This window comes from Prunus dulcis, chromosome 1 (assembly GCF_902201215.1).
Source record: "Prunus dulcis chromosome 1, ALMONDv2, whole genome shotgun sequence".
Classification (NCBI taxonomy): Eukaryota; Viridiplantae; Streptophyta; class Magnoliopsida; order Rosales; family Rosaceae; genus Prunus; species Prunus dulcis.
Window position 1 is genome coordinate 39231994 of NC_047650.1, and position 122932 is coordinate 39354925.

The 122932-nt window shown below is 36.3% G+C and overlaps 15 protein-coding genes across 22 annotated transcripts in view; 8 read left to right on the forward strand and 7 right to left on the reverse strand.

Moving 5' to 3' along the window:
* The window catches only part of LOC117630196 (queuine tRNA-ribosyltransferase catalytic subunit 1-like), a 12387-nt gene extending 12130 nt beyond the window's left edge, over positions 1 to 257 (reverse strand). For both annotated transcript variants that reach the window (XM_034362949.1, XM_034362944.1), the window contains exon 1: positions 61 to 257. The gene's annotated coding sequence lies outside the window, so the exon portion shown is untranslated. The remainder of the gene's footprint in view (positions 1 to 60) is intronic.
* A 7593-nt stretch (positions 258 to 7850) lies between these two features.
* On the forward strand, positions 7851 to 16804 carry LOC117614491. 3 transcript variants are annotated; one of them, XM_034343318.1, is made up of 12 exons: positions 7851 to 7962; positions 8309 to 8450; positions 8724 to 8841; positions 9275 to 9371; positions 10335 to 10441; positions 10831 to 10953; positions 11082 to 11235; positions 11643 to 11703; positions 11814 to 12193; positions 12919 to 14530; positions 14942 to 15360; positions 16187 to 16804. In XM_034343318.1, the coding sequence occupies exons 2-11, from the start codon at positions 8323 to 8325 to the stop codon at positions 15195 to 15197; spliced, it is 3036 nt and encodes a 1011-aa protein (XP_034199209.1). In that variant the 5' UTR covers positions 7851 to 7962; positions 8309 to 8322; the 3' UTR covers positions 15198 to 15360; positions 16187 to 16804. The 3 variants fall into 3 exon arrangements, with proteins under 3 accessions (XP_034199209.1, XP_034199207.1, XP_034199208.1); XM_034343316.1 differs by having other exon boundaries at positions 16183 to 16778; XM_034343317.1 differs by having other exon boundaries at positions 7857 to 7962; positions 8287 to 8450; positions 16183 to 16362.
* Positions 16805 to 17816: 1012 nt separating this feature from the next.
* On the forward strand, positions 17817 to 30047 carry LOC117638573 (isoamylase 3, chloroplastic). The gene is made up of 24 exons (XM_034373682.1): positions 17817 to 18170; positions 18602 to 18653; positions 18748 to 18816; positions 19071 to 19228; positions 20646 to 20733; positions 20963 to 21199; positions 21487 to 21591; positions 22270 to 22374; positions 22500 to 22634; positions 22706 to 22792; positions 22958 to 23015; positions 23467 to 23530; positions 23632 to 23731; positions 24043 to 24143; positions 24655 to 24706; positions 25316 to 25378; positions 26012 to 26101; positions 26186 to 26258; positions 27204 to 27283; positions 27607 to 27711; positions 27789 to 27887; positions 27987 to 28048; positions 29152 to 29260; positions 29481 to 30047. The coding sequence occupies exons 1-24, from the start codon at positions 18052 to 18054 to the stop codon at positions 29589 to 29591; spliced, it is 2322 nt and encodes a 773-aa protein (XP_034229573.1). The 5' UTR covers positions 17817 to 18051; the 3' UTR covers positions 29592 to 30047.
* Positions 30048 to 32474: 2427 nt separating this feature from the next.
* LOC117619829 (putative protein TPRXL) lies at positions 32475 to 33155 on the forward strand. Its single transcript, XM_034349875.1, has one exon. The coding sequence runs from the start codon at positions 32475 to 32477 to the stop codon at positions 33153 to 33155; it is 681 nt and encodes a 226-aa protein (XP_034205766.1).
* A 2054-nt stretch (positions 33156 to 35209) lies between these two features.
* LOC117614452 (blue copper protein-like) lies at positions 35210 to 36476 on the reverse strand. The gene is made up of 2 exons (XM_034343268.1): positions 36242 to 36476; positions 35210 to 35816 (listed from the first exon to the last, which is right to left on the reverse strand). Exons 1-2 carry the CDS (start codon positions 36411 to 36413, stop codon positions 35419 to 35421), a joined length of 570 nt encoding a protein of 189 aa, XP_034199159.1. The 5' UTR covers positions 36414 to 36476; the 3' UTR covers positions 35210 to 35418.
* Positions 36477 to 39020: 2544 nt separating this feature from the next.
* On the reverse strand, positions 39021 to 43255 carry LOC117616783 (28 kDa ribonucleoprotein, chloroplastic). 4 transcript variants are annotated; one of them, XM_034346197.1, is made up of 5 exons: positions 42744 to 43255; positions 42525 to 42623; positions 40477 to 40764; positions 40193 to 40390; positions 39021 to 39286 (listed from the first exon to the last, which is right to left on the reverse strand). In XM_034346197.1, the coding sequence occupies exons 1-4, from the start codon at positions 43137 to 43139 to the stop codon at positions 40244 to 40246; spliced, it is 930 nt and encodes a 309-aa protein (XP_034202088.1). In that variant the 5' UTR covers positions 43140 to 43255; the 3' UTR covers positions 39021 to 39286; positions 40193 to 40243. The 4 variants fall into 4 exon arrangements, with proteins under 4 accessions (XP_034202088.1, XP_034202089.1, XP_034202091.1 ...); XM_034346198.1 differs by having other exon boundaries at positions 39021 to 39244; positions 42744 to 43205; XM_034346200.1 differs by lacking the exon at positions 39021 to 39286 and adding an exon at positions 39339 to 39680 and having other exon boundaries at positions 42744 to 43205.
* A 22780-nt stretch (positions 43256 to 66035) lies between these two features.
* Positions 66036 to 71630, forward strand: LOC117615107 (TMV resistance protein N-like). 2 transcript variants are annotated; one of them, XM_034344110.1, is made up of 5 exons: positions 66036 to 66395; positions 66878 to 67529; positions 67924 to 69016; positions 69142 to 69417; positions 69499 to 71630. In XM_034344110.1, exons 2-5 carry the CDS (start codon positions 67036 to 67038, stop codon positions 71080 to 71082), a joined length of 3447 nt encoding a protein of 1148 aa, XP_034200001.1. In that variant the 5' UTR covers positions 66036 to 66395; positions 66878 to 67035; the 3' UTR covers positions 71083 to 71630. The 2 variants fall into 2 exon arrangements, with proteins under 2 accessions (XP_034200001.1, XP_034200002.1); XM_034344111.1 differs by having other exon boundaries at positions 66881 to 67529.
* Positions 71631 to 73206: 1576 nt separating this feature from the next.
* LOC117621304 (disease resistance protein RUN1-like) lies at positions 73207 to 77820 on the forward strand. The gene is made up of 4 exons (XM_034351708.1): positions 73207 to 73921; positions 74398 to 75487; positions 75620 to 75883; positions 75971 to 77820. The coding sequence occupies exons 1-4, from the start codon at positions 73428 to 73430 to the stop codon at positions 77417 to 77419; spliced, it is 3297 nt and encodes a 1098-aa protein (XP_034207599.1). The 5' UTR covers positions 73207 to 73427; the 3' UTR covers positions 77420 to 77820.
* A 1997-nt stretch (positions 77821 to 79817) lies between these two features.
* On the reverse strand, positions 79818 to 82181 carry LOC117614054. Its single transcript, XM_034342730.1, has 6 exons — positions 81682 to 82181; positions 81327 to 81599; positions 80676 to 80833; positions 80418 to 80523; positions 80184 to 80309; positions 79818 to 80057 (listed from the first exon to the last, which is right to left on the reverse strand). Exons 1-6 carry the CDS (start codon positions 81871 to 81873, stop codon positions 79920 to 79922), a joined length of 993 nt encoding a protein of 330 aa, XP_034198621.1. The 5' UTR covers positions 81874 to 82181; the 3' UTR covers positions 79818 to 79919.
* A 1484-nt stretch (positions 82182 to 83665) lies between these two features.
* Positions 83666 to 86055, reverse strand: LOC117620796. The gene is made up of 5 exons (XM_034351057.1): positions 85636 to 86055; positions 85441 to 85509; positions 85264 to 85346; positions 84876 to 85075; positions 83666 to 84019 (listed from the first exon to the last, which is right to left on the reverse strand). Exons 1-5 carry the CDS (start codon positions 85827 to 85829, stop codon positions 83843 to 83845), a joined length of 723 nt encoding a protein of 240 aa, XP_034206948.1. The 5' UTR covers positions 85830 to 86055; the 3' UTR covers positions 83666 to 83842.
* A 2954-nt stretch (positions 86056 to 89009) lies between these two features.
* On the forward strand, positions 89010 to 90439 carry LOC117614151 (RING-H2 finger protein ATL54-like). Its single transcript, XM_034342857.1, has one exon. The coding sequence runs from the start codon at positions 89116 to 89118 to the stop codon at positions 90157 to 90159; it is 1044 nt and encodes a 347-aa protein (XP_034198748.1). The 5' UTR covers positions 89010 to 89115; the 3' UTR covers positions 90160 to 90439.
* Positions 90440 to 92939: 2500 nt separating this feature from the next.
* LOC117626598 (transcription factor bHLH94-like) lies at positions 92940 to 95131 on the reverse strand. The gene is made up of 3 exons (XM_034358698.1): positions 94350 to 95131; positions 93829 to 94227; positions 92940 to 93207 (listed from the first exon to the last, which is right to left on the reverse strand). The coding sequence occupies exons 1-3, from the start codon at positions 94830 to 94832 to the stop codon at positions 93115 to 93117; spliced, it is 975 nt and encodes a 324-aa protein (XP_034214589.1). The 5' UTR covers positions 94833 to 95131; the 3' UTR covers positions 92940 to 93114.
* A 13008-nt stretch (positions 95132 to 108139) lies between these two features.
* On the forward strand, positions 108140 to 109690 carry LOC117621005 (RING-H2 finger protein ATL34-like). Its single transcript, XM_034351266.1, has one exon. It carries the CDS (start codon positions 108293 to 108295, stop codon positions 109496 to 109498), a length of 1206 nt encoding a protein of 401 aa, XP_034207157.1. The 5' UTR covers positions 108140 to 108292; the 3' UTR covers positions 109499 to 109690.
* Positions 109691 to 112610: 2920 nt separating this feature from the next.
* Positions 112611 to 114011, forward strand: LOC117613818 (putative clathrin assembly protein At4g40080). Its single transcript, XM_034342405.1, has one exon. It carries the CDS (start codon positions 112765 to 112767, stop codon positions 113800 to 113802), a length of 1038 nt encoding a protein of 345 aa, XP_034198296.1. The 5' UTR covers positions 112611 to 112764; the 3' UTR covers positions 113803 to 114011.
* A 2144-nt stretch (positions 114012 to 116155) lies between these two features.
* Positions 116156 to 119250, reverse strand: LOC117619838 (protein DETOXIFICATION 27-like). The gene is made up of 8 exons (XM_034349886.1): positions 118984 to 119250; positions 118237 to 118778; positions 117893 to 117979; positions 117700 to 117756; positions 117305 to 117543; positions 116952 to 117070; positions 116736 to 116825; positions 116156 to 116584 (listed from the first exon to the last, which is right to left on the reverse strand). The coding sequence occupies exons 1-8, from the start codon at positions 119248 to 119250 to the stop codon at positions 116510 to 116512; spliced, it is 1476 nt and encodes a 491-aa protein (XP_034205777.1). The 3' UTR covers positions 116156 to 116509.
* Positions 119251 to 122932: the final 3682 nt, after the last annotated feature.

Consider the following 122932-nt stretch of genomic DNA (forward strand, 5'->3'; position numbering starts at 1 on the left):
GCATTTTTCCGTCAGTAACCAAGCAGACTGTAAATACAGAGAGAGAGAGAGAGGGATTACGCTATGGTTATTGGGTGGAGAAGTGGTGGAGCTACGAGCCATGGTGGGCGAAAGTGAGTTTAAATGAGGCCTCTTCTTCTCTGGCTCGTCAGAGTCTGAGTTTTCCATTTATCGTTGTTATGGTGCTCTTTACGGAACCCACCGCACCATTAAAGCTCTCAGATTCCGAGCTCTTTCTGACAAAAGAAAAAACCCTAGAAGGACTGATAGCGTTTCCGCAGGCATGACTGGGACTGGGACTGGGAGAGAGAGAGATCGTCGTCGACACGACGTCGTTGAGAGATCACAAGGAATTCATTTACCATCGTCAAAATGAAATGTATAATAAATTTCAGCCCAAAATCAAGTTTTATGTAAAGGGTATTGTCGGTCGGCTATACTATTTTTATAATACAGAGAGAGAGAGAGAGGGATTACGCTATGGTTATTGGGTGGAGAAGTGGTGGAGCTACGAGCCATGGTGGGCGAAAGTGAGTTTAAATGAGGCCTCTTCTTCTCTGGCTCGTCAGAGTCTGAGTTTTCCATTTATCGTTGTTATGGTGCTCTTTACGGAACCCACCGCACCATTAAAGCTCTCAGATTCCGAGCTCTTTCTGTCAAAAGAAAAAACCCTAGAAGGACTGATAGCGTTTCCGCAGGCATGACTGGGACTGGGACTGGGAGAGAGAGAGATCGTCGTCGACACGACGTCGTTGAGAGATTACAAGGAATTCATTTACCATCGTCAAAATGAAATGTATAATAAATTTCAGCCCAAAATCAAGTTTTATGTAAAGGGTATTGTCGGTCGGCTATACTATTTTTATAATAAAAACTCTAGTATACCGTTCGGCTATATATTTTTTATAATAAAAAATTCAAGTATAGCCGGACGGCTATACTATTTATAATTAAAAAAAGACCGCTGCCTAGCTTCGAGCGCCCGTTTCGTCACATGTCAAAAAATCTAGTACATCCGAACGGCTATACTATTTTTATTTTAAAACTGAGTATAGCCGCGCGGCTATACTATAATTAAAAAAGGACCACCGTCTGGCTTCTAGCACCTGCTTCGCCACGTGTCAAAAAAATCGCTATACTATTTTTATTTTAAAACAACACTTAGTATAGCCGTGCGGCTATACTATTTATAATTAAAAAAAGACCACCGCCTGGCTTCAAGCGCATGCTTCGACACGTGTCAAAAAATCCAAGTATAGCCAAACGGCTATACTATTTCAATATAGCCGAGCGGCTATACTATCTATAATTAAAAAAAGACCACCTCCTGGCTTCAACCGCCTGCTTCGCCACATGTCAAAAAAATCCAAGTATAGCCGAACGGCTATACTATTTTGTTTAAAAACAACACTTACTATTTTTAATTTTAAAAAAGATCGCCGCCTGGCGACTTGCGCCACGTGGGGGTATAGCCGCTCGGCTATACGCTTTTTTAATTATAAAAACCGTATTATAGCTCACGGCGATACTATTTTTATTATAAAAACATCATGGTATAGCCGCCCGGCTATACTTTTTATTTTTATTTTTAAAACCCTGTGTATAGCCGACCGGCTGTACCGTTATGGCGACTATGCTATATATTATTTAAAGAGTATAGAGAAAAAAAAGGACCCGCCTAGCCCGCCTAGGCGTCCGATTTTTGGAAAACTTGAACGGCGTTTTTTAAATTTAGATTTCTTGTTTCCTGGCGGGTCTGGCGTGTCTGGCGTGTCTGCAGATACATCAAGCTGGGGTTTTAGCGACTCACGTTTATGAACAACGTAAAGGTTAGCTCTTCCTAACAATTCACTCTCTGTTTTCTGTACACAAATCTATTGAGGCTTTGGACAGGACGGGAATGGATTTAATAGAAACTGGAAATCCAGATGCATTCAATCAGTATCTGTCGGAGTTTGATAACACCATTCATTTGTAGAGGATCAGTAACTTGGGGATTATTTTCTGTCTTGTGAGTTTTGCTACCATAATTGGAATGATTTTCTTTTTAGTTTCTCTTCCTGTTGGTTTGAATGGTCTGATTGTGAATTTGCGGGGTCGAAACTTGGCTGGGTGAAGGAGCTTTTGAGGAATTATTGTAAGAAGAATTTCAGAAATTGAGGTCTCTTGTGGCTTTTGGAAGATTATGGTCTCTGCATATTATGAGATTCGATAGATTGTTCTTTAAAGAAATATCCATTATGCTTGGTTCGAGTTGTGTAGCTGTTGGTTTGGGTTTTGGGGTTCTTTCCCCCCTGTTTCATCAAAAAATATATATATATATATCCATTATGCAAAATCTGACTGAGAGGCTTAGGCCCCCTGTGGGTTTGAAAACCAACAATTGATTGATTATATCACAGCACAATGCAACATTTCACTGGAGCAAGACACCCTGCTTGGTGCTGGCTGCAATACAAGCTTCCCTGTTAATATAAATGACATGAGCACTGAAATACAACCACAGCCCTTTCCAGGCAATGAGAATGAAGGAAATGATCATCTGAACAGTAATCATTTCCAGCAGTCGCCTGTTGTTTCCCCAGTGGATCATGATTCGAATGTGCCATACGACATATCAGTTGATCGAATCCTTCTCTGAAGCACTTCTCCAATGAATGTTCTGCAACATGTCACTTACAACTCAGAGAACAGCATGAAGAATGTCTTTGTTTTTGTGAGAATTGATAGAGGTCGTGTGTTGAGCTGAACACGAATGATTGTCAAAAATTTCATCTTTTCTATATGGTTTTGAATGTATAGTTGATGTCTTGTATGATTCTTAATTGTAAATAAAGGATGGGATTCATTGCTTAGTACCAACAGATGGCAAGACCCTCGAGGTCGATGATAAGAACAGTGATTTTTTGAATTTTTCTTTTAGTATTTTTCTGATGTGAAAATATAGTAGCTAATAGTAGTATAGAATGTTATGTAATAATATTTCTTCAAGTTGTTGTACGAGGATCATTGGCAAATATATCAATCATATTGAAGAGATACATATATGGTGCTTGTTGTACCTTATCTATATGATAATGAATAATGATCTAGCATTTTCCTTCATCATAGACATTATATCTCCACACATTGAGAGTGCCTTATGATCCCTGTTGGATTGAACCCATACGCATTTGATTCATTTCTTTGAACAGCTCCTCAAACGCTTGCAAAACCCAATTCTCCTCCCTCCTAAGATAGAAAGAGATGGTTAATGATTGCACAAATAACACAAACCTATTCCATGACGGCTTCAGAAAGAAAAGTATCCTTGACATTTTAGATTCCACAGAGTACTTTAACAGTGTGTGATGACTTCCTAGCTGCTCAAAAACCCATTTACCTCTAAATGAGTCAAAGTCCCTTTCAACCTGTTCAAGCTGTTCACACAAGTCTAGGACAACACGCGCATGAAGCACCATATAAAGTAAGTTAACTTGTGTATGACTTTTAAGATGATTGGCACTCTCACATCACTTAAGTTAAGAGTATTACAATGACATATCAAAGAGTGCCCATTTATACAGCTAGAGCTATAGATTGTCCTCTTTATTAACTAATAAGATCCACAAAATCTACATTTAGAGATCAGACACATTATCTTATCCCAAAAATAAAAAATACTCTTTAGAAAAAGTATGGTCTTAGATTACAGTTAATGGAAAGACTGCTAGTACCTGGAAAGTATGAGTATAGTAGTAAGAGAGGTGGTAGTATTCTTCATGTAAAGTGTTGTTTCAAAAGTGAAGCAATTACCAAGAACACTCCAACTTGGCATGCAATTCTCTATGACAAATAATGTGTGCGGAAACATAATAGTTTTGTTGGTTTTCCAAGGTATTGCAAACATGTTTGAGCTCCCACATTGGAACACTAGAGTTCCTAGGAGGTCTTTATAAGACTTACTCTTGGAAATAGAATAGTTTGTATTGGCAATGCAAGTGGCCTAATTGAGTGGCTTGTTGATATAAACTTTGGTTAAATGCCTAATTAGTTGGGCTAATGGTTAATTAATATATTTAATTAATCAAAATATGGGCCTTGGGCGCTCTTGGGCTATGTGATTTAAATTAAAACCGATTAGTTAAATAAATAATTATTTAATTTAAAAATAGTATAGCTGAGAGGTTTTACTGTTTTTTTAATATAAAAATTGTCTTTAATAAATAGTATAGACAAGCGGCTATGGTCTTTTACATATACACATTCGTGCACGTATGTACGTTAACTTACTTACTTACATTTGTGTCTTTAATAAATAGTATATGTGTGTACGTACGTACGTATTTTTCAATAATATATTCGTGTTTTATACATGTCTCACTTTTTTAAAAAGCAAACATACAATAGTCGTATTATACTTGCACGTACGTATTTGTAATGTTTTATACACTTATTGTTTTCAAAATTTTCAATAAGACGCATACAAATAATTCTCACATATTATTGAATAAGAATAACATGTGTTATAAAAATTACATGAAAAATATCATATAGTGGAAGATTAATATCTACTTTGGATATGTTGAAACTAGCAAATTAATATTTATAAGGGACAAACTAAGGCAGCTAGGAGAGTCCTTTTTTATTTTTTTATTTTTGTATTAAAGGGAATAGCCTCTTTTAAACACATTTAAAAAGTATAGCCGGGCTGCCACACTACAAATTTTTTTTAATTAAAAACAGTCTAGCTGGGCGGCTATACTTATTTTTGACATGTGGTGCAGTAGAGAAAGAGGGCTATCCTTTTTTCAAAAAAAATAGTATAGCCGCTCGGCTATACTCCGTGTTTTTAATTTATTTAAAAAATAAAAAAGTATTGACACGTGGCGACAAATAGATGGGGTTTCCTCTCTTTTTATATTAAAAACAGTATAGCCGCACGGCCATACCCATTTTTTAAAATTCTTTTTAACTGCTCTGTTTTATTCTTTAGTAAATAGCATAGCCGGACGGCTATTCTCGATTTTTGTCCGGATCCTTTTGTTTTTAAAAATAGTATAGCCGCACGGCTATACTGTGTGAATATAATATATTTAAGTACAGCCTCCCTTTTTATTATTTTTTTAATAAATAGTAGAGCCGGTCGGCTATACATGAATATTTTTAAAAGTATAGCCGATCGGCTATACGAGTTAAATATATATTAATATTTTAACAGTATAGCCGCACGGTTATACGCTTTAAATATATTTGAATATTCAAACAGTAAGTATCTTTTAATTTTTATTTCTTTAGTGAATAATTAGTATTTAAATATTTTACTAATTTCATAAATTACTTAATAAATAGTAATTAATTATTTTATGTACTTTGTTTTTAAATTTTTTAATACAAAATTAGTTTGTTTAATATTTCTAATTAAGTAATATCTTAGCCTTATTTAATTATAATAATTCTTGTTTATGTTTTAATTATTCTTTATTTAATGAGTAATTTGTATTTAAGTATTTTAATTAATTTCATAAATTACTTAATAAATACTAAATTAATTATATTTACTTGTCTTAAATAATTTTGTGGACTTTAAAATTATTTAATATATTTTAGAAAGAGTTTCATTTATTATAAAATTATTTTAGTATTCCAAAAATGGATTTAAGCCTCCAAATGCTAAATCCAAGTCTTAAACCCTAACCACAAGACTACTATGGGGCACTTATGACTCGATTAGGTTTGGATACTCACATAACTTGACCTAGGGTTTTACGATTATAGTTTCGATCTCAATATACGGTTTGTATGATATAACTAGACCTAACCCTAGTTAGTTGAATGCGCCTTGATGTAGATTTGACCAAATGCATTTGGTCAGTTAAACATTGAAGAGTATATTTAAAGAGCTTTTCCTTATTTTAAGAACATTTTCGGTGTTTGGATTTTGGATTTCGTATTGGGTTCACATTGGGTCAAATATTTTGTTAGGGCGGATAAATGAGTGAGGATTCTAATAGGTGAAAGATCGATTATTTTCAATGCAAAATCAAAATAAAATAAATTCCTTCATTAGCAAATTTTCAACTTCTCTTATTTCCTATGGAATATATGGAAGCAATTATTCAAGCCCTAATAATACTTGGACATAAACCAGTCCAAAGGAACAAAATTGTCCATTGGGTATGAGCAGGAAAGAAAATTATCGCCTAATTAGCCATTAATTACATGCAAATAATCTGCGGCCAATAACGCTATGATAAGCGTTTTTGGTATTTGGATTTTGAATTTCGTATTGGGTTCACGTTTGGTCAAATATTTGAGTAGGGTGGGTAAATGAGTGAGGATTCTAATAGGTTAAAATCTGATTATTTTCAATGCAAAAAGAAAAGTCTTCACTATCAAATTTTCAACTTTTCTTCTCTCCTATGGAATACGTGAAGCAGTTATTCAAGCCCCAATAATACATGGGTATGAGCGGGGAAGAAAATTGTCCTTTGGGTATGAGCGGGAAAGAAAATCCTCGCCTAATTAAGCATTAATTAGGTGTAGATGATATCGAATTATGTGTCCAATAATGCTATGACAAACGTGATAACACTTTCACTTGGCATATCATTATTAGTTAGGATAGCAAACAAAACTATCCCTGTTGTAACTAAGTTTTTCTCAGCCGGCAAAGAATGCTTCCCCTATTAGGGTAAAGTGAGGCTTAGGCCATCACATGTCCAAAAGCCCAAAAGCCTAGAAAGGTAAAAGGTCAAATACGACTAACTAAGGGAAGTCCAGTAGGATCCGTTCTTGGTCAATAAGCATCTGATAAGTTAGTTACAATCACATATTTCCATATCCATCAAGACTAGTGAACCAAAGATCACACATATTCAAATTAAGTGATTAGCCTACATTCCTAAGTTAAACAAGTAATTGACTTGATGTGTGTACTAAGGGGTCTTAATATACCAAATTAACGCACGATAAGTTGTCTCTCACGACAATAAATCAACTAAGTTAACATCCATCTCATGGAGAAAGTCATTGTTCCTTGAACTAAGAACCCTACTACTTGCTTAGACTGCTTTTGCAAAGACTTGCGCATAAAATGTTTTTTTGACACACACCACATATTTTCTTCTTGGTTTTAGGGTGCAAAGGTCCATTCAAATGATCAGAAAATTTATGTCCCTCATAATATTATAGTCCGGGTAATGAGAAATTGGATTGAAGATGAGTCAAAATCTTGATTTGATGTTGTTTACTAAACTATATAAGGAATCGAAATTGAAATTAACTGAGTTACTAAAATTTCATTGTTGTTCAAAATTATATAGGGAGGGGATGGAGGAGGCAAAGCCGACCTAGTCCTCGCCCCTTGCCAACTCTTCTTGTACTTACTATAATAACCTTAATCTTAAATAAATTATTTAAATAGTTTAATATAATGATAGTTAACATTTTCCTATTTGTTTTTTTTTGGTTGGTGTTTCCACAAATAGGTTCATTATAATATAACATTTTATACCAAAATCCTTAATGTATTACTTGTTATTTTCTAATTAATTTTTAATGACTTATAATTTTATAAGAATCAATTATAAAATGACAAGTGCTAATTGACAACTAAAAAGCAAGGGAATACATAAAGTTTAATTTTCCATTTTTACATAGAAATTAGAGTTGCGTGATTACATCATATGCGCAATACGACGCCGTGCTGCGTTTCTGTAGAAAAAGAAAACCAGACATTGGCCCGACCCGCATCAGCCCAACATTCATTTCCAGCGTAGCGAGACATGAAATGCGGGTCAACTGTACCGGGTCGGTAACCCAACGTGAGTAACCACCACAGTAACGAAAACAGGTCATACCTGTCATAGTGGAGAATGAAATTTCAGAAAATTGGACATCGCAATTTCCTCAGATCTTCGCAGCTGAACGCAGCAAATTGAAACCCTAGTTTGACTAATCCACCATAGTCATCTTCATCAGGTACCTACAATCTTCATCTTTCAGTTAATTCACTTTTAGAATCCACTATTCCGTCACTGGCATTACTCATTTCCATTCTCTAATCCGAAGCTCTGAAATGTGATTCGTTTTATGTTTACCAAATACCGACTTGTTCTACTTATTGTCTCCATTGTTGATTTCAACAGCATGATGTTAAGAAATTTTTAAAAAACAGCTTAATTTGTGAAAAATAGCAAAATTTGATTTTCCTGGATCTATTTTTTATTTGTTTGTTTATTATAGTTGGGGTTTATTGCATGGTACGGCAGAGTGTTGATGATTTGAATTGTTTGAATATGTTAGTGATTAATTTTCACTTGATTAGGAAATTGAGTGGAAATGCAGCACGCTCCAGCGACGATCGAAGAACAGTTGTTACTAAAAGCAATCAAAGAAGAATGTCCGTGGGAGAATCTCCCAAAACGGCTTCAAGTGACATTGTCTTCGAAAGAAGAATGGCATAGAAGGTTAGAGTAGCTGTTGTTTTAGCCACTGCTCTCTTTATTTGTTTAGTTCTACTTCTCAAAGAAATGTCTATAGAGGGTGGCTAAGTACTTCGGTCTGTGAATTGATCGATATTCAGTTTCATGGTTTAATTTTATGTACTGGAAATGGAAGGACTTAAATTCATGCTTCATTGAAAAGTTTTGAATAATGTCTTAGAAGACAAATAAAAGTTAGATTAATGGGGTTTCATCCTTGGTTTCTGATATTGGTTTGAATATGCTAATTCTGTGCAGGGTAATTGAGCATTGCATAAAGAAAAGACTCCCATGGAACACTTGTTTTGCTCGAAAAGTATGCAAAGAAAGTGAATATTATGAAGACATGATGCGGTACTTGAGAAAGAATTTAGCGGTTCGTTTCTTACTTGGGAAGTTCATCAGAAGTCCTTTCCTTGAATTAGTCTGTGTTGCAGTGCATTGATAGTTTACATTCTACGGGAAGCCTCTTTCTTCTTGATAAGGAAAGAAGTACGCTAACTTTAGTTTTTTGGAGGCCAACTGGAGAAGTTGAACATTTTTAATATATATATACTCTCTTCTTACTGTTTTGCATTTAATTTGGTAAAACTGTATTTGGGATATAACACCGTGAATTGGTAAGATTGTTCTCGTTGAACAACTAGGGTGACATTGCTGCTTAGCTTCATCCTTTCATTTTCATATGAAGTGAATTCAGCCATCTAAGCAATTCAGCTTTTTTGACTTATAGCCTTATGTCATCTTATACTTCAGATATAGGTTTCTTATGCCATCTAAGCAATACATGTTAATTTCATTACTTGCAGCTATTTCCCTATCACCTTGCGGAGTATGTTTGCCGTGTAATGCGGGTATCGCCTTTCAGATATTACTGTGATATGATTTTTGAAGTTATGAAAAATGGTAATTTACCAAAACCTTTCTGCATATGTTGAAATGTGCTGCTATTTTACTGTTCTTACTGTGATTAGTATGAAAGTTTCTCTTAGAAAGTAGGCATGTTAGCTATTTTTCAATTTGCAACACTCTTATTAGTTAGAATAATTGTCTGATTGAAGGTATAGTTTGCGGACTCTATCTGCAGGAGGAACGATGCGTATAAGTTTGTATTGGAACTATAAATTATTCTCTAATAGGGCTTTCAAAGATTTAACATCCTGCGTGTGCTGCTTATGTAGCATCAACTTAAATTATTGGAGACCTGAGGTTCAAACCTAATACAAGTATATAGGTCCTTTTTTAATGCATACTGGTTGTACTTTTTAGCTTCTATGTTGGAAAATTAAAAGCGGAAACTTGTCGTAAGGGTGTGAATTTGGCTGGAAGATGCTGCTTAAATGTGTATTAAGATCGTTTGTTCACTTGTTTTAGGTTGGATAGTGCTGGCGCTTATTAAATCACAAGTCTGTGTATATGTGATTATATAGTATATGAAAGGAATGGTATTACTTTAGTAACTAGGATTTGAAGTATCGGATACGTATCCAGAAAGTATCTGGGGGAGTATCTGTGCCTCATATTGAATCAGATGAGGGAAAGTTGTCCGGAAATGATTGCAGTAGAGATCTTAAAAATGCAGTGGATGAGTTAAGATAAGTTGAAAGCGTGAAAGGTTCTTAGGGGCGATTGCATGGTATGTGGGTAAAAGTTGCAACAAAACATTAATATATTTTCTTATTAGAAGTCCAGGATTTCACTGTGAATATACCCTTCAATTACCTTGAATTGAAAAAAGAAAAGAAAAGAAAAGAGATTCGGAACAATTACATTAAGAGTTTCTTTTCTGTAAACAACCTATGCATTGAGACACTCACATATACTTTTAGCAGCTTATCCTCATTCTCATGCATATCACATTATTTGCAGAACAACCTTATGACAGCATCCCCAATTTTAGCGCTGCAGATGCCTTGCGGCTTACAGGGATAGGGAGAAACGAATTTATTGATATAATGAATAAGTGCAGATCTAAGGTATTAATCAAATTTGCTTGTTTCTTTATGGGTCATTTACTTGTTTATGGGCCACATTAAGGTGCACGCATACCTGGTATGTGGATACAAATATTGCATGGCTACATAGATACCCATAGAAGTATCATGGTTTTCTAACAAATATCTGGAAAAGATTCCATACAAAGTCAATTTATGAATTCTTTGGCATATTTTAGAGCAACTACAGCTGGTAATTTAAGTCCTATTTATGCTAGACATACTGCTTCTTGGATTCTGTTTTATAACCTTATGATGGAAATGCAAATCCTTTACCTTCAAGATTGCTTTAAGGCCATGGTTAAGCATACTATATAAAGGATAACTTTGTATTGTCTTACCTGTTGTTTACTTTATTTTGAGCTATCCAGAAAATTATGTGGAAGCTGAACAAGTCAATTGCAAAAGAACTTTTACCTACACAACCCGTGGATTTTGCAATTGATCCATGGTGGGGAATTTGTCTTGTGAATTTCACACTGGAAGAATTTAAGGTGGGATTTGAGAACCCAAATTACACTGAATGCTTAACAGTGTCATCCTATTGAAAAATTGCCAAACGGCAAATAACACTGGTGATGTGCTTTTTGGCTGACCTTACAGTAACTCACTGTCTTTGTAGAAACTCTCGGAGGAAGAAATGGCAACAATAGATAAAATATGTAAAGAGGAAGCAAATTCATATATCCTGTTCGATCCTGATATTGTTAAGGGTCTTCACCAACGAGGATTAATATATTTTGATGTCCCTGTTTATCCTGATGATCGTTTCAAAGGTCAGTTGTATGGATGAACAGTTGGCTTGCAAATTCTAGCCTCTCTGATTTTATCTTTGTTTACTGCCTTGTTTCAAATGCTTTTGAGTCCCCTGTTTCAAACACTTTTACCTTCTGAAACATAAACTGATGGTTTATGGTCATGGATCAACTTTTTTTATTTTTTATTTTTTTTACTTTTAAATTTTGTGTTGCCATTATATTCTTCGTTTTTTGAGTCACTTTACAATCATATATACTAATTGTTGTGTCTGTATGAAGTTCATATAAATCCCACACTTCTCCGATACTTACGTTTTATCTTTACAAGTACTTGGTGAAGCCCAAAATTTTGACCAAATCTAATTCAAGTTTTACCAACATTTTTACAAGTACTAGATGAAATATTAACAATTTTTGTGGTCCAGTTTCCAGGCTTGAAGGGTTTGTTTCCAACAGGGAGCAATCTTACGAAGATCCTATAGAGGAGTAAGGCAGCTGTTTAGTACGAAGATGCCTTTTAATTGTCAATTTGTTATTTGAATTTTGTTCACTGGCTGTGAAACCAGGATCTTAATACTCTAAATTCTATTATTCAGGTTACTATATGCAGTTTTCGTTGTTTCAAGCGAGCATGCAACTGTTGCCGAATTGGCAACAACATTACAGGCCGACCTTGCACAACTGCAGGCTGCTGCATCTTTTGCATGTCGATTGGGATGGGCAGTGAAAGTATTTGATCCAGCATCTGTTCTTCGAGATACAAGTTTACCTGGATCTCCTAGAAACAGTCTCAGTGATGAAGATGCTTCTCGTCGTAGTATAAGCTCAGCAAATATGTTTGCTGATGGTGATGCTAGTCTACAAGGAGATGTTTCAGGGACAGAAAACTATGGCCTAAGTTCTTTGCATGATCGTGTTGCGTTTGTTGTTGATGCTAACATAACATCCTATCTTATGATGGGGTCTGTTTCACCAGGTTTGTTTCTTCTTCTGAAGGCCAAATTTGTTTATTATGTTGCATATCATCAACTTCTGATCTGCAACCTGAATCTTGCTGACGTATTAGTCACTTGGATGAAATAGATACGGAGGCTTGTATCTGCAGTTGTTATTGAAACTTTACCTTAAGACAGATATCAATGTCTAGAAGAAGTACTGGCATATTGGATGCAGTAGGCCACAAATACATAAAATAACGAGAATATGATCTAGAACCTCTTCTTTACAGATGCTCTACCAGTTCCATAAGAGCTCTCAGCCGCTACAGTGCCTCTTACAATTTCTCTTTTATGTACTGGTTTACCTTGCTGTGGCACTACAACTTTCACAAAATCCTTTTTCTTTTTTGGTGTCCTAAACTTTATTGAAAAATTACCATAGAGGTGATAAGTCTTTCACAAGCTCCATCTGTACGTGAAAAAAGGGTCGGCTTCTCAAGCAAAAGAGGTGGAGGTTATTCTCCTTTAGATGGACTGTGCTTAAGTTAGGAAGTGACATAGACTTCTCCCAGAACCTGCTTACACATGGGGAGACAGGCTTTCTGGAACTTAACTATAATTTTTGCTCGATCAGCTTCCTAAAAGTATTTATATACTGTTCAGATCGATGCTTGAACATTTTAGCAGCATTCTGCAATTGTTTCAAACTTGAATCTTTTACATGAGTCTTATATTTATTTTGTTTTCTCATATTTTCTTCTAGGTTTGAAATCTCATGCTGTAACGCTTTATGAAGCGGGAAAGTTGGGTCATGCTAGCATTACGGATCTTTGTAAGGATCTGAGTACACTAGAGGGAACAAAATTTGAAGGAGAACTACAGGAATTCGCAAATCATGCATTTAGCCTCCGTTGTGTTCTGGAATGCCTTCAATCAGGAGGAGTTGCAACTGATGTGAAAACAGATGAAGTTTGCAATAACATGGATATGATAGCTTCAAACAATGATGAGGCCACACTCATAGCTGATGTAACTTTGACTGAAAAATCAGGACACTTGACTGCGCAAGAAGTTGGGTTCGATGATGATATTTCTGTGAAATCAGGGATGCCCCAGGAAGGTTCTGTTTTGCCTGAACCTGTTAGTGATAGAAGTGATGAAATAATAATTGGTACTTCATCAGAAGATAGCACCAGCTTAACTGAAGTCCCTAAAGCAGACTTGAATCTGCAGAGTAATGAGAAACAGGTGCATGATGAAGGGTCAGATGTTGGAAAAGAAATGTTAAAGAGGAAAAATAAATTCCGAGTGGATATCCTTCGCTGTGAAAGCTTGGCGTCTCTTGCACCAGCAACTTTAGATCGGTTGTTTCGTCGTGACTATGATATTGTTGTGTCTATGATTCCTCTTCCACCTTCGTCAGTACTTCCTGGACCAGCAGGTCCTTTTAATTTTGGTCCTCCCTCTTATTCGTGCATGACACCTTGGATGAAATTAGTGTTGTACTCAACTGTGGCCTGTGGACCTCTATCAGTTATTCTGATGAAAGGACAATGTTTACGCTTGCTTCCTGCCCCACTGGCCCATTGTGAGAAAGCCCTTTTGTGGTCTTGGGATGGTTCTACAATTGGAGGTTTGGGAGGCAAGTTTGAAGGAAATCTGGTAAAGGGAAGCGTACTTTTACATTGTTTAAATTCACTTCTTAAATACTCTGCCGTACTAGTGCAGCCCCTCAGTAAGTATGACCTTGATGAATCTGGAAGAATCATCACTATGGATATTCCATTACCCCTAAAGAACTCTGATGGTTCAGTTGCTTGCATAGGGAAGGAATTGGACATGTGCGAGAAGGAAAGTTCAAAACTGAATTCTCTGTTAGTTGATTTGACAAGCAAGATAGAGTTGTGGACAGTTGGCTATATTCGCTTGTTGAAACTTTTTAAAGAAAGAGATTCAGACCACTTTGCACCTGATGATGAGAAGTTTGAATGGGTCCCATTGAGTGTCGAATTTGGGATGCCACTATTTAGTCCAAAATTATGCAATAATATATGTAAAAGAGTGGTCTCATCGCAATTACTTCAAAAAGATTTACTCACTGAACATCACGATGCAATGCAAAGCTTACGGAAAAGGTTGCGTGATGTTTGTGCAGAGTACCAAGCAACAGGTCCTGCTGCTAAACTTCTTTACCAGAAAGAGCAATCAAAGGACTTTTCACGACATCTCATGAATTATGCAAGTGGAAGGTGGAATCCACTTGTCGACTCTTCTTCTCCCATTTCAGGAGCCTCGAGTGAGCATCAGAGACTCAAACTTGCTAACCGACATCGTTCCCGAACTGAAGTTTTGAGCTTTGATGGAAGCATTCTAAGGTCTATGTCAAGCTTATCTATTCTCCTTTTGCATCCCATTTCCTTTCCCTAACATCTATTTGTTTACTATTTCTACCAGATTTTTGTTTTTACAGTATTTACTATATGAACAATGTAACTTTCACTGGATAATGCATTTTTACGTTTGTGTGTTTTTTTGGACACATAGATGCTTCTCACTTACAAGTCTCTTAAAAGTAATGGATTTACCCTTATAAGGAATAATAAATTATCTACTTGTCTATTAATAGTATTCAGATGATATTCTCTATCTTCTTTGTATATGATTGTGTTCAATTTGTTTGCTTTAAATTCTTAATTACTGCTGTTCAGATCATATGCTCTGGCTTCTTTGTATATGATGGTATTCACAGAACTTGCTCTAACCCTTTTGTATTTACTGGTATTTAGATCATATGCTCTATCTCCTGTTTATGAGGCTGCCACAAGGCCTGTTGAAGAAGCCCTTCCAGTTAGCACTACAAAAGTTGAGCAAGAAGAAGCTGACAGCAGAGAAGTAGTCCTTCCTGGTGTTAATCTTGTTTTTGATGGCTCTGAGTTGCATCCCTTCGAGATAGGTGCTTGTCTACAGGCTCGTCAACCAGTCTCATTAATAGCAGAGGCAGCAGCTGCTTCTGCAGTTATTCAACAAAATAGGGCTTCATGATAGAATCTTGCTTGGATGGCGTATATAGAAGAATTCATCACGTTACTAGTGAGTAACAATTAGGAATTGTCATGTCCTTCACGCTTGTTTTATTCTGATTAGTTGGCTCGTCTGCTCATCTTTGAGGTTGGTCAATGCGCATCAGCTCCAGCTTTGTTCAAAGGTAAATACCAGGAGTTTCTTATTGATTAATGTAATTAATTGAATGACTAGTAATCTTTGCAGATGAGTTCCAATAAAATAAAATAAAATAAAAATTTCTGCAGGTGTCTCTTTAATTCCTGATTGTGCTTGACATAACTGTCACAAATGACCTGTGTAGTTAGTATTCTTGTAGAATCACGATTTTATTTTCAAACCTTAAATTTCCTTTTTTTTTTTTTTTTTTTTTTTTTTTTTTTTGGGACAAAATGACAGCTTCAGTAGTCCAATCTGATGTATCTTCAATCTACTTGGATTGCTTTGACAAGGACCATTTTTTGTTTTGCTTTTTAAAAGAAGTTAAAGGTGTTGACCCGTGCTACTTTAAATATACAGGCTTTAAAATTAGTTTCCTGATTCCATGTTCTGGCTCTCTTTAGTTGCCTAGTAAAAGACCTAAACTGAGTAGTTTGGTGATGAGGTAAGAACATCTGATTGTATCGCCCCTCAAATTTATTTGCAGACTTTGTGAGACACTTGTTTATGTTGAAGTGCATGGGCCCTAATTTGAAAAAAGAAGGAGATTAAATTAAAATTATTTGCTGTCATCAAGTGCAAAGCTCTTGAGTTGAGCATCTGAAAACATTATTTTCTGTCTATGAAATAGTACTGACTGGAAAGGTTTTCCTTTCTGAAACTGACTACCTCTGTAAGTTTTCCCCTTTTGCTTTGCCCAATATTGGTTCATATTTTATTACGTCTCATAAATCCTCCTTTCCTAGGTCTGTTGTCTTTTTGTTTCTATTATAATTTCACTTGCTTGATACCTGTTATATTAATGCAGGAAGGCGTTTTCGTACAAAACTTTGTCAGATTATGGATACACCCCGGGTTTGTAACTACAGTGAAAAGAATATATTGTTTTGCTTAAATATACACTGAAGTGGACATGGTGCTTAGATCCTGGTGATTTATGCCCACCAATTAAACAATACACACTTTTGTTTCATTTTACTTTCCTTAATTCTTTGTTCTTTTAGGGAGGTGGGGATAAAAAATGATGCACATTTATTTCTGCAATTTTCATTAATACATGAAAGTATTCTTGAGGAAAGAAAAGAAAAAGGCATTGTGTGGTAAAATTGCTCTCGACTTCTAAAGTGAGTTTTTCACTGTGATAAGTTCACACGAGTCACACTTGTAGACGAAATGATGTGGTGAAAAATGATGAAGGATGTATTTTCCTTTTTTATTTTTTGAAGAAGTTATTCCGTGGACCTCCTCTTTCGAGTGGGGCGGAAATGAAAAATTGATGTTAGCTAATTATGGTTGGAAAAATGTTCATTTATTTGGATGAATTCGTGGAAGAAATAAATGTATTTATTTTATTGTTATGCTTGTAAGTAACACCAAATAATACCAGGCTGTATGTTTTGTTTATTTTGGAAAGATCACAATTAAGGTTATTTCTAGGGTGATTTATAGTTTGTAATAGTTCAATCAAGATTCATACGATTTAGCATCTATTTTTGTTTTTATTATTTTCTTATGTTTTTCTGGATGGCTTCAATTTCCTGCAAAAAGGTATTGTCAAGTGAGTAAGGTCTGAGTCCTCTTCCAAGAACGTGGTGTTCTGTTCTTCCCGTAACATGATCAATTGTCTTCTATGAAGGTTCTATAGTTTGAACTCTAAAAGATTGACATCCCGCGCTAAACAGCGTTTTGTAGACAATGAGCTTGAGCTACATGTTTCGTTTTTGCTCTTGATTGCCTTGCCATTGATCCATTATGCCATGCATCAAAGAAGATGAGGATGATTATATGTTAGGCTTCAATTGATGATTAGCCAATTTGAAAGAAATCTGTTTTAGTGCTTTATGAGGGAGCTTCTATAACGATGGGCTATGTTGAGAGGTTATAATTTGGGCTTTAATCCAGTCCAATAATAACTCTATATTGGATTGGATGGCTATTAAGGATCCCCTCATTCTAATCTCTCTATAGGCATGAGGGAAAGCTTTTTAATTTTAGTCATCAAATGAAATGATAGGATATTACTTGGACATAACTGAGGTTAAGAGAGAGAGAGACTAAATGTGAATAAATGAAAGGTGACATCTTTTTGGTATCCCTACTTTTGGGACTGGTCTGGGCATTTCTAGCATTAAGCAGTTCAATAATTCCCTTTTTAACGTGAAAAGATGTCACAAATCCAAATTCCTTGGTGTCGGTAAATACTTTTTCAATCGCATCACTAGCTAATCAGCACAAACAACAAGAAGATATTAAGAAGAAAGACCCATCAAATCACAGTGGCAGGGCCGTCGATCGAACCAGATCGACGAGGGGATGTGATATCTTAAATAAAAGATTATGAAACACGTGTGCCGCGCAGCATCAAACTTGATCCAACTCTCTCGCATCCGTTCACGTGGCAGACATGAAAAGGCACTTGGTAGTTGTAGTTGATCCCCATACAATCCTCATAAACCAGAAAGCGTAAAAATACAAACTCTCACTCTCGCTTCCAGACTTTCCACTCTTCCACTTCCAGCTTCCATTCCATGTAGCTGAAAAAACGCTCGAGGGTCCTCCCTTTTTGGTTCTTCCTTTCTCAAGCCACCATCTTTCTCTGGAATTCGATTCCCTTTGGGTTCAATATTCTTTCAGAATTTCAGAACTTTTATCATCATCAGTCCGCAAAGATCACAAAATGCTTCGAACCCCACATTGGTACGATTCACATGTCGCTAAGTTCCATCTCTTTGCATCACCCTTCTCTTCTCACAATGGCTCTTCATGTACTGTAGCTTCTCCTGTCCTTGACATGGGGTAATTTTTCGCTACATCTCTGTTTTCTTCCTTTTGTGTATTGTTTCCTCTCATTGTAGTCTAACAGGTTCTTAATGATGCACATGATTGAATTTTCAGTTTAATGGTTTGGATTTCCATTTCTGTTCCTTATTAAGTTTTTGGAGTCCATTTTAAGGAATAAACTTTGGTGGGTTTTTGTTTTAACTTAATAAAATTGAGTACTTTCAACTTTCAAGTTTAAAAATATCATGGAATTCTACCAAAATGTATTTGCAGCAGTGAAACTCCCAGTATTTTAGTAGTATACTGTATAGTGATAATTTATGATAGGACATGGTGAAAGTGTTTTATCTTCTAAGCTGGAATGACTAGTTTGATGTTATGGTGCTATTTTGATTTGTGAAGAACCAATTGGGTTATTGTTGATTTGTTTGTTAATGTTTTATTAGATTGAAGTTGATTAAACAAGTATCGGGTAGCAATCAGCAAGGAATTGCCAAGGCATGTTTATCTTTCTATAATGCAATGAAATCAACCTTCATATTTTAGTTTTTCACTGTTATTGATTATATGGTTGGACTTTGGCATAGGTTAGACCCAGGATTGTGTCAAGCATAGAACAGCTAATGTTTACGGTCAGCGTGCTCAAGAACGTGTACTTGAGGTAATTCTTATCATGTAGGATCATATGTTTTACCTTATTTATTTTCTGACTGAAACTTCCAGATTATGTAAGAAACTGTAGACATAATTAATTACATTCACAAACGCCATAAGACCTCTACCATTCAGTGGTGGTTTCCATCTAAATGTCAGACCAAGAAAATGATCAATGATTTCTTCCCTTATCTCCTTTTTCTTACCATACCGGAATGGGAGCATTCAACGTTTTCATGTGTTCACCATTTGTGATTATAGGACGAGGCCTCCCAAATGTCAGAGACCAGTCCATCATGGAAAACTTTTCCAGGTCAAGCTTTTCCGCTGGGTGTATCAGAAGTTGACAGTGGGACTAATTTTGCTATCTTTTCACAGCATGCAACTGCTGTCACACTTTGCTTATCACTTCCAGAGAGGTGACACTGTATTTCCATTTAGTTAATTGGTTAATATTCAATTGTTTACAGTCATATATGTGTGTGTGTGTGTGTGTGTGTGTGTGTATAAATGTATTCAGGGCATATTCTCTTGTCATAGATCAGTTATGCTATTGTAGAGAAAGGTTTTTTAGGCGCCCTTGAAAATACTTATATTTGGATATTTCTTCTCTCTCTTAGTTTCTGAAATTTGTGGTTTGGACTGGGGCTAAAATAGGACTGGGAGGTGTTTGTTACTGTCAATCATCATCTCTCTTAAACGAAAAAAAAAGAGTACAGAATCATCTTTTCAATCTTTGTCCTCCTAATTTATATGGATTTAGCTCTGATTCATAAGGCAGCCATTTCTTCCCTTGCTTCCTGTTCAAATCATTGAGATATTTCTTAAATTAACTTTTTGAAGGAACTAGAGTGATGGAGATTCTGAAAAAATTTCAGATGATTTTTCACAAAACGACAAAGTCTCTTTGAATCTGAGCCAGTCTGATACAAGATATTCGTCTGTTCATGCTTCTGGGACATTTTCCGTGAATCCTTTTTTCATTATATGGTAGAAGATACTGTTTCTCAAGTTTTCGAGTCATAGAAGATGCTTTGAAAGGTTGGTGTATTCACCAAAGGGCCAATTCTTGCATGGTTGGTGGCTCCTTGTGAGTCTGTGACAAGCTCTAAAAACGAAGACCCTTTCTGTATCTCCACGTTGTGTGTTGTGTAAAGCAGAGGAGGAGAGTGCTCTTCATTATATATGTTATATATTATTTTTGTGTGCATTGTCCATCAACTTCGTCCCCAACGAAAATCTGGGTTAGGTTCATGCATATTTGTAGTGGTCTGGCTTTGGCCTAGAAATTTGTTGGTGGAATATTACTTAATATAGGGGCTAACAAAAGGACAATCATCCTTTGGTGTAGTTCGGCGTCGGTTACAATGTGGGTGTTTGGTGGAAAAAAAAAAGTGCAATTGATAATAAGGTGGATGACGTTTGCCTTTATTTGGAACTAACATGTTTTTTTTATATAGGAAATGGTACAAAGTAGATTTTTAACTTCACCTGGGCATCTTTGTCTTGATTAGAGGGAGCTTTGACCTGAGTGCAATTTAGTTTCTTGTTTAAGTTCGTACTGTAGTTTCGTTTTAGATGGACATCATCTCCACCCTTTTTGTAGATACTCTTTCTTTATTTTTAATAAAGTTTTGTTTCAAATAAAAGAAAGTCCTGTCTTTCTAATGCTCAATTTGTTGTACTACTTGTCAATACTACTTGTCAATTCTCCTACCTGTAATTAATTGATGTGAAGGTTTTCAAGTTTATTGTTCCTGTGATCTTTTCATTTTTTTTGTTTGAAGTTTTCCCCAGACTCATGCTTTTCATGAATATAATTTTTGTCAAGGAAAGGCTTGGAAGGGTGGATGGTGGAATGATGGAGTTCTCTTTGGATCGTAATGTAAACAAGACAGGTGACATTTGGCACATATGTATCAAGGTAATATTTGATTTAGCTTGTAACTGATTTTTTATATTTATTTACGTTGCTCAAATCACTACCTTTCTTTGTGCTGTCTTTTGTTCAAGGAGGACAGTTTTCCTTAGCTTGAACAAGTACAACTCTCTTTCTTTGTCTCCCTCTCCCTCTCTCTCTCTTCCTTGAAAATGGCAATATATCTCCTGATGTAGTTGTCATCACTCATGATAATGAAATTATATCTTTACAGGATTTGCCCCGGAGCAATGTTCTCTATGGTTATCGTATGGATGGGCCACGAGGTTGGCATGAGGGGCATCGATTTGACAGCAGAGTTGTGCTTATAGATCCTTACGCAAAGCTGGTTGATGGCCGCCGGTTTTTTGGAGATAGCAGCAAAAAGTTTTCTAAGTTTCTTGGAACTTATGATTTTGATAGCTTGCCTTTTGCTTGGGGAGACAACTACAAGCTCCCAAATATACCTGAGGTAAATAAGTTTCTATATATGTTTGTCATGCAGTAAATAGGATAAATTGTTGTCTTGACGCATCTCTCTCTCTCTCTCTCTCTCTCTCTCTCTCTCTCTCTTCGACATCACATCTTATGGTTGATAAGAAAACTCATAACTGAATATACATATATACATGTACTCATGGGTGATAGGAGTTAATTCTTGTTTTAAAAATTATTTTCCTTTGTTTTTTTGGGCCAAATAAAAATTTGATGCTTCATCTTGTTACATCTTAACCTGTATGTTTGCTGCTGTTTTTTCAGAAGGATCTTGTTATATATGAAATGAACGTTCGTGCATTTACGGCCTCTGAATCCAGTGGTCTGGATCCAGATATTCGTGGTAGCTACCTTGGTGTGATTGAGAAGGTAATAGTTGATTCTAGCAAGATAAATGACAATATACAATCTGCTGAAACAAAAGTCCAATATTTTTGGTCAATTATCTGAATACTCCCTTCAACTCTATCCTTCTTTACCTTGGTTTTATAACAATTTTGGATGTGTTTCTAGCAATTTCAATTGTTTTTATTTTGTTTTCAAGCGACACTTCAGAATTACCCGAAAACTAGAACTGGTTGATGGTAAGGAGCTACCTCTGGAAACACATATATGGATTTCTTAGGTTTTTATTTACTACCTCTTAACTGCTCTTTTAATCATCAAAAACTTAGGATTTGGTTTAAATATTATAGTTGTTTGAGTGATGCCCAATTACCCATAGGTGCAGGCAATAAAAATTGAGTTTCTTGCTAAATTGTTCTGGCTGGACACAGTTTCCATCAGACAAGACTAGTGAACTTCTAAGGGGGCTTGGATTCTAATGTTCTGAAGGAAATGATTTACAATGTGAATGCATCGGGTGCTTTCTCACATGAAATGATGTGTGGCAAGTTGAAGACAAATCATGAATAATGACAACATATGCTGTCTAATGTGCTTAGAGTTATCCCAATCATTTAACATTCTTTGAATAGAAGAATAGCTATTTAATTGTTTTGATATGATGAACTTCTCTGACGTTTTTCCCTCCATTTTAATTCTAAGATTCCACACCTTCAAGAGCTTGGTATCAATGCAGTGGAGTTGCTGCCTGTCTTTGAATTTGATGAGTTTGAGTTTCAGAGGCGACCAAATCCTAGAGATCACATGGTAACTAAACCAATTTCTCCTGTTTTCAACTGAAATGTTTATATAAAAGTTAAAACATGTAGCAGTAGTTATTTCGATTGAGCTCTGAAAAAGCCGAGTGATCTAATTTACCAATGTCTCTGAAGATAAATACATGGGGCTACTCAACAATAAATTTCTTTGCTCCTATGAGCCGCTATGCTAGTGATGGTGGAGGACCCCTTAAAGCTTCCCAGGAATTTAAACAAATGGTTAAAGCCTTGCATGGTGCTGGGATAGAGGTAAATTACATCTTTTTGCAATGTTCCTGTTATTGCAGTTTTGAAACAATATATTTGTTTTTTTTGTACAGGTCATTTTGGATGTTGTCTATAATCATACTAATGAAGCTGATGACGCCAACCCTTATACCACTTCATTTCGTGGCATAGATAATAAGGTGACGCTTAATTATTGTGCTTTTTAGGGCAGAGTTTAGTATGGCTTTAAATCTTTTATTTAATTACAACTTCTTTAAAACACTGGGATTTTATTTTTCAAAATAAAATTTTGTATGAATAAATATTATATTTTTCTTTATAAATGACGCATCCTACATCTACAGGTTTATTACATGCTGGACCTAAACAACAATGGCCAATTACTGAACTTCTCTGGCTGCGGTAATTCAATTGTCTTTCCCGACTGTTTTCTTACCCCTTATCTCTTCTTCTAAAGATATATATTAAGTGAACTTCCTTCTCTCTTCTATCAATTGTCTTTCTTGTATGGAAATGCTGATGGTGCTTTTCCATCCATTTCTTACAAATGAAGTATGTTTCGTCTTTTATTGCTGGTATGTTTATTTTGCATGAAGTGAGGAAAAGTTTATAGGATGTTTATATAATGCTGTACTGGTATGTTTATTTCTTATATGATATGAAAATGGATATGTCAATGAAGAAGGGAAGGTGTATGTATTTTACTATAAATGAAACTTAATAGAGAACAAACTTTTTGGACTTTACTGCTGGATTCTGGAAGCAAAACAGAATTGGTTTTTCTCTAGAATGAAGGTTAAAACTATTATTGTTAGCATATGAAGGTCTTAAGGTTTTTTCTGCTGGTTTTCAGGGAACACATTAAACTGTAACCATCCTGTTGTCATGGAGCTCATAATAGATAGCTTAAGACACTGGTAAGGACACGATTCATACATTGTCTTTATTTGTTAATTTATGTGATGAATAGATAGTTCATATCAAGCTTCATACTTCCTCTTTTGTTACCCATTTTCAGGGTCAATGAATATCACGTGGATGGATTTAGATTTGACCTTGCCAGTGTTCTTTGTCGGGGATCAGATGGAAGTCCGCTGAGTGCACCACCAGTTATTAGGGTAAGTCATTAGCGTTTTTGTTTGGATGGTTGACAGTAGTTTGATTTATCTAGCTTAGTGTGCATATATTCTCTCTATGTATCTAATTTCGAAATCAAGATCTTGGTTATTGTGAATTTCTAAAGATTTCCGTTGTTACTCATACACTTACAAGTTTGTCGTCAATGGTCATTGATATGACGCATTACCTGTGAGTTGTGAATTATGTTCTCTATCTGTTGAGTTTATACAGACATGCCTTCTAGTTATCGCATAAAGATTCTAGAAGTTTAGTTGTGTGAGGATTGACTTAGTGTTCTTTGTTGGACCAGGCTATTGCAAAAGATTCCATCCTATCAAGATGTAAAATTATTTCCGAACCTTGGGACTGTGGAGGCCTTTATCTCGTTGGAAGATTTCCAAATTGGGACAGGTAATCTATGCTACAAATTTACATTTCATCGTAGTGATACGGGACAGACTGTTAGCCTGTTATTGAATAATATTTATCATTAATAAAAGTTATTTCCCTTCTTAAAAAAAAGGGGACATGCCTCTATTCTAGCCTCTTTTAGACTTAACCTCTGATTTTGTGCTTTTCTTCATGTCTATTTTGGGAATTATCTAACTTGTCAGGAAAGAGTTATAATTCATCATCTCCATCAAAAGGATGATTCTTATTGAACAATATGACAATCTAATCTTATTAAAAGAAAATAAGGATACTCGTTGCATCACTTAACAAGTCTGTAAAACTGGATGGGAGCGTATGCTTCTATAAATAAAGTTCTTGTTTTTGGTCTGACTGATTTTATAAATAAACTAGGATTCTAAGTAATTGAGTAGTTAAAAGATGACATGAAATCAAGTAACATTGGAAGGCTTGCTCCTGTGGAAGTTTGGATTGTTCAACTCCATTACTTATGAGATTCCTTTAAATGCAGGTGGGCAGAATGGAATGGGAAATACCGTGACGACTTAAGGAGATTTATAAAGGTATTTCCATGAGATGATAATTGTATTGCTTAGATGGGTCTATAACTTCTTCACACTGTTAACCTTCATGCAAAGTAAAATAACCGATGTAAAAGTAAACATTGAAGTATGTGTATAGACTACGGTTCACAGGAATCTCCTCTGTATCCAAAAAAGGGCTAAATTTGATGAGGAAGGGTGTGCATAAATGTGAATAGGTTTTCGGTTAATTAGATCAATGGATATTGTTTGAAGCTTTGTTATAAACTGATGCAATTGGATGAATTTCGGTAAGATAAAATTCTATTCAGTGCCTTGATATTTCAATAAGATGAGGTTGTTAGTTGATTCTTTCTCTCGAGTCTTGACTAATATCAACTTTCTTTGAGCATTGCATTTACAGCGTCCCTCTTTTTCCTGGCATGATTTTAACCTTTTTATTATTGTTATTATTTCAACCTTCTTAGTTCCACTTTCTTGATTCTAATTGTGTGGTTTAGCGGAACTAAAGCACATTTAGATTTTAAATTCCATAATGCACACAGATATACGTATATATACATCTATATAATATATATATATATATGTATTCCTGTTTTTCAGATCTTTGGTTAAATTTTCTTTATACAGGGCGACTCTGGTATGAAAGGAAGTTTTGCAACTCGTGTTTCTGGATCTGCTGATCTTTACAAAGTAAGCTTTAGTTTTTTCATTAATATGGCTGTATCGTGACTATTGACCATTTAATTCCATTTCCATGTTTTTTTTACTATCAATTTGGTATTATTGATGTCAGCCATGCAAACTTGTTAAGCAGGCCTCATTGTACATATTTTTATTTTCAACTGGGTTAATACCCCCAGCTTAGAAAATCAACTAAGTTGAACTTGGAGATGGTTTACTTGGTTTGAGAACTTATTGCTCAAGTTCGACCGGAATAACCCAATTACAATCAAAAGGACCGAATGCCTTATATTTCATGTTTAGGTAGCCCTGCATCTTTCTTGTTTCTACAGTACCCCAAAACCCTCATGTCTTATGATGGTACCTGTCAATATCATAATCTGGATCTTGAATTATTTTACTTGGTCCTGATCAAAATCTGTGAAATATTTTTGGCTTCTCTTGAATGTACTATTATCCGGTAACAAACATCTAGCTTCCATCTTATTTTCTATTATTAGCAATATGTTTGGCTGGAAGTCTGTATCAGTGTTTTACATCTTTTTTGGTAAATACAATTTGTTGTTCTTAGTAATCTGTGCTGCTGCTACATTCAATGGAAGCTCTAGTTTCATGCTCTCATAATTTTCACTCATTCCACAGGTGAATAAGCGCAAGCCTTATCACAGTGTTAATTTTGTTATCGCACATGATGGGTTCACACTATATGATCTTGTTTCATACAATTTCAAGGTACTTTAACATTTTTAAGCCATCAGTTCGTCATTTATTGAAGCCTGTGTGATGCGGTCTTTCCCTTGATTGTTGGTTTTGTAGCACAATGATGCTAATGGAGAAGGAGGAAATGATGGAAATAATGATAATTTGAGCTGGAATTGTGGTTATGAAGGTAGGGCTAAACTTTGATGCTTGCTCCTTGATATATTTTGTAATAATTCTAGCTTTAATGTATTGAAACTTGTGAGGACTGGAAGTTTGTTGTTAACTCTATGGGGCATCAAAATTGATGCAGCATTTTCATTTTCATGCTATTGTGGGGGAGCATGTATTAGTCAGAACTCAGAGTACAGGGGTTTCAGCATTTGTTTTATGCAGAAAAATATACGGATAAGGTGATATAAATTATCATGTACAAATTACAAGCACTGTATTGCATGAGATAACAGTTCTCTCAGACATGCTATCAAGGATCCTTGCTGAATAACTTATGTGTTATCTCTTTAGTCTGTTACATCATACTGTTCTCCACTTTGTCATCTTGACTAATATGGCGTATCAAGTTGTGAAAATCAAGTAAATGCGCAAAATTGTTAGTGTCTTTCTATTTCTATCTGCAAAGACTTGTAGTGCTGGTTCTACATCTGCCAAAAAGTCTGTGTGCTAACTCTTTGGTCTATCAAAGCCAAAGATCTGCTGTTGTTTGTCATCTTGGCTAACTTCCTGAGTTCCTAGGTCGTGTAAGTTTTAGTGTCATAACTCGAAAATGAAATAAAAATTATAAGAACTACAATGATAGTATCAAGTAGTGATGAACTGTCCATGTTCATGTATATTTATGTAAAACCACAGCAAACAAAAGATGGTGCAAGTGCAATATCAAGTATTGTGCATTTATTGTTCAAATGGAGACAAACTTACTCCTGCAGATGGGACATGGACAGTTCTTTAGCACAATTTGCCATGTAGGATATGAAAGGGTACAAGCTTAAGTAAAGAAAAATATATTTTGTCTCTGCCATATGTTCTCTCTCTCTCTCTCTCTCTCTCTCTCTCTCTCTCTCTCTCTCTCTCTCTTCCCCCCTGCCAATTGATCTTATCTACAATTATTCGACAGGAGAAACTGATGATTCTACTGTTAAAGCTATACGTTCCCGACAAATGAAAAACTTTCATTTGGCATTAATGATATCTCAGGTACATTCATTAAAAATTTAATTTCATGTGTCATATCATCATATCCATGCATACTTTTCATTTGGGCTATTATAGTTAAGAAATTATATTGAACTTGTTGAGTTCAGTCAAAGTTCAGGTTTTACTTGAGATTATCCACGAGTCTTCTTTCTTCGTGTTGACTGACAGTAAATAGTTTTTGACCCTTCTGTCTGATAAGTACTCTTGCTAGAACATTACTTTTGGAATTCTGACTCCATTTGATATCCCCAAAAGACTTCACTTGTAATATAACACTAGTGAACATTTAGTGCTGATGAATTTTTTTGAATGTATATAACCAGGGGACACCAATGATGCTGATGGGGGATGAATATGGGCATAGTCGAAATGGAAATAACAACAGTTATGGACATGATACCGCTATTAACCATTTCCAGTGGGGACTGGTAAATTATTTTTTGTTATGGCTTCCGTTCAGCTTTAATCTAGATGACTAGCCTGGAATAATCTTTTGGCATGGCAGTTGGAGGCACGCAACAGCAATCACTTCAGGTTTTTCAAAGAGGTGATAAAATTTCGACGAACACATCGTGTATTTGGTCGTGATACATTTCTTGAGAAAGTAATCTCCTTTTGCCTTTGTCTTATTTCCGATTCTTTCATGCTTTAAATTTAACTTTAAGCATCCACTTTTTCTAAGACTCATTGGACACTTGTGCAGAATGACGTGACATGGCATGAAGACAACTGGCACAATTATGAAAGCAAATTCCTTGCATTTACGTAAGGAATTTCAACTATCTTCTTAGTATAATATAGATATTTGAGATACCGTAATCTGAATTTTCTTTCAGGCCCCGTTTGGTTCATGGAATGAATTTGAGGGGAAATTATTTCCCATGTCATTTCCTAAGGAATGGGAATGGAAGATTCCTTTCCTACCTTTGGTAATGCTGGGAAAGTAACCGGGAAATATCACTTTATTTTCTTTCCCATGTTTGTTTTGAGTAGGAATGAAAAACAAAGTTTGTATAAAATTTCAATTATATCCTTATTAAATCAAATAAAAAAAAAATGCATTTAATGATAGATTGTAATTATAAATTGTTAATGGGGATAAAATGATCTAAATTGTAATTCAAGATATTGCAAGTGGGGGCTGCGACAGTATTTTTAGTGTTCAGTGGCTTTGACATCATGATCTTGCTCATTGAATTACAAAAACAAATTCATGAGTAATTTAGCAAGTGATCATGCTTGCTTTAAGTAGTCCATGTGTTACTTAAATGGCCGTTGGTCACTGATATGGTTTGGACTTATGTAATGGCTGTTCCTTTTCATGATCATACATGTTTGTCTGAGCATGGGTTCTTTTCTTTCTTCCTTTGGATAAAGGCTTTTTATAATGTCCTTAAGGCAGTGAGATACTACTTTTGCTTTCCCCTGGATTAGTTCCATACAACAATTATGAGCAGGTTTCAACAAGATAGTGTTGAAGACCGCCTTGATTGGAACTGAGGGGATACATGAAATTAGCTATGGTTTAATTGGAGTAGCCTATTATTATATTAGATTATCGACTGTCAGTCCTTATGGCTTCTTAGGCTTCCCCTGTTGATCCAGAATCTCACTGGGATGGATCACTTTCATGCTAATTTAATTAGATCAAAATCTGTATGATTTTGTTCACAGAAGTTGACTGGGAAAAAAATAAATATATATTATGATAAATCTTTGGAGATGCAGTAAGAGAAGAGGATACAGATTGACTCAACGATACTAAAAAAAGTTGGATCTATAAGAAACACGGACCTGAACTGCAAGGTTTTGAATTTGAACATGTGAAACGGATCTAAAACAAGTAAGCTGAAATATTTGTTTTGCAGGTTTCATGACAATAATGGAGGAGACGTTTATATGGCATTCAATGCTCATGACTATTTTATTAAGGTTCCAATACCCGCAGCACCAGTAAAGAGGAGATGGTTTCGTGTGGTTGGTTTTTTCCCAATTCTGTAGTACATAACCCCTTGTTTTCTAGATTTTGTTCACTGATAACCTGCATAGTTTGCTTTGCAATGTAGAGCTTTGAAAAGGCACTATAGATTGGCATTTCCGTTCAATTGAATGGAGCATATCTGTTCATTTCTTCAACTCCATCATTGTTACCCATTTCCAAACAACTCCACAAACAAGCTGCCTTGTTGAATTGCAGGTGGACACTAATCTTGAGTCTCCCAATGACTTCGTGCTTGACGGCGTCCCAGGCATCAAAAGCACGTATAACATGGCCCCCTACTCCTCAATTCTTCTTGAAGCAAAATGATGACATAACTTCAGAAGCCGCTTTTTTCAGATGGCTTGGATTATCTGGAAGATGACTGAAGGATCCGACTGGTTTCAAACTAGAACAAGATTTATATTTATATTTTTGAAGTCCTTGAGCTGTAGAAATGCATGTTCATGTCAATGGGACTAGTAAAGTGGTTTCGAATTTAGAGTAGATCACCATGATTCCCCACCAATAAGGAGGAACAGCCAGCCTCAACCATGTATATGCAGGGAGCTATGAAAGCGTGTAATTACTTCAATAATTGCAGAGAGCCCCTATGCTTAACAAACATGCTAAAGGGATCATAATATTTCATAAGTTGTAGTCTGATATGAGAGATTACACGATGATAGTGTATTACTTACTAGAAATAAATGAGTTTCATAGTGAAACTAAATATGAACAAAATGAAATACTCGTCACTCATTATCCGAAACTTTTTCGAATTTATTTTGGTGTATATGTAGATTACTCTAATTATCAAAGTATTGGAATAAAAGCGTCTATTTTATTGCACCTCCCTGCTTAAGTGTTGCTGACATAAAATGATAAATTTTTGTTTTTGTGAATCATTATTATTATTTTGGGTTCATATATGTGATATAAGTTTGGTCTTCCACATTGGTTTCAGATTAAGAAATAATGGTGGAGGTATTTTACTGGTTCTCCTTTTTCATGATTGTAATTGATATGCATGGTGATATTGGTGGATAAAGTACCAGACAATTAGATAAGCCATCTTCATCAAGAACACTGAAGAGAGAGAATTGTCTGCTTATCTTCAGAGCCAAGAATTGACTCACTCTCAGATTATGATGACCAAGTGACCATATCTCCATAACGGAAACTTATTTGTTACAGTCTACAGATACATACACTCGGCATTTCATGTGTTAATCGCTCTTATAACGTGTATTTATTTAATTTTCGATGAAGAATATACACTGTTTACAGCTCTCATCACGTAAACTACATAATATGAGAGAGAGAGAGAGAGAGAGAAGCAAAGCCAAGGGTTTGTAAGTTCCTCATTTGCACCAGCTGTTAGTGTACGACTCTGTTCTGTGTCCCATTGATTGATGAAATTAGTCCGTAAAACTTACATTGATGTGTAAGGCTTGTAAAGATGAGTCTTCAGTCCTGCCCTCCTGCTCTCCTGCTCTCCTGCCTTGGTAAAAGATTTGATCTTTCACGAAAATCTCAAAAAACTACACAAATTTGGGTCCAGTGTGACATGACAACTAAGCTTTTTGACAATGATGTGCCTCCTTTGGTCCCCTACTTACCTTACACCCAAAAAAAATTTAATTAAAAAATATATATCAAACCCTACTTCTATGAACTTCTTTTCATGTAGCTAAATCAGCTACTAGGGTTCTATACAGATTGAGATAGGCTACAGCTCCAAATTATGTTGTTGGCAGACAAGCTTATTTTCGATGAGTGGCTTTGCTTCTTTGGCTAAGAATGATTGTTCTCCATATATACTACTACCTTTAGATGCGCCGATGTAAATATTAGTTGCTTGCTAAGCTTAAATAATGGTTAATCATTCTTACCTTATGAGCAATATACAGTCGCATGTCTGGTTTTTACTTTGTCAAAACTAAGTGGACATGTTTGATACGCTTGTAAGTCTCTTTAATGAAAGCATATAAATCATCTTAAGATTGTAACATCATGGAATCAAATTCTTATTATAATATCTAAATTGATAACACCAAATTGCAATTACATCGTGACATATAACTAATCTTAAATATTTGGCATGATCGCATTTGCTAATCCCTATGTGGAATCAAAATGCAATCGTGCTTAATTAACATTTCCATAATAACCCGTTGATGAACTGATCATTTTCCAAATCGGAATGTTACTTTAGTTGTTAATTAGTGTGATACGTGGATGCTGGAAACCATCAAACCTTTCTAATTGGGAATCTAATACGAGGATGGTGGCCACGTACTCAAAACCCAAACAAAGCAGTTTGGTTGCATTATTGTTAGTTGCCATAATTTACACAAAGTGTGAACTTTCATTTCAACATATAGCGATCATGAGACGAGCGATGACCCTAGAATGAAATTAACCAGGGTTTACAAGACTTGCTTTCGTTTGGATTAAGGTTTACAACACTTTGCTTTGGTTTGTCCCTGCCGTCCCATTTTATAGACCTACAATTTGGTACAACTTGATTAACATAAATACTTAAGTTGTTATTATTCTTTAATTGATCTTCATTTGATTGTAATTAATTAGATGAGGCCTCATCTCATTAATCCTCATACGAATCTTTAATAAATAAATAAAATAAAAGAAAATCAACCAAATTGAAAACTCTTTTTGCAAAAAAAAAAAAGAAAAGAAAGAAAAAGAACCAAAAAAAGTCTCTTGGATGGCGAATACTTTAAAGAGCGGAAATAATGCTCCTCCAAAAATTAATTAAGAAGTTGAAGGAAGCCTAAAAAAGAAAAGAAAAGGAAATTGTATCATTTTTAATAATAATAAAAAAGCTAAAAAAAAATGAAGAAATAATTAAGAACGTGGTAGTTTTCAGCTAATAAAAGTAAGGTGAAAAAATAGTTACAGAAAGATTTGGGATTGGCATCGCCATTTTTAACAAACGGGTTTCTAAAAATTCCCGAATGTGGACGGCTGGGATTTGAGCTCCCCCACAATTTGGGCAGAAGCCCGTTTTTCGTTACACATGTACGGTGGCGCTTACACCGTCAACCGACTAACCACAAACCACAAACCCTCCCTATATATACTCCTCCTCCTCTCTTTCCCTTTCAACCCGTCTTTGTCCAAATCCCAAACCCTCCTCTCTCTCTCTCTCTCACCATCTCTCTGTTTCTCCTTCTCACCAGCTTCACAATGGCCATGGCTCGCTCTGCTTTCGTCTTGTTCATGACCGTGGCTCTCGTCGCCGGCTCGGCTCTGGCTCAGCAGCAGCAGCAGCAGCAGCAGCAGCAACAGCAGAACCAGAACCAGGGTCAGGCTCCAACCCAGGCTAAGAACCAGGGTCAGGCTCCCTCTGCCACCCCAACCTCCTCTACCACCCAACCACCAACCTCCGCCAACGCCCAGTCACCAACCGCCAAGGCCCCAACCGCCACCCCACCAGCCTCCACCCCACCCCCAGCTGCCAAGACCCCAACCGCCACCCCCGCGGCCACTCCCTCGGCTTCCACCCAGGCGCCTCAGGCCTCATCTCCTTCCTCCGCTCCAACCACCTCATCCTCCGCCCCGACCACCTCCTCCTCCGCCCCGACCACCTCCTCTTCCGCCCCGACCACATCGACCTCCGCCCCCACCACCTCGACCTCCGCCCCCACCACCTCGACCTCCGCTCCATCCTCCGACTCTCCATCCGGAGGCTCTCCCCCGGCACCACCCACTTCCTCGACACCGGCTTCCAGTCCGGCCACCGCCCCGGCCGGCGCGGCTACCACTCCGGCTGAGGCCCCCGCATCGCCCTCTGGAGCAGTCATGAACAGAGTCTACGCTGCCGGATCTGTGGCCGCGGCCGTCATTGCGACGTCGTTTTTGGTCTAGATCTGTTGCGGCGGAGAAAGGCCTTTTTTCACGTAACCGGGAGAGAGTTGCGGCGGGCGGATCTTGAGCTTCGTTTATATTAGCGGGTAGAAAAAGAAATTTATCTAATTTTACTATTTTTGGTTTTTGATTCGAGGATGATGGTTTCATTGGCGATATTGGACGGTGTTGATTGGATGGGTCGGTGGATCTAACGGCTGATCGTGATGTGATCGGCCTTATTAATCATTATTATTAATTACTATCATTGTCATGATTGTTGCTGACGATGATGATTATGGATCAAATTCTTTTGTTATGATCTGATTCTAATCATATATATTTAATTACAGTTCGTGAGTTTTTAATGTTTTCAATTAATTATTCTTGTTTTTGTTCGTTTGATTACGGAGACGTGGAGTCAAACAGCGTTGACTCGTTAATTATTATTTGTCTGGCATTAGGTTTTGGTTTTGTCGTTTGGTGAACCAAAAGTAGAGCAAAGCTTCGTAGACCCAACCCAAGCGCTTTGCGACAGAGAGCTTTCTAAAAAGTAGAAAGAGAAAGGTGTGTTTGTCTTTCGCTTTATTTATTTATTTATAAATAAAATTTGAAAACAAAAGATACTTGCAGTTTGCTAGGGTTTTTTATTTGGTTCTTTTAGTTTTAAAACGCTCAATTAAGCCAAATTCTTTGTTCAAATTCTATGAAATTTTAAATAAATAAATTTAGGGATTTGATACGTTGCATGTTTTTAGTTATAGGAAAAATATGTAACCCTAGCAAATTACATGGACAAAACATGTTCTTCCTCATTCTTAGGATCTTAAGCGCGGGTTTGATCCTAATTTTGTTGCTTCAATTTAGACCCATGCCACAAAAATTTCCGCCAAATTCTGGAAAGCAAACCACAATGAATTTATTTCTTCTTTTTTGGTGAAAATAAAAAAATCCTCAAGATTCGTTGATGGGTGAAAAAGGACAATAGGTGTTGTACCAGAACAAAAGAAAAATCAGCTCAAGAAAAACAGAAAAGAGAAAAAAAGACGATGGGTGAAATAACAAGAAGTACAATTTGGAGAGGACAGGAAAACACAAGATTTGAGCTACAAAAGCAAAAGGGATAAAGATCCGGCTTTTTCTTTGGCACTGAAACATCAGTTCCATCTACCTTCCGTCCACATCCCAAACTCAGTTTGGGGGACCAGCAGCAACACCATCAGACCAACGAAAACCTTGTCCAGGGAAAAGATGGAGGTAGGTGTCTTCCACCGATTTGAGATGTAAAAGAAAGAGACTTAATCCCAATTGGGTTCAAACCAAAAAAGAAAATCTCAATTGGGTCTATGGGTCCATTGCCCGAGCTTGGTGGGTTACAATTGGGTCTGGGCAAGTTGGGTCGTGTTAGCTTTCCTATGTGAAAAACAGTCGAGGATGTTGTGTTGGGTACGAAAGTTTGGTGGTAATTGGAATGTTAGGACCCAATATTCTACATTGGCCCGATAATGTCTAGTCCAATAAAGAAGGATTTTGACTTACAAGTAACCCTCATGACATTTTGACAGTATGAAAAAACTCCCTCTCCTTTCATAATTTTGGCTAAAAATAAAATCTCACATTAGAAAATTAATGAACTTTTGAATGGACGGGTTTTTAGGGTTAAGTTACTGATTTTTTTCTTCTTCTTCAAAACGGTTTATACTAGGAAATAGAGTTTTTTATTATTGGAAAAGATGCTTTATTATAACACCAAAGAGTATACTATGGAGATGATGAAAACATCCAAAACCCAACGTGAAAGGCAGGAACCAGAGCGTGATCTAAAAAAAAATTGGCGACTTGAAACAATCATGACGAAACAAATAAAAAGAAAAAAAGAAGACTATTGCCCAAAACAATACACGAGGGACAAAAAGAATCTTATTTCTGCTAAGAATCGATCCATTCAGCCTATTTTTCTATCGGCTACGCCTACAGGCCTGCTGGTTGCCCCTATACTCAATCTTTTGTTATTTTTCTTTTCTTTTTCTCTTATACCCTCATGCAAAGTACAAACTAATTTAATCGACCCACAGTAATTTCAAAAGCAAAGTGCATATTATTAACATCAATCAGGCTACATATATATATATATATATATTATGAACCCTAATTTTTTTTGTCTTTTTAAAATTGGTCAAAATAATTATGACATAAGAAACTCAAATCACCGCTAATAAAACAGGGAGAAAATAGCACTGCCTCTATCCTGGCAATATTTAGAGCAATCACCAGCCTGCCAAACTTATGAAAGAATCAACACACAAATAGCAACCCAAGTAACACAAATACTCCACAAAGCCACAACCGGAGAGGTAGAAAGACTGTTGTCTACGCCTGTTGATGAGGGTGTGGTAACTGCAGGGCTAGTAACTGTAGAGTTACCGCCGGAAGTAGCCGGTGACGGTGAACCCTTGGTAGATGGTGCTGCTGTTGATCCTGACCCTACTACATTCACAGAAACCTTCATCCCCATCCCACAATGCCCAACCACAGCACAAATGAAATAACGAGTCCCAGCAGCCTTGAGAGGGATGGTGGTGGCTCCACTGCTATCACTTGTGATTGAATTGCCCACTGTGCATGTCTTGTAGTCACTTCCACTCACTTCATCCACTGTGTGCCCACTTCCATAGTTGAACGCTACCATGTAAGAGAATTTGGGAAATTAGATGCAAGTCCAAAATATAAATCAAAGTAGCCAGGTAATTCTGTTTTTCCGGATATGTGACATGTTGTGTTACTAGATTGAAGTTCTCGCAAAACACGTCGATCGAAACAAGAATTCACATAATCAATAAGTTCAATTGACAATTTTTAATTCTCATAGCACAAATAAAAATAAGAATCAATTGTCAAAAGTGACAAAGCTGCTCACCTAATGAACAGACTAAATTGACCGTCTAACAAGAATTCACTTAATCAGTGATCTAGATTCAGAGTCTGGCAACACCAACATATGTGTTGTTGATGAAGCATGTATGCATGACAATTATTCTATTTTATTTTTGTTAACTATGCATCTACAATATATGGAAGAAAATAATTAAAAGATAATTAGGATTTACCTAGGCTATCACCAACTGCAAAGGTCTTGCCACTAGTCCAAGTGCTATAATCAACACCACTAGTCCAGCCAGAGGAGTCTCCAACAGTGTAGACAGTGGCTAAGCAGCTTGGCATCATGACCATGGAAAGTACAAGGAACATGCCCACAATTGCAGCCCCTGTGCCTGCCATTTTGATGAGCTAGCAACTGTGAGAGATAGAGAGAGAAGAAGAAGCCTTGTGTGATAATAAAACTATAGAGTTGGAATTGCCTTATATAATGGCAAGAAGGGGTTGGAGTAAGTAGAGTTTGGTCCACTTAATTCCATTTGAAATGCAAAACTTCTGTCAAGGGACTCATTGCATGAGGATGACTTCGGTTAGACTTCATACCTAATATGCTTGTGATAATGTGACCTTTTTTTTTTTTTCCTTCTTTTTGAATTTTTAATCTCTCCTAATAAATTAAGCTTCAAAAGTAAGAAATATGATAAATAAGGCTATCATGTAGGTAGTTATGATAGTGTTCTATCTTTTTTCAAACCATTGTTTAAGCACAAAGTGGACCAAATTAAAGACATGATCAAAAGAGTTGGCTTGTGAATTAAGAAAGAAGCAAATTATACTTATAAGAGATTTTGTTTCCTCATAATCTGAGCACTATCTTTGGTTGGTTGCTGTTACATTTAGTTGTTGAGGTTAGAAAATTAGACTTTAGATTGATGCCAAAGGGAATCCAATGACCATCATAATTAGACACCAATTGTAAACAAGAAAATCTAACCCATCTTTGAATCTTTTGTTTTTCCCTTTTCAATCTTCAAGTAGAGGCCCTGTATTCATGTAGAGAGAGGATGCAATCACAATGCCACAAGCCAAAGTTAAATTGTGAAATTTTTGAGAAGTTTGAAAATTACGTCAAAAGTTTCAACAAAGAAAACATTAAAGACATTTTTTTAAGTTCAATTTCATGGATTCTCCCTTATTTCATTCTTCTCATCTCATGATATATTTTTTCTCTCAAAGTGAAAACTACAAATAAAAACGTTACCATATGCGGGCTCATGAAGCATAATATGACCTTATAAGTGACATGAAGCGTAATATGACCTTATAATTGAAAATTAAAGTGATCATTAATTTTTACCGATACGAATTTACTTCAATGACATTTGGCCTTTATTTTGTTTTGTTAGAGAAGGTTTCAAAATAATATTTGATGAACGAAAACTTGTTGAGTGGTTCAATTGATGATAAAAAAAAAAAAAGAAGAGAGAATATTTGATTCACAGAAGTGAACATTGATTTCATTTTTAAAGGGAAAAGAAGTTGTACATACATGCCACGTTTTAGTGAGCATGAACTAATGTTCTTTACTTATGTTTGGTCTTTTTAATTCTTCTAGAACTAAGCAAGTACAAATAAGTTCTCAAGTGAGAATGAGACCCCTGGATAGTTTAAAGTGGGTGTGGAGATGGGAAGTCACATTCTATGAGCAAAACGGGTCACCTAACAACTGAGTAGAAGTCGTCATGCGCATGATTTTCTGTTTCTTCATGACTCATGACCCAAATGAACCGAGTGGGACCGTCTCACCACATCGCATACTTTTCCAGAGGCATGGCTTCGCAGTCTGTCACTTTGGATGTGGGTTTTGAATTGATGACTTTGGGTTTGGTAAGGGTTGTTGGGGTCCTTTGGGTTCCAACAACTGCCCTGGACAGGCACACAACTTTTGATCTGGCAAGTTCCATTGCTCACTGGCTAAGGTTAGCAAGTTCAAGAGGATCTAATCAAAGGCCTGCCATGTTTTAGTAGTTCGGATTAAACTAGACTATTTTAATTAAATTATGTAAGTTTTTGTCTGTTGTTTGGTGAATTTATAAATGCCGAAACTAAATTTATCAAATTAGATGATAATTCAATATATTCTGCTTTACAAGTCTCATTTAGGGAGTTAAAACTTATAAAGACGGATTTGAACTCAATCTCAATCCAGTTCAAGTCGAGCCACAAAACGAAATCTAAAACTCTAAAATCCATATCAATTCCACACAGATCCGTAAACTCTTAAATCTTAGACACGAAGAAAGAGTGAGTCATCTGCTTTTTCTTTGTTACAAACGTTCCAACTAGAAACTTCAGACCTCAGTTCTGGAGAACAGTTGCACTTAGCCAAACTTATTTATTGATTTATTTCTAGAATCACGTTGCAAGCATACTTTCAGCATAGCGTAAGAAATAGACCTAGGACAAGTTCCAAAACACATCCAGTTCAATGGCATCATTCATGGATACCTAATTCTGAGGTAAAATCTCAACGTCAATAGCACTTAGCCCTTCATTTGGTTTTTAACTTTTTCATTTTTACCAGAAGGCCCATTGGATAGCTCAAACTGTAATAATGTCTGCAAAAATTACAAAACTCATTTTATAGGCAAGAGGGATTTTTTTTTTTTGGTGTTCATTCGCCTGAGTTTTTGAATATGGATAATCTACTGCCTAAAAGCAAATATGAAATAAACTCTGATGCCATTTTCTATTCTAACCAAGACTACATAAGAAACAAGATCCCAAAAAGGAAAAAAAGTAGCACTTAACCTAAAGTTTTAAACCATTCGGTGACAAGAAAAAAACGATAATTACATCAAAATCATTAAGATTAACTCTTAACTCAAGTTGCACTGGCATTAAAGATGAGATGACAAGGAATAAAACTAAGGTCTAAACTGTCTAATATAACTTCCACGCACGAAAAATTCATCGATCCGTATTCCATTCCTGATATATATATTATTATTTTTTTTGTGATTTTAATTTTCCATTTGCATGCAAGCACTTTCATATTGTATCATAGTCAAGACACTGAAATAAATTTGTAATACATTTAGCTCAATTTATCCAAACTTGTAGCCTACGTACATAACCAGCCTCTAGAACCCCAGCAACCTTGTACAAGTACTAAAGTCATGGAATGCCCCTAAATATTAGCCCCTCAAAATAAGGTGAGAATCTCACCAAGTCTGCATGGAAAGGAAAGTCGAAGTGAGCATACACAAATGTTCCTGCAAATGAGAGGGAGGTAGAGAGAGAATATTTAAACACTAAGATGGTATCTCAAACAACAGATATCCGTTTAACAAAAATGAATGTTACAGCTAACAAGTGCTAGCATATATCGTGACTGATCTTAATTATTGCAAGTTAACTGCCAAAGAATTCGACCCCACTCTCCAGGTAAATCTACGAAGTTCACAAAATCATTCTTCACCCTTGTTTTCGTAAGTTTGTCTACCACTATCTAGCAAGCAAATTCTTTTAGAAGATCAAGGAAATCCTATTTCTTAACTTCACTTTTCCTGAATCGCTAACCAGAGGTCCAGAACATGTCACAGCTTTCCTGTTGGTGTGGTTAACAGTTTGGAAATCCAAAGCAGAGAGATATTCTGACGTAGTAAGCTTTAAGATGCACAGAGTAGCATAAGGGCAAGATGAGGTTAGCTAATATATGGCTTGGACCAGTGCAGCACTGAAGTAAACCAGTCAAGAGGTCCACAGAACCCTATGAAAACGTGAGAAATGCTCAAGAAAATAAAGTAATGGCATTGATAAAGGCTAAATGCGACGACCTCCATTCAACTTTGGGTCATTTACAAGTATACCATTTTACTTTCAATCTATGCAATTAAACTTTGTGGATGAAAACATTTGTTTGTTAGAGCTATCAATTTACAGTACATATGTAATTTGTGGTGGTTTAAAGTATGCAGCAGTTACTGCAGAAATTGGGAAACATATTACAATGCATATTCTTGTGAACCAACAACTAATGCTCCAGATCACCCAAAGACCTAATTGTCCAACTAACAAAATGTTTATTAAAAAGTTACAAAATTAAAATTAAAACAGACATACCACATAAATAGCTATATTAGTTTCAAACATGAACATGATTTTAAGAGAGGACATACCTAGACAAACATGATGTGAAGAAAACACAGAAATTTCACTGTGCCCCACATTCAATTTGTATCATTGACATCTGTGTTCACTTGCTCGACAATAGAATTCAATTCAGTAGATTCATCACCCAACTGTGAACTCTCTTCTTTTGGTACTTTAACAAATTGTTTACCACGGGCCACACGAATTCGTCTTCCCATAAGCAACTGCAGAACAAAAAAATTTCTAAGGGAAATCTTCATTTCAAAATAGCCTACTGTAAATCTGTACGGAACGCTGTTGAGAAAATTACCTTCCCGTGGAAAGCAGAAAGGGCTGCCTCAGCCTCTTTCTTGGATTTGAAGCCCACAAATCCATATCCTGCAGACCTTCTCGGATTACCTTGGAATACAACTTCCGCGGTAACAACACTACAATCCTCTGAATTAAAAAGCTCCTTGAGATCTTTAGACCTTGCTTCGTATGGCAAATTTTCCACATACAAATTGAAAGTTACTGGCTTGGGTTGCGAAGAAGGAGGGGGAATCTTCGTCTTTTTCGGCTTGGCATAAGCCATCTTTATAATACGACCCTCCATTTCCTATGAAGCATTCCAAATATGAGGAGATCCTTTACAATACAATATGGAAAGGAAGCAACGCAAGTAATCATACATTTTCTTGCTCAAATTATAGTGGAGAAAATATATAATTAAATTTTGTTTTCTTTATCTAGCACATTTCCAAAATTGAAAAAGCCAACATATTAACTTTTGTTTTACGTTGGTTCTTGAACTTCAAAATTAGACACTTAACCCCTTAAACTATGATTGGTCCTTATTGTAACTTCTGTAATTTTGATTTTTTTTTTTTAACAGTAGTGAAGAGAGTACTCACTCAGTAGCATAATAGTCAAGGGCATTTTATGGTCATCTTGTTCTCTAAGATTCAGCCAACAGTGGCACCACTACCACCACTGTCTTCTTTCCTCTCCCTTTCCCTAAACCTCTTCTCACCTGCACCACTGCTATCACTCCATTCAAACACATACCTCTTTTCGTCTCCCTAAAACCTCATACAATTCTCTCCCCTTCCCTTTCTTTGCTCCTCTCTTGCTTTCTCCTCTTTTGACAATGTTCCACTCTTCATCACTCTCCTCCTAGCACTAAAGGCTCTTTACAAAAAGAAGAACAAACCCAATGGGTACCTATTTTTTATAAGGATGCAATTGACAACCAACAAGCTTCTCAGTATTTATTCATTACATTCTTTTATAAAGATTCTGGTTGTTACCACTCGGCAATATGTATGTCTTATGTGGTGACTACTCATAACAAACACAAATTTTACACGAATTTTCCCCAACCAAATATAAATTTTCTTCCACTTCCAATTCCAAGCCCAAACAGTTGCTAATGCCCCCCAATAAGTTCATATTGTCATTTGACAGGGCACCTTCACAGCCTCCTGAACAACTACAAAATTAAAATTTGCGTGGTAGAAGTACAGTATACCATAGTTCCAGCTCAACCCCTAGTTCCATCAAGGCCTCCACAACTCCAACCCTTATGCTAGAGTAGCTCTGCTTGTCGAACAAAATTTAAGGCATGTCCAACAAAAGTATGAAGATCACAAACGAATGGCAGAGGTGGAAGAAGGAAAATAAGAAAGTGAGTGAATGAGAGGCTATGGTGCTAAAGCATGCTGCCATGAGAAAGAATGATGGCACATAGATGTTTTGGCATGATGATGATAATGGAGTTAAATGGGTGTTTCCAGATGCACTAGAAGCCTCTAAGGCATTGCCATTTATATTCTCTCGGTGACTGATTGAATGACTTTTATCCTTTACAAAGGGAGATATGACACAATAGATCACAATCTCAAGGAATAGGATAACAATTATGCCCTTAAATAAGTAGTCATGTTCTACTCCCATAAGATGATAGTTTAAAGTCATGCACTTGAAAGTTAAAGGCCAACTGTGGGACACAGGTTATAGTCCACAGGATACTAGTGAGTTTCTCCAATAAATTCAGCTCCAAAGCTCATACACACGGGAAGTGCAACAAACATACACAAAACAAAGAACAAAATTTTTCTCTTTATAGTTTTAGAAAGCATAAACTTTCAACACCAGCGAAGCAACACAAAACAGTCATGTAGATAAGTAGAATACTAGGTCTCACTTCAGAAGTAGTACTTAATTTACTCAGGTCTTATATAGTGATAAATTTATAAAATTCACAAATTTGAACTGCTTTACCAATTAGTAGTCTTTCTCATGGACGAAACCAAGCATAAAACTCAACTTACAACAATGCAAACATTCACAGAAGATAACAGAACCCAATATACTCACAGAAGATTCGAGATTGTTGAGAGCCGCAAGAGCCTCCTCCGGTGAACCCATTGTTACAAATGCCAAACCCCTGTTTCTGGTCTTGTTATACATGGCAAGCTTATCCACCACAGCAAAGAACAAACAAAAATAATCAAAACCCATCAAATAAAATCACACATTATTAATACCGAATAACAAACAGAGGCTTCAAAGTAAAGAACAATGGAAAATGAAAACCTCAACGTCAACGACGGTGCCGTACTTCTCGAACAGAGTACGAATGTCTTCTGGGGTACAAGTCCAAGGCACATTTTGGGCAAGCAATCTTGTATCAGAGAACTCTTCGGGCTCTGCCTCCAGCACTGGGCTTTCATCAAGAGCTTGTTCTTGAGCAGTAGAGGAGAATTTGAAAACGAAGTTGCTCAGCCTTTTGGTCCGAGTTATGGAAGATGAGCGAGTGTGGGTGTGTGGGAGAGAAAGAGAGAGTGAGGAAAGAGACCCAGAAAGAGAGAGAGTGGTTGGTGTGTGCTTGGAGAGGTGTTGTGGGTTTTGCAGAGAGTTTTGCAGAGACAGTAGAGGCGTTAGATGGACGACTTGTTCTGTGAGGAAACAAGGATAACGAAGCAAAGCCATTGCTGTTGAGCTTTGCGACTGTTAAGCCCGAACTTCGAAGTAGGGGGAAATGTGCTTGTGCGTGGGGTTTTGGATAAGCGCAGTCTTTGGATTGTCAAGTGAGTAAAAAATCTGGCAGGGTGGGTGAGAACGGTGTCGTTTTAGTATCATATGATGTGTTATTTCTTTTTATTTTTTTAGGTTAAACTGTAGCAATCATCTCCCAAGTATTACCCTATTGACATTTTTCAAATTGAATTTCAATATTATGTGGTCCTTAAATTAGGATCCCCTTTGCATTATTGATCATTTCCTTCACGTCAGCTAATCTTTCTATCGATGGATTCCTAGTTCAGTGCTAGAGATGTTGGCATGTAGCCTATTGGTGGGGGGTTCATCATTGTGTGTGAACACTCCCACTGCCTTCTTAATTGTTAAATTAATTAATTAATTATTTACATTTAACAGAAAAATTGACAGAAATGAACAATAGTGCAACATAAGGGCTAAATAGATTATGACGACTGGACCAACTATGTGAGAGAAAGTAAAGTTGAGGACTACGAGAGCCAAATGATCAAAATGTAAATCGGTATGGTTAGAAATCATTGCTCCAAAAACTCTAGGGGCTAAACTTGAAATGACAATTTTTGCCCCTAAATTTAATTGAAAATGTCACATAAAATCAACACTGCAAACGAGAGTGGAGTTGAGGCCTCTCGTGGCTACACTCTTTAAATAGATTTTTTTTGTGAAAAGAGTATAGCCGCGCGGCTATACCCATTGAGTAGCATAATCAGAATTTCTCTTTTTTAATTACTTTAATTAGTAGTTATGTTTTGATTATTATTTACTTAATGAATAATTAATATTTTAATATATTTTATTTTTATTCAATAATATGTGAGTATTTTATACATGAATTTTGTAAACAACAAGTGTATTAAACATGAAAAATACATATATACGTGTACAATACAAGTATTAAATGTGAAAATGCTAAATTCTTTATATGGGTAATAACTCTGGAAAAGTAAAAACTCAAAAGGAGACAATAGAGACAATATTAGTGTGGATTTTCGATGTGGGATTTTCACAAAGGGCACCTCAAAAGATAAGCCCACAGAGAAATCCATATTTTCATTGTTGGTGCAATGTGGAAATATATTTAAAGAGTATAGCTGCGCTACTATACTATATAAATAGAAAATTTGAATTACTATTTATGGAGTAATATAATTCGTGAAGTTAATTAAAATATTTAATACTAATTATTTACTAAAGAAATAATAATTAAAATTAGCCAAAGATAATATTTAATTACTAAAAATAAATTTTTAAAAAATTAATTAACCTAAATATACTAAGTTTATATTAATCTTTATATAAAAAAATAAATTTATGTTCCGACGAAAGTTCGTTGGCACATGTCTAACCAGGCGAAAATTGTCGAATTAAACATTTCCTGACGAAATTTCATTGCCAGAGATGGCTTTTTCAGGAGATGACTAATCCGGCAAAATTTTGCCGGCATAGACCTCTGTCAACGATATTTCTTTGGGAGAGGTTTTCTAGTTATTTTAAAAAATTCAGTAAAAAAAAAGTACGGCCTTGCGGCTATACTATTTATTCACGTAAAAAAAAGACCCCTTTTGATTTGGTGCCCACGTGTCAAAATAAGTATAGCCACCCGGCTATACAATTTTATTAATTTTTTTTTAAAAATAGATTACAGCCGCCCGGCTATACTATTTTTAGCAAAAAAAATTCATGCAAACGGAGTATAGCCGTTCGGCTATACTATTTTGTTTTTTAAATTATGAGTACAGCCGCTCGGCTACACCTTTTTTAATATATATTTTTTTAAATAAAAAATAAAAAGAGGATCTTTTTACAACTTAAAAGTTAGGTCACTATATATTATTTCTAAAGTAAAGATACTATGCCACATGTCCATATCTAGCCAACCACCACTGCCAGAATCCTGTTGCCAGCTAGCCACCACTGTCGAAATCCCGCCGCCGGCCACCACCGTATGCGGGGGACTAACTTCGTTGCCCTTTTTCACCTTTAAAAGAAAAGATTTTGTGTCATTGAATGGACTCGAACTTTGACCCTCAAAGGAGGAAGGCTCATTCACAAACCACTACATCAAACGTGATTTTGTAATATTTATTCAGTTATACAATATTTATATAAACAATCAACAGTTTTTAAAATAAAAAATAAAAAAAATCATTTCAACACTTATTCACACAAAAACTGCAAATAAAAACAGAAACTGCAACAAAAATACAATGTATATATCAATTATGTTAAAAAAATAAAAACGAAAATGAAAACAAATACAAAAACAATTGTAATTAAATGAAAACTGCAATGTAGTTTCTGAAGTTTCCAAAACTACAATGCAGTTACCAATAAGTTTTACGAATTTTTAATAGACAACTGCAACTTGATAAATGTCAATACATGCCTAAGTGGGAGGTACAAATCTAGTAGAACTTAAATTTAGCATCGTAGAGGTCTGTCGTAAGTAGGAGGTAAGGAGGGGCAGTGCTGGTTATCCTAAAAAGTCTTAAGCATGCATTACGAATATGTGACCAAGTTTAATAAAGCCATGTCATATATAGTCACGGTTATGAAAGTTAAAAGAAAACTACTTGAGTGCAAAATGACTTACAGTGAATTCAATAACTTGGGTAGAGTTGGAAATAGGACCAAAAATCCCAGCTTCTTTATACATTGCAAGAATAAAAGCAACACATGTTGTAGATTATCCATCGATGTATACCCATTCATCTTGTTATGGGATTGTAAGCAAATGATCAAAGGCTATTTCACGATTCTCAACCTCAGTTAGAATCTCATGCAAGTCCAAACCCTAAAAGAAAGCACACATGTGAGAATCAACATCAGATTCAATATGGAGCAAGCAGATAATATACTAAAATCAAAGTAGAAGATGCTTAGGGGATTTAGAATTCTAAGAGCAGACAAACGTGTTCATTTCCAAATAAACAAAACAGAACAAAATGGCATGGCTTAGGATTTTAAAGTAGAAGATGCTTTGGATTTTAAATCAACTGACTTAATTAACCAAAACCAAGTATGCTCTATCTATAAAATTCGTGCGTGCATGCCGGTGAAATAACAATATAAACTAACAACCGACACAATGATACCCTGCCTCCAAATCTTCCTCTGCCCATTTTTGAAGTTAAAACTGCATGAAGTTTCCAAATCCTCTTATGCCCATTTTTGAAGTTAAAAATTCTTCTCAGTGTTTATTTCTTATTGCCTTTTGAAGTAACAATCACAAGGAATGCTTGAGTTCATTGGATTCTAGAGTCTTGTAACTTGTAAGCCTTGTGCTCATGTGTGTTAGCCTTAGATATTGGGCTAAAACTACAAATCTTGCCTTTAAAAGGTGGGGAAGGATAACAAGAAAGGTTCGGATGTTTGTATTGTATGTTGCTGTTAGTAGTACTCATCTATGGAATGACAGGGAGGAGATGGCCTGTGATGAAGCTGAGCTTGGAGCAGATGAATTTGCGGAAAGGATGCATAGTCAAGAAAAATTACAGGAGCAGGTAATATCTGTTCAAATATAACAACTATAATGGTAAAGGTGGATGTTTCTAAAGCACCAGAAGTAAATATTTTTCAGCAATTGGAAATGCTGAAGCACATGAGGAAGTTTCCCTCGGATGATCAATCTGCTATCCATTGGCGGACCTAATGAAGGACTACTGTGGGCACTTGCCCACACTTACAAAAAAGTTGCAGCCATATAATCCCACCCAAACTCACATTTTCTATTTTTTTTTTAGGTCCTTCTTTGGTGGAGCCCCCACATGGCCCATCCAATATATACAAGCCCAAAGCTTATATTAAAAAAGAAAAACTCTATGTTATAAAAGAAGAATAGAGAACCCACCAAGTTCACTCATTCTGTAATTTTGTGAAGAACTCAACCACCAAGTTCACTTTAAGCCCAAATATTTTTTGTTTGGCTATATATTGGTTGGATTTTTTTTAAGCCCCAAGATGAACGAAAGTTTGGGTCCACCAGCTATCCTGGCTACCACTCTAATAGATTCATAAACGAACTCAAAACACAACAAAGCAGCAATAGTTCAAATCTCAAAACAACACCACTAAAATTAAACAAAAAAATCTCAAGAAAAGCCCATTTCCAAGTAATTCAATAGCATAACCTAAAAATCAGACAACATCAAATTCAAAAACAACACAATAATTAACATAGGTTCTGAATTGCCGCAGGAGACGAAGATCTATTCCGCCGGCATTGATTCTTTGATTGCTTCTCCATGGACCGGAGAATGCCTTCTCCGTAGGCAATCATGACGCCATGACGAGCCATGGTCGTCATCAATTGCTTCTCCGCAAGAAAACGCCTTCTCCGTCATCAATTGCTTCTTCGCCGAAAAAGGCCTTTCTCTGGTGCTTTGCAGTGACCTTTTTAGCCATGGTCGTCGTTGGTGGTGGTTGCGACTTCATGCTCTCCGTTTAGGATGAATCCAGAGCTGAGGCGTGATCTGCCTCTCATATAAAATACAAAGGGTAAAAATGTTATTTCAAATACAAATTAAACAAGCTTAAAGAGCACATGGGTAGGGCCATTGGCTTTTAACAAAATAAAATATAAAACTCATCCACCATATCCAAAACAAAAATAGGTAATGTATCATATGCTAATTACTAAAGTTTTTGTCACTATACACTAACTTTTCTTAGAAACTTTTGTTAAAAATACGTGTATTAAATATGAAAGTGCTAAATTCTTTGTACGGGTGTCTTAATTAAATTTCCCCATATCCCAAGAGCCCCAAGGCCCTAGTCCTTGATTCATATAATTATTATTAATCAAAGCCGAGCCTATAGCCAAGCCTATTAGCCCAACTCTCCAACGTTAACAACACTTACCAAACCGTCATAGTGCTTTGTTTATAAACACCTTTATAGGAGTGTGGATTTTCGATGTGGGATTTTTACCACTCAAAAGATAAGCCTATAGAGAAATCCATATTTTTATTGTTGGTGCAGTGTGAAAATATATTTAAAGTGTATAGTCGCGCGACTGCATTGTATAAATACAAAATTTGAATTGCTATTTATTGAGTAATATAATTCATGAAGTTGATTAAAATATTCAATACTAATTATTCACTAAACAAAGAATAATTAAAATAAGTCAAAGATAATAATTTAGTTAAAAAATTAATTAACTTAAATATACTAAGTTTATAATTTTTTATATTTTTTATTTTTAAAATTATGTTCCGACGAAAGTTCCGGCACATGTCTATCCTGGCGAAATTTGCCGGATTAGACCTTTCCTGAAGAAATTTCGTCTGCAAAGTTGACTTTCGTCTGGAGATGTCTAATCCGGCAAAATTTTATACTATTTTTACCCCCAAAAAATTCGGAAAATGGAGTGTAGCCGTGCGGCTACCCTTCTAGTTGCATTGGTTTGTACCTTACGAATATTAATTTGCAACATATCCAAAGTAGATATTAATCTTCCACTATTTGATATTTTAATATAATTTTTATACCATATGTTATTCTTATTCAATAATATGTGAGAATTATTTGTATAATACGTGAATTTGTATGTGTTACTGAAAATTTTGTAAAAAATACGTGTATAAAACAATAGAAATGCGTACGTACATGTACAATATGATTATTGTATGTTTGCTTTTTAACGAAAATGTGAGACGTGTATAGAACACAAATGTATTGTTGAAAAATACGTACCTACATATGTGTATGTATATATATATATATATATGAATACATATGTAAAAGACTATAGATGCTCGTCTATACTATTCATTAAATTCAATTTATTTTTATAAAAAAAAGTGTCGCCTGCTTGCTGTACTATATTTTTTATATAAAAAAAACTGAGTACTATTTTTAAATATAAAAAAAATTCCCCCAACCAATAGGAGCCTGGTGGGAACACTTGTCTTTAAAAAAAAAAAAATTTCAAAAGTGAGTACAGCCGTGCGGCTATACTAATTTTTAATATAAAAAAGGTCCCCAACCATCACGCGCCACGTGTCAACACATGCCTTCTTTAAAGAAATTTCAAAACAGAGTATAGCCGTGCGGCTATACTATTTTTAAATATAAAAAGACTCCATCCATTAGGCGCCACGTGTCAATACATATCTTTTTAAAAAAAATTAAAAACATGGAGTTTACCCGGGCGGCTGTACTCTTTTTTTTTTCTTTTTCTTTTTTTTAAAAAGAAAAGAAAAAAGGACCCTTCTAGTTGCATTGGTTTGTACCTTATGGATATTAATTTGCAACATATCCAAAGTAGATATTAATCTTCCACTATTTGATATTTTAATATAATTTTTATACCATATGTTATTCTTATTCAATAATATGTGAGAATTATTTGTATAATACGTGAATTTGTGTGTGTTATTGAAAATTTTTGTACTATATGTTATTCTTATTCAAAACTGAGTATGGCACAGCTATAATAATCTTTAATATAAAAAAGGTCCTAGGCTATACTATTTAGATCGACTATAGCCGTGCGGCTATACTATTTTTTTTAAATTACGAATACAGCCGCTCGGCAATCCATATTTTTATTATTGGTGTAATGTGGAAATATTTAAAGAGTTAGCCGAAGCTTCCATCTGGTGTATGCTATGTCAGTGCTTATAGCTGTAATTCTTTGGAAACATCTGATCTAGGCATGGTTAAACTTTTTGCCAAAAGTTTCAAGCATGTGGAGACGCAACGTAGCTATACGAGTCCGGAATTTTCTGGTCAAGGATTGACGTTGGATACGTCCGCCCCAAGAACAGCCAAATAAGATGTGAATTTGCATTTCCTGGGAATGAAATTCCAGAGTGGTGGCCGTCCGATGATGAAAGCAGAGTGGGAATTTGGTCAGCAAGTGTAAAGCTGCATCCAGGTTGGTTTACTGATCCTAAGTGGCTGGGATTTGCACTCTGTGTTGTCGTTGCAAGCTCGGATCATGGTATTTTCCGTGGCTTTCTGAGATTAAATTGAAGATCTGAAAGAGGGTACTTTTTTAGCAATGTTAAAGTTGAGTCAGGCTACGTTTGTTTATGCTATCTTCCACGTCATGAATTCTTAAACGATGAGTGGCTGAATATGTGCACCGAGCTTGAATTTTCATTTTACGTCATATACGAAGAGATGAACATGTTTGGGGTCCGTGTCGTATACAAGGAAGATATGGAAGCGCTTATTATGTAAACTTATATATTTGGGGCAACGCAGCACCTGCATCAACGTTGGCATCTGTTAATAGCTTGTGAAAGAGATAGTTCATATGTTATTTACATTTATCTTGTTAGAGTTCAGCTACTGTATAATTAAAAAATAATAAATAAAAATTTTAACTAAACCAAACCATGTTGATACGCAGATTTTTCGGATAAGATGCCCACCTCTAGAGACGGCAACGGGGCAGGCCGTGACCAAATATTTCATGTGCTCCAATAACTAGTTTCTTCATCTTAATAAAATAAATGAATGAAAATTATAACTTCGTACATGTAATGTAAGGTGCGACAACACAAAAAGTTCAACAGGATAATGCATGAGGTTAGGAATTAGTTTCTCTTTTAAGAATTAGTTTCAGAATATTTGTTACATTTGGGTCCATTTAATAACCATTTCAATTTTATTTTTTATTTTTTATTTTTTGTGCTAGATTATATAGGAAAATGAGAGTGACAATGGGAGTGAGGATGAGAATGAGAGAGAGAGAATGAGAGGGGATGATGGGAGGGAGAAGTAACAAAAGTGAAAGCAAAAACTTGATGAAAACAATTTCAAAGAGAGTTTTAGTTTTTAGCTCTTCCCTCCCATCCTCCCCTCTAAATCTCATATTAACTCTCATTTTCACTTACTTTCTCCCTCTTTTTCTTCTATACTCTAGCACAAAAAAATGAAAACTAAATCTAAAACTGAAATGGTTATCAAATGAACCCTTTATTTCTGTTCTTGGTGAATTGTTACTTTTCATGTAAAAAGTTAGAGATAATAAAGCTGCAAATGAACCCCTTATTTTTGTTCTTGGTGCATTGTTACCTCAAACGAACCCTTTATTTTTGGTCTGGGTGAATTGTTACTTTTCTTCCCTACACAAATTCAAAAAAAAATTCAAACCTCAGTATAGCCGTGCGGCTATACTATTTTTTAATATAAAAAAGACTCCAGCCATTAGGCGCCTCGTGTCAACACATATTTTTTAAAAAAATTAAAAACATGGAGTATAGCCCTCGCATTATTTAATAGGAAAAAAGTTAACTTTTTGATCAAGAAAGAATTTGGCAATTCCGCTTGCGCCGTTGCGTAGAGAACGGTGAAACGAGTCCGTAGACACGAATCGGAGTTGTAACGAAGAAAATACGATCAAAATACAGCGAAGGGCAAAATGTTAATTTGGACAAAAAGTCAGATTTTTATCTCTTTCTCCCTTCTCTCTCCTCATTTCTCTCTCCTCTCTCTCTCCTCCCGATTAGCACGGCTGCCTGACCTCCGCGCCTTCTCGATGTCGCCCCGGCCGCCACAGGTCGAACTGATCTCCGCCGCTGGTACCAAACTGACCACCACTCACCCGCGCTCCTTCCCCGACCCGTCGCCACCCTTGCCGTGGCCAGAGCTCGCCGGAAACTGCAAATCTTCGCCGGATTGTCATCTAAACTTTCAGCTCTTCGTTCTCCCTCAATTCTCCACCAAATCGATCGAGTAAGGCATCAGAGGCCAGACTGAGTCCAGGAAGGACCTTCAAGAGGTCCAGCTAGCTCGGGCCAGCAGTGAGTGGACTTTATTTCATAAATGATTTCATATAAATGAGTTATATAAATGATTTATATAAATAAGTTTACCTAAATGATTTTATATTGATTTTATACAAATAAGCTTTTATAAATAAGTTTATATGAGTTAATTTCATTATTTGATCTTGAATAAGTTTTATGAACTGTTTATTTCGAGCATGATTTGTGCTGTAAAATGCTTTGATTTACATGTTACTTAGTTACTGAAGCTCCAGTAATATAAAAAGCAGAGTTTGAGAACTTTACCAGAGGAGATAGCAGTTAAATTTCAGATTCACAAAAAGGCAGTGAGTTATTAGACTTTTCTAAAAATAGTTTATTCTAAAACCACCTTGTACCCATTGTTTTGGTGATTACCCACAGTTGGACCGATGTCTACGGACATCCAGTCTGATTACAGTTACGTCAGTGCACTTGACTTTGCCTCACGAGTTACGGGGACGCTCGGACCGTGAGTGCCAGGATTTGCGGCTCGGCAGACTTGGTGTCCCGAGACCTGCCAGGATTTGCGGCTCGGCTGACTCTGTGTCCCCGAGACCTGCCAGGATTGCGGATCAGGCTGACTACGGTCCCCTGTATCTTGCCAGAGCGGCTCGAGTCGACTTGGTATCATCGAGACCTGCCGGCGGATCAGGCTGACCCTAGTCCCCTGAATCCTGCCAGTTTGCGGCTCGGATAGACTGCGTGTCGCCCGAGACCTGCCAGGGGAATTGACGGATTTTACAGGGGTACACTTAGGTGGTAGTTTTAAAAAGGAATTTCAGTATTTTTATAAAATCATTACTTCAGAAATTTTATATCAGTTTACTTGATATTCGAACCGTTTCTTACTTTATACATACATATACATGTACTTATTGATTTAAATACTTTTTGTTGAATACAGCCGAATTTTTGATTTACATATCGAGTTATTTTTACAACGGGGGTTATTATAGTTCTAAATCGTTTTAAGATTAATTATTTTTCGTTTGTCCACTCACACTTTTAACCTGTTTTTCGCCCCCCAGGCTGTAGAAGTGCGCTGGAATCCACCACCGGGCCAATCCTAGCTTCCGCGCCACCAGGTAACATAGAGTTTTGTGGAAAGTCCTTGAAACCTTGTAAACTTTTAGAAAATGCTCTGATATCCAATTTTAGTGGGAAACCTGAACTGGTGTTTGGTGGATTAAATTTATTCTGGCGGTTGGTATGAGATTATTTGTTTGTTTTAACAGGAGAAAAATTTTGGGTTTGGTCAAAATACAGGGGAGACTCTGCCGAATTTTCGGCAGGAGTCCAGGGAAAGTTTTCATAGTAACAGTAGCATGAAGGGTAAAATGGTTATTTGTGGCCGATAGTTACCAGATGTTGGACACGCACAGCGCTTGGTTCGAATTCCAAAGTGGAATTGGACCCGAATACGAGAAAAAGGTCTCACTTATTGTTTTCTATTAATAGAGATTGAAAAGTAAGAGGTAGTACCTGGCTGCGATAAGGTTAAAAGCCTTCATCCAAGGTATTGTGATCAGTTAGTGGTTAGTTAACTTTGGTGCCGTGGTGATGTCTGCCCCAGCCAGATAATGGGCAGACCATGAGGTGCACTCTGTGCACAGTATTTGGATATAGGTAATACTAATGAGGAAGAATTTAAGAGAGGTAACTACAGTGGTGATTACAGTTTCCGATCACCGAATGGCCGCAGGTATGGAGGCTGCCGACCTGGATTTTAGTTCCAGTAAAGGTACCAGCCAGAATAGTAGTATTGAAAATCGTTCTGGGGCCGGTGTAGCCAGAAGTATTGAAAGACAGATGTTGCCAGGCTCTAACAGGAGAAGTTGCCCTAATGTTCCAAGTGTGGTAGGTACCGTTCCGGGCCCTGCCAGTGGAATACTACTGGAGGATATTGCTATGGACAGTCTAGATCATTTCTACACCGAAACAAGTATGCAAGGTAAATTACAAGAAACACCACAGTCTATGGGAGCTCTGTTTGGCGGTGGGCCCAGATCAGTATGGCTAGTTGAGGAAGCCGTTAGCCGAGGGGATGTGGTGACAGTTTTAGACCTGCAGATAGACAGTATAACATGTCTCAGTAGGAAGCATGAGCATTATTTATTGCAGTTACAGATTGAATTCCCCTTCGGCATGGTTGACTGGAGGTCATCTTATGGTTGGATTGATTTGGCCGGATACCGTACCTCAAAGCTACCTTTTCACCGGGAGATCAAGTTTATTCTTGAGCTCGCTCCAGGAATGGAGCCTATTTCTCGGGTAAAGTACAAAAGGACACCAGTAAGTTGAAGGAGTTAGAGACTAAATTGCCGGAATTGATAGCGAAGAGGGTCATTCAGCTTAGTGTTTTCCTCATTGAAGTGTTCTAGTGTTATTTAAGGAAGGAGATGTCATCATGAAGTTATGCATGGACTCAAGGTAGCGGGATAAGATCACAGTACGGAAATAGACGTCTATGGTTTCACAGTAAGGAATTGTTTAATAAGCTAAAGAGTGCCAAGGGATTTTCTAAAAAGTGACTTGAGGCTTGGATAGCTCCAGTAACGAATTAGAAAGGAGTATGTACCTAAAACAGCGTGTTGAATAAGGTATGGGCACTCTGAGTTCCTAGTCATGATATGAAGAATTAAAGAATGTGCCAGTTGTATTTTGGAACCCCCCGTTAAACAGAGAATTTTGGTATTATTAAGATCGCTTCGTAACTGTGTGCCTAGATGACATTTTGGGCGTATTCTAAGAGACAGTAGGCACATATGAGGTAGTTAAATGTGGGTTGACAGAGTGAAACCTCTTGGGACACATGATTTCGGTTGAGAGTATTTTGTTGATCCTCAAGGATTGAAACAGTAGTAAATTTAGTTACGGCCAATCAGTGCTACTGAGGTACAGAGTTTTCTAGGTAAGTCGATTTTTACTGTCGCCCTGTGGAAGGGTTATCCACCATGGCGACACTGCTCATCTTTTTAGCAAAGAAAGAAGTTAAATTGGTATGGTCAGACCAGTGTGAAGAGGATGATGTTAAACTCAAGAACAGGCCAACTACTACTTCAATTTCAGTACTACAGGAGGTTAGTGGGAACTTGGTGTGCCACAGTGTTGTTTGCAATAAGAACCAGGGTTGGCGCTGATATAGTATGGTAGAGTGAGTGCTTATGCATCCCAACAATGAAAGAAGCATAAATCGAAGTATTCTATTCATGATTTGGAACGGGCCACAGTAATTCTGGCCTAGTAAAGTTGGTGGCCGTCTTTTCATGAGGACATATGCCAGATCTCTACAGATCACTAAGGATTATAATATTTCTTTAAACAGGAGGAAGAAAAAGTGAGGCAAGGAAAGTGGTCAAAGCTAACAAAGAAGTAGGACTACAGCACTAAAACTCATCCAAGACAAGTTAATATGGTTATAAAGATACTCAGTGTGAAATCACTAGGAGCAGTAGCTTTTCTCCGAAGGAGATAGTTATCAGTAATAGTAGGACAAAAGTTGAGCTGGGTACGAATAATCAGGAAGCACTGTTAACCACTTGTCAGGGAAGATCAGTGCTAAAGAACTCGAATATTTGCAGGTTAATTCCAGGATCTTGATTTGATTCTTACGAGTAAAAGGTCGAATTATATGACATGAAGAGCAAAGGTTCAAAATGGAGATCTTACAAGGGGCTTCTTATGATGAAAGGAACAGTAGAATTTGTCAGCAAGGAATAGCTCCGCGACAGGAATCAACAAGGTTCTTGCAACCACTTCCGATTTCTGAAGGAAAACGGGAGTAACTTACGATGGATTTTGTGTTCAGCCTCCTTGAACATAGAGAAAGCAGAATGGAGTGTAGGACATTAAGGATCGATTCAGCAAGTCTGTATAAGTTCTGCCGGTGAGAGCCAAGTGTAGTTTGAATAAACCGGCAAAGATTTTCACAAAAAAGATCGTCAGACTTTACGGAGTACAATCTCTATTGTTTGAAGATCGAGGGTCCCAGGCTATGTTCCAATTGAACTCAGTTCAAAGAAGCTTTTGGAAACTCAATTGCAGTCTAATACTGCCATTCATCCATGACAGATGATCGATTTAAGTGAATGATCCAAACTTTAAAAGAGTGGCTGAGATGTTGTATACTGCAGTTTCAAAGTGTTTGGGGTGAAAAGATACCATTTTGAGAGTGTGCCTCAAGTGACAGTTGTCAGACTTCCTTGGATTACAAATCTAAAATTTGCTATTGGTATCTATAACTGAGATGTTTCCAATAGATGCCTTATACGAGACATAGTATAGACCACTCAAGTGTAAAGATGGAATAGAAAGCAAAGTTTATTGGTATCTGAAAGTGTTGTAAGAAATAAAGAAACCTATTGGATTAACTGGTAAAAGCCCCAGGTGACCCCAGATTGACAAAAAGTTATGCAGATACTAGGAAAAAGATCTTCAGTTGGGTATTTTTCAACATTTATCGCCTTAAGAAGGTGAAGTGAGATTTAAGGAAGCAAGGGAGCCAAATCCTAGCTGTATCGGACCCAATGAGATCATAGAATGTGTGGGAAACAAGCAGTTCAGATTTTCGAATGGGAAGTGTTTAGCTTTCAGTGATATATGCAGTGTAGTAACCTTAGTTGCAGATACAGGAGCAGTCCTTCCCCCTCTTTGAATGACAGGGATGTAAATTTCGAGGACGAAATTTTTATAAGGGGGTAGATTGTAATAACTCAAAACAAAATATCGAAAAAGTAACAAAATATCTAAAAAGTAGGATTAATATCTTCTAGCAAAAAGACAATTTTGCCCTCGCATTATTTAATAGGAAAAAAGTTGGCTTTTTGATCGAGAAAGAATTTGGCAATTCGGCTTGCGCTGTTGCGTAGAGCACGGCGAAACGAGTCCGTAGACACGGAGTAGACACGAATCGGAGTTGTAACGAAGAAAATACGATCAAAATACCGCGAATGGCAAAATGGTAATTTGGACAAAAAGTCAGATTTTTATCTCTTTCTCCCTTCTCTCTCCTCATTTCTCTCTTCTCTCTCTCTCTCCCCTCCTGATTCGCACGGCCGCCTGACCTCCACGCCTTCTCGATGTCGCCCCGGCCGCCACAGGTCGAACCGATCTCCGCTGCTGGTACCAAACTAACCACCACTCACCAGCCGTCCTTCCCCGACCTGTCGCCGCCCTTGCCGTGGCCGGAGCTCACCGGAAACTGCAAATGTTCGCCGGATTGTCATCTAAACTTCCAGCTCTTCGTTCTCCCCCAATTCTCCACCAAATCGATCGAGTAAGGCATCAGAGGCTAGACTGAGTTCAGGAAGGACCTTAAAGAGGTCCAGCTAGCTCGGACCAGCAGTGAGTGGACTTTCTTTCATAAATGATTTCATATAAATGAGTTATATAAATGATTTATATAAATAAGTTTACCTAAATGATTTTATATTGATTTTATACAAATAAGCTTTTATAAATAAGTTTATATGAGTTAATTTCATTTTTTGATCTTGAATAAGTTTTATGAACTGTTTATTTCGAGCATGATTTGTGCTGTAAAATGCTTTGATTTACATGTTGCTTAGTTACTGAAGCTCCAGTAATATAAAAAGTAGAGTTTGAGAACTTTACCAGAGGAGATAGCAGTTAAATTTCAGATTCACAAAAAGGCAGTGAGTTATTAGACTTTTCTAAAAATAGTTTATTCTAAAACCACCTTGTACCCATTGTTTTGGTGATTACCCACAGTTGGACCGATGTCTACGGACATCCAGTCTGATTACAGTTACGTCAGTGCACTTGACTTTGCCTCACGAGTTACGGGGACGCTCGGACCTGAGTGCCAGGATTTGCGGCTCGGCAGACTTGGTGTCCCGAGACCTGCCAGGATTTGCGGCTCGGCTGACTCTGTGTCCCCGAGACCTGCCAGGATTGCGGATCAGGCTGACTACGGTCCCCTGTATCTTGCCAGAGCGGCTCGAGTCGACTTGGTGTCATCGAGACCTGCCGGCGGATCAGGCTGACCCTAGTCCCCTGAATCCTGCCAGTTTGCGGCTCGGATAGACTGCGTGTCGCCCGAGACCTGCCAGGGGAATTGACGGATTTTACAGGGGTACACTTAGGTGGTAGTTTTAAAAAGGAATTTCATTATTTTTATAAAATCATTACTTCAGAAATTTTATATCAGTTTACTTGATATTCGAACCGTTTCTTACTTTATACATACATATACATGTACTTATTGATTTAAATACTTTTTGTTGAATACAGCCGAATTTTTGATTTACATATCGAGTTATTTTTACAACGGGGGTTATTATAGTTCTAAATCGTTTTAAGATTAATTATTTTTCATTTGTCCACTCACACTTTTAACCTGTTTTTCGCCCCCCCAGGCTGTAGAAGTGCGCTGGAATCCACCACCGGGCCAATCCTAGCTTCCGCGCCACCAGGTAACATAGAGTTTTGTGGAAAGTCCTTGAAACCTTGTAAACTTTTAGAAAATGCTCTGATATCCAATTTTAGTGGGAAACCTGAACTGGTGTTTGGTGGATTAAATTTATTCTGGCGGTTGGTATGAGATTATTTGTTTGTTTTAACAGGAGAAAATTTTTGGGTTTGGTCAAAATACAGGGGAGACTCTGCCGAATTTTCGGCAGGAGTCCAGGGAAAGTTTTCATAGTAACAGTAGCAGGAAGGGTAAAATGGTCATTTGTGGCCGATAGTTACCAGACGTTGGACACGCACAAGGCTTGGTTCGAATTCCAAAGTGGAATTGGGATCGGGTCCTGTCAGATATTAATGTTCCACTATTTGATATTTGAATATAATTTTTGTACCATGTGTTATTCTTATTCAATAATATGTGAGAATTATTTGCATAATACGTAAATTTGTGTGTGTTACTGAATATTTTTAAAAAAAATACGTGTATAAAACATTAGTAATACGTATGTACATGTACAGTACGACTATTGTATGTTTGCTTTTTAAAGAAAACGTGAGACGTATATAGAACACGAATGCATTGTTGAAAAATATGTACCTATATATGTGTGTGTGTGTATATATATATATGAATACATATCTAAAAGACTATATCCACTTGTCCATACTACTTATTAAATTCAATTTTTTTTAACGTATAGCCGGGCGGCTATACTATTTTTTAATATGAAAAAAGGTCCCCCAACAAATAGGAGCCACGTGTCAAGACATGTATTTTTTTAAAAATTTTCAAAACTGAGTATGGCCGCGCGGCTATACTATTTTTAAATATAAAAAAGGGTCCCCCAACCAATAGGAGCCATGTGCCAACACTTGTATTTTTTTAAAAATTTCAAAACTGAGTATAGCCGTTTGGCTATAGTACTTTTAATTATAAAAAAAAGACCCCAACCATTATGCCCCAGTGTCAACACATGCCTTTGTAAAAAATATTTCAAAACTGAGTATAGCCGTGCGGTTATACTACTTTTAATATAAAAAAAGTCCCCCAACCAATAAGAGCCACGTGTCAACAAAGTATTTTTTTAAAATATCAAAACTGAGTATAGCCGTGCGGCTATACTATTTTTCAATATAAAAAAAGTCCCCAACCATTATGCCTCACGTGTCAACACATGCCTTTGTAAAAAAATATTGCAAAATTGAGTATAGCCGTGCGGCTATACTATTTTTAAATATAAAAAAGGGTCCCCCAACAAATAGGAGCCACGGGTGAACAAATGTATTTTTTTTTATTTTAAAACTGCGCATAGCCGCGCGGCTATACTATTTATAAATATAAAAAAGTCCCCCAACCAATAGGTGCCACGTGTCAACACATGTTTTTATAAAAATTTGAAAACTGAGTATAGCCGGGCGGCTATACTATTTTTAAATATAAAAAAAGTTCCTCCAACCAGTAGAAGCCATGTGTCAACACATGTCTTGTTAAAAAAATTTCAAAACTAGGTATAGCCGTTCGGCTATACTATTTTTAAATATAAAAAAGGACCCCAACCATTATGCCCCACGTGTCAACACATGCCTTTGTAAAAAAAATTTCAAAACTGAGTATAGCCTTTTCGGCTATACTATTTTTTAATATAAAACAAGGTCCGCCAACAAATAGGAGCCACGTGGCAACAAATGCATTTTTTTTAAAATTTCGAAACTGAGTCTAGCCGCGCGGCTATACTATTTTTAAATATAAAAAAGTCCCCCAAGCAATAGGAGCCACGTGTCAACACATGTCTTTTTATAAAAATTTCAAAACTGAGTATAGCCGGCCGGCTATACGATTTTTAAATATAAAAAAAGTTCCTCCAACCATTAGGAGACATGTGTCAACATGTGTCTTTTTTTTAAAATTTCAAAACTGAGTATAGCCGTTCGGCTATAATCTTTTTAAATATAAAAAAGACTCCAGCCAATAGTCCCCACGTTTCAACACATCTTTTTATAAAATAAAAAACATGGAATATAGCCGTCCGGCTGTACTCTTTTTTCTTTTTTTCTTTTTTTAAAAAAATAAAAAAAGAGACCCTCCTAGTTGCATTGGTTTGTACCTTATGTATATTAATTTGCAACATATCCAAAGTAGATATTAATGTTCCACTATTTGATATTTTAATATAATTTGTGTACCATATGTTATTCTTATTCAATAATATGTGAGCATTATTTGTATAATACGTGAATTGTGTGTGTTGCTAAATTTTTTTTTAAAAATACGTGTATAAAACATTAGTAATACGTACGTACATGTACATTACGACTATTGTATGTTTGCTTTTTAAAGAAAACGTGAGACATGTATAGAACACGAATGTATTGTTGAAAAATACGTACCTACATATGTGTGTGTGTGTGTGTGTGTGTGTATATATATAAATACATATCTAAAAGACTATTTATTGAAAAATACATATGTATGTGTATAACACGATTATTAAACGGCAATATATTATACTATTTATTATTAAAAATAAAAATAAAAAAAAAGATAGTCCCCCAGTCAAATTAATTAAACTAATCTGAATTAATTATTTAAAAAAATTATTAATTCGAAACTAAATATTAAATATTCAATGCCCAAGTTGAATTTGAAGCCCAATTGGCTTCTACTTGGCTCAACTTCCAATTACTTTTTGTAGGGCTACCACACTTATAAAGACCTCACTTTTTCTTCTTTATACCAATGTGGGACAAAAGTCATTGAATTTCATTCAAACTTCCAACAACAACTGAGAAATAAGTCCACAAGAGAGAAGGGAAATAAATTAAGCAAGTCGTAGGAGGTGCAACAATTATGTGATATATATCATTTTTGTCCTCCTAGTTAATTTTTGGATGTATTATGAGTTCAAAATTTGTATATAGATATTTTGTGAGAGGTATCCATACACATAAAATTATGGCTCGAAACCATGAACATGTAACCTTAAGGAACCCATTAATTTTTTTTATTTATTTCGTAATAAAATCCTATGAAGAAAAAGGACGACAAAGTATTCGGCAAATTTATTATTCTTGGCTCCTATCGTAGAGTGAAACATTGTATATAAACACGACATCTTTCACTTCTATTTGTGTTGGCTACAGTAGGTCTAGCCAAGTCCCTGGTACTCGAAGCCTTATCACTATTGATCACCACCACATTCAACATGTTATTTGGTAGATGAAGGCGAAACAAAAGAAGTTATTTGCCAGATGAAAGCCAAAAAAAAATTGTTATTTGCTAGATATCTTCATGTAGTGACAAGTAACAAAATCTAGAGAAGCAGAAAAATTTGATTTGTTGAATGGTTCTTCCGAAAGACAATGAAGATTTATTAGTTGCTTGAACCATTACTTTTCTCATCAACCAAACAGAAAAGACTTTTCTTCATTATTCTTTTGTTGGTCAGTTTGGTTGCTTTAAACGGACTTCAAAAAATAAATGATTGTGTTCATTCACTTCCCTAATCACTGTTTATGGATATGACAGATTTCTAATTCTCTTTAATTTCGAACAATTAGTCGTGACTCGAGATGCGTGTGGAGGCAAAAGACTTGTGATTGGAGAGACTAGTACTGTTTCTGTTCTGTGATGGCGTAAAAATAATTAAGTACATTTTCTTAGGTGCTTTTGAAAAATCTTATTTTAAAAAACGATCATTGTAATATATGATTTATTCCATATTTTATAAACTGTTTAAAGCTTGTCGTAATTATACAAAAATTAAAAAATTAAAAAATCATCATAATTAAATAGAACTTGGTGTTTTTAGCCATTTCTTCCCCATACAAATTCAAAACAATATTCAAAACCGAGTCACTGTCGCCACAAAGGGACCGGAGACCGCACCTACCTCACCAATATGGCCACAAAGGAGGGGATTCACATCCTCCACACAAGTTAGCATAGCTACGCATAGAGACCCACCGATTTTAGGCCAAGAACAAAATTTCCCCAAAAAACAGAAACACATCAGCACAAGAACATTCCTCCAAGAGTCACTTTCTGCTTCACACTCGAGTCCGCTTGTACACCAAGAAGAAAGTAGCAACCAATCACAACACAAGCATGGTATATACCAAAGGATCGAAATCAAGGGAGTGGAGAGTATTGGTGCAAGCACCAGAGCTAGAACCTTAGCAAGAGCTCTATATACAATCCGATAACGACGCGACAAAGCGCTTAGAGAAGTAGTTCCTATATCCCGATGGAGAAACCAGATCTGGAAAAATGAGAAGGCAAGAGTAGGAGGGGATGTTGTGGGAGAAGTAAATATGAATGAAAGGGTTGATTGGCGGAGAAAGGAGGACACAAAATTGGCTTGAGACATATAATCTCATCCCAGAACACAAGGCCCAAGCGGTCACCAGGAGAAGCAACCAATTCTCATAGACAACTACCAACTCTCAAAGACAGCCACCAACACAACCAAACAGGCTCAAACACAAAATAAGACCAGCCCCACAAAAAGAATCCAAAGCAAGAGAGGTTGAAAACTAGCGGAAACGAAAGAGACAAGGTGCAGGTGGGTGTTTTGGGGGGGGTGGGGTTGGCGGTGTGGTGGTGGTGTGGGTGGTGGGAGGGACAGACCATAAACGAACGCTTTATTTTTGTTCTTGGTGAATTCTTATTTTTCAATTAATTGTATTAAAACAATAAAGCTGCAAATGACCTACTAGTGTAGTGATTTGGAGCAAATGTACCCTTCAGGAAAGGTTCTAGGTTCGAGTCCTAATATATGTGTTGTGTGTATGAGTTTAGTATGTTATCGCATCTCTCAATAAAAAAGGTCTTCAAAAAAGAATAAATAAATAATAATAATAAAGCTCAAAATAACATTTTTAAACTTAATTTAGCCACTTAATCTTATTTAACACCAAACACAGTATTGGATTAGTGTTATCTACTCCTACAATGTGTTGCATATATACCATTCTATACGTGTTACATGATGTTTAGATGTCAAATAATTCTTATAGACAACATTCTTGCAATGCAATTGACAAAAGCCAAACACTTAAAAAATAATAATTTCTTATATTGCTACCTAGTAAGAACGAGTCATCAGCTTGCGTATGAAAAAATTTCATAATAAATTAAATGTTAAATAGCTTTTTTAATCAAAAGAAAAAAGTTCATTAAAACTAGAAACTGATTAACAAATACAATGTTAAATAGATTTTTTAATCAAAAGAAAAAAGTTCATTAAAACTAGAAACTGATTAACAAATACACCCACATTGATATGTGGAGCTGAACTTTTTTTAATTTAATACAAACGATAGTCTAAACTACAAGAGAAATGGAAAAACTCACACACACAAGTACCATGAGGACTTGAACCCAAGACCTCTTGGAAGCACACCAAAGGTTTGGGCCAATCCAACTAATACCGCATTGGCATGTGGAGCTGAACATTTAAGATTCTATTTATGGAGACGTTAAGATTACTTACACACGTGTACTTGTTTATGAAAATTAAACAATTTGCCAAAATGTAGCAATAATCTCTAAACTAAGACCCGATTTTATTTTTCATCCCTCAACTCCAAAAATTGTTATGATTGTCCTTCAATTAGATATCCAGTTGCATCATTGCTCTTTCCGTCAAAACTGTTTAATTTTCTATCAAAATTAAGGGCAAACTTACAATACAATTACCAACACGAAATCTGCGAGTGTTTTCTCAGGATCAGCTACAAGAACAGCAGGGCATGACATGACAAGCTTTGAGATCTGGGATTTCAGAGAGTCCATGGATGCTGAAAAGGGCCAAAACAGAGTCTGCTCCTTATGAGGATTGCAACTCTACCCCTTCAGATGATGAAATTACGTCTTATGGGTACAACCACTAGAGTTTATGAGGTAAAAGTTAACAATACATTTTCTATCATAAATTAACAATACATTTTTATCCACGGCTTTTCTCAGCAACCCATTCTCGCTTCCCCTGCCCTTGTAGGTGGTCGCAGTAGTGGTTTGGGTGGCATGTGTCATGGTTTGGGAGTCTGGGTTGGTGAGGTAATAGGGGCGATTATTGGGGAGAGGTTTGTCCTTAAAAAAAGAAATATCACGTGCATCACATGTAATCAATTTTGACTGAAAAACAAACACAATTAACGAAAAGAACAAGTTGTGCAACGCAATATCTAATTGAATAACGATCATAATAATTTTTTGAGTTGAAGGACGAAAAGTAAAACGAGGTCTCAATTTAGAGACCATTGCTACATTTTGGCCTAAATAATTTTTGTGAAGTATTGGATTGGCCAGTATAGTGCCGCCCACATATATTTTATCTCATAACAAATAATAATAATTTTTTTATGTGTTATGGTATGTTTACTTATTAGGAATGGAGAAATTCATGAATCAAAGAATTAAAATTGGATCAACTAGTCCTCTAAAATGTACACTCAACTGAACCCCAAAAACGACGCGTTTGAATTTTCTGCTAATTAAGTTTTCCTCAAATTTATCTATATATATATATATAGCAAAAGACAGAGAATGGTGAAACATTCAAAATACCAGAAAATATCATTGGTTAATTCAAACATTAAGAAATGAAATTATTAATTAAATGAGGATAATATGGTAAATTCACATTTTTTTCATATTAAAAAAATTAAAATTAAAAAAAAATCAGATAATAGGTCCTACTTTTATGAAATATAACTATTCATGTTATCTTTTCTTAATTCTAAAAATAAAATTAAAAAATAAAAAAGAAAACCAATTGGCACATGTGTGAGCATGTGCCAAGGGGCTAGTCTATATAAAGCAAAAAGCAAATAATGGTAAAACATTCAAAATACCAGAAAATGGCCTTGATTAATGTAAACATTAATAATTAAAATTATTAATTAAATAAGGATAATATAGTAAATTCACATATTTTCATATTAAAAAATTTAAAATTAAAAGAAAAATAAGATAATGGATCTTATTTTTATGAAACACAACTACGTATTATCTTTTTTAATTCTAAAATAAATTAAAATTTTTTTTAAAAAAAAGCCTCTCATAGATGCAAAAGTAAGAGGCTAGTATTAATAAAATAAAACAAAGAATTGGGCGTGCCCTCCGTTTATTGGGCCATAGTATGGACTAAAAAAATAGAGTTCATAACCTTATTATATAAAGTTACATTAATTTTCAAAGCCAACTGGTCTAGCTCAGTAAAAAAAGATCTTAATTTACAGATGAGTGTTCTTAAGTTCAAATTTTCATAACACCTTAGAAGTGTATGTTTGATAAATCCCCTCCCCTTATTATTATTATACAAGCTATATTATACTTTTGTCTAATCTAAATTACAGTACATGAAGGGGGATTCGAACCCGGATGCAGAGTAAGAAGTACATCTACTTTAACCAACTTGACTAAACTCATATATGCACTGCACCCCTTTTCCTTATAATTTAGACAATCACTTATATTATATTATCAGAAAATTGAACACTTACAAGTAAATTTTGAGAAAAAAGGGCTATACCAACCGGTAGCTAGTAAAAAATGAAATTCATTGATAACTCGGATAGTTGTATTCTATTTTGCGAATTTCATTTTTTTATGACTGGCCTCCCTTCCTTCCTCGCACTAGCATGCGGGTCGAGTTAATGACATTTGCCAAAGAAGATGCCTGGAACTTCGCTTCTTCTTCTACCTTTGACCAAAAACAAAAATGCTTTGCCTTTCGGCCTCTCTTATTTGTCTATACACCATTTCTTTTAAGCAGTCACACAAAATTAGAGTTCAGGCATGTAATAAGCTTAAGCTCCTCATCAGTCACTACAATTAAATCCCAAAATCTTATTCACACACATTTCCTCATACCCTCAATTGTTTTTGTTATTTCTCTTGTGTTAAAGCTCTCTTCTTGGATTGAAACTTACCTCAAGACCGAAGGCTGCCAATTGAAACTTGCCCCACTTCAAATTGCCAAGAACCCAGGTTAAGCTTCAAAGCCTAGCTCTTTTATTCATTTATTTATTTGTCTGGGTTTTGTTTTTGTTCTTAAATTTTTCCATACATGTTTTGCTATATATTTATTTTTCGTTACCAAAACGGCCTTTGTAATTTGTTTTCTTCTTTTCCTCATTAATGTTATTGTTGATGATGTATTCTTAAAGAGGCACTAATTAATGCCTAACATGATCAGTAACTTCTCTTCAAAAGCTCCTTAGCACTCTATATTTACAAACCTCCTGTTTCACAAAATACAAAAATATCACAAATCTGGTAATAATATTTGCAACTTTCAGCTACTACTAAGTGTTCATAAAGTATATATATTCTTTCCATGTTAGAAGGATGTCCGTAAGATGAAGTGATGTTTTTCACTTCAATGTACAATTAATAATACAACTCTATTTAGAAACAATACATGGAGTTGGTTCACTAGAAAATCATTCATCTTTCTGTTTTCTATGCAGTAGGAAAGCAAAACAAAAGAAAGTGGTTTGCTTGCCGTTCCAGTGCCGATACTTCATATAAGTTATAACGCAGAGAGCTTTTGGGATTCTCTTATTGTCTTTTGTCTCGATCCCCACTAAATTGTCATAAACGAGCTGCTAAGTAGGTTCCTGTGGCGATGATCATGGAAAGAACCTCTACATCTTTCTCTTCTTCAACTCCTCAATGGAAATATGACGTCTTTCTGAGTTTTAGAGGTGAAGACACTCGAAAGAGTTTTACAGACCACTTATACACTGCATTGGAACGTCACGGAGTACTAACTTTCAGGGATGACCCTGAACTTCAAAAAGGGAAAGCTATTTCTCCAGAACTTTTTACTGCAATTCAAGAATCGAGGTTTGCGCTCATTGTGCTGTCAAAAAATTATGCATCATCAACTTGGTGTTTGGATGAACTTTTAAAGATTCTTGAATGCATGGAAGCAAGAGAAGCAGTGCTACCAATTTTTTATGATGTCGATCGCTCTGATGTACGAAAGCAAACAAGAAGTTTTGCAGAAGCCTTCAGCAAACATGAAGAAAAGCTGAGAGATGACACAGAGAAGGTGCAAATGTGGAGAGATGCTTTAAGGAAAGTGACAAATTTCTCTGGATGGGATTCAAAGGACAGGTATGCATTGCTTATTTTCTTTCTGCTTTCAGTGGCCGTCTTCTTATATGATGATTTGTATGTACAATGAGTGAGACTTCAATGTTTTTAGGAAGGGAAATACATCCAATTTTATTGCTATAGTTGTGTCATTCTTATTTTTTATGGTATAAGTTACTATTTTCAAGGGACATAGGAAGTATGACTCATCTGCAGCTATAAATGTCATTAGAAGAATGGAAAGGAAAACACAGAGTACATGCATTGTTACATAATTCAGCTTTGGCTTAATTCAGGTCCCATGATAAAGACTAGTAATAAAAAAAGTCTAGATTTTGTTTCTTTTTCAATTATATGTATTTTGATTTAGGTCCCATGTGAAGAACGTAATTATATTATCTATTCTATGCCATAGGTCTGAATCAAAGCTCATCAAAGATATTGTTGAAGTGGTAGGGAAAAAACTGTGTCCTACATTGTTAAGTTATGTTGACGACTTAGTTGGAATTGATTCAAGATTGAAACCAATCACTTCGTTTTTAGATGCAAGGGTGGATGATGTTTACTTTATTGGGATATGGGGTATGGGGGGTATTGGTAAGACAACTATTGCCAGGGTTGTTTATGATAGAATCTCTCATGAATTTGAATACAAAATGTTTCTTGCCAATGTTAGAAATGTTTATGAAAAAAGTGGTGTACCTCACATACAAAAGCAACTTCTTTCCATGGTTGGGATGAAAATGGACGACATATGGGATGCTCGTGAAGGAGCCACATTGATAAGGAGGTTTCTACGTCACAAAAAGGTTCTTCTAATTCTTGATGATGTGAACCATTTGGACCAGTTAGAATATTTGGCTGGAAAGCATGAGTGGTTTGGTTCTGGGAGTAGAGTTCTCATTACAACTAGAAATGAGCACTTGTTAATTGCACATGGTGTGGAGAGAAGATCTAAGGTGGAAGGATTAGGTAATGATGAAGCTCTTCAAATTTTTTGTAGGAAAGCATTTAGAAAAGCTTACCCCGAAGAAAACCATCTTGTTTTGTCAAGTTGTGTTGTGAATTATGCCAAAGGTGTTCCATTAGCTCTTAAAGTCTTGGGCTCTTTTTTCTATGGAAAAGATACAAGTGCATGGAAGAGTGCGGTGGATAAACTAAGAGAAGTTTGTAATTCGGAAATTATGGAGACACTTAAACTAAGTTATGATGGTCTAGATGATGATGAGAAGAAAATTTTTCTAGACATTGCATGTTTCTTTAATGGGAAGGGCAAAGATCGAGTAAGAGAAACACTGGATGCTTGCGGTTTATGTTCAGATATTGCAATACATGTCCTTGTTGAGAAATCCCTCTTAACTATTAATCCATCTGGCACTCTATTGATGCATGATTTGCTTCAAGACATGGGCCGGGAAATTGTCCGTCGAGAATCTCTTGATGAGCCAGGCAAGCGCAGTAGGTTGTGGCGTAGTGAAGATGTCAATCATGTATTGAGCAAAAATACAGTAAGGCATTTTACTAAAATAAGGAAGTTGATTGCTATTTGCTAATTTATCAAATAATGTAGTGCTCACTAACACTTTGCTTATGATATGTGTTTCACTATTCTTTATTCATTCATATTTATTAGGGAACAGAAGCAATAGAAGGTATTGTTCTGCACCAAGTTGAGCCAAGGGTGGTGTGTGCAAATGCTAATTCCTTCTCAATGATGAAAAGACTAAGATTCCTTGTTATCAATAATGTGGACCTCTTAAACAAGCTTGAATATCTTCCCAATAGTTTACGGATTCTTGACTGGCTCCAATTTCCTCTAAAATCTTTGCCACCATCTTTCAATCCAAAGAATCTACATGAACTCAACATGCGTAATAGCTGCATTGAACATCTTTGGAAGGGAATGACGGTAAAGTATCACTTATCTTTAGTAACCCTAGAAATCTTTAATTATGGAAGCTAATTTTGTTATGTTTTTACTTCATGGCAGCCTTCTTACTATTTGAAAATGATTGATCTCAGCCATTCTTTAAATCTGGTAAAGACCCCGGACTTTAGAGGTATCCCGTCTCTTGAGCGTCTGATTCTTCAAGGTTGTATACGATTGCATGAGGTAGACCCATCTGTTGTGGTGCTTGAAAGACTTACTTTGATGAACTTGAAAGATTGCAAAAACCTTGTGCTTCTTCCAAGCAGAGTATGTGGCTTAAAATCTCTCAGAGTGTTTAATGTTTTTGGTTGCTCAAAGCTTGAGAAATTGCCTGAAGACTTGGGCCATGTTGAGAGTTTGGAAGAGCTTGATGTGAGTGGAACTGCTATACGAGAACCACCTGCCTCAATTCGGCTTTTGAAAAACCTTAAAGTATTATCTCTCTGTGGATTTAAAGGACCATCATCAAATCCATGGAATGTTCTGTTTTTACCTTTCCGGTCATTGCTGAGAATAAGTTCAAATCCTACAACTAGTTCGTGGTTGCCTTGTTTATCTGGTTTGCCTTCTTTGACACAACTGAACCTAAGGGACTGCAATCTCTCGGAACGAGCAATTCCTAATGATCTTGGCTGCCTGTCCTCATTAACACATTTAGATGTAAGTAGAAATGCATTTGTTAGCCTCCCCAAGAGCATCTGTCAACTTTCTCGACTTGAATTTCTTGACGTGGGGCATTGCCAGAGACTTGAAACATTTCCAGAGCTTCAATCTAGTATCTACTATCTTGAAGCTTATAATTGTAATTCATTAGTAGCATCTGGTCTGGACATCATTAGACTCTTTGCTAACTGTCTCAAACAGGTGAAGAAGCTATTCCGTATGGGTGCGGAATATATTGAATCTGAATGTAATTATCTTCATCCTGGAAATGAAATTCCAGAGTGGTACAATCTTAAAAGTGCACAACTTACCGGATGTAGTTGTGAATTAATTGTTCCTGGAAATGAAATTCCAGAGTGGTTCAATCATAAAAGTGTGGGGTCTTCATCAGTAAGTGTAGAGCTGCATCCAGGTTGGTCTACTGATTATAAGTGGATGGGATTTGCATTGTGTGTTGTTTTTGCCATCCATGGAAACCGGAGTCTGTCTAGTCCTCGTTATCCTATTTATTGCCAACTGAGTGTAAACGGAGGACCATTTTGTTGGTGGCCAGTTGCTGGTTGCTCATTGGGATCCGATCAATCTGGGCCAGACCACCTTTGGTTATACCATGTTCCTTGTCATTACTTCTTTTTCACTGAGTTGCACACTAGGCTTGAATTTTTATTTCTGGTCAACGAATCAATGGTGGAAGTGAAGAAGTCTGGGATCCGTATAGCATATGAGGAAGACGTGAAAGCTCTTATCAAGCAAACATATTCCAGGCAGAGCAGGGTTAACATTTGTAAGGAGGTTTTGGAATTCCCCAATAGCGATTGTCAGAAAGCATCACCATCTATATCACTATCAGAATTAGAATCAAAATCAGGTGGCATTGCCACCAAGCGAGGCCTTGAACGCTGTGATGATGGGGCACGATGTAGTGAAAATGGTTGTATTAATGAAGAAGAACCTCATCCAAAAAGATCAAAGCAACAGTAGCTATCCTCATGGGGTGATCAGGCTTGAAACCTCCTCAAGGCTGAAAGGAAGGACAAGGTGGAGAGTGGACTCTTTCTTGATATTTCTTTACTGGTCTGACAGGTTAGAGTTTTCACAAGATGTTAAGCAAGCATGCATTGATATATATGTGCATCCCACGTACATCTAAATCTGGGCATGAAATATACCTTTTGTTCTGTATTTTATGTGTACCCTGCCCTGAATGCATGCTGCACCATCCAACTGGTTGAGACAATCAATTTTGAATGCCATGATCAAGTGCAAAAAGTGCAACCTTGAAGGCAGCAAAACAATCCAATACTCTCGTGCTAGTCAGTTGTGTCAGTGCTCTCCTTTGGTTCACCTAAATTGTGAAATAATAAAATTTGTCAGAGTTGTTCCAGTTGGGTCTGCTAAACAATAATATTAGCAAAAATAGTGACCTTTAAAAACAGGTAAGCTCCACTTGAATACTGGTGCTAAAGTTTATGGCCAAATTTCAGGGTTTGGTTTGGTATGTCTTTTAAAAGAAAATTTCATGCTCAAAATGACTTCAGAATGAGCAATTTTTTTTAATAGAACAAGGATGAGCGAGATTAGCTCCTCAATATCAGTCATCGGATGTATAAACATCCACAACCCTCAAAGAGGGGACCAACACATTCAGAATGAGCAATTTTGTTAAACGTTGCCCAAAAAGCCAAGTTCGGGATTTCAAAAATGTGTTCCTTCATAAAAGAGAAGAAAATGAGCCTGGGGATTTTGAAGAACGCTCTCTGTAAATTCTAAATCTGATATCAATTTTGATTTTCATGCTAGTGATGGGGTGTACAAATTTCATTGGGTTTGATCTTGAAATTTCAGGAATTGTTTGATTCAAGGTTTAAAAATCAAATTAGTCATCAACTCACTGTACATTTTTTGTGTGTGGTTGTTTTGGCTCTGTGACTAAGACCTATAAATAAAACAAGTTATTTGAGTTGTTTTGGCTGTGTGGCTAAGACCTATAAAAAAACTCCACAGATGCTAAAAGAAGTGCAAGCACGAAACTGAAAAATCTGGATAAGTATAGGGGCATTGGTGCAATTTTGTTCTTGACCATTCGTTAGCAGACAAAGAGCTGCAAGTGGCGACGTGAGTCTTTCTTGGTGGCTTGAATGGCTATGAGACAAACAGTGGGTGGGTGACTCTCTCTGTCATCTAATAAAAAAATCAGATATAAACCCTAAAATATTAGCATTTATACAAGCAATTTACTCTTTTAATCTAATCTAACTACAAGGGAGGAATTCAAATTTGGGTGCAAAATGAGAAGTACATCCGTTCTAATCAATTTTGTTGAACTTAAAGTCCATTACATAGTTCAAGTGACTAAGATATTAGTATTTTTTGTCTTTTTTGCTCCTTATTGTTACTAGCTTCTCCACATGTTCTTCCGTGCCTGTGAGAGGTTCTTTTTATAAAATAAAAAAAATTTAAATTATTTTAGAATTAAAAAAAAAGGGTAGTTGTGTTCCATAAAAATATGATAAATTATCTATTTTTTTTAATTTTAATTTTTTAAATATAAAAATGTGAATTTATTATATTATTGTCATTTAATTAATAATTTCAATTCTTTATGTTTGCATTAACTAATGATATTTTTTGATATTTTGAATGTTTCATCATTCTCTATTTTTTGTTTTATATATATATATATATATATATTTCTTTTCCCAGCCTTTTTTTGGGTCAGAAGGTACCCAGTCTTCCAGAGACAAATTAACGTGAATTTAATGTCACTTGACCCAAAAAAAGGATAAAAAAGAAAGAAAATTCTAATAATTGTTAGCTTCTGAAAGGAAGATGCTTGGAACTTGACCCGCTGGAACCCTTCATCTACCTCTGTCTTTAGGTCCTTTAAGCAGAAGTCACACACAAAATAAGTTCAGTTCATGCTTCCTCCTGAGCCATTACAATTGACATCCCACAATCTTGTACATCACTCTGTATTTCCTCACACCCTCCATTGTCTTTTCTTGTTTTCCCTCTTAAAGCTCCCTTCTTGGTGAATGAAGGATAGGACTTGAAGCTTGACCAACTTCAAATAATTTCCAAGAAACCAGGTCAAGACCAACTATTTTTGTTTTTGTTTCTTTGTTTCTTACATATATAGTACAATTGTATGTGCAATTCTTTCTACATTGAAAACCAATAGTCTGTTCACAAGGAAATTTCATCCATTTTTTCTGTGCATTTTCAACCGTTGCCAAGACTTCAAACAATCATGAAAGCTTTTGCAGTTAACTTATGGTCCAATAAATTGTCCATAAAATCTACAAAGTAGCCTCCTGTCGGCCGGGATGAGAATGGAAAGAACCTCTACATCTTTCCCTTCTTCAACTCCTCAATGGAAATATGACGTCTTTCTGAGTTTTAAAGGCGAGGACACCAGGAAGAGTTTTACAGACCACTTGTACACTGCATTGGAACATCATGGAATACTAACTTTCAAGGATGACCCTGAACTTCAAAAAGGGAAAGCTATTTCTCCAGAAATTTTTACTGCAATTCAGGATTCGAGGTTTGCACTCATTGTGCTTTCAGAAAATTATGCAGCGTCAACATGGTGTTTGGATGAACTGTTAAAGATTCTTGAATGCATGGAAGCAAGAGAAACAGTGCTGCCAATTTTCTATGAAGTCAATCCATCTGATGTACGAAAGCAGACTGGAAATTTTACAGAAGCCTTCACTAAACATGAAGAAAATTTTAGGAATGATTTACAGAAGGTGCAAAGGTGGAGAGAAGCTTTAACAAAAGTGGCAAATTTGTCTGGATGGGATTCGAAGGACTGGTATGAATCACTGTTTTCTTTTTTGCTTTCCAAGACCATTTTTTTATATATGATGATTTATATATACATCTATTGTAGCTTCAATGTTTTAGGAATGACATAGATCGAACAATATATGCAAGGTTTAGTGTAATCAGTATGAATAGTTGCAAAATTGCATCGCTTAACAATAGTTGGAACTTTTTTCAAGGGACATATAGGCAAGGTAACTGAATGTGCTTGATATAATATGCAGCTATAAATGCCATTGAAAAATAAAAAAGAAAATAGAATGCACAGGTATTCTGGTGTAACTATTCAGCTTTGGGCTAATAAAACAAAGCACACATATTATTTTTTAATTATTCAGCTTTGGTTTGATTCAGGTCCCATGGTAAAACTAGTAAAAACGTATCTACATTTTGCTTCTTTGTCCATTTAATTAATATATACAAGCGAACCACACGATTAACATATCTAATCTTTTCTCTGAATAGGTACGAATCAAAGCTCATAAAAAATATTGTTGAACTAGTATGGAAAAACTTGCGCCCTACACTCTCAAGCGATGAGAAGGATCTGGTTGGAATGGATTCAAGATTAAAGGAAATCAATTTGTTTTTAGATGGAAGGGTGGAAGATGTTTGCTTTTTTGGAATATGGGGAATGGGTGGGATTGGCAAGACCACAATTGCCAGAGTTCTTTATGAGAGAATCTCTCATGAATTTGAATTCAGTATCTTTCTTGCAAATGTTAGAAATAATTTTGTACAGAGTGGCCTGGCTCATTTACAAAAGCAGCTTCTTTCTAAGATAGGGATAGAAAAGGAATACATATGGGACATTGGTGAAGGAGTGAAATTGATAAAGCGGTTTCTACGTCACAGAAAGGTTCTCCTAGTTCTTGATGATGTGAACCATTTGGACCAATTAGAATATCTAGCTGGAAACCGAGAGTGGTTTGGTTTCGGAAGTCGAGTTCTCATTACAACTAGAGATGAGCATTTGTTAATCACACATGGAGTGGATAGAACATATGAGGTCCAGGGACTAAGTGACCATGAAGCTCTTCAGCTTTTAAGTTGGAAAGCCTTTAAGAGAGATTACCCTGAACAAAGTTATGTTGATTTGTGTAACTGTGTTGTGGATTATGTTAGAGGACTTCCATTAGCAGTTAAAGTCTTGGGATCTTTTTTGCATGGAAGAGATCTAAGTGCATGGAAAAGTGCGTTGGATAAGCTAAGAGAAGTTTGTAATTTGGATATTTTGGAGACACTTAAAATCAGTTATGATGGTCTAGATTATGATGAAAAGAAAATTTTTCTAGACATTGCATGTTTTTTTAACTGGAAGGGCAAAGATCGAGTAAGAGAAACATTGGACGCTTGCGGCTTTTATGCAGATATTGGAATATGTGTGCTTGTTGAGAAGTCTCTCTTAACTAATTCAGACGGCATTCTGTGGATGCATGATTTAATCCAAGAAATGGGTCGAGAAATTGTCCGCCGAGAGTCTCCTGATGATCTAGGCAGGCAAAGCAGGTTGTGGCGTAGAAAAGACGTCGATCAAGTGCTAAGTGAAAATACAGTAAGAGATTCTAGTACAGGATTAACTTTAGATTTTATTTGTTAGTATAGCAAGTAACATGATTTTCTACTAATTAATGGTTTGCTTATGTTATGAGCTTAATTATTGTTTTTTTTCATGCTTGCTTATTAGGGAAAAGACACAATAGAAGGCATAATGGTGCACCCATTTGAGCTAGAATTGGTGACCGCCAATGCTAGATCCTTTTCAATGATGAACAAATTGAGATACCTCAAGCTAAATAATGTGGACCTCTCTAATGGGCTTGAATATCTTCCTGATAGTTTACGGATTCTTGAATGGCCGAAATTTCCATTAAAATATTTGCCATCATCTTTCAATCCAGAGGATTTGATAGAACTTAATATGCATCATAGTTGCCTTAATCATATAAAGGTATCTTCTCACTTCTTGAACGTTTATTCCCTGTAGACATTATTGTTGATTCATAGAAGCTAATATTTCTATGCTTTTGCTTAACAGCCTATAAAAAGTTTGAAAATGATTGATATCAGTCACTCTTTGAGTCTTGTCAAGACCCCGGACTTCAGAGGTATTCCAGTTCTTGAGCGTCTGATTCTTAAAGGTTGTATACGGTTATATGAGATTGATTCATCTGTTGTGGTGCTTAAAAGACTTACTTTGATGAACTTGAAAGATTGCAAAAACCTCATCCGTCTTCCAAGCAGTGTACGTGGCTTAAAATCTCTCAAAGTTCTTAATGTTTCTGGTTGCTCAAAGCTTGAGAAATTGCCAGAAGACTTGGGCCATGTTGAGGGTTTGGAAGAGCTCGATGTGAGTGGAACTGCTGTAAGAGAACCACCTTCCTCCATTGGTCTTCTCAAAGACCTTAAAGTATTATCTTTCAATGGTTGTAAAGGTCCATCATCTAAGGCATGGAATATTATGCTCTTCCCTTTCCAGCCGCGGCCATTGCTAAAAGTAAGTCCAAATGCCACAGCTTTGTGGTTGCCTTCTTTATCTGGTTTCCGTTCTTTAACAGAACTAGATCTAAGTGACTGCAATCTTTTGGAAGGAGATATTCCCAGTGATCTCAGTCACATGTCCTCATTAAAATTTCTATACCTAAGTGGAAATCCATTTGCTAGCCTACCCAGCAGCATCGCCCAACTTTCTCAACTTGAATCTCTTGCCGTGGGGAATTGCCCCAAGCTTCAAGCATTGCCAGACCTGCCGTCTAGTATGTCTTCTGTTGAAGCTTACAATTGTAATTCACTGGGAACATCCAGTGCAGACATTGTTAAATTTCTTAGAAGCGGTTTCAAATTTACTGGGTCTCAATGTGATTTTGTTGTTCCAGGAAATGAAATTCCTGAGTGGTTCAACCATAAAAGTGCGGGATCTTCAATAACTGTAGAGCTGCGTCCAGGTTGGTTTAGTGATAAGTGGATGGGATTTGCGTTGTGTGCCGTCTTTGGACAGCTGCGTCCTGATTTTATTCTTTGCGAACTGAGTGTCAACGGAAAACGGTTGGAAGAGAAGGTAGCTTTGAGCTGTTGGTTGGGATCCATTCAAGCAGCAGCAAAATCAGGCCACCTTTGGTTATGCTATCTTTCACGTCATAAAAACTTTGTTAGTGAATGGCAGAATATCCACACTCGGCTTGAATTCTCATTTCCATCCCTTCGAGGAAGAGTGGAGGTGGAGAAGTGTGCAGTTTGTTTGGTATACGAGGAAGATGTGGAAGTGCCTCTGAAGCAAACATATCCGAGGCAGAGTAGAGTTGACATATGTGAAGAGGTCTTGGAATTCCCTGAGAGCAGTTTTGAGAAAGCAGATGGGATTGCCAAGAGAGGCTGTGAATACTTTGATGTTGTGGCAGGACCTAGTCAAACTCAAAGTCAGAGTGAAAGAGACCGTACAACTAGTATTGATGAAGAACGTGATCCAAAAAGGTCAAAACAGCACTAGATATCCTCATGGGATCAACAGAAAAGGTTATGTATCCTCTGTTTATGTTATCAACCAAATTTCAATCCAAGCCCAGGATGATGAGCCATGGTCTGCAGCCCGACCACAAGTTTCCATACCTAGCTGTTCCAAGAAGCTCCGCATGTCAAAGTCAAAACCGTTCATATATTAATCAGGTTGCACATATTCTACTTGAGCATACATATTCTTGGGGCCTTTTTTACTTCCTCTAAACAGACTGTCTAACTTTCCACTGTAGTTAGTTTTATAATCTCTCCATAGTTTGAGTTTCTTTATAGTTTTTGTGGTGGTTTAGTGTAGAATTTAAACAGTTGAGTTATTTTGTACATTTCTTTTTATTGGTTTTCTTCATATTATTTTGTAATTTTCATCCATTTATATCAATGACAGGGTTTACTGTTCATCTTCCTTATTAATGGGTACTTTAATTATTATTATTACTTTTTTTATGTTATCTCAATGTCTAAAGCAAAGAGGAATAGTAAGTTATGAGCATTTTGAAGAAAAAAGATGCAGAAGATGGAAGACAAGTGATAAAAAGAGAAGATAAAAGAAAAGATAAGTGTGAAAAACATGAATACTCTGTTTTATGTCTTTAGCCATATTCCTTGCCTTTTGTCATGAAAACCACCATGTAGGCCATGCCTGTTGGTTTAGTGTTTAAGGTTTTATAAAATCTTTTTTTACCAGAGCAGCACTTCACTATTAGTTCAGTAAGTACTTCACTATTAGTTCAGTAAGTTCCTCCTCTGTCGTGAGTACTTTCTCCTGAGGCATTTAATCAATTTAAGCTCCCCAGTCACTAAAATTTAGAACCTCCCTCATTGGTTCTGAAATTTGCCTGCAAACTGAAGATCAGCAATTGAAATTGTTTGATGAGCTGTGACTCGTGCCTGTGACAAACAGAAGAAAATTTTCCCAAAAATTGCTTGTTTCTTTAACGGGATGTTTAAAGATAAAATATGGATGCATGATTTACTCCAAGAAATGGGTCGAGAAATTGTCCGCCGAGAATCACCAAATGATCCAGGCAGGCGGAGCAGGTTGTGGCGTTATGAAGATGTCAACAAGAATTTTAGTTGATTTGCAGATAGAGTGGTGATTTTTCCACTCTTCTTTTATCCACTTACACTTCCTTCGATAGAAATTGCAGATATTATATAAGTTACTATATGTTGGGTTTATAGAAGAACAATGGAGTGATTTTATTTATTAAACAATAGAAGGGTACAAGGCTTTATAGAAGGCTGGTTGGTTTAAGTGATAAGTGGATGGGAATTGCGACGTGTGTTGTGTTTGCAGACCATGGAAATCCGGATTTGCCACTAGGTTATGAAGAGATTGAGTGCGAACTCAGTGTCTATGGAGAAGACTTCCATCTGGGTGATTCGAGTTATCCATTGGATTCCCCTGAAGCTGTGTCGGTGCCAAGTCAGCACTGGTTAAGCTACTACACACGTGATGCAGCAGTACTGAATTTCCATCGCGTACCGTTGCAGAATATCATGTAAAGTATTTGTTTGGTTGGTTGCATCACGGGTGGGTCACTCTGCTCTTGAGGAGTGGCAATTCGAAATTCAGCTGGGGAGTTTCTAGGCGGCTTGGCTGCATCACGGGTGGGTCACTCTGCTCTTGTGGTGGAGGCTGAAGCAGCAGTCATGGGGCTGGAGTTTGCGGCCAATCTTGGCTATAGTGATGTATACGTGGAAACTGACTCAAAGACCCTTGTGGACGGGATCAAGGGGGATATAAGGAACCGTGCCTGGACTATCAGGCCTTTTATTGAGGTTATCTGGCGCAGAGCTGATCAGTTCAGAATAGTTTTTGGGCGTTGGGTTCAGAGGAGTTCAAATCGAGCAGCTCATGAGGCTGCAGCGATAGGTTGCCGAGCAGTGGAGCTGGAAAGCTGGGTTACTCAACCACCGCTGTCTCTCATTCATGTTTTGGTGTCTAATGGTCTTCCACGCTCTCCTTAATTTTTGTTTTTAGAGTAGGAGTTTTCCTTCTTTTGCTGGATTGTAGCGATTCAGACGAAGGTGCTTTTGTAGTTTGTCTCATATACTGCTTTTGGCTTGGAATCTAATTCATGGTTGACCCCAAAAAAAAAAAAAATTCAAATTATTTGTCTGTTTATCATCATGCACATGTCGCTGCTGCTTTCGTGATCAAATATCATACATGCCTTTCAAAGTCAAATTTCAGATGATCTTAAAAATATTTATGTGAAATATATTCCTTCAAAAGACTGCCTCCTATGCATTGTCGTCTTTCTAAGAATTTAAAAAAAGAAAAACCACAAACAATATAAGAAGTGAAAAGAAAAGGGCAGAACAATGCCCATCCATTCACTAAAAAGACTTGGCAAATGATTCTTACCCAAAAAAAAAACTTGTTAGTCATTCCAAATTCTGTAATCTCAAGTCATATGCTATCCTCAATACACAAAAGGTACAAATCAGACTGTTGGAAAAAATTTCTTTTACTTCTTATGGTTTCTAGAGTTAGGGGAGTTACAACGCAAGGGTGAAAGGGGCTGTCTTGCTGGTTCTTGGTCACTGAAATCAATCTTCGCTTGAATTGGGCTGCTCATCTTTGAGCTTGATTTTCGCTTATTCGACTGCAAAGAAGAAACCATAATATTAGTTAGATCCAACAATCATGATGAGCTTCTCAGAGAAGTGTACATATATACGGTATATACTTAAAATACAAATCAAAGCTAATTTTTTTCCCTTCGTCTCACCTTTGCTGATGCACTGTCGTTATGTTTACCGCCTGAACCAGACTGGTTTCTTTCCTTGTGGTACTGCCTCAGTAATCTTTTGTTCTCCACATCTAGCACTTTGTTCTCTTCAAAAAGCAATTTGACCTACGTACATAAAAAAATGCGGGATATCATTTACCCAATATGGGTCTGTGGCATCTTGAAGACATAGATAAAGGACAGAACAGGGGGAAAAAAACAAAGTTTTCTCACCTCTTCTTCAGCGGTACAAAGATTCATCGTTAGATGTTCCTTATCCTTCTCAAGTGTCTTTACCTTGGCCACCAGTGACAGAACTTTTTGAGTCGATGGCCTCAAGCTACCACATAGACGAGGAAATATTTAAGTCATGGCTCAATTTAGAGATCAGAGATTAACATTCAGATACAGGCAGTTACTCTCAATCTAGAGTCTGCTAAAAAACATTCTAATTCTAACCTACAACTTCACCATCTCAGTATATAAACTCACCGGTTCCACATTTTTAGCAACATTTGACATGACTCATTTCCACTATTGGCCTCCAGAAATGCAGGTGCAGACACAGCTTCATCTTTACTGATGAATGTTGCTAAAACAGACTCCAGTAGTTTCTCTCCAATGGTTGTGTCATCAGAAGATGAATCAACCTTCAACATCAAAATGTTTATCAGCATTCAAAACATAATTACATAAATGTACTTTACTTATTGTTCTTCCACATGCTTCAAAAGGACTGACCAAGATAAAACCAAAAATCACAAGTTCTATTCACACTTTCTGTAGGTGGAATGTGTGCACATGTATGTGTGATTAAGATTTCATTTAATAGCTGCAAAAGTAACATTTTCACCCCTTGTCTCCTTGGATACAAAACTAAATGATGGCATCAGCCATAATTGAACTTTTTGGATGCATAAAGCTGGAAAATATTAACCAGAAAGGAAAACTAAGGTAAAAGGGTATTCACACCATAAATCCCATTCCCCACAAATAGGCAAATGCACTTGCACGTCTCACAAACCCATCATAGTACACGTCTAAAAAACAATAAATATTAACCAGAAAAGGCCCAAATTCATTTTCTTTCAATTCATCAAAAGCAAATAACATAACAAAAACTAAAACGGTTGAAGAAATTACCGAATGCATCTCTAATTTGTGCTTGTAGAATCCCAATTCATCCCTTAACTCTTTGACTTCGTCCTCCAACTCTTGAACACGAATCTCCGCCTCCTTGGCACGCTGGTCAGCCTCGTTCCCAAAATCCATCAAAGCCTCCCGGTCGTGATCGTAGAGTGAGCACTCTCTCTCCCATTTGTTGCACTGAGTCACTAGATGCGCGCACTCTGACGCCAATCTCTGATTCTCCTCAACGAACTTCCTCAAAGCTTGTGCATTCATGCTCGCTTCAGCCTAATAACGAAACCATCAGAAACAAAATCGCAAAGAGAAAACAATTATCGATACAATTATATGAATATGTAAATACACGAACCCTAGCGCGCTCGAGGACTTGATCTTTCTCCTTCATTTTTGCGAGTAGAACAGAGTACTGGTTCTGAAGCCGCTGCTTCGATTCTTCCGAGCATCGAAGCTTCAATTCGAGCGTGTGCGTGGACACAGGGAGGCCCAAGGAGTGATCGATTGATTCTTTGATATAATCGTCGATTTTTGGCGGAAGATCCATCCTTTCTTGGTTGCTCGATCTTAGAAAATCCTAGACTGGCGAAACCCCTAGGAAATGCAAAAAATTCAGATTTGTTTTAGGGTTTGATTGAAGGATCCGAGCGCGGGTACTGGTAATCAATCTGGGCTCGAATTGAAACCCTAGCAATGATGATAGCGATTCGAATTCGCGAGGCGTGGGGATTTGGGATTTTGGTCTGAAATGGAGAGGAGGGGTTTATCTGGGCTGTCCTTCGCTTCTTTCTGCTTTCTTTTTGCTTTTCGAATTTTAGTCTGCAAGATTTCAAATTTAAGGGCGCTATCCGTTAGACCTTGTTTATACAGGAAGGGCACCAAATAAGTGGCGCCCCAGATGGATCCACGTGGCAAGCGAAACGGAAACTACATATTAATCACCCGGAAAAAAGAATTAGTGTATGCAACACCATCCATATTTCTAAAGCCACCTTCAATTTTCTTTTACACACCCATTCCAAAATTTGTTATTCAAATCTTTCAATTTTTTCATTTAATTAAAAGTATTTAAAAATAGATAAACTAAACAAAAATAATAATAATAGTAATAATGTAATGTGCCGAACTCTTTGCAACTCACTCTCCATCCTTTCCCACTCAAACTCACACACAAGGAATCATATTTTGTATGATTAACTTGGGAGCATCGATAATGCCAAATTGGGGTGTGAGAGGAGGGATTTATCATTACCCGAAGGAAAAAGAAAAAAAAACTTTTTTAATAATCAGAATTGCTGGTGCCAAGTTGAGGTGGAGGGAGTCATAAATGGCATCAAGTGTGAGATGGAAAAAAAAAATAATAATGGTGTGATCCTAAATTGTTGGGAAACCCTAGCCCCCTTTCTCTTAAAAAATACTCTTAGAGTCTTTTTCACTTTGCCGGGGGAAGAAGCCATTGTTCTTCCCCCCCTCTCCCCCTCTTCTCTTCCTCTCTTCCTCCTTTCACCTCTTCCCCCATTTTCAGAGACAAAGGGTTTTCCATATTTATCTTAGTTTTGTTATGATTTTCATCCAACCATTATAGGCGGCTGCGGCTCAGCGTCGAATCTTCACCTGCATTTCGGCGTCTGATTTTCACCACCATCTTTTCTGCAATTTCTTTATGTTTGGAATAAGTTGCAGAGACTCTTTGGGTTCTCTATGTAGTTTTCACCTCTCATTTTGTGAGAGTTTTTCATCTCTCCTTTGTGAGAGCTTTTCATCTCTCCTTGGTGAGAGTTTTATTTGTATTGTTATGGCTTGGTTTTTTCAAGCTTTATCTTTTTTTTATTATTCTGAGTTTGCAATCTTAGTTGGGATGCCTATGCCAGAGTTTCTTCGATCTTGCCTGATCGTTAGTGGAGACATACCTGATTTTCTTAATTTTGATATTAGACCGCTCCGTTATTGTAATGGCCTTTTTGTGGCTAGTTTGTATTGGCCCTTTGTGACTAGTGGCTTATTTGGCTGAATTATGAATGCAATCATAGAATTTCTCAAAAAAAAAAAAAAAAAAAAAAAAAAAAAACCTCCACATATGTTATTAATTTACATGTTATAATATGGGTGATCGTTAGATTTCCATATTAAACTATGTTATAATATAGTGGATATCATGTGGCTATGTTAAGAACACATCGAGCAAATTTAACCCAACCCATTTGATGCAAGGTGTTGGGAAGTTTCAAAGTTAACCCAACCCATTTGAGGAAATCCAAACTCATTCCCCATATAAATCCAATTGGGCTTCCTATCGAGCTCAATTCCGTCTTATGTACTATTGTTAAGAGAAGTACCACTAAATCAAATTTATGTAATTTACAAAACTAACTAGAACTTATATTTCATCAACATATAATCTTACATATAGGTACAATAATTCTTAAACCCTAATTCGTCATAACACGATTAATTTAATAACATAATAAAAATAAATAAAATACAAGAATTGTTGTTACATTGAGCCACAAGCTGCCTCAGGGTGTAATTGTCTCCTTTTTTATATTATTTGCTTCTTTGATTTCTGTTATCTTATTTTTGATATCAGTGGCGTCCTTGATTTTTGCTGTCTCCTTTTCAGTATCGTCAGATGCTTTGATTTTCTCATTGGCCTGATCAATGATAGAATCCACCTCCTTTTCTACATCCTCAACCTGCAATTTTGTAATGGCAATCATCAATCACATGTATATGATTTTATCTGCACTCCCCAAACTACTCAATAAATTCTTTCTATAGAAAACTTCCTTCTGCTTGACAATAACTTATCACATCGAAAATAGAAGCTATGTCTTAATAACGTGCATATAAAGACAGAGTTACTTACATACAAAGACAGAGTAATTTGTCTTAGGGTGAATTTGTCGATCTAACAGTTACAACCGCGTTCGTACTAAATACGAATTGGTTAGTACCATTAAAAGTTCCTAGTTAGTAGTTAGGGGGGTGTATATACATATATGTATCTGAAGCTATGAAGTGAATGTGATGGGGACATGTGGGAAGCAGAAAGCTTGAGCTCATTAGAAATTACGAGATTAGCTTCATTTCCTCGATATTCTCACATAACCACGAGACAGAGACACACACAAAGACAGAAAGATTTGTTTAACTAAAACCAATTATCAAACAGTTAACCTCAGCATCAATCTTACAACAGCAGTCCTATCTATTTTCCGTTAAAACCCGTGAGACTTAGATGTATCTTTTGTGAGTTCAGATCAAACCAGAAAATTTAACTAAACTCTTCCTTGCTGCATAAGTTTATAAAACTAGTCCTCTGTTTTGCTTCCTTCTCTGTTTTAATTTCTTCATCAATATGCCAGATGTTGACAACCACTAAACATGGAGCTTAAAACATGCGACCCTCGCCCGTTAATTATGAAATAAAATATTTAATTAGTACTAACTACAAACGAGATAATGTTATTATAATATGGTAGGTCGCTTTCAAAGTTCAAACATAGAATTTAAGAATTAAAACAAGGGAATTAGGTAAAGGTTAAAGACCTTCTCAATGAGATCATCAGCTAGCGACGCATCCTTGGCTGCTTCTCTTGCCACATTCTCAACAAACCTTGCTGCCTTTTGAAGATCTCCCTGAGGAAGATGATCAGCAATATCGTCGGCTACCTTCTCCACTTCCCCGGCCACCTTCTCCACCAATTCTGCCACATCTTCTACTGAATCCAGCGTCGTTTCGATTTGTTCTGTACATAAACCAATTAAATTATAAATATTTAATGATGCATCAACTAGTTCTTAGTTTAATGGTATCTCTTTCTAATATACGAGAAAAAGTCTCAACTTTTCGAATCTCTCCTTCCAAGATCAAAAGGAAAAAAAATGACGACGATTGTGATGACGATAATGACATTAATAACTTCTGATTCCTTACCTCTGAACTTTAGCAATGGCCACCATTTGTTCTTCCAAAAGGGTACAACTACTGAGATAAGTATCCCCACAAGCCATAATTTCCTGCATACACAGTGTACAACAAAGTAAATTAAAAAACATATATGGGATATTAATTATACAAAAAATATTCGAACAGATCAAGAATCGGACGTACCAAGAAGTCCCAGAAGAAGGATCAGAAGGCAGAGGAGTTCCTGGTTCAGCACCATTGACAACCACATCCCTGCATATATCATCACATTAAGTTCATCTCAAAAAAAAGGAAGTTGTTCATCTCATCAGAGCTGCAAAAGGGTTGTCAAATTTAATCTGAAATTCATGGAATTGAAGATAGGTAGGATTTACTTACATCTTTATCTTGGTGCCATTTTGGACCTTCAAAATGGACTGCAAGAAGTTTCTGTTTCCAAGAAAAAGGCATCTGTCCCTGCGATTTGTACGGAGACAACTAGGACCAAAACTTGAAGCCTGCAGATGCCTAGAGCTGCTGCAAGGAGCAACTGCTGTTGTAATGATTATTGTGTTTCTAATCAACATGGCCATGGCCTCTGCGTAACAATCCAAGTTTGTATTGAGATGGGTTTTTGCTGAAGACTAAGAAAACAAGGTTAGAATGGTAAATATTTAGTTGTCTAGAACCTGCTTGTAAAAAGCAATATGTCAAGAGAGAAGAAAATGGCTTGTAGGGTTACAGGGATTGGACGAACTGGCTTAGAGATTTTCAACTTATGTTTTGTTTGACACGCTAATTTTGTGGATTTGGAGTAAAGCTAATAATATATATATATATATATAAGTACTCAAAGTCAATGATGATTGTCACTCCTTCTTTTCATTCGCTTCACGTTTTCTGATACGCTCTGTATTGTAGTTTCACATTCGGTGGAACTTTCCTTGTGTAATTTTCATTAGGTGCCCGTCGTGTGGATAAAATAATAGTCCATTTCGGTTGCTTCGAAGAAAAAAAACTTGTATAAAAATCAAACAGCATACTATTACCACAAACCGTGGGCCCACCTCGATTGATGCCTACTTGTTGAATTCGGGTGCTCCTGCAACAAGATGAAAGGAAAATGAGATTAGACTAAATTAATGGTCATTAGCGATCAATTGCAGTCGTTAAATATGTATGTATCATGACTTAATATGTGTATACAACAACTTGGTTAGGTTTTTAAAACATTTCCAACTTGGTTATAATTACAACAACGTAATTACATTAATGGAGCGGGAAATACAAACTTAAAAACTATTTCAAGATTAAGAAAATATATACTGCTAAACTATTTGCTAGTTAGTATTAATGGAGCCTTCGAAGTTAGAACCATGCAACTTCTAAGAATATTATTGGTGTTGACCATGAATAAATTCCTATTGATCATAACTAGGCATGAAGGTTTATAGATATCCATTCATTCCTTTAAAAAAATAAGGAGAAGAAATTGGGCAGCTTTAGCTAGCTGGACCACTTAGGAGGCATAAATTTAATTTACCACGTTTTTTAATTTAGTTGATGTGATTGACACGTTCCATGAACGATGTTGTAGAGAAAATATACAACACCTAGAAAAGGCGGAAACCATTTTCTCTTGTTTCCCTTTTGAAAGCTTGATTCAATCAAAAGCGTGTTGGCTTTACCCTCTAATATTTATCAATCTCATTAAAACTGCTATAATATTTATAAAATTCAGTTTAGATTAATTATGCAAAAATTTGGTCCTAATTTTGTTCCAATCTGAGATTCTGCTGTGGACAGATAGCTCAAAACACGTGCATACTGAATTTGCTGACTCAGGAACCCTACACTTCTGGAGAAAGCCTATACCATCACTGTCCCTACGTTGGTGGGTGGGGGAGCAGTTCAACTCATAACAATAACATAAATAACACAATACAACATTTCAAATGCTATCTCATAAAAGGGTTATTTGCAGGGGCTTTTTATAGCTTAATAAGTGATTAAGAGAAGTAACCCTACACCCGAAGTTACGTGTTCGAATTTCATACTTCTCTATATTATTTATATAAATAATAAATAGATAAAAGCTCCTTCGCAATGTTGCTTCACATAATACTCAAGTGCGAATAGCCCTCCATGGTCAAATGTGTGTTGTGTTGACAACTTGACTATGCTGGTGCCATAATTTTGTACAAACAAAATTATTAATTATGACTTCAGTCTTATATTTATATTTCACAATCACAACTTGACAAAATACAAAGAGAAAAGTGTGCCACACGGCATGTTCCCCCCATCAATAATACAGGGCCATAATTGTAAATTTTTCCACACAGAGAGAGAGAGAGAGAGAGAGAGAGAGAGAGAGAGAGCCTTTTACATTTTTCATGTGCATTGAAAGAAAAATGTGAAAATCTTCTTTAAAATGCATATTAGCCTTTTACATTTTTCATGTGCATTGAAAGAAAAATGTGAAAATCTTCTTTAAAATGCATATTATCATTTTCAAAGAGAAGAAAAAGTGATTGAATGCTTCATATTTTGGTTTAGGGTGGTTTGAGAAAAATTCGAAAATTTTAATTTTTGTTTGGACTAATCAAACTTGGCACGTCAGATGCTCTTTACCATACCTGCAATGCAAGCCAACCTTTCTAATGTTGAATTACCACCTAACCCTGCACTGTGTGTTATTTTTTATTATTATTGAGTAAATTACGTTTTACCCCTTAATCTATAGGAGTCCTTTCTAATGTTGAATTACCACCTAACCATGCTAAACTAATCAACTTTAGCATGATAATATGTAGGGTTTTGAATTCCTTTAATTACAATTATTGCCCAACCAGCAAGCCTAACCCAATAGCTCATCATAAAAGCTCAAGCCCGTCTAAAGTCCCAGGTCAAACATTGTGTGTTTTTTTCTTCACAGAGTTTGGAAGGAAGGGGGAGGTGTGATTGGGGTAACTTGAACTTGAGACCAATGACTACAGGCAAATGCTTTTACCAATGCACTACTGCAAAATAATGTACAAACTAGTTTTTCCCAAAGGGGGCTGATTATATGTAAACATAGAGGTTTAGCAATTACAAGCTAAGTCAGAACACAAGAAGAGAAGGTAAACCTTCTAAAGTATAAGGCAGCAGATACTGTGTCCATTTCATTTGATGAGACTTTACTTATTTTCCTTTTGCTTCTAAGAGGATTCAAAACCTAAACATACCTTTCACTTTACCCTTTATACAATCTGAGTTAGGCTCATGGTCAACAAAATTTCAACAAGGTGACCTCAGAATATAATTAGTACCAATCTTATGTTATATGGTCTACAAATTATATGAATTTCATGACTTTTACATAGCGTTATTAATTTCTGTCGAGTTTTTTTTAGCTCTGATTTGTTTTAGGGATTTTTTTTTTTTTAAAGGTTTAACATATTATTAAAAATACATTGATTTCAAATGATTCATTGCATCTAAGTCGTTTCAAATTCAATGATATTAGATTTTCTATAAGTACATTCATAAGAGTTACTCAAAGCATTGTAGGTCAAAAATGAGAATTTGAATCCCATTATGCCTAAGAAGAAAACGTATAGGAAAAATGCAGTCAAAAAATTACTAGTTGTAGCAAAAGAATTTGTAAGCCCATGCAGGGCCACGGAGGCATGGACTTTACCTGACTTTGCACCCCAAAAATACCATACACACCCTACTAAACCTTGAAAGAGAAGTGTTTTGATTCTTTACCTTATTTACTTCATTTCTTCTCTTCTAATTCACACAAAATTAAAAATTAAAAAAAAAAACAAAGTGACAGTTTACCTCACTCCCTCTTTGTCTCTCATCTTCTTTTTCAATTCTCTCTGCTTCATGATTTCCTCCACACACACTTCTTTAATGGCAGTGATCAAGCACAGAAAACTCTTCCCAGCTGCACCAGTTTCCACAAACCAAACTGACTGTCCAGAATTTTGTGGCCCGGATTGTGCATATGGCTGCTACCCTTATGCAGATTTCTACATCCCACCACCCCCACCATTTTCTGCAATTGATCAAAATGACCAAAACCACCATATCTCACCATATGTGGTGCTCTTAGTGTCTTTGCTAGGCAGTCTTTTGCTCCTTATTGGCTACTATGTTATTGTGGTAAAGTCTTACAGAAGTTTCTGTAGTTACAGAAGCAATGGATCCTCTCTCTCTCAATCTGGCAGCACAGATGAGGAGTTTCTTGCAGAGAACCAAGTAGACCATCCGGTGTGGCTCATCTCCACCGTTGGATTGCAACAGTCGATCATAAATTCAATCACAGTTTGTAAGTACAAGAAAGATGAGGGCTTGATTGAAGGAGCCGAGTGTTCGGTTTGTTTGAATGAGTTTCAGGAAGATGAGACTCTCAGGCTGTTGCCCAAGTGCAGCCATGCTTTTCATGTCTCTTGTATTGATACTTGGTTGAGGTCTCACACGAATTGCCCGCTGTGCCGAGCAAATATTCTGAGGCCTCCTAATTTGGCTTCTGTGGACACAAATGAAGAGACCCAAGTGGAAAATTCTGAGAGTGAAATTGCATTGGGTGTGGATAATCAACAGGGATATGATGAGGTTTGTGAAAGCAGAGCTGAAACAGAGGATGATGGTGAAGAAGAACACCAAGTTGGTCTTGAAAATGCATCAAAGGAGGCAACAAATTCTAACGGGAATTCCATTCTTGAACTTATAAGGAGGTCCTGGTCTTTTGATTCTTCCTTCGCTGCAAACATGTTAGTCATCAAATTGAAGAATGCTGAGAAATTGCATTCAGATGTTGCTCGAAAGCGATATTCTTCAATTGGTCAATCTCTACATTTAAGCCCTGTTTTGATGAAGAGGTCTTTGAGACGTAAGTGGAGCATGATTTCTGTTCTTCCCCAGTAAGGGTTGTGACGTTTGTATGAGCGTTCAAGGTGAGATGATTGTACTATAAAATAGAAATTTCTCATGTGCTCTCAATAAGCTGAGGGTGCTTAAGTTCTGTTTCTGTGGCATGCAAAGTGACACATGATTTGAAATTATGAGTTGTGAGGAAAAGAGATTTAAGTCTTTTATTACTGCATATGCAGCATTCAATATATGTCTGCATAACAATGCTACATGCATATATGTACATACTAAACATATTGTACACTAATCTATAACAGGCATGTTGGCATGTTGACTTATCCATATAATATTGAAGATGCTCTCCATAAAATGATTAGTAAAGGCGATAGAAGTAGTTTCATTGAGGCTTTCTTGGTGTCGATACAAGCGATATTGAAAGAATGCTAGAATCGAACACATGGCTCTGATGCAGATAAATGCTCTTAAATTTTGAACTTTGAGCCTCTTGCATAAGTTTATTGACGTGTATTTACTTACCATGTTAATGATGTCATCATGCCATTGTTACCCTTATTTTGGTTATGCAGATAAAGTTTTTGATGAACCAATTGCCATGGGATTAGATTTCCCAGGAATCTTCTAGCCCTTTGGCTTGTCCAAATTTTCTAACCCTTCGATTGTTCAATACGGTATTGTAAGGATAGGGTTTGTTAGAAGACAATAATCTAAATTACGCTTAAAAAGTCACCTAACACTTGAAATATTGGTCAGTTTGGTTTGGTGTGGATTGGAGAATAATCGCTGGATAAAAGACCATCTTTGCAAGAAAACGTGTTTCTGGGAGAATGCAACTTGGGCAAGTTAGCTCCACTTGACCAGAGTCAATCCAAGATCTTTTTCTCTTTTCTGATGTAGAAATATACTAAGCCTCCTATGTTAGGTCAAGGAAAAAGTAAGTACAACCGAGGGAATGGAATACTGTTGTTGACACAAAGTAGCACTAGACAATTAATGTAACAAATTTACCGCCGGATTAGCAACTAAATGAATTGGCTTCACGATACATATAATGCAAGGAATGCTCGAGTTCGAAATCAGAGACGGAGCCATATAAGTCTGAATCGCCATAACCCGATGTCTCGAGGATCTCCTTCAAATCTTAAATTCAATATAAAAGTATATGTAATTGTTTGAATCTCCTTAAATGATAATGTTCTGTTGGGTGTGCCTCAAGTAAACAATCTCAAATGCCCATTAGTTTGAATAGTTTCTGCTACCAGAACATCTGCATGTCCAGGGTTCCGAGCAGTATCATAATTTCACAATGCCCAGTTGCAGTCTATTCACTTCTATAAACAGATCGTCAGAATTAAAAAAATTCATTAGAAAAATTCACCGGATAAAAAGAAGGAAATTTGTTTCTTGATACTAAAGAATAATGAAAGAAAGAAAGGACATTTGTCTTGTTTTGTCGGCTAAGTTCTATACGCCGAGGCAGCCATTGGCAACAGTTTGTAAAGCTAACTTTTTATCTTTTCATTGGTCCCAGTCATTTCTCTTTATACACTCATTATAACGTGCCAAAAACAGAACAACTTTAATTTGAATTGCTATAATTTCATTCACGAAACTTCTTCGCTCTTTTTTCTTTTGGTAAATGAAACTTCTTCGTTTTTGCTCATAACTTGGACTTAACATGTTTATCAAAAAAACTCTTCATGACTAATCCAATAGCTTTTACTTTCTATCGTAGCTTCTTTATTCCCGAAACTTCTTGCTCACAAGGCAACTTCCTACCAAAAACGCATTATCTAAAGTGCTCTGGTAGTTAATAATAATAAATAAATAAATAAAGCAAATAATTATCTAAAGGATCTCCTTCATGTGCATTCTATTTGAATGAAAATTCAATTGTGGGTGATATATTGTCGACTTTACTAGCACCACTTGATTGTAGTTGCACGAGGCAAACTTGTTTTTGCTGCGTGACACTACAATCCCGTTAAAAATGAGTATGCATATGAAAAAAAAATTAGTCAATAAAATCGACACATGAGCAATTCCAATTCAATCCTAGCTCATTCCCAACTTAGTTTGTCATTGCACATGTACAAGATAACATCTGGCCCAATAACCCATGAGGATTCTGTAAAAGGTTTGCTATTCTCACCTAAACCTCAAAAATAAGGAATAAACATCCCATTTCGGGACTTCATGTCAATTGAGACACCAACCTTATTCTCTAGGTATTGTCCTTTGTAACTTGTAACAACCACCTTAAAATTAAGAAAACCTTAAAATTTTAAGTTGAGTAAACTGGTTTTCTACTTTGATTAATTATCATCAGATTTTTAATTTTTTGGGGTCGGCATCAGACTTCATCTTCCTCTTGACACAGATTATTACGAGATCATTGTATATAATTTTTCTCTCACAACATGTACACGAAACACACATGAAACTCAAATGCAAGCCGTGAAAAATGAATTAATCCATGTGCAAGTTAATCTCAACTAAGAGAAACTTACGATTAGATTCATGCATTATGCAAAGAACTATGAGTAATATTCGATTGTACAATGAGGGCCCTACCCTCAATTGTACGAATTGGCCACTTTCGGTCCTTCCATAGCTCAAATTGTTGGACTCTCAATGAAACGAATATTCCCCCAGATTTATGTTAAATTATAGAAAATTTATGTGATTATATAATTGTAATTTTCTTAACACTTCTGTATATATCACGCAAAATAAGCAATGATAGAGAAAGAAGGTACTTAATATATATTTTCTGTCTATTTTGCTGGTTTTAGGGTTAATGGAAAGATGCTGTGTTGGAGAGGGATTATTTCAATCATTGTGGCTTCTCTGTAGAGAATTAGATTAGTTCTTTCTCAATACGCAAACATACACCTTCTTAGAAAAGAAAAAAAAGATGAAGAAAAACACAAAATAAAAAGGAAAGAGAGCGAAGAAAAATTGATCCACTGAGAGAAAAGAATTCAGCTTTCAGCTAAAACCACCACCTTCAATTCTGCGCAGCATTTGATTAACAGCTGCTGCTATTTCATCCACTGTATTAAGCAAGCACCCTTCTTCAATCTGTCCCAATTCACAACAACAAAAAGAAACAAGATTTTTAATTGGTTTTTCTGTAACTAAAAACCATAATGAATTTGGTAAGAGAATAATTGCTAGTATATTTTCACTTTTCAGAGAATTTTTCGTTGTAGTACATGAACTGCATCTTTCACATCACACCGACTTTATGCAAAAAACCTTGTATGAAACGGAGATAATACTGTTTTGCTATTCCATATCAATCATAGACTGCCACGTAAAAAAGTTATTAGCATGGCATGTCGTGATTGGCCTGGCATAGCAAAATAATGCAAAGGCAAATGGAAAAAAATGTGGTGTGGCAAATAATATAATTGTAAGAGGGTATAAACTGAATATTAATTGGTAAAGTTGATTAAAAGTCTTAGATGTCGCTATTTACTCCTTTCATTGTTCTTTAATAAAATTTAAAATTCTAATTAAGTTCACCTTTTTCTTTTTCAAATTCCTAAAAGCAGCAAACACATGAAAATAATAAAAACAGAGTTTGCCCAGTGTGGGATTGCTTAACAATAATTAGACTGAGGAAAGTGGGAATTAATTGTGAAAAGGCAAAGCAATCATTTGAAAAGACTTTTACTGTAAAACTACTGTAAAACCTACCTTGACACTAACAGAGTAGAGGACCATTTCATCAACTGTGGTCACATTCAGGTGAAGAACACTGAGCCTGAGACTTTGAAACCCAGCCACCATCTTCAACAGCTGCCTAGGCCTTTTCTTGGAGAGTATCTTAAGGTTGGCATGGCTATCCACCATGGTCACTTCTATGTCTGCTGCTGCCCACTGGTTGCTGTTGCTCTGAGCCATGTTTGGCTCGTTTGCTTGGACCCCAGCTGAGTTGTTGTTGCTCTGAGTTGCACGAGTTGAGAATTGTGGGAAGGTGAAGAACTCAGCCAAAGGTTGTTGCTTGCTCCTTTTGTTGCTGTCCATGGACTGCAAAAGCTGCTCTAGCTCCTTCACAAAATTAATGGCACCCCCAATAATTGATGCTTGGTCACCCTGTAACATTTTTTTACCACATGAATTTTGGTCAGTCCAAAAAAAATTCAATTCAAAAGGACATGTAGTTAGAAACCCAATTATGAATTTGATTTTTGTGATAAAAAAATAATCAAACTGACCCTTTGAGCATAAGACACTGGCATCAATGATCTGAGGACAGCAAGGTACTCATTCATTTGCTTGCGCCTGTTTCGCTCCACAACAATGTGAGTCATCCTCTGGTTTTCAATTTCCTCCTTGTTCTTGCTACTTCTGGTACGACGTCGTTTGCGCCGGTTTGTCGTTGTTGTTGGTGGCGGTGGTGGTGGCGGTGGCGGTGTTTCCATGGCAGAGAGGTGTCCTGGAGGGACAGATTGGTCAGCTGTGCAGGCCTCAGGTGAGGAATTGGGATCCCATTCTTTCACATTTTGCAAAAGTGAAGGAGATGAGGAGCAATAGTCCCAATTTTCATTGAGAACATGTTGCTCTATGTGGTTGTTTTGACCCTCTTGTGAGATAAAGTCACATCCCCAAGAAGCTCCTCCTCCATTGAAAGAGTAGAAATCTTTGCAACCAAAGCCAAATGGATACTCTTTTGGATAAACCACAGCTTCTAATGCCATGCTTTTCCCCTGCAAAATCACTTTTTCTAACAGCAGCTCTGTTTTAATTGGTATATTGAATTTTCAGTGCTCTTTCAGGTAGTGTGTGAGGAGCTATTGTGTGGCTCTGAAAGGAAGGGAGGGTTTAAAGGGTGAGAAGCTTTTTTGCTCTAAAAGAAAACCCAAATCAGAGAAATTGTATTAGGCTTCAAGTCCAAAGCACTACACCCAAAAGACCAAATAACAAACTCACCCTTTTATCGTCCCCAAATAAGAAAGCCTGGTTCCTTTTAAAAGAGCCTTTAGCCTGGCAAACAAAAAGCTACATTGTGTTGCACGTGAGATTTCATGTAGACCATTCACTAGATCAAAGATTATAGAGAGATTCTCTTTTGGTTCTCCCAAAGATAGCAATAATATACTAGTCGACTAAGCAAATGACAGTAACGTTATTTTTACTGTATTTACTGATCGTATTGTTGATAATATCTTTTTTATAATGACGTGATTCACTTGTAAGAACACTATTATAGTCAATTTTTTACACAAATATCGATAATTTGTGATCGTTAATACATCGTGAAATTCACATACATCAACAAATTACCAGTAACACCACTCTCACTTGCATAAAAGATAACCATTGTCTAACACATGGAGAAATAGTTTTATTCAACAAATTAACTCTTAAACACCTCTAATCGACCGACTATTAATTAATTAAAATTGTACGTAGATAATCCAATAGTGGGACCCTTTGGAGGAGACATTTCCTTGGTGTGGGCCCAAGAGCATATCCCAATGTCATGAACACAACCATTTTAACTGTGAGGACGGTCATCTCCCTGTTCAACCGACTACTTTGGTATGCCAATGGAAGGGCCAAGTTGGTCTTTTCATCAGATCACTATTTACTCTCTTTCATAATTTTCTGATTTGGGGAGGTGAACATAGTTTCATTTGGCAATAATATGGTCGGGACACTTGGACATAGAAAAAGAGAAAGATGACGAAAAGCTGGTGGATGTCTCAGAGATTCTGATGAAGATCTATGAACAGAGAAAGAAAGTGAGAGAGAGAAAAAAGAGAGAAGAAAACAAGACACACCAGCTTAGTTCAGAGGAAAACCATGTGATCTCACAAACGGCCACTCTGTAATCATCTCCGATGAGGACTTATTATGTGTCCATCTCCCTTTCCCAAGACCCTCTGCACCATTTTACTGTTTCCCTTTGTTTCTCTGTGAATTTTTTTCTCTTATATAATTCAATGGTGTTAGTGTGTTACTTCTACCAATAAGTTTTTTGTAGGATCGATAACACGTTCAATCTTTGAGGGCTGGGGGTTGGATTTACTTGTTATCTTGTAAAAAATTACAAAAAAATCCAATAAAGTTACGAATTCGTGCATTATTGATCTCTTTATCGATCTGACCAACAAGTTTTTTTGAGACAAAAATAGAATTCATTGATAACCCGCGAACATTATAAAGTAACCGATATATTAACAGTGACCTCGTTAAAACCTTCTTTAAAAAAAAGTACCACACATGCTACAAACTAACAAAATAATCAAAATCAAGAATATAAAATAGGACAAACCATCTCTATAATAATTATACCCAACAAGTTAACTGTTATTTTTTGATGTAGAACTCGGTAGATCCATTCTTTGCTTACATAGATGTGAACTTAATATCACTTGGATTAGCATGTCACATGGACATCAAATAAGAATTTGTTTTAAATAGAACCCTAACTTTCGAGGGACAGAGAGATGAAAAATAAATTACAGTTATTTCTCAACCCAAAAAAAAAAAAAAAAAAAAAAATTGTTCATATATGCACAAAATGGTCAATTGTTACGTCCAAAAAGAGACATGATAGCCAAATGAATGAATGAGCCAATACTATAACAATTTCAAACTTCATGGTTGTTTTTACTAATTTTTAAAATATATGGACCAAATTACTTGGCACTCCAAACTAGGAGGGTGCAAAATATAATTAGTCATATGTTTTAATACTAATTAAATCAAATTTCAATAGGACATTCTCTAGGGCTTCTCTTGTGTCCTTCCATGGAATTTTGCTAACACCATGGTACTATTTTAATTTTGTTTCCCATTTTAATATTGCTGTATTGAATTGTTTTTTGAGTTATTCCATTCATTGGTTTTAATTACAATTTTACCGTCCTTCGATCTATTAAAAAAATGAGCAAAATCTATACCAACCTGGCATTCCCTTGAATGGATCACGAGTCACGACTAGTTGTAGTTCATAAGATTCGGCGACCAATCAAGTCTTGAATGGAATGCAACTTGGTTGGTGTCATTTTGTTTTTTGTAAACTCAGTGTTTTCTTCCATAATTAAGATCACTTTGAAAAACAATATATCTGGCTATTTTAGAGTATTGTTGATCTGATATCTACTAAATTATCAGTAGAGTAAGGATTGCTACCAACTTATTGTATCAAGCATCACATTAAGTTTTTCCTTTTTCTTTTTTTTTTTCCTCTTTTCTTTTCACATTATGATTGCTATCGGCTGAGGTGATAGTACAGTATCACTCTATAATTTCTCCTCTTTTCAAGTAATTTCAAGTGATATTGAGAACGTCTACCTATACCTGGAATCTTGTTTCCGATTCTCTCCTCAGTTATCGCATTTCTATAATTAATAAAAAGACTACTTCAGTAACTCTTTATTTATCCAAGCATAAAAAACTGATGGCACTATATTTTATGGATCAAGCCCTATTTGATTCTCCTAGTCAGTAGGAATAGATCTGAATCAAAGGGTTTCAGAAATCTAAACTGAGGGCTATTGTGAAATAGCACGCCAACACTACAACCCTACCTTTTCATGTCTAACTATATATTAGGTTTTGTCAATTGTGGAATGCAGTGGAAACCTATATAGAGGGTCCTTATTAGCACAACTCATCACCTAATAAAACACTGAATTTAATTCAGATTATGTCTATTATCATAATCTGTTCCCTAATGGCATGTGCTTCATGCGCCAAGTACGCTTAGCAGAACCTTTTAGCTTACGCAAGTTGGCACAATGTAAATCACAACTTGCTTGGCCAGATATCTGGTTTATTAAATTCTAAAACCTATTAGAATAGTTGTTTATTGACTTGTTCATGAAACCATGGAATTGTGACCTCAAATTATGGGAACCTGCTAATTGTTCTTTTTCCTGCTTTGGATTTTCCTTTTCGGATTCCAGCAATATTAGTTGGATGGATATATATATACATATATATATATATATATATATATATACACACACATAGATCTTTAGTTATTGGAATTCGTCAAATAAGCTTATTTAAAGGACACCTTTATAAGGCCCATTCTGCATTGTATTTCACTAATATAAACCGTCTATTTTATAAATATTCATTCAAAAATCATCTCTACAAAAAATCACTTCAATCTGATATCATTTAAGTTCATTCATATACGGGGTTAAAATTTCAGTCTATATTACCACTTAGATCTATATCATCCTTTTCAATATAATTTACACGGGAACTTTTTTTTTCCTTACCAAAATATATTGGATACTTGCAACATGTAAGACTCAATGATCAACGACTCATATGCTCCCTCACTGATGCTGTATTTAGCAAATTTCTTTACATAAATTGTATCCCCAAATTTTGAAATCGTCTTTTTTCTATGACATTATTGTGTTCTATGTGGCTGAGCATACTTATGTCGAATATTTGTCAAAGCATCTGGCATCAAATTTACTTCACGTAAGGTTTTGTTTTGCCATTGGAGCGTTTCCCTCCAATAATTTTTACTTTTTAAAGTTTGCCAAATGTCAAACTCATCTTCGATCTTGTACATGTGATCTATGAAAGACAAAGGCCGTACGTTCTCCAATTGATCAGATGACACGGGGCTAAGATTGTTCCGGAAAGATACGTAAAGAAGTTGTTTATGATGTGTTTGGGAGTGCCTTTTCACACCAACTTAAAAACTATTTTAACTTAAAAGCGTTTTCCCTAGTGTTTGGTTAAAACAGACAGTGATCATGTGAAGGATTTCGTCCTCTACAAGCTCTCTGGTTAGCTGTATATCATCAATAAATCTAGTCTAGATAGGCTGGCCTATCTACACTTGTTTTCGAATTCATCTAAACAAATTTATAATTGCTAAAAAAATCAAGACAGTCCATGGAATGAATTTACAAGTTGGAGGTAAGATAATCTGCAAAATCTTGAAAACTAAGTATCAATTTAAAGTATTTACATGCATGGGAATATAAGTTGATATTGTCGATAAAGTATCGAAAATGTACCAAATACTACTCGCAACCAATCAATCGCTCTCCTCAAAAGTAATTACATGGGAAATGTATTAATTTGAGGTCTAAATGTACCAAATGTTGCTTGTTTATTATTTTGTTGCTTGTTTATTATTTTGTAGGGCAAACAAACTCACAAGCGTACCAAATGTCTCTGGTCTCAGGGGATCTGATTTTAGGCCTAGCTGGATCAAAGGTAAATTCATTCTAGTTCGACCAATTCCAAATAAAGTTATTTGTTTATTATGCCAAGCTTGAGGTGCTCACCCAACGAATATTGGCCTGGTGTGACCAAACAAAAGGGGACAGAAACAAGAATCATCTGCTCACTTGCCTATATATAGACTTCTATTCTATATATACATAATAAGAAAATTTAAATGACGTCCATCTTTCATTTCAATACTAGTTATCATTTTACTATAATGCACCTGCAATATTCACTCATGAACTTATAAACAAGTTCAAGACAACAATATAAACAAGTTTTGAGACCAAAAAACCAAGAAGCAGGCGCAGATAGAAAGTGAACATTTTGAAATTGTGAAATTAGGATGTTTGTCTTGGAGCTCTTGTTATAGAATGCATAGTTAATAATTGATTTGTTTTTTAATGCGAAGCTTCTACATTTCCACTGAACTGGCACAACATCAATAATGTCTCTTTCGATTATTTTAGCCGGAACTATATTTTGGCAAACCATTCCTTGCCAACACATGCATTAATCTATGGGTTCAGTATCTTCTAGGTTATTATATGTAATCATGCGCACAACCCTTCTATTTGGTCCTCCCTCATCTCATGGCTTAGTATTTGCGTGCATATTATGGACCCTTTTCAGGCGTATAATCTATATCTATCTAGTGGCATTTGTTAGGTCTTTACTCAATGATTATTCCTACACAACTTCACACAAATTGGAAATTGTTTTGTTATCTAACCATAATAAAATAAATTGATGAACACGATATTATAAACAATAAAAATGCTCTATGACGGATGACCTAAAAATTGATTCGATGCAGATTATGGGATTAAATTGTGTACTACTAAGTTACACAATTTGTATTAACATTGTATTAAATTACTCAAATGGTCCTTAAACTTATACCTGATTTACATTTTGGTTTTTCAATTAAATTATTCGTTCAAATGGTCCATCAACTCTATATTAATCACTCCATTGATCCTACTGTTACATTATGTTAATATTGCCGTCAAATGTAAGGGTAAAACCGTTCATAACCGTCCTATGTTCCCTAAATAGATGATAAAGTGGTGATACATAGGTGATAAAGGGGTGATAGATAGGTCAAAAGTCTTATTTGCCCCCACAAATGTAGCATGTGCTGCTCACATGACTAAATTTAACAGAAAATATAACGGTAGGACCAAAGCACCGATGAATAAAGAGTTGGTGGACCATTTGAACGAATAATTTAGTTTAGAGACCAAAATATAAATTGGGTACAAATTTGAGGACTATTTGAGTAATTTACCCTTATTATATATAAGGTCCTTATGAATTTTTTTTAAAACTTATTTACTTCATTTAAAAGAAAAAAAAAAAGGTAAAAGAATAGTCTACGAAAATGTAAATATTCAAAAAACAAAAAAACAAAAAAAAATAAAATGGAAGAAGACAAAACTTCCCTATATATAAATGAGGATAAAGTTAAAAATAAAAGTTATTATAACTTCTTTCACCTCAATATTATTTTTTAATGTTGAAACACAAATAAATTACAGAAGCTATTAGTGATAATGATTAGATCAATGGTATTTCCTAAGATTGCAAGAGTATACCTTCCACATAATTAGCCTCCCAAAAAAAGATGGTGCAACTACACATTAGAGCCCTTCTAGAGAAGGTGGATAATGTCATTAACTAACAAGCAGATGCCTGATGGAACTTCAAGTCATCAGAATATCAATGAGAAATTAAGTTTGGTGGCTATCATTCATATTATATATATATATATATATATTATGATTTGAAGCCTCTGTTAATGAAATCTACAAATATTCCATCACCGTAGCTCAAAATTTATGTATTGGTTTCCAACTATTTTATATAAGGAAAATATTAGACAAATATTTGAGAAAGCAATTCTACACACTGCAAAATATTCCATTATCCTATCACGAGCCTCCATCATATATCCGACAGTACAAAATAATGTTAGGACGGCAACAAAATATTTGACCTGGTTAATCAAATATATTGCCGGGAAAAAGCATCTTGTGGTCAAATCGACAATTTGTACCGGAAATCACAGATTAAATTATTCTACATTATTTCATTACATTGATGTTAATTAAAACGGTGTTCAACGGATAATAAGGTACTTGTGATCAGAGATTATTATAATTTATATAACCTCCATCTTAGCTGGGGTTGTTGTACAAGTTCTTCATCAACTTGAATTGGTTTTTTTTTTTTTAAATACAAACGATAGTCTAAATTATAGGAGTGAAGAGTTTCTCACACATATACACACACAAGACTAAGATGCCATGAGAGTTCAAACCTTAGACCTCTTGTCTGCAAGTCAAAACCCTTTGCTATTAGGCTAGACCCCGTTGACTTCATCAACTTAATTTATTTGACAGTACTCTCTCAAATTTGATTAAAAAAATTCTTAACTAAAATGTATACCCTTTAATTTATTAAACTGGAACAGAAAGTAGAATATATTGATCCTGTCTGTGTTTCTAACTCGTCAAAGATATGTGGTATATTTTTCAGCAATTTCTTTTATAGGAAAAGATACTGCATATCTCAAATTTGACCCATTACGTACAAGTCCCCATCTTAATTATCTGGTACACAAACATAAGGCAATATTTTTCTTTTTCTTTAAGTGACAACAAAATTTGTCACATATATATACAACTCGTGATCATGTTGAAGACAAGCTAATCAATTTTCAAAGTTAGATTATACGACCGTTTATAATTAAAAACAAACAATGAATAAAACCTTAGGAAAGATGTCTTCTGCAATGTGTTCTTAAATGACGTACAAATAATTTTATTGTTATCAAATTTGTTCATTCTCATCTTCAAGTTATTTGACTCACTTAATTAAATTCATTATGGCATGAGAACTATCGTTTTAATTTTCTCTTAATCACAACGAACACCGAGTTAATACTGCCCAACAATAGTTAATTGGATCACAATGTTTAATTAAGCCAAATAGTAGTGTTTACAGGACAATGAGTCGTAATCAGCAATCGAATTTGCTTTCTTGGAAGCATGATGCATGATAATGTGATCAGACTGTAAAATGATTGAAGGAGATTAGTAAAGTCATTAATTTAAACCCAATTAAGATTCCTTTTTAATTTCCTTTTGTATTTGTCCAACAAGACATAAAATGCCTGACCGGAAAATCTCCCATTTTGTGGAATCAGCCATGAAACAAAACCCTAGAAACTAAAAAACTTCATCAGCTAATGTAGTTGTCCAACGTAATTAAATACCCCAATTAGAATATAAAATTCAAAAATTAATCTGAGCCGGAGAAACATATAATTAAAAAAAAGGCCATTTTGCATGGCAACAATTTCAGTTACATAATATTGATGGTTCTGATTTAGGCAATCCATGGTAGCATATTCGTCTGCTTCGACTGGACAGAAAACAAGTTGGACATTAGCAGCCCTACGCTTGGCTTATTGTCCCCCACAGGCCTCCACAACCAAAACCGCGGCACCGCGGCACAAGCAAAACCAGAGGCCTCCTTCACAACACAACAACAGTGATAATTTTGGCTTTCTCTTGCTAGTTGCCACCGCCATTGACTCATTGCTTGCTTGTCTTTAATATTTGTTTTAGGAAATTATATATCATCTAAACCCATTATGAATTGCCATGGTTGTCTCAAAAGTGATATTGGTATTTTATTTTCGCACAGATCAATATCATGAATTTTTCGAAGAAAGTTCCACTTTAATAATACTTCTGTGAATATAGTACTCTTCCGGCCATTAATGATCATCTAAATTATTTTTTTGTGTGTACTTATTTTAGAGTTTTTTAATTAATTTATTTATTTTTATTTTTATTTTTAGCTAAATTTAGAAAGAGAGTTTTTCTTACATACATTGTCAGTGTTTTATGGGAATTTGAACCTAAAAGCCAGTGTTGGCCCTGAGAGTGGGCAAGGAGGGCAATGGCCATGGGCCTTGCATTTGTAGGGCCCCAAATTATATATATTATATATGTACCAAGTTGAAGAATATGATTTTAGAGGAGAATCATTTCAATAGTTTGGCATTTGGAGGCCCCAAATCTGATTACAAGTGTTTCTAAAGATTCCAAATGAAAATTGTGTAATATATGAACATCAATTGCATGTATTTAAGTATTTAATTGCTAAAAGTAGCAATCAATGAAAGAAAGCCAATAGGGACTAGAAATTCTTTTATTTATCCAAAAAATTATTGTTAGTAGATTATTTAGTGAGGAAATATGAAAGAGTGCAAATTATTTGTATCCTCTTTCTTTTTTATTTTTAAATTGGGGAAGCGATTATATGGCCAATACTGGAGCCATGTTTATTTATCCAAATTGTATTTGATTGCATAATTCTTTTTTCATGTTAGTTTATTATATTCAGGAGAAGGAAAGAGAAATGAGCCTAATTTTCATTTTTTAGCCTAGGGCCACCTAAAAGTCAGGGTCGGCCTTGCTAAGAGCACTAGTGTTCAAATTAATATCTTTTTTTACTAGGATAAACCCTGTTGACTTAGAGTTTTAATAATTAACTTAGGCTCTCTATTCATTACATTACCTATTACTAGGGTTATTAAGTTTTATTTATAGAAATTATTAAGTCTCTCAATGTCATTAGACCACATAGAGAGCTCAGCGTGTAAAATAAAATCTCAAATTTGTTCTTCTAACCCGTTTTATACTCAATTTAAAATAAAATTTTACACTGTAGTTGGTATGTATAAGTCCCACATCGATAAACTACTGGGTCAATTTGGGCTTCATATGCAATTACAAGAAGCCGCATTAGTAACTAGTCTTTTTGAGGTATAGTGTTGATGTGATGTGCACTTCCCATTGGGTTTTACCATGTGAGCTCGAGGGCACATGTGTGGATCTCCCTAGTTATTTTGGGCTTATTAGGCTACTTACATGGTTGGCATTTTTGGGCTCAACATTAAGCCTTAGTGCCAGTTTGGCATTGCTTATTTGAGGTGATAAGTGATTTTTTAAAAAATATGGGAAGTACAGTCCGTTTGGTAAACTATGAGAAAATCACTTATTGTTAAAAATTGCTGTGAGAGAAAGCTATAAGGAAAAGCAGCTAATGAGGTGCTTTCATTTTCTGATTATGCAGGAATCAGTTTCAAAGAAGTGCTGGATTTAATGATTATGCAGCAATCATTTTCTGATTATGTGGGAATTAGTACCAACAACACTTTTAACAAAAAATTTACCAAACGTCAAACTGCTTTCTATCACAGCTGATTTCTCTCACAGCAAATCTAACAGCGATTATTTTCACAGCACAGCAATGCCAAACTATCCCTTAGTAGTTATTTTGTTTTGATTATTTGAAATGGTTATAAAGTTTGAGGTTTTGTTCCTAAACCGGTCAGCTGGTACATTAATTGGGTTAGGGTCTGTTTATGAGTACTTCTAGAAGCTCTTTTTAGAGAAGCACATGTCATGTGCTTTTTCAGGAAGTACTCTCAAGTGCTTTTCCAAGAAGAACTTCGATTTCTTATAAGACAATAATCTAAATTACGTTGGATTGAATTAGTTTGGTTCTGGTGGATTGATAGTTTCCAAAACCAATTATGTTGGATTGAATTACGGGTTGGATCTAAATCTAACCCAATCCAACCCATGTCCACCTCTAGCCACTATACCCTGTAAGTTTGTAATATAAATATTTGTTTGCCAAAGAAGTTGTAATATAAATAGAACCGCTCAAATTTGTAAGGCCTTTGTATTGTCAGGAAAGGAAAGACGGACTTAATATTCTCCAAAACCCATGAGCTTTTTTCTAGAAACTCCTTTTTCAAAATTTTGCCCATAACCATGTGAATCTTTGGGCTGTTCTTTCTTTCATGAGCCCACTGTTTGATAAATTGATTGGGGTCATTAGGCCGAAGATATTAGAAAATAAATTTCCCATAAGAAGATCAAGGTTAAATTAAGGTTGATTATTACGAAAATAACTGTAGAAGACAAAAGGATTACCTTGTTCCCATCGATCATGGATGAAGAATTTAAAGAACTAAATTAAAACTGGGCTGTTGATTTTAATATAATCTAATTCCAAACACCAAACGTCATATAATTCTACTTCGTGGATAAAATTCTTGATTTTGGGGTCTTTGAATTTTTATTCCAAAAATTGTTATTTCGGTCTCCTAATTTTCTTTTTTAATCTTAAACTAATCTTTAAAATTCTTGATAGCAAAAATAGAAGACAAAAAAATCTTCTCCTATCTTTTCCTCTCCTTCTTCTCTCCTCGGGTTTGCTCTGCTAAAATATTAGGGGAATAAAAAGGTGAAATAATGATTTTTCTTTCTTGCGAAGTTGTTCATTTTGTTCTAACGATGATGACAATAAGTCTTGACGAGTATTCTTGTAGTTATCATCAAAATAGTTCCATGGGCAAAAAAATAAAAAATGTAAACGAAAAAAAATCATCAAAAGACTTTCATCTAACAAAATTTCATTAGTCAAAGGAACATACTTATCTGTTGAATCAAGAAAGCAACAACTACGAATTCTTTATTTTATAAATAAGGATTTAAACCAAGGAGGAAGCTAGGATTAAAATTCTTGAAGAGAGAGTGAATATAATATTAAATAATTATAAGCCCATGGTTTTTAAAGAGCATGAGTCGCATGTAGATATTTTGATTAGATATTTGAGATTGAACGAATGCAGTCCTCTCCAATTAAGAAAACAAAGGAAGAAGCACTCGAATGTGGACTTTTAATTAGAAAACTCGATGAACAAGTGAGCTTTCTCTGTCACTGATTTTTATATATCACAAACATGAATTTAAATTTGAGAAATTCACTATTATACCCGTTTGTGACAAAATAAATGAACAAATTAGTTCACAAGTAAATAAATTGACCAGTCTCTTTCGTCTGCCTTACATTCTAATGTCTAATATGTCATCAAGTTTTGGGGCTGCGCATATTGAATTAATGGGTTAATTATCCAATCCCCTTCCTATAACTTATTCGTTTATAAGAGGCTTCCTGGGTTCGACCAGAATTGTCTTTAGCATTACCGTACTAGTTACATTTCCAGGTCTACTTTGGTAGACAGAGAGAAGGACATGTGTGGGCGAATTATCAGGATTTCAAAATGAACTGGGCAGGATTTACATTATAAAGAAATTTGACGGCACGAGAGAATTTTATTGATAACAAAAAATAATACACCTAGTCATAGGGACGTAATGAGCCTGTACCCCTCAAAATGCATCTAGATAGAAACTAAGAGGTTAAAAACACAACAATAAATAAACATGCAATGCAAATACAAAAAATAAAACTATTTAAGTAGCACTCTTCGAGACTTCAAATAATTAAAATCACTAATTATTATTCCAACACTTGCATCCATCTATGAGGACAGGTCATCTCATCACTGTTCTTTTGTTCTGTAATACAAATGATATTTGAGGAGAGAGGAATTGAACACATAATTTTGATTCAGTGCATGCAAAAATGCTCTTAAACATATGAAATACAAGTCCCTTGCATGCAATCTCACATAAAATACAAATTCTGTGTAGATATAACCGTTCTTAAACACTTGAATTACAAACCCGTTATAAACAATATCATCCTGATGTAAGAGTTTTTCATTATCATAAATTTATAAGTGAGCAAGTGGAGAAAGAGGACATAGGTCGGCTGGTCATCTCAGGTTTGTCGTTAGAATGAAATTCAACTTGGCCTTCCTGGTACCGTTGTAGCCACAACTTGCAATTCCCATTTTCATTGCCATTCACGTTTGCAATTCTTATAATAAATAGTCCAAAAGAGTATTCCCTTTCTTGGGTCTTCTTTTGCCGCCTACAATCTCCATCCGTCCTTTTACTCTTCACCTAGCTCGTCCCCCTTTATTAAGTCTTTCAACTTACTAATTTATTTTTCAACTAAAATTACTTTTTGTTTTCTTTTTCAACTAATATAAATTTCAAATTCTAAATTAGATTCTTGACATCCAATTCAAGTCTGACACGACACCTAATACCCCAAAAAAACAAAACACTTCAATGGGCATGGATAGTATTAGTAGGGTTCATATTTATATTATCCATGACTATGAAACTACCTACAAAGTAACCATGTTTATTAATTTCGTAGTTGCGCCCTATAACGAAGAATCACATATGTCATTATTGAAGTGTTTTTCGGTGTTTGTTTTTTTGTTTGTTCTTGTAGTACCCTCCCTTGTAACGAGCCTCAATCCTCAGAGCTTGAACATGGCAGCTACTTTTCACCTTCCAATTTGTGATTCTATAATACAGTCAGCTAAGTTTGGTGCAGTTTAAAGAAAACAACAACTGAAGGCACCAACCAATGTTCTAGAATACAGATTAATAATTGTTTTTAGTATATAAAAAAAAAAAAAAATTTGCTCATGCCAGCTACACAATTCTACTTCAACTATTCTCGTTGTAATCGCATACATTGACTATCACCCAAACCACAAGAAAACAACATGCACAGCCATCTCAAACTCAAAGCGTCCCAACCTCCATTTTCCTACATCTGTCAATCATTGCCACCCCCAACCCCAACCCCCCAACATCACCATCTTCATCATCAAATGATCCACCCCATTTATTTATAATAAAAAAATCAAAAAAATCCAATATTATATGTTAGATAATCCTCCATAGAAATTTTATTGTCTTCTGGGTCCCACCCTCTCCATTAGTCAACCTCCACAGCCTCCTTGCTCTACAAACAAACCCACACGACACGACTCATTCAAACCCTCAACTATATTCATTCTCTCTTCTTCCCTCTACCTCTCTCTCTCTGTATACAAAGCTCATGGAGTAGAGCCAACCCTTTTCTGCACTTTCGGTTTCTGCTTCTCTTTGAACAGCAAACCTTAAACCCTAAACTAGTAGTGATTATGAGTTTCAACCATGCCGCCTTGTTGGCGTGGACACTCAGCTTCCTCCTGTTCTCTCAGCAGATCACAGCCCAATACGCACCGCCTCCGCCACCATCCAACAACTCAGGCGGGCCGAGGTTCGACATCAAGATGGCCGTGGTGATGGTGGTCCTGGTCGTCGTCTTCTTCATCCTCGGCTTCTTGTCCGTCTACACCCGCCAGTGCGCCCAGACCCGCCTGCAGGGGCATGTGGACCTTGCGCTCCGCAACGGCATGGCACGTGGGCTCGACCCCGCCGTCATCGAGACCTTCCCGGCTTTCCTCTACTCCGACGTCAAGGGGCTCCAGCTCGGCAAGGACTCGCTCGAATGCGCCGTGTGCTTAAACGAGTTTCAAGATGACGAAACGCTGCGTTTGATCCCCAAATGCGATCACGTGTTCCACCCGGATTGTATCGACACGTGGCTGCTCTCTCACTCCACTTGCCCAGTTTGCCGGGCGTACCTGGTTCCCAAGCCGGGCGAAGAGCCCTACACTTGGGTTGACCCGACTGACCCCGATATCGAATCAGGTCAACCTGATGCAGGCTCGTGTACTGTGGATGAACCGCCACCACCGCATATGCCACCCCGCCAGGTGTCAGTTCGGGTGGTTGAAGATCAAATCAAAGAGGAAGAATCTCAAACGCCAGTGGTTATTAATTTGGTGAATGTAAGTGAAGGAACCAATCAAAGAGGTCCACCTAGGTCGAGGTCAACAGGTTTTAGACCGCCGAGGTCAGGATCAACTGGGAGGCGATTCACTGGAATATTATTTCCAAGGTCACATTCGACCGGTCACTCGTTGGTTCGACCCGGCGAGAACGTCGAGAAGTTTACACTACGATTACCAGACGAGGTACGAGCTCAGCTCATGAACTCGGCCTTGATTCGTAGCAGGAGTAGCAACGTGGCATTCCCAAGGGCTGGGAGTACAAGGAAAGGTATTAGGAATGACTCAAGCTCAGGGTCAAACCGGGCGAGCCGGTCAAGCCGGTGGGGTTTCTCAATGATGCCACCTTTTGTTTCTCGGAACGGTTCTGTTAGGAACCAAATTGGAGATAATGACGTGGCAACCCAGTCGACAGTTGCTCCATCGGAATCGAAGAAATCACAGTTGGCTCATATTGACGGTGATGATGATGAACAGTCAACTGATGCGTTGCGGAGAAAAGATCAGTTTTAAAATATGTAGCAGTTTAAATTTGCCTCTACTCAAATTTTGTGTACATATTTATTTAAATTTGTTTCTTAAATTTTTTTGTTCAAATTGTGAGACAAAACATGTAATTAGAGTTATCCGCACAAAGTGAAGAATAAAGTAGTTGGAGGAGCGAGAGTTTGTGAATCGTGATTAATGTATGTAATTACCATATCACCCTTAACTTGTTTATTACTATTTTTTTTTAATACAAATGATATTTTATTTTAAATTAATATAAACTAAGGAAAGAGATATTTGAACTTAGGTGCAGAGTGGGGAGAATATCCGCTCTAGCCAACTTGACTAAGCCCATGTATGCCCTTAACTTGTATATTTATGTGTTCAATTTGTTTAACATTAAAAGGACATAATTGACTTTTCGCAGCACAAGAGGAATGAGTTATTTTTGATCAGATTTTGTGGTACCTTTTTCTTTTCTTCAACTTTTTCACATGAGGTAAGATTGATCACAAAATTGGCTATAATAGGAAATTAATCATACAGTTTGAATTAATTGGTGGTCATGTTTGATTGCTGAGCTGAGCTTTTGTTTTATAATTTTATATCCAGAGATGAGGATCCAACCTTATCAAGTTTATATCCATATGTGCTGAAAGTCAAAGTTCATACCAAACAACTTAAAACTACCTTTGCTTTCAATCGCATTTACAAATTAATTAAGAATAAGACTTCGATGTAATCCAAGTTGCATATGTCTGAAAGCGAACGGACCCTGCATGCGGATCATCTGTTTTTAGCTTTGTGTCAACTCTTCAAGTCATGATCTAATTTCCAAACGGTTGCGATGACTGATTAGGCATTTACCAATGTTTGGTGGCATGTGTGGAATATACTATGTTTCTTGTCATGCTCAATACCTTTTTTTTCTTCTTAAATCAACGGAAAGATGGATATTTTAATTTGTAATTTTCATTGATATTAGAAAGAGAACTACTTGTACCATTAGACTAAAAACTAATTTGTTCTAACACGATGTTGAGGGAGTCTTCCTCATCCCGTATTTCTCCAAAATTCATGACGGCCTTTTGTCTTATATTTTATACAAATGTCAAGAAACTTGTCTTTTAAATTACAATTTGTCGACGAACCATAATATAAATATATAATCCTCTTCTATTGAGAGATTCTGTAAATAATTTTATTTGAGGGACACACTTTAGGGTACTCTACAACTTCTTTTTCAACGATCCAAACAATCTATTTTTTAGGTCTTCATTCATAAACCATCTTTACAAAAAATTAGACAAATTGGAAACCATTTAGACATCTAATTGTGTCATACCAAATCAATGAACACAATGATTCAAGAAAGTACTAAAATTTCAATAATTTAATTGAGTGATCAAATGATATCGGATTCAAGTGATTTTTTGTAGAGATGATCTTTGAATGAATATGTACAAAATAAACGGTTTAGATTAGTAAAATACAATTCATAGTAAGCCCTATAAGGGTGTCCTATAACTAAGTTTATTTGAGGGATCCCTCAATAGAACATATATGTGTATATATATATATATATGTATTTTTTTTTTTGGGTGAACAAAGTTTAGAGGGAGGGAAGGCTAACCCATCCCAAGGCCTCTTTGAGGACTTACGTTGGGTGTCTTAGCCCCTTTTTGTGATTTTTACAGATTACCCATAAAAGGGATTGTCGATAGCGAGACTCAAGCCTAAGCCTTAATAGAGAAGAAAACGATCATTACCAACTCAACTAACCCTTAGTTGGCGAGGAACCATAATATGTGAATGTATAGAACACAATGAAATACAAATACAACCCTGTGATAAGATAAAGGCTTAAGGTTCCAAAGGGGAGGAAAAAAAAAAAAAAAAAAACAACCATTTCGGCTTCGGCCCCATTCTCACCATTATGGGCTCAACCCTCCAATTTCGGGCATTTGTAAGTGTATTTCGTACTTGGGCCCATTTCTTTTGATAATGGTGCCAATTTTGTCGATACCTGGACGGTCTTATATATGGTCACTCATATTCTGATATATTCCATTCGTCAATCGAATTTATCATCTTGCTTCATCAGATTCTTTTCCTCGAACCGAGCTTCCAAGATTTCAGTTTTTAGTTTGTGGTATGTTCCCCCCAATTGAGGTGTAGTTTGTTTCTAGGTATATGTCTCTTTTGAGAATCACCCATATATATAACTCTAACTTTGTTTCAATAGACGATGCCAAACAGTTTGATAAAATTTCGTTAGTAACGTAATAGTCAATTTTGTCAGACGAAAACGATTGAAATTAGATGTGAGGAAACTGCTCTAGTATATCTTGGCAGGTTCCCTTCTAGCCTAAGAAAGATCGATGTCGATATGTTAGAATGAAAGGAGCTACCTAAGGAGATATTTGTCTTCTTTTTATAGAACAATTTAAGAGAAGGAAAAGTCCATATATACAGGCCATTTACCTTTAAGTTTCCTTTACATATATAGATGTTATTGGTACTATTTCAGAGCTATGAATTTGTTTCGATGATCTCATCTCATAACATTTAGTGAAGATATATTATTTATTTTTTAAGATTTACAAGGATCAATATTAATGCTTTATCATTTTTCTTTGTGGTAGACAAAGCACACGATGAGACATCTAATTGGAATTTGGACTAAGTCAATGAATCCTATAATGGTCTACTCAAACATTAACATATACGGAATTGCAGATTTGGATCTTTCAAAATAATTAAGGAATATATACGGAAGAGAAAGAATCCAAGTAGACAAAAGGGAGAAAAACTTCAATAAGTATTTTCGTGTCACGTGTCAAAGTAAATGATAAATACCGTTCAATTAAAATTTATCATGCGTTACATAATCTTAATTATAAATAAAATCATATAACCCACTCTGAAAAAAACCAGTGTCGGCCACTCAACTTGACACATGACATAAAAGTAACCACTGTAACATTTGTGCACAACTGGACGCATATAAACCATAAACATTTACCTTATCTGCCATAAAAATTAGATTTATATTTATTAATTTTTATTATACTCAAAGCGTTATTCGCGCAACAACTTACACATAAGTGTAAGAACACACTTAAAAAGCGTTCAAGCCTCTCTTCCCATACGGTAAAAAGCCATGCACAGTTTGCACACACACACGGACACCACCAAATTATGAAACCGCGTTTACCTGTCAATTTATACCCTCCGCCCTATCCCAACTCCCTCTTCATTCACTTTTCTAATCAATTCGTCCATCTTCCATGGCCCGTATCAAACTCATCGGCATTTTGAAAGACAAGGTCTCGATCCTCAAGGCCACTCTATACATCAACCGCCATGCCTCGTCAGTGCATGTTGCCGTCCTACGCGCCACCAACCACCACCCGTCACGGCCGCCTTCCGAGGAGAAGATCGCCTCCGTGCTCGCCCTTGGGCACTCCTCACGTATCACTGCATGCACATGCATTGAGGCGCTCATGGATCGCCTCCACGGAACGCAGAGCGCATTTGTTGCCCTAAAGTGCCTCTTGACCCTCCACAACATTATAGCGAAAGGGTCATTTATTCTCAAAGACCAGCTTGCTTTTTACCCTTCTTTTGGGGGACACAATTTCTTGAACCTCTCTATGTTTTCTGACAATTCTGATTTGGTCATGTGGGAATTTTCTTCTTGGGTTAGATGGTACGCTGGGGTGGTTGAGCAGAATTTGATGGTGTCTAGAGCAATTGGGTATTATCTCAACTCATCCAAGAAAGATAAAGAAGAGAAGGCACTTACGTTACTGGACTCGGATTTGGCAGTGGAGATTGAAGTTCTTGTAGAATTTGTGGTACGAATTTGCGACGCACCAAATTCTTTGGACCTTCAGAGGAACAATTTGGTTTATGAGGTTGTAAGAGCTGCAGGGGAAGATTACAGGTCTGTTCAGCGAGAAATCTTGGCCCGAGTGAAAGAAGCTGGGGACAGAGTCGACTCAGTCGAGGGAGTGAATTCTGATGAGTTGACTCAGTTGATTGACACGTTGCAGAGGCTCGAGGGTTGCAAGGGGAAGTTGATGCTGTTGTTTTTGAACAGGAAGAGGAATGATGGGTTTTGGGATACGGTTCGGGAGACGAAGGCCATGCTTGTGGAGACGAAGAAGAAAAAAGAAGAGAAGAGCCTGGTGAGGTTTGCGGGGAGGGACGAGTCGGCCGAGTCGACGCAGTTTTGGAACCCATTTCTTGAACCAGGACAGTTGTTGCTGTTACCATCTGGTGGTGGGTGGTTGGATTTTGGCCCAACCCCAATAGCGGTTTGAAAAAGTAGATTATTGGACCGGGTCGGGTTTTTGTAGTGGTGCACTTTCTAATTATATGTGAATTATGTTATTTAATATGAATCACTCGTATGTACATGTTTCTAGATTGAACAAAAGATTTATCTTTTTAATATAATTGAAAAGGAAAAGATTTATCTTTTGTCTTTATGACAGTTTCTCCAATAAGAATTTAAGTTAAGAATTGGTTTATATATTTCTAATTTTATTCGTTGGATTACATTCATTAGATGTATTGGTAGATTTAATATGTAATACACAATCAATCCAATGCTTAAGATTAGAAATATGCAACCAATACTTAGCATAAAATACTTATTGATCTCTATTTATGGTTTGGTTTTTGGTGTGAAGTGTGAATCAATATTTAATGTCACAATTTGAATAATGTGGATGTGAAATTGTGATGTATGTCGACAGAATGGTTCAGAGACTTTCTTTTCTTCTTTGTGGGGATAATAAAAACAAAGGTGGCTTTGTTGTTATTGGACAGAAACTTCCATTAGGTTTGTTTTTTCTTTGAAGAAAAGTTTGGACAAAGAGAGAATGAAATTTTGAGCTAGGTTTGCACCAACCCAAATTTGTGCTTGATTTTTCTTAGGATAAATTACTCAAATAGTCCTCAAATTTGTACGTGATTTACATTTTGGTCCCTCAATTAAATTATTAGTCCAAATGGTACATAAATTCCATTTTAATCGCTCTATTGGTCATATCATTACATTATATCAATGTTGCTGTTAAATATAAGGGTAAATTGGTCATTTCGTATGTTAAAAATAAATAAATATTGAAAAATGAAATAAAAACTCTCTCTCTCCCTCTCTCTCTCTCTCTCTCTACAACCATCATAGTGGTACCAAGAACTGGAATTCCAACAACTGCACTTAAAACCAGATGCTCCAGAAGTGTTGCATTTCCAATTTTTGCACCTTCAATGAGCTTTAAGCCTACTACAACGTCCTTTCCTCCTTCAATCTCACCTGGTCTGACCTCGATTCCCACTTCACCTTCATCCAAGACTCCCTTAACCAAAAAGTCCAGCTCCTCCAAACCCTCGAGTCCCAATCCTCAAATCATTCTTCTTCTATACCCCAAGACCCCTGTTCATCAAACCCTCCATCTTAGAAACCACAAGACCCTTCTTCTTCTTCATGTCAGATACCAAAGGACCTGTCTTCTTCGTGGAATTTACCGACCCAGATAGCAGAAGACCCGTCTTTGTCATCTTGACATTGGCCCAGATAACGGAGGACACCAAAACACCACCCCAGATAACAAAGGACCCACCTTCTTCATCAAGTACTCAAGTTCCAGGCAGCCCTGTGCCAATGCTATCAAACCCTTTTGTGAAACAACACCTTCTTCATCCTCCATGCCTTGCTCATCTGCACCTCGCTCAATTCGAAGCCTCCTCAATCTCTTGCAACTCCGAGCAAGAACTTCTAGTCCTCTATCCCAATAATATTCCTTGTCTGTCCATGACAGAAACAAATTAAAGTTCATATGTAAGTCCCAAATAGGATTCCCACTCCAAAACAAAAAAAAATCTTCCACAGACCCCTCCCAACAAACCCAAAACCCCAACTCAACAACGACCCAGACCCTCTTCCCCTCTCCCTTGATTTCCCTTTGTTGTTGAGAGAGAACCACCCATCACCCTCCTCCCCACCTCATCACTCGCCAACCCCACCTCCCAAAACAGCTACTATCAATTTCTCACCCTCAAAGACGCCGAAATTGCTGCGAGGATTTTGGGGATTTATGCCCATATGGAGAGGTCTGTGGGAATGAGGGACAAGAAATCAAAGAGAGGGGGGGGGAGGGGGGTCTCATTATTATTATTTCTCTTTTTCTTCAATTATTTCCTAATTTTTTTATTTATTTTAACTCTATTTTATTTGTTAATTATGAAAAGTCGTATTTACCCTAAAATTTAGTTATGTTTAACAGGAAATTAGACGGTTAGATCAAATAGAGGATTAAAATAGAGTTTATATACCATTTAGACTAATAATTTAATTGAGGGACTAAAATGTAAATCGTGTACAAATTCAAGAACTATTTGAATAATTTAACCTTTTTCTTATGGATGCTTTTGCATATTTTAGTCTTTTTGTAGAGAGGAGGTTGATGGGTTACCTCTGTCACGTCTTTGCCAAATGCGTCAAAGTTAACATTGATGTTGATTGTGTTCTCATCTATTAGTTTGTTTGTGGATGAGCTCAGGCTGCTAAGATTTGTCTTCTTTGGCCGGCAATGTTTTATAAATGCTCTGGCCAAGCTATTGCAATGACCTTTATTTTAAAGGGTCATTATTATACTGATTCCTTGGTTACTGTTCGAAAACTAAGCTTAATAATCAATTAAATGGCATCCATGTGGCTTGCATTTTGCACAACATCGCAAAAAATAAAATAGTTACCAAAATGTAACTCAGGTCGGGCGAGATTATCACAGTTATTGTGGCCTTCTTTCTTTTCCCCTGCTTGGCACCCAGGACCGAAATCTGAGGGTTTCTTTCCACAGTAGTTGTGGCTCTCTTTCTTTTCCACAGTTGTTGGGAAAAAATGGGTTAGATGGGAATGGCATGACAATTTTATGTTAATCTATTATGTTTTTTCTTCTGCTGCTTGAAATTAAGAAAGATCACAGTGTGTGCAAGTAGCAATAAGAATAAAATATGCTGTTATTGTTGTTCCTCTGTTTGATCATCTGGGTTAGGAGTTGACCACTTATTTACACGCTGGCTGGCCTCTTGAGCCTGCACAAATTGGTCAACCAATATTTTATCATAAAATGTTAGCTTCAGCTTCCCTTAATTCTTCTTTTATTTCTTGTGGTTGAAAGAAATAAGTGGACTTTTTTTTTTTTTGGTGAAAAGAAATGAATGGACTTTTATGTTCGAATCATACCTCCTTTTCCCAATCACGTCGTGTTGTCACGATGGCCAACAGCACTGTTTGGACAGCAGTTCCACCAAGGATCATCCCACCCCATATACCCTGTTTTTATAAAAGAAAATTCCACAAGCATACTGAGATAATGTAGTAAATTAGTGCTTGAAAGAGCTCATTACAAGTGTATATATTATATGAATCAGAGCACCCAAAATTAGGAGCCAAACATACCATAACACCTAAGTTGGCGACCCATCCCATTACAAATCCAAGTGGGAGCCCAATAATGTAGTAGCAGAAGAGATTTATATATGCCACCCATGCTTGCCATCCTGAGCCCACAGCCACTCCTGTAAAATTAAACACCATCTTTTAATACCAAGGAAAAAACCCTAACATTTAGGCATCGCAATATTCAAGTTAAGCACTGAACCATCGTTAACCGTTGATTTAGGTGAAACCTATAGTTAGATCCGCATATATATACAACAAATAATCATCTATGTACATATAAGCGATTATCGTATTTTTTGGTAAGTAAAGATCGTATACCTACGAAAGTTTACGAATAGTTAAAAGTTAACCTGATAAGACGGGTTGAACACCGTTAAGTAGAATTGTGACGGCCAAGAGGTAAGACATTTCACTAACTGATTGGAGGACATCAGTGCTGGAAGTGAATATGTACCCAAACTGATCACGGAATATAATAATAAGTATGCAGAAGAATAGGGCAATTAAGGTGGATTCCGCAGCAGAAACTTTCGCTGCAAATTTTGCTGCCTGACCATTTCCAGCTCCCAGCTCATTTGCTACCCTTACTCTGTGAGTTCAAGACAAAAAAGAATGAACATTATAATTATATTTAACCATAAGCAAAATAAGAAAATAGATGTCTCTTTTTCTAGCAAAGTTTTAAGTTTTTTTTTTTCCTTCAATTGTTTATTAAAAAAAGTGGCGAGAGGTCAAAAATAGTTACCCTGTTCCAGCAAAGAAGGCTAGATGAATCATGAGCTCCCACCCATTTATAGTCATGCTGCAAAATTCAATGCAAACAATACGAAAAGAGAAGGTAAAAATTTACATTTATAATATGGTGAAATTGTAATTTCACCAAATTAGAAGAGACTGTAAGAAAAATAAAATAAAATAAAATAAAAGTACTCATATACCAAATTGATAAGGCATCCACAGCAAGAGTCGCGTTCTGTAAGTATCCAGTCATTAATATCAAGATTCTATAGTACCAGAACTCCAAACTGCATAAATCATTAACGGCAATGCTTGAGATTAAGTGTGATTCTTTTTAAAAGCAAGAGGTGCTTAGTAAGAATGGATATTATTACTATGTTTTTAAACAAGCAATATTCAGGGAGTGGAGAATCGAACTTAGGATTTCAGATGCAGAGATAAATAATCTTAATCACTTAAGCTACAAGCCCCATACAAAAATGACTATTCTCTTTTAAGTTACAAGAAAACAAAGAAAGAAATAAAAAAGAGAGAGATGTAATACCAGAGCATGACACCAGAAGCTGTAGAAAGTTTGACAAATTCCCAAAGCCCATAAAAGGCTTCCATGGAGAAACCAGTCCAGCTCAGTGGACACCAACCACATGTAACATAGCCAAGCAGCCCAAAGCACAAAACCCACCATGAGATATCCAAAGCAACAGCAGCACCCACAACCCCAAAGTCCAAAACATACACAAAAAGCCAACTTATTAACGCATGAAACACCAAAACCACCAAGGAAACCCACAAAGTCACAAAGTTCTTCAGCTGGCTCTGCAAGAACCTCTGCAGTGGGAACAAAAACGCGTAGCTGAAGTGCAAGGGCAGAAGCCACAAAGACACCACCCCAGTTTGCTCCGCCACGTCATCGGCCTGCCCTAACAGTTTCAGGATCGGAGAGGCGAAAATGTATATAGGTAACAGCAGAATGCAGCAGAAAAACAACACAATCCATGACCTTTGTAGGTATATCCCCAACATGCGGTGCCTCTTTGCCCCAAAAGCCTGCCCACATAGTGTCTCTAGCGCACTTGCCATGCCCAGCTAATTAATTGTCACCAAAAAAAAAATATATATATATATATATATATATATATATATAAAAGTTAAGAGACAAAGAAATAAAGATTGGATATGCTATTCCGGCTTCCAACATGTTATTTTGCACAATCTAAAAGTCCGAATAACATATCGCGCATAAAATTTATTACACGAACACCCTTTGAGATTTAGCATGGTTGATTATTACCAAGAGACCGAAAGTGAAGCCGAGGACGACATTGTTTGCAATGGAAATGGAAGCGAGTTCAACGACACCAAGGTGTCCGGCAAAGGCTTGTGTAATAACACCCATGGAGTAGCCAGCCAAACGGCTGACGATGGCGGGACCCACAACTCGCCATAGTTTCTTGGACTCTATCCAAACTCTGGATGGAAGGTGTTTGGCGTGAGATGGTTCTGCTACCAGAGATTGGTTAAGATCCACTAATGCTTCTTCCCTGTCAATGCTTCCCATCGTAGAAATAGTTTAGTAAGACTAAGAGTGATAAAAACCAAAAATAGAAAATAAGAACTTGACCAGACAGAGATATAGTGGAGAAAAGGTAAATTTGACGTTGAGGAGTTGTTGCAAAATGTTTGCTGTGGAAAATTAGGTGAATTTTAGCACTCCAGCCATCTTCCCCTTGCCTTTGTTTATTTAATTATCTGGTAAAATGGGGCCTTCCCGAAACCAAAAACTAAACAAAAAGCAAAGCAATGCAAGTAGACAACTTCAAATAAAAAAATTGGACTGTCTGCCATTATGCAATATTATGCAAAATTGGGTGAAGTTTCTTGGATAAAGAGTTGTTGAGATTCGGAGAGTTGTTGATATTTTTAAATTTAAAGAAAATAAGTAAATCTGAAGATGGGAGCAACTAGAAACTTAAATAAAATTAAAGAATTACAAGGAAGGTGTTCAAAATTACCATTTTAGCCCAAGAGGTGGATCAGATAGGCAAACCTCATCATCATAAATCTTTTTTCACAAACTTGCCATTAATTTTGATGTTTTGGATTTGAGACGCCTTTTTCACCCACTCCGTTTCACATCTCGTCTCGAACCATTGTGCAAGATTCGAACAATCCGAGATGCTCAATTCCCACAGCGGGGTCTTCCATAGGAAGTTCGGCAGTGCTTTCAGCCTCTATCGCAGTCCCTTAATTTTAACTTCAAAAAAGATGGCATTATTGTAATTTTAGAATCCTCCTCTTTTACTCCTTCCTATTCTTCCCACTGTTTCATGTATTCAAGTTGCCTGTTATTCCCAAAAATTCAACTCCCACCTTTTTCACACTCTGTGCATCCAACGTATCTGTAAATATTCAAGGGACGGGAGTTTCCCCACAAAATGGAACCTCTCATCATCCAACTGGGACATAGGGAGGTACTGTGGTACCCAAAGATATTCAACGACTCCAGATTTGTATGCACTTGAAAGCCATTCATTATTTCTTCATCCTTTAAATCCGCCTCAGCTCTCTCGAGGATCTAAAACAAAGTTTTCCCCAAAACGTAGAGTCAAATCAAGGAGCTTCTTCTTGTTCACCAATTCTGCATTTTTAGCCTCACTCCCATCCTGAAGCTGCTCCAACTTTCCCAAATCCCCTAACTTGAAAAGTCCTTCATCATCCTCGCCACCGTCTTGAACATACAAGAAATCTAAGATTTGTAGATTTCTTAATCTTCCAATCTCTTTTGGTACCTTGAGATTAGTGCACCCCGAAATATAAAGATGCTTTAAGTTAACCAACTTTCTTAAGCTCACCGGTAGTTCTCTGAGTTTAAAGCACTCAATGAGACGCAATGTTTCCAGATTGAATAATTTACCCACAGAATTGGGTAATTCTTTCAATTCCCAATTTTGACTTAAATCGAGATACTGCAAATGTACTAGTCCACCAATACTTTCGGGAACTTCTTTGATTGAGTTTTTATTCAACTTTAATGTTCTAATGCTTTTCAATTTTGAAAATGAGTCCGAGGGTAATGGAGGAAGTTTCTTAGTAGAAATTATTAGAGTCCGTAATCCTTTGCAATTGTAGATTGAAACAGGAAATGAATCATTGTGTGTTGACATTAGGTTCAAATGACGAACCTTATTATGGACTAGCATGTTTTTCTCTTTGCAGCTTTCTGCCACCTCCATAATAAAACATTCATTTTTTGTGAGAAACTGTACAAACTCATGCACAATATCATGCATTTTGCATGTTTCAATTTTATCATTCACTTTGCCTTTACCAGAATCTTGGAAAAAAGAACGCATCACTAAGTTATCAAAGTACTATTGGCCTATCATTCTTTCTTTTTCTCTATCTCCTTTCATATTAAGATATTCTTGTGACGTCCAACACTCAATCAATTCATTTCTTTCAAACTCATAATCTTTTGGGAAAACAGCACAAAATAAAAGACACCGGCGTCTGACAGCTGGAGTGGAATCATAATAGCTAAGTAATAGTGATTGAAAAACCTGTTGTTCAACCTCTACTAATTCCCACATCTTACTCTCCAAAACAGCTACCCATTCGTTTCTTGTCTTCTTATATCGCATGAGACTAGCTAAAGTCTTTGCAGCTAGAGGCAAGCCATCAACCTTTTCTGCAATCTTGTTCTTAATATCTTTATCAAACAACTTGGACTCATCTTTTTCTTTGTCAAAGAATGCAATCCTACGGAATAATTCCAAACAATCTTGGTCGCGCAACTTATTCAAATTGATCATGTGATCATTGGTTTCTCCCATCATATTAACAACATTGTTTTTCCGTGTGGTCACTAATATTCTACTGTTTTATCACCATTTTTCAAAGCTGCCTTTAATTGTTTCCAGTAAGACGAGGAGAAACTTTTTACCACCAATATTTTCAGATATACAATTCAACAAATTTTGAAACACATTTGAGTTCTTTCGATCATATTCTTTTTTCAGAACTTCAATGATGGCTTGGGCAATCTTAATCTCTTCAAATGGGTCTGACACACAAACCCATATTCTCTCGTGGAAATGAGTTGTTACATTTTGGTCATTGTACACAGATTGGGCAAAAGCAGTCTTGCCCAACCCTCCCATCCCTACAATCGGGCACTCTCACTTTTCAAAATCTTAATTATATCTCTTTTTTCCTCTTCACGACCAATTATGGTAGACACGTCGACAAAGGAAGTGGTTTTGGATCGTTCAACTTGTTCGATGCCTCTTACTGTGCTTTGAAAGTTATAATTGTTTCTTAAAATGGCTATCCAAGTTAGCCTTTCATTGATTTCTTTTATCCTCTTAGCAATGTCATGACGCATAATTATGCCATCACCAATTTGACCAAAACAGATAAGAATATTTCTGAGGAAGGAGGGAATGGAGAACCGTGTGATGCTTGAGAATGGCGGTGTTCCAGTCATCCAACACGTCGTTTATCTGGTACGTCTTTCAGATTGTACAGCCAATTCTTGACGTTGGCCTCTTTCACTTGCCTCTCCTCTGCATCCTGGAGCAGACTTTGAACTGCCTGGAGATGGAGGATTAGATTTTGGACTTCTTGGTCGACACCGACGACCAGGTTCACCTCTTCTTCTATTTGCTTCAGGGTGATGGAAGCCAGCTGTTGTAGCACTACGGAAACCAATGCTTCAGCCATTGTTGTTGCTTGTTGGCTTGGCGTTAGAATTTACTGAATAACAGGTTTTGAAAAACAAAAGTGAAAATGAAGGGCAGATGAACAACTGGGAAATATGATTAAAGCAGAGAGCAGAGATCTTGAAAGCTAATGGCAAAGACTCACCACCACCGGCTTTTATAACAAGTTTTTTTGACCGTTGTAGTAAAAAATTTCTAAACGTTGCCGACAACAATCCACATTACTTTTTTGAGTGTTTTCCTAACGTCGCATTCATATATCCTTGTCCTCAATAATGCAATGAACATGAGCTCAAGTGACTGCATTATTGAGTACTCTTGGGGATGTTAAATGAGATTATATAGTCCAATGGGAAAAAAAACGTTGGACTCGCTTGTTTAATATAGCGAGCCGAAAACTGGGTTCGCAAAATAGCGAGGATGCTATTTTGAACACACAGTCCGGCTGAATACCACCTCTACCATCAAACACACGAGCACGAAACATCAAACATACCACCATCACCACGATGCCACAAC

Coding starts and splice junctions, on each gene's coding strand:
- LOC117615107 (XM_034344110.1), top strand. CDS start 67,036: ATGATCATGGAAAGAACCTCTACATCTTTCTCTTCTTCAACTCCTCAA. Junction 69,017..69,141: donor ATGTATTGAGCAAAAATACA/GTAAGGCATTTT, acceptor CATATTTATTAG/GGAACAGAAGCAATAGAAGG. Junction 69,418..69,498: donor ATCTTTGGAAGGGAATGACG/GTAAAGTATCAC, acceptor ACTTCATGGCAG/CCTTCTTACTATTTGAAAAT.
- LOC117621304 (XM_034351708.1), top strand. CDS start 73,428: ATGAGAATGGAAAGAACCTCTACATCTTTCCCTTCTTCAACTCCTCAA. Junction 73,922..74,397: donor GGATGGGATTCGAAGGACTG/GTATGAATCACT, acceptor TTCTCTGAATAG/GTACGAATCAAAGCTCATAA. Junction 75,884..75,970: donor GTTGCCTTAATCATATAAAG/GTATCTTCTCAC, acceptor TTTGCTTAACAG/CCTATAAAAAGTTTGAAAAT.
- LOC117613818 (XM_034342405.1), top strand. CDS start 112,765: ATGGCCCGTATCAAACTCATCGGCATTTTGAAAGACAAGGTCTCGATC.
- LOC117614491 (XM_034343318.1), top strand. CDS start 8,323: ATGCAGCACGCTCCAGCGACGATCGAAGAACAGTTGTTACTAAAAGCA. Junction 8,451..8,723: donor AAAGAAGAATGGCATAGAAG/GTTAGAGTAGCT, acceptor AATTCTGTGCAG/GGTAATTGAGCATTGCATAA. Junction 10,442..10,830: donor TGAATAAGTGCAGATCTAAG/GTATTAATCAAA, acceptor TGAGCTATCCAG/AAAATTATGTGGAAGCTGAA.
- LOC117621005 (XM_034351266.1), top strand. CDS start 108,293: ATGAGTTTCAACCATGCCGCCTTGTTGGCGTGGACACTCAGCTTCCTC.
- LOC117616783 (XM_034346197.1), bottom strand. CDS start 43,139: ATGGCTTTGCTTCGTTATCCTTGTTTCCTCACAGAACAAGTCGTCCAT. Junction 42,624..42,743: donor GCACCGTCGTTGACGTTGAG/GTTTTCATTTTC, acceptor GTGGTGGATAAG/CTTGCCATGTATAACAAGAC. Junction 40,765..42,524: donor TCAACAATCTCGAATCTTCT/GTGAGTATATTG, acceptor AATGCTTCATAG/GAAATGGAGGGTCGTATTAT.
- LOC117626598 (XM_034358698.1), bottom strand. CDS start 94,832: ATGGCATTAGAAGCTGTGGTTTATCCAAAAGAGTATCCATTTGGCTTT. Junction 94,228..94,349: donor CAGTGTCTTATGCTCAAAGG/GTCAGTTTGATT, acceptor AAAATGTTACAG/GGTGACCAAGCATCAATTAT. Junction 93,208..93,828: donor TCTACTCTGTTAGTGTCAAG/GTAGGTTTTACA, acceptor GAATTGGGACAG/ATTGAAGAAGGGTGCTTGCT.
- LOC117614452 (XM_034343268.1), bottom strand. CDS start 36,413: ATGGCAGGCACAGGGGCTGCAATTGTGGGCATGTTCCTTGTACTTTCC. Junction 35,817..36,241: donor TGCAGTTGGTGATAGCCTAG/GTAAATCCTAAT, acceptor CTTACATGGTAG/CGTTCAACTATGGAAGTGGG.
- LOC117638573 (XM_034373682.1), top strand. CDS start 18,052: ATGCTTCGAACCCCACATTGGTACGATTCACATGTCGCTAAGTTCCAT. Junction 18,654..18,747: donor ATCAGCAAGGAATTGCCAAG/GCATGTTTATCT, acceptor GGCATAGGTTAG/ACCCAGGATTGTGTCAAGCA. Junction 21,592..22,269: donor ACCTTGGTGTGATTGAGAAG/GTAATAGTTGAT, acceptor TTTAATTCTAAG/ATTCCACACCTTCAAGAGCT.
- LOC117619829 (XM_034349875.1), top strand. CDS start 32,475: ATGGCCATGGCTCGCTCTGCTTTCGTCTTGTTCATGACCGTGGCTCTC.
- LOC117619838 (XM_034349886.1), bottom strand. CDS start 119,250: ATGGGAAGCATTGACAGGGAAGAAGCATTAGTGGATCTTAACCAATCT. Junction 118,779..118,983: donor GCTTCACTTTCGGTCTCTTG/GTAATAATCAAC, acceptor ACAATTAATTAG/CTGGGCATGGCAAGTGCGCT. Junction 117,544..117,699: donor GCCTTCTTTGCTGGAACAGG/GTAACTATTTTT, acceptor TTGAACTCACAG/AGTAAGGGTAGCAAATGAGC.
- LOC117614054 (XM_034342730.1), bottom strand. CDS start 81,873: ATGGATCTTCCGCCAAAAATCGACGATTATATCAAAGAATCAATCGAT. Junction 81,600..81,681: donor AAGTCCTCGAGCGCGCTAGG/GTTCGTGTATTT, acceptor TTTCGTTATTAG/GCTGAAGCGAGCATGAATGC. Junction 80,524..80,675: donor TTGCTAAAAATGTGGAACCG/GTGAGTTTATAT, acceptor TCTATGTGGTAG/CTTGAGGCCATCGACTCAAA.
- LOC117614151 (XM_034342857.1), top strand. CDS start 89,116: ATGATTTCCTCCACACACACTTCTTTAATGGCAGTGATCAAGCACAGA.
- LOC117620796 (XM_034351057.1), bottom strand. CDS start 85,829: ATGGCCATGTTGATTAGAAACACAATAATCATTACAACAGCAGTTGCT. Junction 85,510..85,635: donor AATGGCACCAAGATAAAGAT/GTAAGTAAATCC, acceptor TGATATATGCAG/GGATGTGGTTGTCAATGGTG. Junction 84,020..84,875: donor CTGATGATCTCATTGAGAAG/GTCTTTAACCTT, acceptor ACAAAATTGCAG/GTTGAGGATGTAGAAAAGGA.